Raw genomic sequence first — 125,085 nt, forward strand, 5'->3', positions numbered from 1 at the left:
GCAATGTGGACCAGACTTTAGTTTGGCCATTCAACACTACCGGCATCCTAAATACCTGACGTGCTATAAAAACGAGAGCGAGATCTAGGAGCAGTGATGCTATGCTCTGTGTTGGTGGTCTGGCTGGAGTTTGGCAGGAACTCATTGTGGTGTAGTCTGGGTGACCCAGCAGGTGGGTCTGAAGTAGTATAAACTCATAAGCTATAATATAAGCTTGGCATCACCGCTATACCCACTCCTGGGATCCGACTTAGACGTAAAAATAAAATCATAAATACCCTTACTTTGCAGATTTCAGTCTTCCAACATGTGGTTTTGATCAGTGACGAGCCCCATCTGAGTAATACCTATATAATTAGATGTTTGATTTGATACAGCATACGGTAGTAAACCACCAAACAGTGCTAACCTCATCTTAGCAAGTCAAACCAGAGCTTTGAAGCTCGTTTAAATCCATGCAGGTTTAGATAGCGTGCCTGTGCAATGTGAAAGCTGTATTAAGGTTTAAACTGCGAGAGATAGCACCGCTTACCGTTATCTGTGTGTGTAAGATCAGCTTTTACAAGGACTCCCCAAATCCTACCGGTTTTAAGAGCCGCATTCCCACAGCTCAACCTGCCCGTGTGTGTGATTACCACACATCGATGTTTATTTGGTTTAGAGTGCAAAGGTTTTTCTTGATCTACCTGTGTGGATGTTTATAGGTGGGAGTTCTAGAGAGTTTTATGACCTCCAGGAGCGGCAGAGAGAGAGAGAAAACTCTTCCTCCGAACCAGACGATGCCCTGAAAGCCCATAAACTCATGCCACACTAAACAAGCTTTTAAATGCGCACACAAATATAAAAATTCCATAAAAACCACCTTTTTTTTAACAAAAATGGCCCTTTTTATAACTTTGCCAAAGGGTAAGATGTCAGTATGGAGTCTTTGTCTTTTTTTTTTCTTCTGTCTCTCCGTCTTTCTCCATTGTTTACACTGTCTTGCTTAGCTGGAGGAGGTTTCAAACCGCAGACCAGTGTGTTGCACTTGGACTAAAGCAGAGCAGCAACATATTCTCCCTCTCAGTAACATTCAAAACAATCCAGCAATCACTCCACCGGTGCTGATTATATTGGCAAGTCTTATAGCTCAGATCCACGCATACATTTTTTTAAAATAATGTGATGATTTTAAAACAATGATGATTTATAACGATATTATTTTAGATTAGGATCACACTATGGAGGTAGAATTACTCTAATCTCTATCCCGCTCACACACCCTTTTCTAAACTTCTCCCAGCTGTTCTTTACACTGTAGTAGAGAAATTAATGTCTGACATGGTCTTCTGAGAATGACTATGAGTTATGACAGTCCTTGAGTCTTTAGTTTTTGCTCTCCCCCCACACACTGTCTATCATCATATTTCAGTCAAGCGCACGTCCCCACACAAAGACTCTCTGTGGATTGAGTGCCGTGGGGGGCTCGCTGTTTACCATAAGGCCTATTTTTGTTCTATTATGAACTTGACTTGCGTTGCGTAAACATACCAATGCTAATGTTTACTTTATGAATTAAATCTCTTTTTGAACGAAGCAAGCTATTTTTATTTGTTTTGAAATGGACCTGGTGATATATAGCTACTGGAGTCCAAAAGTTGGAGACCTCTTAGCATTAAATTAGTTTCTATTTTAATGCATTTTTATATAATAAAGGATATTATCTGCATAACTTTTGCTTTAATGACAGCAGCACTCAAGCATGAACTCCAAAGGTTTTCATATGGTTAGTGTCAAGAATTTCTATATCAGATTAGTGATTTAGTCCTACTTAAAAAAAATAAATAAATAAGTGCACCAAAATGTCATCTGTTTTTTTGTCACAAACTTTAACTTTTTTCTATCTGACCTGATCCTTAAATTTGTAATTAAAATTATACACACACATATATATATATATATATATATATATATATATATATATATATATATATATATATATATATATATATATATATATACATACATACACACACATACATACATGTCATAGATATACGTATATAAAATATTATTATAGATACATATTTTATAGATATATATTTTTATAGATTTTAATCGATAAATATATAATACATTTATATACAGTATTTAAAAAAAATATATTCAATATATATTAAAATTTTATATTATATTACATTATACATTTTGGCAGTTAATGTTCTTCAAATTAAACAGATTAAACACGTGAAACACGTTAACTTGGTAAACTTTTTTCTCTTAACCTTAGCTTTTTTTTGTATCTGATTAGTGATTTAGTTTTATTTAAAATAAGCAAACTTAAAAAAAAATGTAAGTGGACCAAAATATCTTCTATTTTTGACATTGTGACAATATTATTTCTATTTGACCTGAATCTTAAAATTGTTATTAAAATTATAAATTTTTATATTAATATAGTGAGATTTAGACAATATTATATTATATTATATACATTTTTGACAGTTAATTTACTTGAAATGAAACACATGGTAAACATTTTTGGTTTCCACATTTTTCAGAATTCTAAAACATAATTTCCAGGTTTAAACACATCCTATGTGCACATAAACACACACACTACAGTTGCCTCACGTGTGGTGAGTGTGATGCAGGGAGTGTTTGGGTGTGGACTTGGAGAATTACTGTCAAGTTGTTTTGTAAGAGCACTTCCAGGAAAAGAAAACAGTGCCTGCAGAAAGACAGATTCCTGAAAATTAAGCACACGGCCAAATGAAGCCTCGCTCAAAAATATCTTGCGTGCGCACATGTATCATGCATCTTTAAACTGTCAAGTCCTCTGATGTGTGAATGTTTGATGTTTTCTGTACTTTTCTGAAAGTAAAGGAATACTTTATGCTCTTTCCTTCTCTCTTCATTCATTTAATGATGACAGAAGGAATGATGGTGATGTCTGAGGTTCACGGTTCAGTCCACCAGAGGAAAACCCATTTGTCACGGGTAACATACGGTTCAGTGCAAAGAAGCCACGGGGTTATTAGCGAGTCATACTAGCATGTGTCATCAACCCTCCTGATGCTCAGGAATTTTATCTTCAATTCTAAACACACAGCTGTGCTCAAGTCCTCCAAAGTGTGTTTTTAACTTTTAAACATAACATTCTTAATTTTTCACGACATGGAATGCAATGTTTTTATTGTGCCTGTTTTGTTTAAATGAGCATTGTTAGGCTCCAGATGGCGGTTATCTTAATGTCTTTTGGCTTTCAAGTCCTTCTCTGTTCACTATCTATCTTTCCCCTTTCTCTTACCTCCCTTTCTTATTCTCTATCTGGTTTTCCTTTAACCTGTGTGTAGGGAGAGACAGAACTGTGAGATATCACTCGCATTCAGCCTTGGTCAGTTTGACTGTACAGTAAACAATTGCACCATTACATTTCTGTCCTTCAGATAGTGTCTCACCGAATAAGACACATGCAGTATACTTGTAGTATTTTGTAAGTGACAAATGTAGCATTATTACTCTCTGCTCTCATCAGTCAAGCACAGATAGACAGAACAGAGCTTAATGTTTGTATTTCACAGTCTGTTAACAGTCTGCACAGTCCGTGTGTGAAAGTGTGCGTATATTTGTTCTTGTTAATAAGCTTTTGAGTTGAATGGAGGCAGTGAGTGTGTTTTAACAGTGCAGTGGTACTGAAGCTCAGACTGCCTTGTAAACATGATGGTGCTCCGCACCATACGTCAGAGCACACAAACAAAGGGCATGAACCAGATACAAGAGCACACACACTGCAAAGTCTTGTAAAAAATCTCATAAAATGAATAGGGCTTGCATGCAAAGTGAAATTAAGCTATGAAACATGGCTGCTTTTTCCATGACAGTATGTAGGGTATACTGTGAGTAATAACGGTAATAACACACAAGCTCTTAAAGGTAAAGTGACAATTCTGAACCAGTACCACTTTACTTGAGAAGCTCAGCTGGGCCATAACAACATAACAACAGTAACCCAACCAGTGGCATGGTTTTGCAATGTCTGGTTATTCTAATAATGGTAGATGTATTGAAAACTAGGGATGCACAATATAGTGGGACCATTTCAGTTACTGTCTAGTATTAGATTTGAATTATTATCATTTATTAATCAGTATATTACAAATTTAAAGGGATAGTTCAACCAAATATAACAAATCTGTCATCATTTACTCACCCTTACGGATGTGGGTAATATAATAGTTGATGGTAGCAATTGACAAAGTATTTTTTTCATACTATGGCAGTCAATGGATACCATTAATTATTCATTTACCCACATTCTGCAAAATATCATCTTTTGTGTTCAACAGAATAGAGCAATTCATACAGGTTTGGAATAACATGAGGGTGAGTAAATGATGACAGAATTTTTGGGTGAACTGTCACTTTAATTGTTCATTTTCAATTGCCCTTTTTTATTTAGGTAATCTTTGCAGTAATTGAATACACAATTAACATGATTTATTTTGGTTTTAATTTTGTTTTATTAAAATGTTATGTTCATTTTATTTTATTAAAATATATATATATATATATATATATATATATATATATATATATATATATATATATATATATATAGATTGTTTTTTTTTTTTTTTTTTAATGGTTATTTTGTAAACACTGGTGTAAGCTTGGTGCCTGTGATGCAGAAAGTACACATACCTTTCACCCAAAACTGAAATTTCTGTTATTAATTTCTCACTGTCATGTCGTTCCAAACCCATAAGAAATTTGTTCATCTTCAGAACACAAATTAAGATATTTTTGATGAAATCCAAGCGCTTTCTGACCCTGCAAAAACAGCAATGCAACTTGACACTTTCAAGGCCCAGAAAGGTAGTAAGAACATTGTAAAATAATCCATTTGACATCAGTGCTTCAACCGTAATTTTATGAAGCTATGAGAATAATTTTTGTGCACAAAGAAAACAAAAATAATGACTTTGTTCAACAATTTCTCCTCTTTCGTGTCAGATTTTGATGCATGTTCACAACATGTGAGTAATTAATGACAGAATTTTCATTTTTGGGTGAACTGTCCCTTTAACTTCATAAGCCTGTTTCTTATTATGGTACTCAAATTTATTCAATTTGATATTTCTGTTCACCTATATCCCTCCACATAATTCAGTTCACATCCAGCAAGAATTATAGAAAACATTGTAAGTGTATCAGAATCAGAGAATGAGAACGCTTATAACAGGGCTGTCCAAACTCGGTCCTCGAGGGCCGGTGTCCTGCAGAGTTTAGCTCCAACCCTAATTAAACACACCTGAAGCAGCTAATCAAGCTCTTACTAGAAACTTCCATGCAGGTGCTGAGGCAAGTTGGAGCTAAACTCTGCAGGACACCGGCCCCCCAGGACCGAGTTTGGACAGCCTGGCTTATAGCATATATGCACTGAATTTGTTGCATCTCTAGTTTGTAATTGCATTGGGGAAGGGGAACCTCCCCTTTTTATGACTTTTAGTGAAGTGACATTCAGCCAAGTATGGTGACCCATACTCGGAATTCGTGCTCTGCATTTAACCCATCCAACGTGCACACACACAGCAGTGAACACACACACACCGTGAACATACACCCGGAGCAGTGGGCAGCCATTTTATGCTGCAGCGCCCGGGGAGCAGTTGGGGGTTCGGTGCCTTGCTCAAGGGCACCTCAGTCGTGGTATTGAGGGTGGAGCGAGCGCTGTACATTCACTCCCCCCACTTACAATCCCTGCCGGCCCGAGACTCGAAACCGCAACCTTTGGATTACGAGTCCGACTCTCTAACCATTAGGCCACGACTTCCCATTTTTTACATTAATTTTATACTTTATGTTGGCGGGTGGAGTCTATGTGGGACATATTATGTGAGCTGCACTGTCTGGTCAGTCTGATAGCCATCTATGCTTACATCAGGCCGAACTGCTGTCAGATGCTCAGCATTGCTTGCCTATTAAAACAGGAAGGATTTCATAATCAGCCACTGGCACGTGGCTGTTGGTCCCATTCCAGAATCCTTTCACCACTGGGATGATTGTGTTTGCTTATTGCCTTTCTCTAAATGAACAGGCCTTTTTATCATTTTTCCATGACTTAGATATTGACAAATACGTCAAAAAATGCTAATCATGACATTTTGGCAGAATGACGATAAGAGATGTATTAGTTTCAGAGAGTCTGTGATTGTTTTGCACATTTATACATATCACATTTTCATGCATATGCCTTTGATGTTCAGTGCTTGTCTATCAAGGACAGCAGTTGGGTATTCATATTCCATGGCGGAATGACAGTTATGTAATAACGTGCACCGGCACAGAATTTCACGGTGGCAGATGACGAATCCCCGAGGACTTCGATCACTCTCCTAGCTCTCAGTTCAATGTGTCTCTGCACTTAACAAGACATGACAAAGTGTGCTGAGGATCTAGGTCAGCTTTTTTGAGTTTTCTACTATTCTTCACTCTCTGTGTGCATGAGACATACAATACGATGTTTAATTAGATGACATTCGGCTGGAAATTCAACTGCGATTGAGATTTTATCTTGAATTCCTTGTACAGATTCAAACTAAGCCATCCCTGCACCTCCCTGATGTGTGTCATTTATAGAGTGCTCTTGAACAGAAGTTCCCAGTATGAGGTTGTGGGCTTGTGCTACATCAAAGTAGATCAGCATGAGCCCTAATATCAACAGCTGGCAGCTGTTTGCACAGGCAGTTCAGAGGTGAGTGGGTTCTACATAATCCTCATATGTTTAATGCAACCCCTCTGCCAGACCAGTGGTCCATCCTACCTCATGATATCCAGATGCACCAGCTGAGGTAGAAACATAAATTAGGCCCCGCCTTTAGTCTCTGATCTGATGCCCTGGTCCACCCCCAGCACCCCTTTTGTGGCTGAAGCGATACTGTGATTTTTCTCTTTAAGCATATACTTATTGCTTTTTGTCAGCACAGGTGGTAGGCAAGGCTTCAGTCATTTTATAGATCTGTTCAGTTTAAGGTGGAGAAAAATTAGTCTTTGCATAGGAGAAGATCTAATATCTAAGCAAATATGATTAATAGATAATATTAATATTAATTAGTGGTTTCCAAGATCTGTTTTTTTATTCTTTATTTAATATAGTCCCATTATATCCAATTTACATTGCCTTTTGTTTGTTTTGTGTCATTTTTATCCCTCTATTAATACACATTATTATAAAAAAATTAATGTATATGAATGCATATGTACATACATATATATTACTGTTCAAAGGTTAAGGGTTGTAAGTTTTTTCTTTCTTATGCACATGCTTTTATTTGCTCCAAAATACAGTAAAACGGTAATTTTGTGAAATATTGCAATTTAAAAATAACCGTTTTCTATTTTAATATATTTTAAAATGTAATTTATTCATGTGATGGCAAGGCTGAATTATCAGAAATTCACTAATCAGACATTAATCCAGTTTTGGCTCTTGATCCTTAGACAAACAAACAAATAAATAATATTTTTATTTAATAAAATGTTCAGATACATTTCTAATAAAAAAAATCTATTAAAAATATTTAATGTTAAATTAATACTGTATAATATATTTATAATATGAATATAAATATCAATGCAATATTTTTTTGTTAATATTTTCTTTAAAAATATTTGAATTGTTTACCAAGTTTATTTCAGTTTGGTCTCTCAAACAGACTATTGTGTCATAAATCATGTCTTTTCTCATCCTACAAGCTTTTTTTTTTAACCTGAAGGAAAAAATTGAGCACCATAACAGATGTGGAGCAAACAATGCCCGTTCTTCAGACAGCAGCATCGTGCTTGATTTAGAGTTTCCAGTGATGGACATTCAAGTGGCATATGCAGCATAACAAGTTTAATTTATGCTGAATGCCATGACTAATAGCTGGGTATTTTGTGAAAATATGAACTGAAATTATTTAAATCTCCAATTCTAATCAAATAACAATGATTTGCCATGTGGTCTTAAAGCCTAATGTATCAAACAACATTAGTTCTGTCAACAATAACAGCATTGCCACCTTCAATCATCGCTCAAACTTGTATGCAAATAAACTAGGCCAAAATATTTAAAAAATGTTCCCCTTGGTTTCTCAATTTCCTTTTTAACAGACTTACGTGTCAACAACAATCAGTGTGGAGATAGTCAACCCGTTTCGGTCAAACAAGTCTGAGGAATGGATAACTCCACGACCTGGTATTTGGCTTTGCGGTGGCATGGGTCCAGTCACCACAGGCCATTCTGCAATTCCTAAAATAGTCACTCCAAATTATAGGTTCACTTTGGACCCAAAAAGTGTAGAGCCTGATTTCGGTGGATGTTAAGAATATGTCTACGGACACTGGTGGTTATTCCAGCAGATCTGCGTTTGGAAACTTTCTTTTATGCAATTAAGGAACTAGCGAATCCCTGCAATGTTTTCCAACTTAAAACCACAAGTCTGTATTTTGGTGTTTTATTCAGTCTGGCAGAATGTCTATGGGAGAACCACAACATTGTAAGGTCTGTCAGCCCACAAACACCTACTTTATCTTTAAAATATAAAACTGAGATTAGAGTCCATTTGCTTTTGTATTTAGTTTGCACGTAATGCAATTACAGATCGCAAATTTTCAATCTTTAACGCTGTAGATGATATAGTCTGGTCAAGCAGTTGAGGTTTTCATGCTTCATATGTATAACGGCGCCCCCTTGATCTATTTACAGATTAACTGGAAGCCAATTAAAAAATCTGTCTGACAGTTTCTAGTTGACAGGCTGTAAATGCCAAGTGAACCAGATCAGAGCCGAGCAGACAGTCCAAGGTGAAGCACAATGGCCAAGAGGCACTGAAACCTTGAGTGGTAGACAATCTCTCTGTTCACCACGCCAAGTTGTGTATGTGTATGATTGAGCTAAAGGGGCTGGAGCTATGCTAGCTATCACAGCTGATTGATTGTCCTCCAAAGCCCATTACCTTGTGTTCTGTTTCAGGCTGCCAAGCGTCTCCCCTTTGCTCCTGTTCACACAGGCTAAGCAAAACATGTCAACACTTCAGCTGATATTAATTAGCAATCACATAGTCTGTATGTCATATATAATTTACTATAACATTCAGTATTTAAATTTATTATGCTAAATATATTTTATTTTATAATGATTGTATGTCGTTTATATTTCTTAAAAATGCTATAATTTCAGACTGATATTTTCAATGAGAGATTGATCTACATTTGATTTAAAATATATATGTATATGCCTTGAAATACTGTTTTTATTGGACACAACATTGCTTTAACTCTTATAATGGTTTCCAGGTGCACTAATATTAATTAATTATTAGACTTCTTGTGGTTGATTTATTCAATCCGTGTAGGTATTTATTCGAATTTCCACATATCCTCAAAGGAAAATATATTTTTTCTGTACCTCTGTTTCACAAAAAGGACACCGGTACACCGGATGCTACCTCTTTTTGTACAAGCTATGACTTTCTTTAATGCTGTTTATCTGAACTTTAGTGGACGGGAGGCAGACTTAAACAATGGCTAGATTTACAGGAAACAGATAAGCAGTGAGTGACTAGGAAATTTAAAGGCGGTCGGAATTATCACAAACATCGAAGCGGTTGAAGGTCCATGACCTTGAGAGTAACTTCAGCAGATGTGGAAGTACAGGTGACCTCACAAAACAAACTTAATGATTTCTCTGGAAACACAAGTAAACCACAGCTCAGATCAGTTCGATTTCAAAATGAGAAATAAAAAGGCAGCACGCATTGAGACTCCAACAGCCCACTCCTATTCCAAAAATCTTGTGTGGATTCTGTTAAATGTAACATCTGTGTCAATATTATTAGATCCGTCAGCCTTTTGCGCTTTTAAATTGCTCAAAGCAAACGGGTTTCCATCTGTGAATGGTCAGCCACGAAAACACTCAGGTATGGGGGGAGTGTGTTTGTGTGTGTGTGTGTGTGTGTATGTGTGTGTGTGTGTGTGTGTGTGTCTATGTGCTACTGAACTACCTGAAGCGTCCAAGGAAATATTTTAGCCCACACTTTCCTGGAACTTGACTTGAATCACTGAAGGGTTGTGAACAAACAACTAAAATGCCTTGATTTCAAGGATTAAAGCAATACATTTACTGATAATTGATCATGATGTATATCCAGTCTGTTATCAGTGAAGAACAGCCATGAGGTTTTGTGCACATTTAGAGTAAAACAGAGTAGTACTGTGCTCTACTGTACTGTAGTGCTATTAACTCTTTACTACAGTGCTCAAAAAACAATTAACAGTCATTTGCCAACTTCCACTTGGTAAGATTTTCATTTATCACATGGGACACCGTAAAGCAATGGCACTGACTTTATTTGATACAGCCCTTTCCCTCTGATACTCACCAATCTGACCTTTCTGATGAGCCTCTTGTTCACAGTCATTGATTGGTTCCTCTCCTTAGCAGGCCATCCTGATGTTACTGCTTACAAACACTTTGTAAATATATATGGCAAACTTACTGACTTTAATATGAGCTGACTATCCTTGGCAATACTATATCAGATGTCTTCCCTGATAGCACATGTACATCACGGAGACGTGTATGGTGTCTCGATATACATCTGCAAGATGTAATTTTTAGAGTGTTTGCTCATCTGCAATACATCTTCCTATCAGATGTCAAATAGACGTTTGGATATTTATGAGTAAGTAAAACTGACATCTTAAAGACATTTGTCAGCTGTTTGTACACAGCAGATACTTCCCAGATGAAACAATCTTTAACAGACATCTTGCAGATGTATGTGTGCTATCTGTTTTTTATTTGTGATATAAACTAATAATGTTCTGTACCAAATTGATTAACTATTAATATCAGCTGGATTAAATGCTAGCCAAATGTATTCAAGTGAATAAGACTGGGTGCAAATGAAAAGTTTTGACTCCATTATGAATTACTTTTCATTTAAAGTAAATGAAGTAAAAAGTTGCAAACAACTGAAAATGCGGATTTTTTAAACGTTTTATTTAAACATTCACCATTTACTTGCAAAGAGTGCCAAAATGAATAAAAATGTAATATATTATTCATTCAAAGTGTACCTCCTTAGGACCACCTAAACTGAGACCAAGTCGAGACCGAGACCAGAGTCTGTTGAGACCAAGACAAGACCAAGACTTTAAGGGTTTGAGACCAAGACAAGACCAAGACTTTAAGGGTTTGAGACCAAGACAAGACCAAGACTTTAAGGGTTTGAGACCAAGACAAGACCAAGACTTTAAGGGTTTGAGACCAAGACAAGACCAAGACCAAGGCAGGGCGAGACTGAGACTTTCATTTGAAAGATCCACATTTACTGTGAAATGTCTTGGAAAAAAAAAAAAAAAAATGTCAATGCAGGGGTGAATTTTATTATTTATTATTTTATAGGAATTTTCCTTTTAAATTGGCAAACAAATACATTTACAAGCTAAAAACAACTTAACCATCTTTATTCAACACTTATTTTCTATGTTTTATCATAAGACTAACATATACTGTATTACTATTCTGGTGTAAGCAAAAAAGCGAAACATTCAACATTTAAAATGCAGAAAATTGTAAATACCCAAGATATAGACTGGGTGTTAAATGTTTAGAATAATTAAGATTTTTTTATGTTTTCGAATGTTTATTTTGCTCACCAAAACTGCATTTATTTGATCAAAAATACAATAAGACATTAATACTGTACAATTTTATTACAATTTAAAATAATTAAAAAATTATTTAATAATAAGAATTAAATAATTAATAATAATTGAGCTCTAAATCAGCATATTAGAATGATTTCTGAAGGATCGTGTGACTGGAGTTATGATGATGATCCCAGCAATAAATTACATTTTTTAATTTATTACAAGATAAATCATTGATTTAAATTGTAATAATGTGTCACAATAATACAGTTTTTACTGTTTTTCTGATCAAATAAATGCAGCCTTGGTGAGCAAGAGACTCGTTCAGAAACATCAAAAATATTAATTATTAATAAATTAATCCAATCTTAATTATTCCAAATGTATATAAATACCCTAAGTCCTTCAACAAAACAATAGAATATAATACATACAAGCACAACAGTAGCCTAACAAAAGAAATCAATATAGAAATATGTTATATATTGCATTTGTAAGATTTACATCCAATCTCATGATGTTCACAAAGACAATGCACTTGCAATTTAGTGATATCCACACAGTTGTGGTCTTGACCGGTCTTGAAGTAAAATCCCGAGTCCTCTTAGTCTGAGACCAAGACAAGACAGAGTCTAAAAGCAGTCGAGACCGAGACAAGACCTTCAAAAAATGGTTTCAAGACCAAGTCTCGAGTAGCCTACTACAACACAACCTCATAAAAACCCTTAAACCTTCCTAAACTGGTCTCAGACTCCCAGGCTGGTTTTAGTGTGGCTCCCCAGCTTGAAGAGTAACACCCTTTATCTGGTTGAAGTTTTTTTCTTCTGGATAAAAAAGTGATTAGTATATTTAGATGTTTTTTTTTTTACACTTTTCCAACAGTTGTAGTTATCAAAGATCATATGTTCAGCCCAGCATGAATGAGCCAGTATGGGTTTGTGGAATAGGATGGGATGGGTGGGGTATGTTACAGTCTCGTCAGTAAAAAGTTTACCCACACGCTGGGAGGAACCATTCCCCCCCGCCAGCCGACCCACACAAGACACATTTGAGCTGAATTCTCCCTCTCCTCTGCACAACCTTTCCCTCAGATATGCTCAGCACAGAGCTGATTCAACACACTACATCACGAACTAAACACGGACCTCGAAAAGAGCTCATCTCAGGTACGTGGACGTTACATTTGACCGAAATATATGAACATGTGAGAAAATAGGCTCGTTGACGAGGCTTTCTTGTAACGTTAGACCCTGCAGAATTAAACACGATTTCAGCTGCTGACGTTAGTAACACTGACCCGTTCAATAAACGCAGGGGATGAAGCGTCTCATAAGGGATGAACTTGCTCCTGCATCAGGCTAATGCCCCTGCATCTATCACAAAATAAATGACCGCGGATACCGCTGGAATGATATTGAGGACTGAGACGGGTTGCATTGATGATTATCAGCTAATTTGTTGATTTCCGCTGTGAAAAAACAAAAAACAAAACATACTTCAGAAGGCAGACAGCTTGCAGCTTGTCTGTGAATTGTGTGTTTAGGGGTCGGGCGCAGTGCGCAAGATGTGTGCTACATTAGCGAGGTAAAGGGTGAAATGAGCAGATTGTGTCGTGCAGGAGGGATGAGCTTCACATAACATGCCATTATAACTTTGATGTCAAGTTATGTGCACGCGGATTCACTGTATCCTATTACAAAAGTGCTCAAATCCACAGCTAATTTCGTTTTTAATGCTTCAGATATTCATGGTTCACTATACACGCACACGCCATTTATTTGGTGTCCAAAAAAATAAATAAAATGAAAATAAAATTATCCTATATCTCTTAGCCTACACATTTGACATATTAACAGGTTGTGTTTTAACTTTTTTCAAACTTTTTTAATAACAATAAAAGTTTATAGACTTGCCGCCAGAGAAACAAGCACGAGCATCTTTAAAATGTTGTCTTTGAACTTCCGTTTTTTTTGCGGTAGCATGCTCTGTAACTTATAGCATAATTAAGTGGATTTACTTTAAAGCTATCATAAGCATTGTAATGTTTGAACGGATGTCATAAATGTCAGTAGATCGGGAAGATCTTAAAACGAAAAATTTATTCATAATTCGTAAGATTTTACCTTCATGCTGTGGAAATGCAAACCGGAAGACAGAAGACAACGAAAGCATCGCTGAAAAGGGGCGTGGCTACATTATTGGCGGTAAAATAAAGCAATAAGCCCCAAGAAGCCGGTGAATTTATAACCGCTTAGGGGGGTATTGGGGCTTTTTGGTTTTATAAAACGGTTATTCCATATACATAGTAAGGTTTCACAAAATAAAACAGAGCATATAAAGTGTAATGATAATAATAAAAACATTATTCTTCCGCCAAACGATGTAGTTCCTCAGAAACAGTTGTGGTTCCAACAAAGTGGTTGCTGAGCAACACACAAATGTAAACAAGGGTGTGGCTCAACCAATCAGAATCGAGGACCGGAACTATCCCTTTTATAAATAGATATCTGCCAACCAAATCGCGTTTGTCAGGAGGTAACCATAGCAACAGTGGTCTGCGCGAAGGTTATTCTTTAGGAACATCAAAAATACAAGTATTGTCGTTATTTGAAACTTTATTATAGGCTATAGCATACAGCCTATGTTACAAAAATGATTATTTTTTTTTTTTAAGTTGCTGAGATGACTGGGGGCAATAAGACAACTTGTGTGGCAAGATGAAGTTGACATTCCTGAAAACAATGCGCTTATGGCCTAAATGTGAATGGAGATCAGGCAGCTTCTATTGGTTGTGTCAGCAGTTGTTGTTAAACTGTTCAGACAAACAGCCTCCTGTTGTGTTGGCACCGGCTGAATAGTGAATAACATCTAAGGGCATGTGTCTCACGTGCAGAGGAAGCGACCTGTGTGAGTGAGGTGCGAGGTCAACAGCTCTGCTCCGGATGGTAACTCCACTCAATCGGGAAGCTACTGTTCAAAAGAAGAGTTGCTTTTGGTGGTGCTTTTGACCTTGACTTCTGTAGATGCCAGAAGAGTCTGGGTTAGAATGAGCTGTTATTTGTGTGAAGTGTTGTTTTGTGATCAGAATGGAGTTGGTACAATGTATAACAGGCCTTTTGATTGCCAAGGTCCTTTTTGAAGGCTATTGGAAAGGAACTGTTGAAGCAGGTCTGTCCTCATGTGGTTTACAGATTTTTGTTTTCAAAAGCAAGAATGTTGTGGTTATTTAAAGCTGTGGACGTTGGAAGCAGTTGTAAAAGTTGAAGAAACAAAAGAAATGGTCACTCACAATAAAAAAATGTGAATATGTCAAGTTGAGGCCAGAAGGATCAAATTTTCAAACAGTAGTGTAATTTTGGTGAAAGATTGGCGATAGACTAAAATATATTACAAGAAACGAGAAAGATAACTATAACGATAATATAACCACACCAATGCATGTTATTGTTTATACTCCACCGGGCTGGGACACCGGCAAAGGATATAAGTATCGCTTTTTTTTTCCTTTATATGGTTACTATTGAAATGTTGTTGTATACATTTGTCAATTTTATTTCATTTCTGTATTTTCTTAAATGGGTGTGTATAGAGTATTAACTTTTAGTTTTAGTTACTTTTTCTTATTTGTAAGTCGCTTTGGATAAATGCATCTGCTAAATGACTAAAAGTAAAGTAAGTAAAGTAAGTTTAGTGGATTCTGATTGGCCGTCAATGTTTTTATCATCCAGCAGCTGAAAAAGAAAATCGTTCTGAAAGTGATTCCAGTATCATTTCACTGTGTTATTATTGTTATAGCTGTGATGTGGATGTCTGATAATTACAACAATTAAAACATAATAGTTATTGTTATAGCTATCGTTCTTGGTGAGAACGTGCCTTTAGCCTACATTTCATGTATATCAACATTCTACCACTCTCTAGTTATTGTTTCGTCCATTGAAGAATGCATACTGGATGACTTTCTAAAGATATTTTTTTTTACACAACTTCATCTTCACCAAGTAGCACGGAACTAGGAACATGTACATTCAAAGCTGTCTACTTTAGTATTCCTTAAGGCTAAAGAAACAAGAGGGCAACGGAAGGACAAAAGAGGAAGAGAGCTGAATCACAGAGCATCACTTATCTAGTGGTACGTGGAGAAAGACTGGAGACTGTTTCCTGGAAATGTGGAAATGTGCTGATACCGCTGGCGCACAAAGGCAGTTGGTCACAAAAGGGAATTTTGAATGAATTAAGTGAGGGCTGTTCATTACTGAGCAGACTGATGACATTATTCTTTCCTAGCCTAAAAAAAACTGCCCAGTTAGTCATTTAGATGTATTAGATATAATTTCAGTGGAATGTTTGGCCCTTTGCAGTGGTGTGGTGTTTTAATTTTAAAGTGTAGTTTAATTTGTGAACATGTACAAGTCTTCCATAATAGAAATTAATGAATAGAGTTATTCTGAGTCTTATTCAGAAAACAGACTATTTTCACAATCTCCTTTGTATTAGCATAGTGCAAATCATTGCATAGGTTCATGTTCAGATCGTGAATTTATTTCATATTTATTACATCTATTTCATAGTAAATATTTGGCTATTGCTCATTCAGAGAATAGATAACATCAATATAAGTTTTTTTTTTTTTAGTTCTTGCCTATTGGAAACAAAACAAAGAACTCCTGACACATTTTTTTAATTATTAATCTGGGAATGGTTGACCACTGCATATAGAAAAAAACTTTTTTAGAAACTTCACCTCAGGACAATTAATCAAAAACTAAGTTCTATATATTACTAAACTACATGAATCAATTACAGTAGTGTGAGTTTATACATATTGGTTGACACTTGACTGCAATAATATGTAAAAGAAGAGCGTTCCCCCACAAATTCCTTATATATTGCATAGTAATGAAAGATGGTGGACCAACATAATTGCTTTAAGATCAGAAGCTTTTTGGTTGTGATAAACATTTAACAAGCAAAGTGCAACCATCTGCAGATGAAACAGTGCAATGAAATAGCAGCCAAATGGTAATTAAAAGAGATGCAGGGTAAAAGATTGGTATATAGCCCTTGCGTATGATGAAGTCATACATTAGAGGCCTTAAACTCATATGGAAAACAGATGGACTGCTGAACTTTCCTATATGCTCCTGTATGGATTGTTTTGGTCAAATGCATTAGCCAGAGATGATTAAGCTCAGGGGAGGAATAGAAACCGATAAAGATCACTGGTCAGCTTTTTTTACCTTGATTATAACAGCAACCTTCTGCACTGTTCAAGGTTTGAAGGGCATGAGCAGACGTAGCACTGCATAACGTGTTGTTACTTAGTTTATTTGTAAATACTAAATTGTAGGTAATTATTTTACCATCTGTAGTCACCGAGTATTCCTGTCTGTGCTCTTTACACAGTGCTGTTTGTTGAAACATCTCTAAGCTTCTTCCCCTTCATTTGAGATCATATTCTTTGGCAGGATAAAAGCGTAATTAGCAGAATGCTTATGTATGCCAGTCCTTTGATCAGAGTGTTTTTAACTGATAAACCTTGTCACTGTCATCTCTCTGTAAGTCAAGTCCCGAGTCAATGCAGGCAAGTCTAAGTCGAGTTGCAAGTCCTCAACTTTAAGTTTCAAGTCCCAAACAAGTCATTAGTGCTATTTGCCCAAACGAGTGTCTATGTATAAATTACTACAGTAAATTTAAAGTTATTAATACTATAGTCTAAGTATAATTATAAAGGTATAATAATTAGTGGTGTTTCATTGAGTAATGAATCAATGTTTGTAAACAAATATAGGCTTAAGTGAATTAATAATTTCTTTTAAGTCCACTTTCATATGTTAATGCTTCAGTGGTTTTAATGAATCAATTGAGTCAAATATTTAATAACTTGCTAATATGTAATACAGACGCTGATTTATCGCCATCTACTGACATAGGTCTACAAAACATGTATGGCAGGCTACTTCAAGTCCTAAACTGATACGTTGATACAGAACGTTAAAAACAATGAAATGAAGCAGAAAAGTAAATAACAATAGTTCTAATATATACAAATGTTAAATAAAAATAAGAAACCATCAGTGAATGGATTTTTGCATGATGTGTTTCATTTCATGCGGTCAAGAAGACGAGCGCAATAATGGTTATAATAATCTTTGTTCCGTTCACTATATCAGGTTTAAAAAATGAGGCATGCAAATTTATTCACGGCAAAACTGTAGTTATTCAGACACAAATATAGCCTATGTAAGTAAATTTAGGCTATTTTGTGTTTTAAACAAGTTCATAATGATCACAGTTAGGCTTCTTACTAGAAGCCTAGGGTTAGTTCATTTGGAACCCTGTTTTAAGTCTTATACTTATCGTCAGTGTTAAGAAAATATGTGTATAAGTTGTATTCTGTGTTTGATTGTTGCTTTTTATAAGCATGCATTTGTAGACATCCTTGGTCAAATCATTGAGCCTGCTATGAGGCCTAACACAGCCATTTGTTTCTTCCTCAAGGCCTTTGTGCTCCCTGTCATAAACCAATACGATTGGGGTACAAATCATGAATGTCTCAAATGACATTGAAAAATATCACCCATTAGTGACAGTCACAGGCATATAATTTAATAGACATATAAATTTTGATTTGTTCTATTGGTCATTCAAGTCCTGACCATTTTGTTCAGTTTAAATTGCCACATTACTAGCACAAGACACAGAGAAGCAGTTGACCTTGAAAATACGTTCACGCATTGATACAAAGATCCCATTTTGAGCTAAAACATTTCAGGATTGGGAGAAAAAAAATGGCAGCTTATGCTTTTAAATGTTTAGTTAGGTTTAAATGACGAGCAGATAAACTTACCTAGCATGGCCCAATAATCAAATTTCTTCAGGAAACTGTTTTAAATCTGATCAAAGAAATTTTATTAAGATGGCATGCGGATTTAGATTTTACACAGTCTGTTGTAAATAAGCTCTGCACTCTTTTAGTAAATTATGAAATTATATGGAGAACTGTGAACTGTACTGTAGGTTTGGCACTGTGGTTAGTCCCAGCCTGGAAAAGCATTACTTCCAGCTTTGATGATCCTCTGGTCCTCCTGCCAATTGAATTACAAAAGCATTTCTTTAGTGTCGCCGGTGACACCATACTTGTAGTCTATTGTTTGAAAACTCGCTGTTCAAAGAAAGCAAAATGGCCATCTCCATGGCCACAGCTCAAACAAATCAAGAGCTGGTTAATGTGTTTTTCCTCAAAAGATGCAGCTTAGGTCTATCACATGTAAGAATAAAGGCCTGAATAATTTGACAGCAGCTATGACCATCACACCCTTCAGAAAATATCAGAAAGCACTGACATCATCTGTGAACACTAAATTAAATTTCTTTACGTCCTCTATTATTCACAGTACATCTGCATTACCTTCTGTACTGCTCTTAAAACATACTCTTAAAATCAGTATTTTGATGCTAATAATATTGTTGACTGCTGTAAGACAAACCGCTTGTTTTTTTCATATTGTTACACTACCACTTAAAAGTTTGGGGACTGTAATGCTTTTTTACTGTTTTAGAAAGACGTCCCTTGTGAAAAATAAATATACTTAAATGTATTTGAGATACATTTATTTCATGCTAAGTATACTACACAAATAAATTTTCATATTTATGTACTTAATAAAATACCCTGCAATTGTACTTTCAATATACTAAACTGGTATACTGTTAAATTGGAACAACTAATTTTGTGCTTAATGCACTTTAATTGTGCGGAAGTAGTGCTGAAGTACGATTACAGATATGCTTAGTATATTTGATTGTGCTAAAGTGGAACTATTGCAAACACTTCAGGTACACTTTAAGTATTTTGCATTTAAAGACTGATATTATACAATTCTCATCAAAAGTGACATTAAAACACATTTTAGACTTAGTATTAAGAAATCTGCATTGTTCTCAAGTAGTACGCCAAATAAATTTTAATTATAATTTTTATATCAGTAAGTTTCGAGTTATCTGTTAGTAAATACGTTAATAGATTTTAACTATACTTAGAATGAAATAAATGTTTTTTTAAATATATTCCTTTTTCTAGGGGTCTCTTATGCTTATCAAGGCTGCATTTATTTGGCCAAAATATAATAAAATCAGTAATATTATAAAATATTATTACGATTTTAAATAACTGTTTTCTATTTTAAGATATAATTTATTTCAGTGGTGGCAAAGCTGAATTTTCAGTGTCACATGATCCATCACAAATCATGCACATTTGCTGCTCATTTGATTTCGGAAGAACAGAATTGATCTGAAACTGATTTTTTTATAACAATGTAAAAGCCTGTACTATCATTTAATTTAATATATTCTTGTTGCTGAAAGTATTAGTTCCTTTTTAAAGAAATTGTACCGAAACTTTTAAATGATAGTGTGCTTTACGTGTACTGTTCTGTTAAATACTATATATTTATTAATTGTAAATGTAAAGGACCAGCACATTTTCATACAGTGTATTATTTTTGACCTAAACTTAAGCCAAACTTAGACTAAATATATTTCCACTCTAAAAGTATGTCCACTCTAGAGGAAACCCACTTCAGACTCAGAGATATGTTTCCTTCTCATACTATACGTAGCCTGTAAGATTATATAATCTTATATATTGGTTTGCATATATATATTGACAATGGAGACTACTAAAACTTATCCCACACCGGAAATGGAGACAACCGTATAGATGTTTGCCAGGCTACTTGTTTAGTAATATTCTGAAGGCCTATGAGTTATGACTGACAGAATGATGATATCTAGATTCCAAAAGCTTTTCTTTCTGTTTTGGCTCTTAGTCTCAGTGTCTGGTTGACGGGCTTATTCAATCCCTACACCCCATCCCTTGAAATGTGCACATCCTTAGGAAGCAAAGGTCAACAGTGGTGATGTCACATTGTTTACGATGAAGAGCCTGTTGTACAAGTGTGAACACGTGCCTGTTAAGGGACAGCGTAGGAGTTCCATGTGGATGGACTGAACAATGAAGGGGTGAGGCTCTGAAATAACTTTTTATAGGACAGGGTGAACATTGTATTGTTTGTTATAAAACTTGTTTTTTTTTGGTTAACCATGGACACTCAGAATCCCTGTTTACATTCGACTCAGTGAAAGAGATGATGCCGTGTCATGGTACAGTGGCTGTGCTCTCAGGCTTAATATTGCGTTGCCATTACGTACATGTTTATGGCGGTTATTAGGCAATCTGTGAGGAGACATTAGTCTGATGAGGTCATTCATCATGAGCTTCGTCACAGTTGTTCTGTCAACATGAAATCAAAACGGACCTTATTTACTCTCTAATGCATGTTCCTGGTCTTATTATGCACAATTCATTGGTTCACGCTATTTGAAAGAAAACAAAATGTTGTCTTTGTAATCCTTCACCAAAATGAAATGACTCGCTCCGCCTATGAAATGGCATTCCTCTGGCTCTTCACTTTTACACTGTCCAGTCACTTTAGGTTTGGTGTAAATCTTAATCACACTTTTGAATAATAATTTTGATAAAAGTTTAGCAAAAAATCTGATTCTGAGTGAAAATATGTTGTGTCTTTTCATTAGACTCTTTTGGTCATACCACAAATCTGACTAAGTCTAAGAATAAAGAGTTGACACCAAACTGTCATGGCGGCAGCTCTGGGCTCCGCAGGCCTGCTGGTGAGGGGGGCACGAGGCGGGCCAGATCTAAAAATGTGTGATTCATTTATGAGGGAAGGCAGTGCTGGCTCCACAGGCATAACTTACAGTCTATAGAGGAAAAGAGTCTCGTCTGAGGTAAGAGGCCCAAGGCCTTTATGGGTTATATCTTTAACATTTAGCTGCGAATAAAGAATTTTACAGGAAGTCAATGGCACAAAGAGGTGGTCTTCAGCATTTATTCCTGGAAAAAAAAAAATCTAAAGTTCTTGATATCTGAGTTGCATCAAATGATTCACTGTTATTGGCGTTTTGGCTCAGAAAACCTTATGACATCACTTGTCTGCCTTGCGATTGTTCATTTTTAGCTTGCGACATGTGTTAGCCATAAAACAGGTCATTAATAAAAAAAAGCAAAAGTAGTCTAGATCACGTATCTCCAATTTTATGAATTTACTCATGCTCTAAGAGGCAGTTTGTCATTGCTACAACTTCAGCTGTGCTCTGAAGCAGACAGACATTTCTATGCCATTTAAAGTCTCCATGGACCTGGCTTGAATCGTTTCCACTTTTTGCCCAAGTCTTAGGCTTTTGAATTTTGTTATGTCTCTATGGGATGAAGAGGCAAATAATGAGACCCACATTTGTTTTACACGTTATCAAATAATTTGAGTAAAAAGTACTGTAAATTTTAATTTGAACAGTTGAAATGAATTTTTTTAAATTTTAGAGGTTGGTATGTCCTCGTTTAGCATGCAACGGAAATTGCAATTATCTTTCCTGTTGTGACGTAAATGCAAGTTGCTGGAGAGTAAGGATGTTATTGCAAAGGCGAGGGGAAGTTTTTAATTAAAGATTACGATGACACATTAATTTAAAAATAATGATGTGCACAAATAAATTATTTATAATAAACACTGCAATATTCCATAAAAATACAATTTTGTTTTCATAGGGACTTTAATGACAGCAGCACATCAGCTGACATGAACCAAACAAGTTTGTGTAAAACCTGACGATCATGCTATCCATCCATGTTATTAAACAAACGTTTCCCTTTTTTAATGATATTAGGACCTTAATTTGCAGTATGGTCAGATTTTTCCTAAATTGCGGGGCTCAAATATGCATGTTGTCAGATTTGCAGTTGGACTCCGAAATGTTTCTGAAAGACATAGCTAATGATAACGGATGGCACTGATAAAACTCACATTAAGTGTTTTCCCAGTGGCAGTACAGATGGGAAATATACCTCCCTCATTTTTTGTTTGTGCTGTATTTGTCTGTGTGAGTGTCTGCAAGAGGAAACATGAAGAGCTAGAGGAAAGAAAAAAGGAAATATTGTGCATTATTTTGGTGCTTCTTTTGACCTCTGTGTGTGCTGGATGATACTGTGAGAGGAAGTTGTCTCCAAGGGCCTTTAATGGTGAATGTGGATCAGTCTGGAATATCTGGGTTAGAAAGTGTGAAAATGTGAAAGTCATACCTTTGCTAACTGCTTCCTTCTACTTCTGACAAACATAATTTAGATCAAAAAAGACATGACAGGTTTTTTCCTACTTTACTTTTCAGTAAATATAGTGGCATGTTTATGCATTTGTTTCATCATGTGAACGTTCAATGCCATCAGTAAAAACTGAACCCGTGACTTCTCACCAACATAAGCTGTCACCTCATTTGTTACCTGTTTCACTTTTAAAAGTCAATCCTCCTGCACTAATGGGTTTGAGAAAATCATATTTACGTTCTGGCATTCTGTGAAAGAGAGTTGTGCATTCAAATGAATAGTGTACCCTACCAGCCTCACCTAATCTTTTGATGTACTTCCTGGTGTTTAAATAACTGTTTTAAGGTTTATTTGAAACTAAGATTAAAAAAATAATAAGTCATGCTGAAATTAATCATTCATTTTAGCAATGTTGTGGGTGTTGATAATTGTGCATTGACTCTTTTATAATGAAATAATCACGTAAGATTCTGCTTTAGCTTGTTTTAGGGAGATTACAGAATCATTCAGCTTGCAAAGCAGGGAGAACATTTAGGTATTGTCGAAGTCTTAGCTTTAGTTTGGACTTTACCCTTAACAGATAAAAAAAAAACTGTAATAGCCTACTTATAATGGAGGGAGATTGCAGGCAATTTTGTTTTGTCCTTCTCTCTTTCTGAGTGTGTGTTCAGAGCAGGTTAGGTAACCTCTCTTTCCTTAGTCTTGCTCAGGCAGTTCCATTTCTGGAACCAATTCATACATATTTTATGAGGTGGCTAATTTGTACGATTATTTTGTATGATTTCTGTGGGTGGTAGATTTAGGGTGGGGTTAAGTGTGGTCCTTTGTACGAATTTGCCACCTTGAAAAAATTCGTACAATTTTTCACAGGTGGCTAATTCATATGAATTCATACAACCTCATGAATACGTAGGAATTGCCGTGAGATCAGGTTATTTATTCTGTTGCATATTCGCATATAAGGTGATCTATGAGATTGTTTCATTACACTCTGAATTACTATCATTGTAATATAGATTATTAGAAGTGTAGTTGATTTTTTTAGCCTTAACCATAACATCAATTGACTCCATGTTAATATCACCATATCAATAAGCTATTCATATTTTTTCTCTACCTCATATTGCTGCTATTTAAATACCCTGTACAAATTTTTTTGCACAAATTTTTTTTTTGCACATTCCTCCTTATTACTAAGTCAACTACATACTGACCTGCACATTTATATTTATATTTTTTATCTTTTATTTTAAATGACCTACATTTCACTGCTGGTTATATGTGTATGTGACAAATACAAATCTTGAACTTGAACTTGAACGTAACGTCACACTTCACACACACTTGTGAAGTCGTGGCCTAATGGTTAGAGAGTCGGACTTGTAATCCAAAGGTTGCGGGTTCGAGTCTCGGGCCGGCAGGAATTGTAGGTGGGGGGGAATGTCCAGCGCTCTCTCCACCCTCAATACCACGACTGAGGTGCCCTTGAGCAAGGCACCGAACCCCCAACTGCTCCCCGGGCGCTGCAGCATAAAATGGCTGCCCACTGCTCCGGGTGTGTGTTCACGGTGTGTGTGTTCACTGCTGTGTGTGTGCACGTTGGATGGGTTAAATGCAGAGCACGAATTCCGAGTATGGGTCACCATACTTGGCTGAATGTCACTTCACTCACTCACACTTCACACTTCATTTTTTTGCATTTAGATATTCATTAAGGCATTATTTAATAGTTTTATTTACCTGTTTTCCTTGAAGGGCCAGTTCTGTCCAAATTGTAAGGGATTTCAGGATTTCTTCAATTTTATTCAATGACATTACTAATTGACATTATATTAAAATGGTCAATTGCCACAAATCTCATCAGAGTCTTTATAACTATTAGTTGTTTGCTTAAGTCTGGATTGTGGCTTGAGTTTTTTCACAACATTCCACACCTAAGTAATACGAAGTTTCTGAGCGTGAGGTAGTCAGTCATCTGGAGAGATTTTCCTTTCTGGATGGAGAACAGAGGAAAGAGGAGAAGAGGGGGCAGATGGGAGAAGAGAAGACTGGGTCAGTGGATAGACAGACCGGAATCGTTTCTCTTGTGGTTCTCTCGTTTTGTTTTGGCTGTGAGCAGCAATCCTCTTATGAAAAAGACTGTGAGAGAGAATCATTTTAACTTCATCTGTGTCTCTCTCTCTCTCGCTCTCTCTTTCTCTCTCTCCCTCCCCTCTGTCCCGTTTTCTTTCACAGCGATGGCCTCTCCTGTGCAGCTGTTCATGAGCTTGCCTCATCTGGACTAGGAGCGGAATTCATCTGACACTCACACACACCACTAAAAGCAAAAACACACCGCTTAGCCATGTACAGCGTGGAAGACCTTCTCATCTCTCATGGATACAAAGTCCCTCAAAGGAACAGGAACAATGTCCCTGTCTCACATTCGTCTTCCCCCCACCCCGCAACCTATGAGAAATGTCTGCCGACGCGAAGCGACAGCCGGTGTGAAATCGCTGAGAAGCGTAAAGGACACAGTGGAGTGAATGGCTATGAGGGAGACCATGTTTACAGCAGCGGAGGCATCAGACAAGCTCCTGCCAGGGGATTCCCTGGTGACGCCGAGAACAGGGTCAGGAAGCAGAGGACACAAGACGTGGACAACGGTAACCTAGGAGATGGACGTTTGCCAGAAGATAGCCTGACCACGGACAGTGGGTGAGTTGTGCTGATGAGTTGTTTTTGACCTCTTCATCTTCTGCCCTGTGCTCTTGTATTGCTGCTGTCTTTCCTTCTTTTTCATTCATCCCTTTGATCTGAGGTTTAAGCTGTCTTGCATGATGAAGAGTGTTACATAAAGGTAGGAGCTAGCTGTCAAGGACTTCCCTTTTGCACCAGGACAGATCCCAGTTTTTGCCTTTCTTTTTTTTTTCCTTCCCTGTCACCTTTCTCTCTCCCTTTCTTATTTTTGTTTGCACTTTCTTTCATCCTCATCTCATCCTCTGAAATCTTTGTACTTCCTACATTTTCATGTACTCTGTTTCCTCCGTCTTACTCATTTCCCTGCACTCCCCCTGTAGCCGATGCCTTCATTAACTATGTTTAGTAGATTTTGCAGTGCGGTTTTTATTTCCTCTCTTTTCACACGGGACCATAGTGAAATAAACACAAATGTTGTCAGAAAGCCCGCAGCACCCCCTACTGAGCATGTTTAGTTCTGCAGGCAGAGGCAGCAGTAAACTACATGTCCCATGAGCCCTTTGTCAGATCAATATTCCATTCCTTATAACAATCTCTTACATAACAGCATTATTAATAAAACATGATGAATATAAATGTGAATATCAGCATTTGCCAGCCATATTGTCGCAGAGCAGCTTCAGAGATTAATTTGCTTTAAAAAAGATTACATGAGAATGTTTCATTTTCCATAGGAACAGTGTCATTTTTTCTTTATGTATGATGATCATTAAGTAAGTCATAATGTCCTTGTGCCATAGATATTTAATGTAACAAATAGATAGATAGATAGATAGATAGATAGATAGATAGATAGATAGATAGATAGATAGATAGATAGATAGATAGATAGATAGATAGATAGATAGATAGATAGATAGTGCATCTTTGCACTTTAAATTAATTGCATGTCACATGGTTTGAGGCTCAGCAGTTCAGGGCAGGAAGTAAGCTACCTCCACTGCTGTGACTGTTACTAAGCTAGATTATCCTTCCATGAGTGCAGGTCAGGATTGTTTAACATGCAGATCATATGCTCTCTGCTGCAAAGATATTGGATGGGAGAACAGAACTTCAGTGCTGACTCAACGGCTTGCACCACACAAATGCTCATTTATCTTGGTTTGTTTGCACCATTAAAGCCTCCCAATTTATTGGGCCCTTTGAGGTGTTCTGCTTTGTTGACAACACTGTCAGCATACTTTTTCCCCTCTTAGTTTAGTGTTTGTGTGATGTTACCTGTGTGCTTGCATAATGGGATTTGAACACAAATGTGTTGATTGTTATCCAGTTTGTTGTCTTAACTAATTCAGTGGTTCATGTCTTTGCTTCAGGACCCAGGATATGAAGTATTATACACAAGCAAATGCAAAAAGTAAAAAAAGCAAAAAGTCAGTGTTGACATCTGCCCGATAAACTAAGTGAAAAATACATTAAATGAGTTTGATTATATGCATGACCTTTGATATCAACATCAAAAGATTAGGACAATATGTTGGAAGCATTTTCTCCCCCCTTTGGAAAGTTGCTATTTTAATCTGTTTACAATTCAGTTTATACATTTTGTTATATATTATTATGCACAGTTTTTATTGTCAGTTCCAGTTTATTATTTGTATTTATTATTTCGGGTCATGATGACTGATAAAAGTTGAGAATCACCAACATAAAGAATAAGTATGTGCTTAATAATATTTCTTATTAATAACGAGAAATGTGTAGTTGTTTGAAAACTAAATTTAATCCTTCAAACTACACCCTCAAGAATATATAGTGACTATATACTATAAGACTATATTCTATCTATATAGTGTCTGTTAAAGTTTGGCTTATCAAATATAACAACCGACCTCTGTTTAATTCCTTCTGTATATTTTTAATGCAGGTTTTTTGAAACCCACAGAGGAAGGCATTCTCAGCCTAGATCTGAGCAGGATGTGTCCTACTGGCGAAGAAGAGGTCAGGACTTTAGTGTGCTTTTGGATTATGCAGACTTCAGGGACCCACGTGGAAGTGGAGGAGGGGTTCCCAACAAACCAGAAGGCATGCAACGGAGACCAGAATCTGCCTTAAGCACAGAGGAACATAACCGTGAAAGACAACGACGGGCAGAGAGTGCACGTGCCAGGGAGAGAGAGATGGCACTGCACCAGTGGAGAATTGCAGCTGAAAGGAAATACCAAAGTTTGGGAACAGAGGAGTGGCGCCCAATGACCAGCATGAGCCGTCAGCCATCTGAAAACGAGGTGGCACAAGAGCAACTCAGGCCACGGACTGCAGAAGGAGCTGTTCCACCCAGAACCAAAAACAAGTCCCAGTCACTGCCCAGAATGGCTCTGCAGTCTGAAAGCCTCCAGTACTTTAGCATACCATCTGCTGGGCAAGATTCATATGGAGGCTATAAGTTAAATGGCCACCATGCACGAGACCCTCATGGACGGCATCTTAATGATGGGGAGAACAGGCAGCGGTGGACTGACCGATCAGGTGCGCAGTCCGCACCACTATCAAAACCCAGATTCAGCCGACCTCTCAGACCTCCATCTTATGAAGTGCACCAGCAGATGCGTGGGAGCGCAGAGATGCTCACAGGGGAGCCTGCCCCTCGTGCAAGAGACAGAACTCCACTGCCCTTCTCAAGGCAAGAGTACTTTGTACAAGAACTTTCTGGATCTGGTGTGGAGCCCCCCGGTTATATCCCTCCTCCATCCTACAGGAGGCAGCCTGTAGTTAATAGAGGTCACAGAACTTATCCTATCTCTATGGGTAACCACCAATATAGAGGTGACCCATATATGCAAGGTTCTGCAATGACAGAAGTGCAGGAATGGTTTATAAGGCAGACTGGGATGGCATGGCCAGACCATTACAGAGATGGAAGAAGTAGTATGCCTTGCAGGAGACAGGCGTATCCAAGCTACAGTGAAGAACGGATGGGTAATGTTCAGTATATTCCCTTTGACGACCCCCGTGTCAGACACATTTCAGGAGCAGGGATTGATGGAAACTCGTTGACAGATGCAGACAAAATCAGAAACATCAGAAATGAGATTCCGGTCAACCTCTTATCCGAGAAGTCTAACGACAGTGCCTTTCCTCTCACAGAAAAATCCTTTGACCGCACTGAACCAAGTAAAAGCAATATTAGTGACTCTGTCAATGAGGACAGTATACACAAGGAAGTGCTGAAGGAGACAGAAAGTTCAAACACAATACCTGACCAAAATTGCAACAGACATCCAGCTACCCATGGAAATATAGTTGCTCTTCAGATGACAATGCAGCAGAACTCAAACCAGGGTTTGATTGAGACAGTGACACAAGTAAAGACATTTGAGGCAAAAACTGTGTCTGAGAACAAGAAAAACTCAAAGAAGAAGCTCAAAGAAACAATGTTTTGCCTGGTATCTGTCCCTATTAGTATGCAAGCTAAAAAAAGTGGCTCTGACCCAAATAACAATGAAAAAGTGACTAATTCAATAGAAAACACAGTGGTGCAGCATGACAACCAAAACCTTTTAAAAACATCAAGCAAAGAGAAACAAATACAGTCCAGCAGCCCCCCATCTATTAAAAGTTCCCCTTTGAGGAAAGAGATTGTAGATACTAGGTCACTTAATCCAAGCCAAGACAATGAATTGTTCTATGCAGGATCCTGGCCTGGGGATCAGTACAGAAATCAGGAAACTCAGACGGGTTCTCCGGAAGTTTCCAGAAATACCCATCCTCCAGAAAATGACCTTTCCTCCCCTTACACAATCACTGATAATGAAGGTGAAACCAACTGTAGTGCCAAATACGGATATCCCATGATAGGTCAAAAGGATCTCAACCCTTCCAGCAACAGTGCGTTCTCTAGAACTAGGACTGGAAGTAGTTCAAGTATAAGCAGCCCAACTCTACCCCAATCATCATCAATTCCACCATCTCCAGACCGTCAACCTTTGCTGAGAAAGACAAACCAAACAGCAGATGGTCAAGAAGTTTTTGGACAGTTCTTGCTAAAGCCAGTGAACAGACGCAAATGGGATGCTATTGGGGAACTTGAGTCTTTTAATAAGGAGATACAGGATCATACTGGGAAGTATCCAAATGTTGATCAGAATATAGAGGAGCTGGATGAGGCATTGAACAGTATTCTGGAGCTGAGTGACTCAAGCAGAGGAGTCAATAATACAAGACAGGAAACCACCCCACTTCGCATGAAGAAGGAAACTGACCAGCAGTCACATATAGTACAGGTCACAGAGATGCAAATGAAAAGCAATAACTTAAATGTAATGTCTGATTCAAGCCACCCCTCCTTTTTATACAAAGGTATAAAAAGTTCCTTGTCCAAGGCAAAGGTGAACTTGGACAGCCAGATACAAGAGATATCTGTCACCAAAACTGATAATTATGTCAACTTTGAGATTCTGCAGAGGGGGCACACTGATCCAGTAGTACATCGGCAGGATATCCCAGTACCAAAGGAGTGCTTGCTTAAGGATGTTGGTTTAACAGTATACACTGCCATTCCAGACACTGTGACCTCTGGATCCCCTACATGCTTGAGTCCTGAGTCACCTATGTTAACCAGCCCCTCAGACAACTCAGAGATGTGTGAGACTTTGCAGATTACGTCATCAGACAGTAGCGGAGATTTGAGCAGGCACAGTCCTGAGTTTGCTGAAGGAACTCAAAGCTTGAACAATAATAATGCCTTCAACTCCAAAGCCCTGAACAAGAAAGAACCTGGGAGAGAAAACACAGACGTTACTGGATCGAGGAGGTCCTCGCGTATCCATGTGATCAAGAGTCTTCATTGTAGGTTTAAGGCTAATTATGAGGATGATGATGATGACAATTGTTATTCAGATTATTTAAGCTGGAGTAATGAAAAGACCTTGGCAGATGAACATCTTGAGACTCTTCTGAGTCAGGAAAAGGCCAATAGTATGCAGACCGAAGACCTTAGTAAGCTGTACCAAGTCCAGTGTGCCAAAGGTATTCCTGAAAATGAATCCATTGAACAACGGGCCGCCAGAATACTTGGCATTGCAGTGCCAGTTGAAGCCTTGGTTGTTGATCAGTTTGATGACAAACCGGTAGAAAGAAATTTGAAAACCATAGATGCTCCAGAATTGGCTACACAAACCAAAGAGTTGAGCTTAAATGAGGAGAAGCAGAATGTCAGTAGAGAGTGTGAGGAAGTGCCAGATAGGTCTATGGAAAGTCATGAAGATAAGTCAGAGGTAGGATTTGGAGAGCATCCAGAGTCTGGAGAAGATTTACCTAGCGCTGAAAAGCATAGCCAGAGAGCCTCCTTGGTGTTGGAGCTGCCAGAGTTTCCTCCAAGTAACTTATGTTTGTCGCTTCCACCGACCGAGGATGAGGAATTGACTCTTAGTGTAGGTGGGGGAGACAGGAAGGAGACGGTAAATTCTGAGATAACAGAAGCGCCACATAACTTGCAGGCATGTTGGCCACCTCCTCTGTCCCCTTCATCCACAAATGATCAAGCATCCCTGGGGTACACCATCTATGCAAAGGAAGAAAGCTCTCAGTCATTAGTGAGAACTATCACCAGGATCACCTTGGCCAAAGAGACAGACTTGGAAGAAAAGGGAGGAGAATTAAAAAAATCAGCTAAAGAGGATGAAACACTAGTGGAAGAGAACCAATACAGGGAGAATGCAGTCAGAGAAAGCAAAGACATGACCAGTTATATGCAAGAAGAGGATGAACAAGCTCAGGAGGAAGTTTCAGCTGAAGAGGTGATACTAGCAAGATCAAGGCAGCCACCAAAGTCAATGGCACGTCCAGTCCCACAACCCCGCAGTGGCATGGTAGCAAAGAGAGAGATTACTCTGCCACAAGGATTCAGCATGGATAATACAATGTCTGCAATTGAGGATGAAGACAAGCTGTTTATTTCAGGTCAGTATACCAAACTCCAACCAAGTTTGTAAGTCTTACAGACTGCATGTATAGTAAAAGTGCACTCCTGGGCAAAAAATATTGTATTAAAAAGCTTTTAATGGCATACATTACTTTTAAGGAAATAAACAAAAATTAAGCAAATGCACTCCCTAAAAAACATCGCTTGTCTCAGAAAAAAAAAAAGAATAAAGACAAAATTAAGTTTTTGGCAGAATACGGGAAGTTTGATTCAGAGTTGTTCAGCAGAGTTGTTGGACTGATGAATCACATTAAAACACAACTTGCACGGTGATGCACCAGAGTGGAGTCTTTGAAGATCTGGTGAGAAATACAATAATGAAGGTAACTCTACCACAGTGAATCATGATGTGGGGAGCCTTTTCAGCTCTTGGTACTGGTGAGCTGCTTCACTGTGAAAAGTCAAGTGATGCTTTGGAGTATAGAAGAATATTGCAATGGCTTGTTCCCACAATTGAAAAGTTGTTAACTAAAGAGGAACAATCAGATCTTATTGCAATGACTGCAAAGACAGCCAAGAAGTGACTTGAGAACAAGTCCATCAGGCTCATGTTTTGTCCTGGTCAAAGTCTAGATTTGAACCCTACAAAAGCACCAACTTACTGGGAGACATTTTTCAACTACTCATGAAATGTTTGAAACCATCAATATTGAATGGAATAACATTGACTCTTCTTCCTGTAAAAAGTAGTCGGCAACAAAGGGAAAGGCTATCCCGTAAAAGGTTACTTAATCTACAGTATTTGTGCAATTCTTGCTCATTTCTGCACCCCCCCCCCCCCCCCCCCCCCCCCTTTCGCCCAGGAGTGTACATATAGCTTAGCTGTTGTTTACCAGTCTGATTTTAATATTTGTGTTGTTTATGTGCTATTGTGATATTGGTATTGTGTACAGGCCACTCTATGTAGTGCCCCAGTACAAGTCAACTTCAGTGATATGTTTTATTTTATAACAGAAAAATGGACAGATAATCAACTTCTAAGGAAAATAGGGATTTTATTTTCATTACATATTCTGTAGCATTATGAGGTGCCAAGCCACAATGACTGGTTTTAATACTTGAGGGTAATGAGCAATGAGATTCTTCACCACAAGAGGGAAGCGTGGTCTGGTTTTTCATACTCATTGCCATTACAAATCAGCATCGATTATATTTCTCCTAAAAGGTTTAGACTAACTTGATATTAACAATATGCTTTTCTGTTATTTTGTACATATATTGCACTATATTGATGGTTCTTTACATGTCCTTTCTCTTTTAGTTTTGAATAAAAAATGGCTAATATAACTTGTGTTTGTTTTCAGATGCATATGACCCCAGTCGTGTGGAGAGAGTCTGATCTTGGACACTGTCGAAGCAAACTCTTTGACCTTACGGAATACACAATGAAAACAAACACTCATCTGAAACTGGACATGATGCAGGCTTGGACTCAATTTACTAATACATAGTCACAGAAGTTCATAAGCAGGCAGATGGACTTCATGCCACATATTAAGACAAATTTTCAGAACTTCTATGCTGGTGATGGATGAAGTAGCTAAGTTGTTTATCAATGAGATACGAATGTATAATATATATCAAGTAAAGCTCAGACATTACAGAAATAGCTACAAATCAGTCTGTATAGACTTAATAATTTTCTAAAGTTTCTCTGCACCAGCAAATGCTGGAGTTCTGTCGGACTTTCACAGAACACAGTGTCATTGTGCCAACAGCGACAAGAAAGACACAAAAGCTTGCACTTCTCATTTTCTGCAGTATTACCAATGAGAGAAAGGAAAGAGGCCTTGATGTATTAAAGCAATGAATTGGTGAGGTAGCAGCTGAATCGGTGACATTACACTGTGCTTTTAATCACAGAGAAATATTTTTGTAAGAAATGTTAAAAGGAAAGTGTGATTATCTGTTTTACAGGTGGGAGAAACCATGTATGTCACTGTGGTAAAACTGCAATATAAAATCATATTTTTTGCAAATGGAATAGGCTGCTTTAACCCAAATGAGGCAGCTAAGAAGAAAGCTACACAGAGGCAAAGATTTAAGAATATTTTGTGTGAAGTCTTGGTCTCTAGCAACTTTAATCTTGAATGCAGTGTCTTCAATAGTCAGTTCCCATAGTTACTGCTTTAAAATGACTTCCTTCACTCAGTTTCTTATACCGGTATATCTCAAATGCAGTTTGAGCTTTTCAGTGTAGCAATCTGATAATGTATTACGAAATGCAATCAAAAAAAAGAAAAATGTATTTATTTTTATCAAGCTGTCAGCAGTCTGTACATATGAAAATATATTCAAAAAAGTGTTTTTATTTTACCTTGTGAGTTTGTTTGCTTGCTTACAATCATTATGGATATATCATATCTGAATAAGTCTATTAATCCTGTATTACTCGGACAATGAATGATCCTTTTATTGTGCCGTGTGGTGTGCTTTTTGTTGCACAAATGTCAGAAAGTGTTACATGCGTTTCTTTATGCACATACAAAGTATTCTGCATTTTAAGTCCAATATCAATTCTGAAAGCTTATTCATACTGTGAGTATATCAACGGGATGTAGTGCTTGTTATCCACTTTACCCTTGTAATTGCTTGGTTGCTTTCTGTTATGACTTGGACTGTGTCCAAGTTGAGGTGGACACAGTTCCTCAATGTTGTATCCATCACATAGTTTTATAAATGCAGTCCAAAGTGCACTAAAATGAATTTAGTATTTAGCACATCCAAAAACTGGCAATAGCGGCCAAAAACTCAAGAAGAAAGTCATTGCATCCATTTACTCTGAATATAGTTATTGTTATGGATAGAGAGTGCAATACCATAATGTTATAGTAATATTATTGTCAATATATTCCATAAGCATAATAATAAACTATGAATTCATGCAGATAGAGGTTCTGTAATCAGTGGATGGTTAGAAAAAAAATATAAGAAATAGCATTCATCACACTTACTTTTTGTAAGTTAGAATCAAATAATTGTAAGTAGTTCTTGATTGTTTCTACCATTTTGTACAATTTTGTTTTTCAAAACGGATGATTATTTTGTTGCATATAACGTATATGGCATTTAATATCTTTTTCTATTTTCATAAAGAAACTGTACATGATTATTTTGTATTGGGTTGGAATTGATTTGCCTTCTCTGCATGAAATAAGAGATGTAAACTGTTTTGCATACAACTGCATTTGGTACTACATTAAAAATATATTCATTATATTTAATTGTGCACATTTTTATCCTGCTAAAAAAAGCTTTGAACAATATTTAAATTCAAAACAAGCTATTTTTTGAATATTTTACAGAAAGGGAAGTATTTACTGTGCACCTCAGTACTTGTGTCTTTGGAGTATCGGGTGAATGTGAATGAAATGTTTGAGAGGAAACTCCTTTGTATATTATAGCAGATTGCTCATTAATAAACTCCTTGCATGGACTGTTGTTTTTATTTTTAGCTTTTGGTTAATTTCGTGTGTAATATGAAAAGGAGAAACAGCTTGAATGCTTATTTCCTCTTTAAAAGTTTTATGAAGTCTCAAACGCATAAAACAAAACAATTCACATGTCAAGACTAGTAACTTATTCTGACACAAATATGATGATTCTCTCTACAATGCATTCAATTAATGTATTAATAAAGTTGAATCCTTTCTGGAAACAAACCTATATATGATAATCAAAAACATTTGTTGAACAAATGCCAAGTAATAAAGAAACCCTTTTTCTCATTATCCTCTCTCATTACTCTCATTTATCATAAACCCGTTATTTTGAGTCATTATTTAAAACTGTTCCCTACTTTCACTGAGAAGTTGGTTTTGCCATATTGTGATAAAGATTAAATTTATCAAACATTCATTCAGTTACAGTCATTCAAATTTCTTCTTTTTTTTTTTTTGACAAACTATCACTTTATATGACTCAATATTGCATTTTATCAATAGATTTTTAAAGAAGGCAAAGTGGGGAAAGAAGTTAAATTTGCTCTCAAGAAACTGCATCCGAAATTGCATCCAAAACAGTTTATTTCAGAGTGCAGGAGTCTCCAAAGCCAAAGGAGGCTAAACTCAGGAACCCCTCTACTATTTTTAGACATCTAATGTTCTTTGTAAATCATGACTGTTTTAAACCTTATCGCTTGACATAGGATATGGGGAACAAATCTCACAGGACCGTTATCCAGCCATGATTATCAAATTGCCACGAGGCACTTAGAGGATATGACAGTGTGAAATTAAATTAGCAAATTAGGACTTCAGCTGAGAGCTGTTTTGACATTGCCTCTAATTTGCCAACACTTAAATATGTAACATATAATGATGTACAAATCCTTAAAATTCTCAGAAAATTCTGGACAGATTTTATGAACGGAATATGCATGTTTGGCTCATTGTAAATCTCTCTCTCTCAGTCTGTCTGCCTCCCTGTCATGCCGCTCTGTGTTATTTCAAAAGGTCAGAAGCATAAATCGCCAGCCAAGTTCAATTAAAGTCACAGGCAAAACTGTCAGTTGATGAGTGTTTGTGGGTGTGTGTTTGCGTCTCCGGTTACAGAAAGAAAAGGTTAGGCTAAAGAATTACCCTTCTCCGGACTGAACCAGAGCCAGTGGCCTTTTCCAAGACTGACTCTTAGTTGAGCATTCAGTCGGCGGCAAACTGCCATGAGCTCATTCCAATTAGACAGACAGAAAAAAAAGCTGCTTATTGTCAGCCTCTAACTAATACGTTTGATCTCACCACATAACCGACCTTTCAGAGCAATCTCAGATCACTCACTCACCTCTTGCAATTGAGGAACTACTTACTGTCAGTACTTCAATCCAGATCTAGATAGTCATGCAACTGAATCCTTGTATCCTACCCATCATGTCCAGGGTGATTCAATCAGATTCACTACCAAAATGCATTTATTGTAGGATTAAGGTCTGGTTTCTTTTCCCAAGCCCTGGATAAAGTTTAAAGTGATTGTACTTGTGACAAGGATAGATGGTTTACTGTTTACTCCTGCCAGACATTTACTTGGTAGCCTTCACAAAGTAAAAAGATCAAATAGTGTGCCATTGACTGGTGACTCTTTTCATCAAAAGGATGTTTGAAATCAAGCCCAGCTCCATAGGAGGGTTTGGCCAACCTATTTATGAGCTTGGCCCCATCACTAAACTAGAACCCACCATTTAGCTTACCAAGAAAGTCTATGGACCACCTCACATCACAGAGTGGCGGTCTATGTGAAATATGGAGTGATAAACCATTTCTAGCACTTTAATTTCATGTTTTTAAAATCTTTTTCTGTTGCAGTCCATACCTTCTGCTGATTTTCCCAAGGTGTCAATCGTATACCATCTTTGCTTAGTTCCGGTTCTTGAATTTCACGGTAAACAGTCCAAAAGCACTGCTAAGTTTTCTTAGTTTGTATAACTTTACTTTAGTGACTCTTTCTGCAGACATCACTACACCAGTAGGTGGCAACAAGTGACTGCTTTTATGAGTAAATCGTTTAACCAGTCAACTGGTTCGTGCAAAAACAATGATTCATTGAGCAACGAAATTCAATGGTTGAGTGAGTCATTGAATCATTCTGTTAACCAATTGTTCAAAAATGCTGATTCATTTAGGAATGACATACTTATATGTTGCTTGGAAATAGGCCGACTACTTAGTTTTTGAACATATTTTCGCTGAACGGGCAAATGCACTAAGTAACTGGCAATAATTTGTATAAAGGATACTCAAAATTAACTTCTTTCTTTATTGAATTGTTGTAGGCTTAATGGTGGATAATAAAATGTGTTACTAGTTTATATGGGCTAAATTCCTTGTTCTTACTATAGGCCTACAGTATTGTAGCCAATATATAAGTTTTTAACAATAGTCACATTGTTTTTTGATAAACGCATTGTGAATATAATTGCTATAGTTTAAATGTGAAACAGTTGAAATCACCTTTTATTTGGTTTGTTGGATGTGCTTTAGTTCTATTAATAGATCACCAATGCATTCAACCATTTCAAACTAGACAGAGAGGTCACTTATCTCTCACTCATTTGCTCTGTTATTGGGTCTATTTGTCAGTTTCTCTCTCTCCTTCAGTAATGCTTCTGTTTATATGAGTGAGTGGGTAGATGTCTTTAAATTATTTAGTGAGAGTAACCGGAGGCCACATACAGGATGAGATCATTTTGTATTCATCCACTCAATGGGCTTGACTGAATAATGCATATCTGAGAATCATATGAAAGTAGAAAATGGAGAACATTTGACATAAGCACATTACAGCCATGGGCATAATGTTATTATGATGTCTAACTCAATGGGTGGGGGATGGTGGTCATATTTGAGGCCTTTTGTATTCGTTTCCTTTGCTTTCTTTTAGGTAAACACAGGCTTTGTCTCAGCAGGGGCTACATCTGACCCTACTCAGCATGAGCATAAAACATTTACATATACAATTTTATCAATTTGTATTATTATAAAGATCATGTGATGTGTTTTATTACAAATTCAGTCCTTTTAGTTATCTGAGATATTTGCTGTTGTACATCTGTTTTAATACATTGTGCCAGGACTGTTTTACATGACATTTCACAAATATTTTGCAGTGTTTCTATTATATTATGTTTCTTTTTTTGTCCTAACTTCTCTGAAAACGTTGTAGCTATAGCTGATACAGAGTTTTAGAATAAAGGGCTTTAATTTAAGATCCAGTATAAAGGTTCTTATCCCATTTTCTCTGCAAAAGATAACCAAAACAACCAAAGCCTTTGCGCCATGTGAGATTAATGGATCATAAAGTTGGAGATGAGTGTGCATGCAAACTGCCAAGGACGACCGGTCAGCAAGAAATACTCCAAGCTTGGTAATTCTCCGGTCAACTTGAACCTAGGATTCATGGTTTTCGCTCTCAAAAGACACATTTTCTCTATTATCTGGATACTGCAGTATATGGTGTTATGTGGCTCCATTGGGTTTTTATTGGGCTTTTTTTCTTCACACTTCAAAGCTATGTCTGATCTAATAGCATCTAGCTCCCATAAATCTGTACTGCATGGTGATTCATTGTTGTAGGCAAAATAGACCTCCTATTGCTCACACTCAATATGGCTCTTGCTCTCTTCTCTAACCCAGAGACTCATCAACACAATTCATGTAATAAGTTCTGTTGTTGTCACTCTCATTTCACTCTCCATGTGGGCTTCTTCATTCCTTTCTGTTTAGATATGTTCCTCCTTGTCCCTTGTAAACCATCCATCCTTAATTCTCTGTCTCACGGCCTCACAAGAAAAAGAAGAAAAAGGCCTCTAGAGCTTGAGCTTTACAGAGTGTTGTGTTCAAGAGGCCGTCACTTTGATTATCACAGTGCATAAAATAATTAATTTGTTATTTTTATTCCATATATGTTGCTCCCAATCGACAGCATTCATGTTTTTTTTCCAGCTGATCTGTTCTATAAAGATCTGGCTATTGTATGTACTGTATTTAATACATAAAACCTACATATAAAAAAATCAGTGGTTTTAAATTTATACCCTATGCTACATATTTTGGATAGTGATTTGCCAGTTTAATGTTTTAAGTGCAAAAGGCTTTAAAGATGACGTGCTTAAACAATACATTCTTTAATCAAACTTTAACATATTCTTTGACGTCAGAGTTGAAAATTACCTTCAGATTCACAAAGTCCAGGATAAAGAGGTCTTCCTCTGTATAATTAACACAGCTGACCTGTTTGATAGCGTCCTCCTTTACATAACATTCTCTTGTTGTAATCTTAAACTGGGTAATTTTCTTTCAAGTTTTTACACCACTGCTGAAACTGAAATAATACTGATTTAGTGAATTTGTATTCTGTGTGATGTAATTGTACACATAAAGCATTTTTCCCTGTTTTAAATGAAAAGTGTACCAATTATGTACTTAATTTGTCTTAGTCTGCACATTTATTCATGTCTTTTATTGGAAACTGAGGATATGAGACACTGCTGGGACCAAGGAACAGAACCTCTTTGACCACCTCGGTACACTGGTAGCATTACAACAGGCTGAGTCAAAAGAGCATTGTTGATCAGTCATGGCTGAAAAACAAGAACTGACCTTACATGTCCTTTTTTATTTCTTCATTTCAAAAGGTTGTAGTTTTGTTTGTTCTCATTCATCCTATCTTTGTCTTCTTAGCCTCAACAGAACATTAGAATCAGTGTTATTTTATTACTATTCTATTAGTATTCATTAATATTTTTATTTTTATATTTTCCGTTTTCATTGTAATTGTAGTTTCAATAATTTTATGTACTTTTGTCATTTTTTCCCCTAATATTCATTAACATTTTTAAAGTTCTTTTTGTAATATATTTTTTTATTTCATTTAAAATTAAATAATATTTACTTAATTTTGTAATATTTATTTTATTTGTATTTATTTTTTATTTAAATTTTCAATAACACGTTTTAATAGTTATAGATTTAGTAAGCAATAACAACAGTGATTAGAACAGAACACACACACATTATATATATATATATATATATATATATATATATATATATATATCTCAATCAATATATTTATATATATATATTTATTCCGGTCCTCACACCCAACTTTTCACAAAATAAATAAAAATACATGGTTACCGAAAAAGGTGTAGGCCGAAGCCTTGCTTATTATGCCTACCCTTTATACATAGTTAACTGAATGGACAACAATTTTCACTAAGTTAAACAATACAAAATATACAATATTACAAAAACATTTCCCAAAATGTACATACATAATTCAAAACAAACATAACAAAAATACACATTCCAGCTATTACTTCAATATTTTAACAATACATTCACAATATATTCATACTGAGTCATATAATTATTTATCACCTTATTTTTATTCATTTTCTTAAATTTTCAAAGTGACTAACATACTTTTAATTCCTTATCACATTTATTCCATAGAATTACCCCTTTGACAGATAAACACCAACTTTTAACATTAGTTCTTGCCCTTACTTTTTTAAACATATACAATCTTCTTATATTACACTGACTTTCTCTTATATATAGGCTATAATATATATATATATATACAGTGTTGGGGGTAACGCATTACAAGTAACGCGAGTTACGTAATAATATTACTTTTTTTCAAGTAACTAGTAAAGTAATGCATTACTTTTTCATTTACAAGAAAATATCTGAGTTACTTTTTCAAAAAAGTAACACCAGTAACTTTTTCCCATTTATTGACTGACAGTGCACTGTGTGAACATGCTGTTACTGTAGTTCTAGACTAAACGTGAATGTGTATTAATTCATCCACTCGCAAAAAACAGATTTAGTATTCATCAAAATGAATTAAAACAGTGAAATGCAAACTCAGAATATGACGCAAACTGCAATAATAAATAAATATGTTAAACAACACAAATGTGTCTAATCCCATTTTATTAATCAATGTCTTTGCTGCTGACCTTTGATGATCCAGTTCAACCATACTAATAAGCCAAAAATGACTTTAGATAAACTAACAATTGTGCTTCATTGTTTTTTAAAAAAATTTTATTGCTGAAGAGTGTTGAACCTTCTCCTCATGTGTTCTACTTTACAGACGTGAATTTACTTTTCCTTCAGCCTGAGGTGTATTCTTGTATTAAAAACAAATCAAGCCCTGCTCATATTTAAAAAGTAACGCAAAAGTAATGCAACACATTACTTTCCATAAAAAGTAGCTAAGTAACGTAATTAGTTACTTTTTTAGGGAGTAATGCAATATTGTAATGCATTACTTTTAAAAGTAACTTTCCCCAACACTGTATATATATACATATATATATATATATATATATATATATATATTCAGATTTATGCACTATTTTCAGATGAAGTCCTGCAAGCTTTGCATGACACTTGAAATGCAATATCAAGACATAAAGAGCAAGATGCTGAGGAAGCTCACATCTGTTTCCTATGTATCAAAATACCAAATGGATTTGCAATCAAATTTCCCTTCTGCTGCCTGTGAAATGACAGTTCATGGAACATTATTTACAGTGTTCAACATCTGAATTTTGCTTCTCTTCACAATGAGGATTGAAGTGGGTCTTATAGTGAAATCAGTTGTCTTTTAAGTAAACTTCACAATTAAATTAATATTTCATATAAATTACAAAGAATATATTTGACTTTTGATCAAAAAACTGATGCATACAATGCATCAATTTGTTTGAGTTGCATCCAACACAGGTGTTTAACTCATAAACTGGATGGACAGATTCAATACCAATGTATTCATAACCTCTAGCTTCTTCAGAGCACCTTTTCTTGGAGTCAATACATTGTATGGTTTCCAGGTCTGGTGAACTCAAGTAACCAGTGTTTGAACAATTCCAGTTCCAGTTCTACTGGATCCATTGTCTCATACGTGGTAACCACATGTTTTCCCTGTTTCAAATTTGTTACGCTGGCATGCTGTTTCAATTCATGTTATCAGCCAACTAACAATCATTGTCTTTTCAAACTTCAGCTCTCTGAATACAAAGATGTCTTTATTGCTGTAGCTGAATTTGTATTGCAGGGAATTTGGTTGCAAAGCACAATGATGTATCTGACAGTTTGTATATTCATTCAAAATAATGAATAATGGAACAGCTGATGATAAGGGAACAATTGTTATGTCTATTATGGTTTCAATTCAATTTAGGGATTGATGGATATATTTCATTCACCCTTATATTGTTTCAACCCAAAAACGAACAAAACGTAGTTGTTTGGAAAAACTACCTCAGTCACCATTCAGTTTAATTGATTTCAAAGAAACTGAATGGTGACTGTCTCTGTCAGTCCCTAAAATCTCCTTTAGTGTTCCACAGAAGAAACAAAGCAAAGCAGGTTTGAAATTTCATGATGGCGAGCCAATTATTATAGTTTTTTTTTTCTTCTAGGTTGATCAACTACGCCTTTAAGATTACACTCACGTCGCCCGGAAGCCGCTGCTGAGACAAATGCAAGTTGGAGGCGCGCGCTGGTGAGCGTGAATGACAGACGGACGCGCGCGCGGTTCCCCTGCACTCACGCAACTCATTCGTTTGTCAAGATATTCTTTGATGCCGCTTTTGTGTTCACGAACTACAGTTTGGAAATAACTCTTAAAAATCAGTGACAAGTACCTCTCGGTAAGTTATTAAATTAACTTGATTACGCACAGTTCGTTGGGTGTTACGCCTTTTAAACATTATTTCGTTGTGCGTAACGTTAATTCCCCAAGCGAGCTTAGTCTTGTTTTCAGTAATTAAGAGAACAATAAACACAACATAAGTAGGTTTGTGTTTAAATACACTTGAGAAATTAATAAATAGCGTTAATGAGCTAAAGCTGCTTCTCCTCAAACCTGTTGGTGGTTTGTTTTTGTCAGTTTGTAAGTATTTTTGAATCATTTTTATGTTCTTATTTCTTTAGTTTTACTTGAAGCGTTGCAGCTAGACAGTACGACTATCATTTTGTAATGTTTCTTTAGTTTACATCAAGGTTTCTTGAGTTAAAGAGCGAACAGGATGCGCGCTCCCGTGCGCCAGAAATTGACTGATGGTTGTGCTCGCACGTGAACTAAAAGTATTGACCTTTATTGAAGTGTATCCGTAAGATAAGAACAAGGTGAGGTTTCGAAGCGCCATGCAAAGCATGTCCAATGGTCTGTTTATCCTTCATTGTGGCTAAAGGAAGGGTCGCTCCCGTTACTTGATACACTGCATGTTTCTCAGCTGGGGTGCGCGGTCATGAAGCGCGCTCCTGGGGAGATGCATCTCACAAACGCAGAGAAATGAATGTGACCCCTGATGATGATCGTGATGTCACGGACTCTGCATTTGGGTGTACATTCTATATCACGAGTACTCTATTAGTTGTACACAACTAATGTAAAAGTTAGTTGTATTTATGTAAAAAGGGTTAGTTTAAACTACTTTATAGTTTAAGAGCTCTATGTACATACAGTTAGCACACAAAGTAACAAAACAAAAGCTGCCTTTGCTGTGCTGCACTGGATCATTTTATGATCCAGTCTCATTTGCATTGATCTAATATAACACCATCACTGATGCAGCTTTATGACTTTGTGGTTCCTTTTTGAATTTAGTTCTGCTAGGAAAAACTTAATTTTTACATGTGGGTAGTTGGTCTGAATTGGTAATGGGAAGTTGTTCTGTGTGACTTGCTTTAGACCATCTAAAGCAAGTCTAAATCTAGACCATTTTAAACAACATTTGAAGTGAAGTGACATACTGCCAAGTATGGTGACCCATACTCGGAATTCGTGCTCTGCATTTATCCCATCCAACATGCACACACACAGCAGTGAACACACACACACACCGTGAACACACACCCAGAGCAGTGGGCAGCCATTTATGCTGCGGCGCCCGGGGAGCAGTTGGGGGTTCGGTGCCTTGCTCAAGGGCACCTCAGTCGTGGTATTGAGGGTGGAGAGAGCGCTGGACATTCACTCCCCCCCACCTACAATCCCTGCCGGCCCGAGACTCGAACCCGCAACCTTTGGATTACGAGTCCAACTCTCTAATCATTAGGCCACGACTACCGTGGTATAATTATAAAATTAATTTATATAATTAGGCAATCAGTTTTATCCTATTGAGAGACTGTATTTTACTTAAAAAATTTGAAGTCAATGAAAAAGTGGACTAGTTACAGGATCTAAAATACACTTTACCTTATACCTTCAAATGTGTTTTAAACTTAAACCTTATACTGATTAAAAAAAATAAAAAATACTATCCATGGTTTCAAATCCAAGTTCATTGCTTTTTTAACACATGGATTTTATTAGACAATGTGAATGCATGTAAATGCATATAGCTGACAATGAGCATTTGTGATGTGTCCTGTCAAAGAGTCCTTACTGTAAAGTGAACTGTAATAAATGCAAGTGTATAATCTCTTGCCATTATATTTGAATTATGAAACCTTGTTTTGCATTTACAAAGGGTTTGAAACAGGCTGTCACGTCCGTTTGGTTGAGAAATGGCTAATATTCATATAATAAAAGTATACAATAAAAAATGGCAAAACAATAATAAGAGCATTTTGCTATCAGGTCTTTTTACTTCTATTCAGGGTGTGCCTGGGTTGCATTTGGAAACCCTCCTGAGCTTTAACGATTTCCTGCTTGGCCTTTAAAATCTGAGTTTAATGGGTTTTGTAATGCTGGCAGCTATTAGCATAGATCTTCAACCAGAGAGCGAGAGAGTGAGAAAATGAAGGGCTTAGATATTGGTATAGACTGAAACCGAGACAACTGGCCCAATGATGTAAATTTGTTTTATACTCCAAAGACATTAAATGCTCAGCATGCTTTTTACGTGTCTATCTCTCCATTAGGGTGTAAACAGGCTAAAAGGTATATATGAAATTGCTCTTCCATAAATTATTTTTTTTGGTCTGGATGTTTTTATTGCTAATCATTCTTAGTCATTTTCAAAATATTTATTTTATTAAAGGAGTAGTTCACCCAAAAAATAAAATTTACTCACCCTTGGGCTATCTAAGATGTAAATGAGTTTATTTCTTCAAAACACATTTGGAAAAAATGAGCATTACATCATTTGTTCACAAATGGATTCTCTGCAGTGAATGGGTGCCATCAGAATGTGAGTTCAAAAATCTGATAAAACATCACAATAATCCACAATCAGTTAGCATGACTGCAGTCCATCAATTAATAAGTGAAAAGTTACGTTTTTAAGAAACAAATCTATCAAGGCATTTTAACATTAAACTTTTGCTTCTGGCCAAATATGAGTCCATGATCAATCATTAGAAACTGAAGAAGTCCTTTGCCTGCTGTCCTCACATCAAAATCCACTGACATATTTGTTTAGAAGGTTTTTGACTGTTTTCACTTGTAAACCGTACTGGATCTGTGCATGTTTCCCCCTGATCCCGACAAGATGACTTTTGTCCTGGAGAAAGCAAATCATGGATACAGGACTCATATTTTAGCCAGAAGCAATGATTTGAAGTTGATGTCTTTATAAAGGATTTGTATGTTACAAACATGTAGCTTTTTGCTTCACAAGATGTTATTTGATGGACTGGAGTTGAGTCGGTTGCTTTGTGGTGTTTCAGCTGTTTAAACTCTCATTCTGACGGCACCCGTTCACTGCAGATGATCCATTAGTGAACAAATGATGTAATGCTAAATTTCTACAAATCTGTTCCAAAGAAGAAACAAACAGATTTACATTTTAAATGGCTTGAGGTTAAGCACATTTTCAGCGAATTTTCATTTTTTGGTGAACTAAGTGCAAATGTTTTCTCCAGTATAGGAAAAGGCAAATTTCATTTTTCCTTCTTCAAACTAGAGTCAAAGGATCATCCTGTCCATTCATATCTGTTTTTATCACAGTGATCGGGGGAGCTTTGCCTCATGACTGATCGTAGCTCTTATGTTTCATAACAAAGCTGTCTTTCCATAGGCTGCTATATTTTGCAACATCAGGCAGTGGAAGGAGCATGATGTGTATTACAGAGCAGGATGTCTAGTTTAGTAAGTTTATGGTTGACCTCACTTTCCGTCTGTTGTCCTTGAGTCAGATGACTGTTGTAATGTATACTTTCTCAAAGCTCATTCCTTGTCTGCTTCAAATCATTTTAAAACTATAATTTGTATTAATTGGTTCACTTCTTAATGGGCTGTGAATTAGAGACCCAGAAAACCAGACTGTATAAAAACCAGATGGTATAAAAGTAATGTCAGTAGTTTTTAAATGTTAAAATGAATTTAGGCATCACTATAGTATAATATACAGTGTTAAAAATTGATGTTAAATGTGATATTTGTTAAAGTTTTAAAGATTAAATTGAACAATTGTCTGTATTTTATTAACTTTATATAGAATATAGCAAAGATAATTAAAAGTAAAAATAGATCTAAGCATGCACATTTAAATACTTACATATGCATGTAATATTGAATGCAGTGTTATTTTAGTATTGATTATATACTATTATAGTTTTTTTTTTATATAGGCCTATGTTGAATTTTCTATTATTTCAGTTTTATTCAGTTTTATATTTGTAGTAATTTGTAGTAATTTTGTTGTTGCTTCGGTCATTTTTATCAGTTAATAGTATTTAGGATTCATTTTTAATAATTGATTTAGGATTAATTTTCATTTTAGATCAAGTTTATTTAATTTATTTACACATTTTTAAGAGTTTCATTTAAAAATCTTTTGCAAAAATTGTACTTGTGACTATATGGCTTAAAATATTTATCCTAAAATATTTTGCATATGAAAATAAAACAGAATAATACATCTGGTTCATGTTGCTTTGATGTTTCAGTTCACACACACTTCTCATAATGGGGGAATGACCATGTGTCGAGGTTGGCACAGTAACACCCGTACCTATCATTCAGCAGACATAACCCTCAGGGCCTTCTGAAGCAACTGCTCAATCAGAATAAGGATCAGCTCTCTGAACAAGATAATAGCAGCTGTAGTCTTGCTCTGGCCTAAGAAGGAAGAGACCATGACATCGCAATGAGACTGGTGTTTTCTCGTCACCAACAGTACTTCTCGTGTTACCCTTGATTAATATTGTGATTTCCTTTACAAAGGCTGTCATTGTTTTATTCATGTGACAGGAAGACCGTACATACAGCACTGAGTTTCTTCGTGTTCCTTTCTCCTTTTTAAATATTACTGATGGACTAACCCTTCTATCCTAGTCTCTGTGAAGCTATGTGGAATAAAATCCGAACATGTACAAATAAATATTTCCTTTAAGTGTGCCTACAAATTTATAAAAGCATAACAGGCACATATAAAGTTACAGAAGATTGGTCTTTCAACAATCATCTAATAAATGCAGCTTATGGGAACATTTAATGAGAAAAAGGTCTTGATGTTCCCTTTCTAGTGCCCCTGAGCTTTCTCTCCCACAGTCCCAGTGTTGTCCGAGAGCAGAACTTCCCTGTAGACCCTCCTGCTTTCTCTCTGAGTCATGGCTGACCCTGTTGCATAAGTGCAGGGCTGACATCATTGTTAGAGACCCAGCACTGGGGTTTGAAGGCAGTGGGAACTGGTGTGGGGCCTCAAATCTCGCACTGGGATGAGGAGCAGCTGGGGCTCCTGAGGCATGATCCTTACTCTTGAGAAAAGATTGTGAAACAGCTCCTCTGTATGTACTGTAACGCAAGCACCTGGTTTTTGCATTTTGCTTGTAAATGATGTAGGCCATAGCTTGGTGCCTTTGTCTTTGTTTCTCCATTGAAAGATTTTGCCTGGACATAACCTTTGGGAAATTTGTAGAGAAGATTTTAAACCGCAGAGAAATGTTAAAAATGCCAGCATGTGCACGTGGTTTAATAATCACAGACTAAGATGTGTAACACAACACTAAATAAATTATCAATAGTGTTTGAGCAATCAATAGTCATTCATAGCCTAAATAAAGTGCAAATTTAAAAAAAAATTGTTTTAAAGAGGTTACTTTATGTCGGCGCCAATAGGGCAGCACGCCAACATATAGCGCCGGTGTGCTTTGGGTGTTCCGAATTCGAGTCCTGACTCACGGACCTTTCCCGACCCCAACCCCCTCTCTCTCTCTCTCACTTTGCTTATGGTTTAATATTCTGTCCTATCCTAATAAAGGCATAAACACCAAAAATAAATCTTGTAAAAAAAAAAAGATGGAGGTTATTTGTGTTTTTTTCTCCTTATAATGTAATCGTGGGAAGTCGTGGCCTAATGGTTAGAGAGTCGGACTCGTAATCGAAAGGTTGCGGGTTCGAGTCCCCGGCCGGCAGGGATTGTAGGTGGGGGGGAGTGAATGTACAGCGCTCTCTCCACACTCAATACCACGACTGAGGTGCCCTTGAGCAAGGCACCGAACCCCCAATTGCTCCCCGGGCGCTGCAGCATGGCTGCCCACTGCTCCGGGTGTGTGTTCACGGTGTGTGTGTGTGTGCATTTGTTCACTACTCACTGCTGTGTGTGTGCACTTGGATGGGTTAAACGCAGAGCACCAATTTCGAGTATGGGTCACCATACTTGACAATACGTCACGACTTTTTTTTTTTTTTACTTTAATGATTTTTACTATTTCCTTTTTTTGCACCATAATAGTTGTTGTATTGTATGCATACTATTACATACTATTTGTTGCTGCGTATGCTGTAGATTTTCTGTGCATCTTATTCTTTTGTGACATGTTCACAAAATAATCTGACTAAAATGTCCACATATTGCAAAGGCAGGACTGAAATTGATTAGGAATCTTGTTAAAAATAACGTTGTGAGTCTTCAGAAAAAAGTGCTGAAGCATGCTACCCAGCCAGCTACAGTGCAAAGCTTAACCGAGCTTAACCGTCTTTTATTAGGAATAATAGTATTTCCCTAGATTTCTCCTTATTGCGCGTTTCTGAATACCCAACATGAGTTGCTGATGTATAAATGTTAATTTGTGCAAAAGAACAAGTCATGTGCAGTTCAGTTTCTTTTTTACACTGGGGAGGAAGTTTTGAAAGTTACAGTATGTCTTCATAATACACTGAACTCGTCCTGGAAAGTTCAAGGAAAATTTGATTCCTCGTGATATGACCCCTTTAAAGCTTAAGCTTGGAGGGCATGTTTTCTTAGTTTAGAGAGAACGGATGTCACAATTATGAGATGAGAACATCTCTGACTCACTGCGAAGTATAAACACACAATACAGATGAGCTCCTGACCATGGACAGACTTTGCACCATATTTACACACTGACATACCTTCTGCCCAGACGCACATAGTTAAAAATGTATATTTAGTGCTCACATGAGGATCCCAGTTGTGTTGATCGCTCAGGATGTTCTCTGGCAGTGGGCCACACAATCCTGGAGTACACTGGGAAAAACACTCTGTTTCTAAGGCCTAATGAAGACATTGTCTGCTAATGGAGGCCACAATGGTTATTGCTCTTGTGTTTTTTGATCGTTTAAATGTATATGTGACAGTAGAAAAAGCACATCCGATTAGAGGTTAGAAGGCTCATATCATATGTTTTTCATGCCCTCTTTCACTTTTCAGCCGTTGTGACTTCATTTAAAGACAACATGCTTTTAGGTTGATTCTTTGTGTGCACCATCAGCTGTTTGGCTGCTTGCTTATTCAATCTAAGATGCTTTGAGGAGGTTTAAATTTATGTAATTGCATTTGTTTAAAACATTGTCGCCCACGTGATGGAAGTTAACAGCCCCAGACAGTTGTTAAAATATGTGTGGTTTGCAAATTGCATTTGGTTATTCTCTTTACATGGAATATGCAGGCAGAGTTGTCAATTTTTTCCTGGCTGGATATTTTAGCCCTTTTTTTTGCTCGCAGCATAATCATTTGAGTTTGGCAGGTAGTCGGCAATAATTTTATTCGCAGAACTTTTACATGGAGGATTTTTGTTTCTGTTATTTATTGTAGCTTCAAGTAAATGATGCCAATGAAACCAGTTAGCCAAGAAATACAAAATGAGAATGAGATCCTTATTTAATTGCCTTAAAGCACAAATATACATCAATGGTATTATGTCAAGCACTTTTACTTAGTCTAGAGGTTGTAGGCAAGGCTCCCTTATTATTTGCTTTGGCCATCGAACCCCTTGCTATTGCAGTAAGGTTATAAAAGGAATTCAAATTGACACTAATGAACATAAACTATCCCTTTATGCAGATGATCTGTTAATATACCTGACCAATCCACAATCCTCTATTTCACCCTTGCTACAAGTTTTTAAGGAATACAGTGATATATCTGGCTACAAATTGAATTATGACAAGAGTGAAGCATTACCTATTAATATACCAGAAGAGTTAAAATGTATAGTTAAACCACTAACACTGTGTACTAATGGGTTTAAATATTTAGGTATCCCCTAATTTGATTTAACATATGATTAAATAATTGATTTAACATATGATGATATGTTAAAAAAACTACACTACACTTTTGGACAGAGTGAAAGATATGCAAAAATTGAATTATTTACCCTTATCATTAATAGGCAGAATAAAAAAAAAACATTTTACCGAAATATATGTATAAATTTCAGTGTCTCCCCTTGAACATTCCCAAGTCTTACTTTAAGGAACTAAATAAAGTATTTTTGGGCTTTCTGTGGAAAGGCAAAAACACGAGAGCAAAGCTTCTTAAACTTCAAGCACCATATAAGAAAGGCGGGCTGAACTTTCCCAGTTTTAGACATTATTATTTAGCATCGCAATTTCGGCCTATATGGATCTGGCTACATCCTGATAAAGTTGATACTAGATGGACAGATATAGAACAGTGTTGAACTGTTATATAGAACAGAGATGAGTTCCATCCCACTAAAGGTTGTTCCTTTTTTGGGGTCAAAGTTATTTATCTACATTCACTAAAAACCAATTAATACTTAATACATTTTCTTCTTGGTTACAATCACATAATTTATGCAGTTTTAATATTGGTCCACTTAGACATTTACCTCTTTGTGAAAACCCTATTGTACCTCCTGGAATTGCTGATAGCACCTTAAAAGCATGGGTGAGTAAAGGTATAAAAACGCTGGAGGACTTGTATGCCAATGATTCTTTAATGAGCTTTGAATTGCTATCCCAGACATATACACTGAACAAAATTATAAACGCAAAACTCTATTGTTTTTGTCCCCATTTTTCATGAGCTGAACTCAAAGATCTAAGACTTTTTCCTATGTACACAAAAGGCCTATTTCTCTCAAATATTGTTCACAAATCTGTCTAAATCTGTGTTAGTGAGTACTTCTCCTTTGCCGAGATAATCCATCCACCTCACAGGTGTGGCATATCAACATGCTGATTAGACAGCATGATTATTGCACAGGTGTGCCTTAGGCTGGACACAATAAAAGGCCAACTATTGCCTCTGCAAATGGCACTAAACTTCCTTAGCACAGTGGATGTCACAGAGGAAAAGAGGCAAGAGGCTGTTTTTTTGCAGAGGTGGTGGGTTCAGCCTGTGGTTGAGCGAGAGAAAAAGCGAACATGATTTTTCAATTAAGCCTTCCCTCAGATTTTTCTTCGTAAGTTTGCAAAAAGCCAGATCTGGATGGAGATCAAACCTCCACCCAAGTTGTGCATGTTAAATTGCATACACGCACTCACTTTTATATAGAGTAACAGAGAACCACCCCATCGTGTTTAAAATCTTACTCTTCTTCATTCATTTGTTAGATGCATTGTGTAGTAGATAGCCAATAGTGTCAAGCCCATGTTAAAGAATTCATAGCTCATGTTGTGTGGGATTTTGACAATGTCTGTAAAACTTGTAAACTCATAGCACACACACAATAAATTTTGGATTATGGTGGCGCTAGTGAGTGATTTGTAGTTGTCTACTAGGTCTATGCATACTGGGCTGGATGTTTTCACTAAAAGACCAGACTGAGCAAATGCATGTCAAATGTAGGGATGTAACGATTAACCGTGAGCCGGTTGAAAATCGATTAAAATATGGGAGGATTCAAATCGGTTGAGATGCCAAACAAATCGCGATTAAATTAGGGGTAGGAGTTTATATGAATGTATGTCTGAGGGGAACTTACTGTCTTTAAAAAGGGTTATATGGTATTTTTTCTTTTCATCTTGCCTCTGTATAATGCATATTAAAGTTCATAAGGGCAGCGCTGCTTTGTTTACAGCGGAAACCAAGTAAATGCTTTAAGCGCCACCTGCTGGCAGAGAATGAATCTGCGTCTCATTCAGCTTGCCTGCTGTTTCATGCAGATAGTTTTTATGTATAGTTTCACATTCTGTTTTTTCTTCAAATTTCGAAATTATACAACCTAATTTAGATTAAAAACTGCTCATGTTGCATTTATGCAGCATCTTTGTTTGGATCACGATTAATGCAGTGGTTGCCTCCAATGCTTGAAGTGGAAAAAAATAAGTGTTTTTTATTTAAATTTTGTTATTTAGCAGATGCTTTAATTAGGGGTGTGAATCGGCACTGGTTTCACGATTCAATTCAATTTGTTTACGATTATGTCAACGATTCGATCAAATCGACATCACAATGCATCACGATTATTTCAAATTTATTTTGTGCATTTTTATTAAATTATATAAGCAGGCTACTTTTTAAAATAATTGTTACCCAATTAATTAATATATGAATTAAGAATTAAAAATAAATAGAGCTTCAAAACAGACAAGCAAATATAAAGTAATAAAGGGGGAAAAGACCATTTACCAGTGATTAAAAAAAAAAAACAAAAAAAAAAAACCCAAAACAAAACACTTTCAGTATCTGGGATTGCTTTAAGTATTGAAAGTTAACAGATAATCATAGTTATTGGTTTTTCTTTTTTTAATCAGCACTATTAGCATTTGATTAATGATGAGATCATAAACACTGGCAGCTTTAATAGCATTGCTGCATTCACAATAATGAACAGATCTATTTCCACATAGCAGATGTTTGTCCTCTTCTGAAAACATAACTCTTTACATCAATTTCGTATCATAAAAGTAAATGCCAGCATTTAACCGCAGCCGCGAGCTTCTGGACAAACAAACACAAAGCGCATGTGAAAGTCTGTCAGTACATGAGTTTCGTGCATCTAATACGTACTGCATTCCAAACAGCAGAAAAGAAAGTAAACGACTAAAATAACAGTGAGTGGAAGCACTGTCTCGCAGCTCATATTCTGTGCAATGAAGCCCGCCGCGTTTGTCTCTAGCTCACACACGTGCCATAGGCGGGAAAAAGCCAAACTCAGATTTTAAAATAGAGAGTGCATTTTTAATACTCGCGTGACAAAGCGCGTATGCGAATGACGTCATAGTCTATGATCGATTATAGTCTATTGCTGCGTCGATCGATACAGAATCGTCCACGTCCGCATTGCGATGCAACAATTAATTTCGACACCCCTAACTTTTATCCAAAGTGACTTGCAAACGAGGACAATATAAGCAATCAAAACCAACAAAAGAGCAATAATATGCAAGTGCTATATTAGTATATTATTATAGTGTTATATTTCAGTTTCACAAAGAAACATGCACCATTTTGTCCAAGCAATAATAAAAGGACACATTTAATTTTATAATTTCTTTAATCTCATTTAAAAAAAAAACCGTGAGTTGAGTGAATCGTTACTTCCTAGTCAAATGCACACATTGGCAACAGAATCACCATTGGCCAAATATTTTGCTACATAAGAATGAACACTTTCAGTCATCCTGTCATACTGTACGTCTGCCTACCTTTTTCAGCATCAGCATTTTTGTCCATCTTGTGGATGTTCTGGGAACTAAAGTTCACTTGAAGTGGTAACTGATTGTCTTTACCAACTTAAAAACGATATACATTTATATTTGTGTATAAAACAATATATTATAACAGTGTGTTGAATTAAATTTTTTTTAGCTGCCTCTGTTCTTTCTCGTCATGTAGTTTGCGTGCACAAGACATTGCACAGCATTTTTTTGTGGAGCATTCTTTGCGATTACATGGTCACAAGCATTTTAAAGCTTCTGACAATCACTGTGTTTTATTACAGTATTTCTCAATTTTTCTAGTGTTGAGATCCATATGTCTCTGCCCACTTTGGAACAAATGTCACAAAACATGTTCTGTGTGTGATGATCATACCTAAACAAATTCCATCATTTTGACAGTAAAAAAAAAAAGAATACAACTAACATGTAGGGAGTCAGACAGACAGTCGCCTGTTGCATTTGCAAGTCTTTTACTTGGAGAGGGTTTTGTTGATTCACATACCTTCAGTTTTGTTATGTAGTAAATACACTGTTACTTTAAAACAACCAGTTCCTTGATTCCTTGGGTAAAAAAAATCTTGCTACTTGACACTCCAGGTGCTCATGCACAAAGCGTTGCATAGTTTTCATAGTTTATTTTAGCAATCTGTATGGGAAAAAAAAAAATAGTGTATGTAAATATGTACCAAATGCCCTCTTATTTTAGTTTTAATTTGACATCTAAACGTATGAGAGACTATTGCATTTTCTTATTGTCTAAAACTTTTTCATTACATGCAAAAGTATTCACTATGGTCTCAGACTTTTGGACTCTGCTGTGTGTGTGTGAGTACTCATCCAACCATCCTTAAAACACCAGCCAGAACACTATAATTTGGTAACATGTATCATGTTGACTTCAATTTACCAGTTTGACACTAGAGTAGCTCAGAAGTGTATAGAAAATAGGACACTTTTCTAAATGTGTACCTAGGAAATGGGGCACTTTTTTGTTACAGTTTTACTTGAGACCGCTGTCTTTTCTTCCAGTAGTGCTTATCAAAAGATTAGGCATTATCTGTGTGCAATATATCTGTCAGCCATAATGCAGTAATGGAGAGATAAGTCTCCATGGCTTATTTGATGGATGCAGTGGTGGAGATGGAAAAATTGCCTGAGGAGAAACATGGAAATAGGACGGGTGGATACAAATGTCTTTCACACATTCTCTTCGCCTTTAGAAAAGCATTCACACAGATACCCAGGGACGCCAAATTCAACTTTGTTAGTCTGATTCTGCCCCCACTGTCTATAATAACGTCAAGCTGTATTTTACCTGTCTTAAGCTAGTAGAATAGGTTGCTAACATTTAAGCATAAAACATTAGTGGGTGGAGAAATAAAAATTTAATCCCCTCATAAGGGGGATAATTATTAGGGATGCACGATATTATCGGACTGATCTTGGAATCGCCCGATAATGGCTTTAAATGTAGCTAAATGTCGGCATCGGCCTGATATGAAAAATTATGCCGATGTGTCTTGCTGATAAGAGGAATACATTAACTCTCATGTGCTCAGGGTGTGCTAGTGATTAGATCACGTCAGCAGTGTGGCTCAATCTTGAAGCAAAGTTTTGTTTGAATGAGGATTAGATTGACTGTTTTGGATGCTGCATTTTAATATGTGAAAGCAGCGTTTGGTGTGTGATAACCAGTGATTGCACATGCAGCGGTAGCAGTGACAGCCTCCCCCAGGTCCTAACTCCCGTTCGGTAAGGAGTTTTAATCTATAGGGGGCGCTGTTGGCCTACTTCTAATTAAATTAAAAGTAAAATAGCCTACATAACATTTACACATGTTATTAAATAAAGCAGTAATTGATGTCATAAAATGAGTATGTTTTGATTTGAAGGTCAGAAGCTATAGCTTACATGAAAAAAAAAAAAATCACTATATGACACTTGTAAATTTAAATAATTTTATATATACTGATTTATGCATTGTGTAATATGTTTCATTTTTTAAACAAATCATGAGCACTAAAAGATTTTCAGAATTTTTACAGCTCTTTTGTTTTAGACCATCTACAAATGTTAAATCTTAAAATAAAATGTTAGGGTTAACACTGCATCTTTTTAGGGAAAAAAATGCAGCTATTGATATAGTTTATTTATAGTTATTTTCAAAGCTTCAATGTACAGTTAAAAAACTAAATTTATTTAATTCTAATAAATAAGTTACAAATATTTTGCTTATTTCTGCACAGGAGAGACTTGGTGTTTCCAAACAAAAGGAAATATATCGGTATCTGTATCAGCCAAAATCCAATATTGTGCATCCCTAATAATTATTAATAAGTTGATACAAGAGTACTTTTGTTTATTTCTTGTCAAGCGTAAAATTTGAAGGTGTCTTAATGTGACCCATAAAAATATATTTTTAATTAACATAATTTGGTATTTAAGCACTAATTACAATTGGTTTGATATTTATGTTTGCGTTACTTTTTTTTTCTTTTTTTAATATGGGTCAGCTGATAAATGCTGGTGATTCTCACCCAGTAGAATATCAATTATACTGTTGTCTATTCAACTGAATTTTTATTTTCATAGTCTAATGATTGTCTAGTTAAAAATGAAACAATTAAATCAGTTTTGGTTATCAATTACAGGATTTTTGGTAGAATTTTTTTTTTTTGTAGATTATTATTTTCTTATAATATTGGCTTGTGTCCAGCTTTGCCCAAATACAACAGATTGACAGTTGTGATATAACTGGTCATTTGAAATGTTTTTTTTTTTTTCTGTCTGCACAGTATGCCCAGAATAACATTATAGACATTGACCTTTCAGTTACAATTATTACATAATTTTAAACTAATACTTGGTGAGAGTAAAGCTTTTCCATGTTTGTTTGTTTGTTTATTTGTAAATGTCAAGCTTTTTTGTTCATGTTGTCTTTGGCAAGAACTGAGTTTTCAGTTAGTTGCTGACACAGGAAGATTCAGATGTCCTAATGAATAAAGAGGCTACACTCATTGTGTGTCTGGCCAGATGGACCAACTGGCATTGGTCCATGTTATTTATATGAAATGTTTTCCTACCGTGACCCACTTGGTACCCTCATTAAAAGTTTTTCATCATGATTTATGTTTCTGTCAACATTGCAGCACTCTAATGAACTGTTATCTCCATTCATTTGAGTTCTTGATTAGTTGGCCAGCTTTTCGTTATTCTTTTGTGCCTATGGTTTGGGGACAGCTGTTGTAACTTTGGCAAGGTTCACTGTCTGTATGTGGGTGCTGTACTTGATTTTCTACCTGCTGGCCTAAAACCCTCTTCCAGATTTACGCTCTTGCACTTTAACAGTCATAAAGCGTTAACGTCGAACAAAAACACTCTGTGGTAGCAAAGCGTCTCTGGTGTGAAACCACATGATGGTTTTGGGTACATGTCACGTGCTTCTCAGTTCACTGGGCTGTCCTGTCCTTCCCAGACCATCCCATTTGGCATGCCTGTCTCTACAGTGACTTCTTGCCAGTCTTTGCAGGATGGATCGTCTTTCTGTCAGTTGTACATGGTCTAAAGGCTCCTAGATTTCTCTCTGCTGTCCAGGTGCAAAGAAAGAAATGCTAAAGGGAGAGAGCATGTTGAGAGGTAAAGTGCTTTGGCTCAACGTACAGTGTCTTTCTGTTTGTCATATGCAGATATTTTTGTTATGCAGATGAAGCTTATCCAGAAATCTTGCGCTGTTTATTGTTGTTTCTTTGGTCTATATTTTAGTCTGTGTTCAAGCATATTTGCACTCTCTGCCTTTAGTCTGGTTTCTTTTTGTCAAGCATGTCAGAGAGGATTAAGAAATATATTATAGAGCCTCATCTAGTTTTGCCCATTTTAACGAGGCATATACAAGCATGTTTGTTTCTCATTTTTCTTTGTGATAAAGTATGTGCGTAAAAGAGGTTGTGGAATTGTTCCCTCTCTCCTATAAATATGCATCCTCTGCCAAACACGCTTTGCCTAATCTTATATTTTATCTAACACAGAGAAACTTGGTTCAGGTTTCTGCAAAAAATATATTGCCATTAGTATTTTGAATTGTTTGAAACTGTTTTGAGCCATGAATGTGAAGCAGAATAACATGTTAATTTCTTAGCGCTGATTACCAACTTCTGTGCAGCTACAATTTTAAAGCCTGTTTTTGTGCCCAAACAAGGTGTTGATTACGCAGTGGTTGAGTGTTAGTGTTTATTTACTAGTTGGATACAGCATGTACAAGCACTGTAGTTATTGGACTGAAAATAAAAATGTCCTGTGGACAGTGACCCAACACATTCTCATTATATTTGATTATTTAATATAAAGTTATGAGGAGTGGCATTTTGGACCAATGAAATTTTACAGTGGGTGGGGTTATTTAGTGCAACTCCACAAAATGGAAAACAATTGACTTAAAAAAAAGTTCCTGTAGTTTGTCGAAGTGTGAAGACAAAAATCCAAATGAATATGGATGTATTTGATGGCATCTACAGAAACACATACATGCATTTACTTCTCTAAATGAGGACATTCTGTATACTATTATATAGTTTAATGTGCTTTCTAAAAGTTTTTTTGTAATATAAAATAATAGGAAATAATTATTTCTCATATTGAGGGTGTCCTCAAACAATCTGAGTTGTAAAATGCTGGATAAATGCCCAGGCTGTTGACTAATTCAGTCCACAATAGGGAAATGGAAAGACAAATATTTGTAAGTGTGTGTGTGTGTGAGGGTTTGAGAAGGGGCACTAGGTGGAGCTCTGATCTCTTTCAGGAGCTCAGCACAGGTGAGGATATTGGCTTTTTTCACTGTTTCTTTTTGTGTGATGTGTCCCATTTGCTGTTCCTCTTTACTCCTCACTCTTACAGAATGCAGTAATCTTAAACAGCCTTGATCTGTTTTATCTCACCCTGACACCTAGACTCTGTCCTGCACAGTGTCATCATGTTATCTCCAGAGATCCCTCTCTTGGTTTAGTGAACACAGCACATTGGTTTTGTTTAGATGAAACAACTTGGACATCTTCCCTTCACAATAGTTTTTATTTTTATTTTTACACACTTGCTTTGATTCTTTATTTATTTATTTTTTGCAGCAGCAAATCCCACTTTTTTAGATTGTATGGTCAGCCAATATTTTGCCTCTGTGAAATTTCCAATAAATGCTTTTAAAAAAACAAAACAACAACTTTGTCTCTACATCAAAGAATCAAAAGTATCCTGGTTTCCACAAAAACAATAAGAAATGTTTCTTGGGCACCAGTAAGCATATTACAATGATTTCTGAAGGATCATGTGACACTGAAGAGTGGAGTAATGGCTGCTGAGAATTCAGCTTTGCCATCACAGAAATAAATAATTTTTTTTAAATATCAAACAGCTATTTTAAATAATATTTTTGATTAAAATAAATGTTGACATGGTAAGCATAAGAGGCACATAAAAAATCTTGCCGATCACAAACAAAGGAGACACATTTGTGACGCATTTGATTAGCTAACTAGACACGTATTCTGAAATTTCTATTCACTTTTTAATTCAAATTTTTATGCTGATAATACCATTTATATAATTTAATGTGAATGTGATCTCTTGTTATTTTCATCTAGACATTTACATTTATTCATTTAGCTGACGCTTTTATCCAAAGCGACTTACAATTGCTATATATGTCAGAAGTCGCACGCCTCTGGAGCAACTAGGGGTTAAGTGTCTTGCTCAGGGACACATTGGTGTCTCACAGTGGATTTGAACCCGGGTCTCTCACACCAAAGGCATGTGTCTTATCCACTGCGCCATCACCACCCATAGACTCCTTATAAAACCTGCAATGTTTCATTCCATTCTTGTATTACTGTGATCTGCATTCATGCTTTAGCTCACTAACACATCACATCAGTGTGTCAAACTTCACTTTGTCCTTGTGCTTTCATGTCACAGGATCACATTTCCACTACTCTCCTCCCTGCCAATCTGTGAGGCCTGCTATGGCATGTGGTGGGAAAACACCGTGCTATATTTGAAAACCTCTGTCTGTCTTCACACGAAGCTTTAGCTGCCGCACAGTACTCCTGTAGAGGGGGTGTGATTGACAGTAAAGGGGAGCTTGTGTGTGTGTGTGTGTGTGTGTGTGTATGCCAGTACCACATGGCCTTCTGCTGTCCTCCCCTCTTCCTGTTGCTTGTTCGCTCTCTGACGTTCTCCAGAGCTGATACATCTCTTTGGAAGAGCAGCGAATGCATCTCTTTGGAAGAGCAGCGACTACATCAGCGAATACCCCCAATTGTAAGTCGCTTTGGATAAAAGCGTCTGCCAAATGACTAAATGTAAATGTAAATCTGTCCTGAGTATTACTCTGTATTTAACCCTTTCATGATTGAAATGCAGTGAACGTAGTCCACTTTCCCCAGTGAGACACATCTGATGCGAGCATTGCTGCTACAGTAAGTTATTTGGACACATTTTGTCTTTTCATTCTCATATTCATTCTGTTATTTAAAGTTTTTGAGTTTCAGAAAGGTGAAATATGAAAGCATGTAATTTTGATGAATTGCGTGTCCTATTTAGTCTGTGATTTAGTCTGTATACGTTAAATGAACTCAGAATCCCAGTATATCTGCTTTCTTACTGCAAGTAAAGTGGGTCAGTATCAGTGACAGGTTTCAGAGAAACTGTGTAATGTCCATTAAGACTGAGTGATCTTTGATATGAGATAGACATAGAAAAGACAGTGACAGAAAGTGCTTGTATAGACTGTTGAACTAGGTATTGAATCCTAAAGGACATTTGTTACCTCCCATTGCTTAAACTCTCTCAATGACTCATTCTTACTATTCTAGGAAAATCATGTGTATTAATTGATCTGCTTGGAGTTGCTGTGAATGCTTTTTAACATCATAGTATTTGTTGTACTTTATTTTGCTTGTTCCACTGGGTGTAGCCTAAATGATCACATCTCATCTGATTATAGCACGATACAGAATAAAAGTTTGAAATCCATATAATGTATACAGATGTTTGCATAACATTCTGCCTGTTTAGATACCTTCATCTGATCCTAGATTTGTCCTTTACTACTGATGATATTGCTGTTCAGTTCGGCTGTTTGGTGGAAAGAATAAAATTAGGGTCTGAAGGAGTGGCTAAAGGAATAGATTTATTTATAAATGTCCCTTTTTTCATTTTTGTCATCTAATGACATTTGTACTGAGCCCCACATGACATGCAAACTGAAATATATTTATTGTGGCCACAAATTAAGAATTTGTCTGTTGGTTTTATTAATTAATTAATTTAATTTATTTAGAATTAATAATTTTTTTTTTTTTGTTAAATCATAGCTGACAAATAAGAATTGATTAAGAATAAGAATTGACTTATTCATTTCCTTTTTTTTATTAAATTATGGCCATCTTGTCCTAATCGGTTCCCTCATTTTAATTTAATTAAAACTAGGGAGCAAATTAGTAAAAAAACTAAATCCCAAATGTTGTGTGCAGAGCTCCATACATTTGAACAGAAAAGTATGAGGTATTTGATAAAAGCTGACTTGAATGTTTTCTAGATCATTAGACATAATGTGTCTTGAAAGCCCATTTCATTAGAAGGTGCTTTTGTTAAAAAAAAAAAAACACTGCTTGTGAAGTCATTGATCTTAGGTTTCAGACACAGCCATAGTGTTTTCCAGAGTACTTTCTGTTGCGGAGTTGTTCATCCTTTAATGGTGTGTGCGGGCAGTAAGCCTAAATAACGAAGCCTCATGCTCAACGGCTGTCCAGTGACCCCACCTGCTCTCTCTCCATCACTTTGACCAAAATAGACCCCCACAAATGGAGCTACACATTACAAACAATATTTTCTGTACAACATGAGGTCAGAAGAGGAAATTAGGCTTTTATGCTTGTATCCATATGCAGTCAGATGTGATTAGGATGTGAAAACACATTCTGTACTGCTGATAAGCTTTTAAGCTGTAAATATTTTAACTCCATTTCCACACCGTAATATCATTTTCTATTGGATGAGTATTTGTGTCTGTAGTCCTTAATAGTATGACAGGCTTACGTGTTTGCTGTAAATGAACTAGCTCAATGCTAAATATACTCGCTCCAGCTTTAGCTAAGCTTAACTGGCTAACAATGACTTATTATCTGGCTTAAGGATGATTTTCTGTGCTTTCTGTCACTGCATAATAAATTCACATGCGTCACGAGTGTTTAGCTCAGAGCATTTCTGAAATTTGTCAAGCCTTGTGATATAAAAGACTAAAAACATCTGAACACATTTTTGTATTCAAAAGAGATTGAACATTGAGCTTTTTAGAACGTTGAACTGCTCTAGCGGTTAATAAACAGAACTGCGTGCGTCTCGTGGAAGAACATTGTAGCTGGAGCTACTTCTCTCTGTTTGTCTATGACAAATCACGCAGGTACTGGGCTACTCCGCAGCAGTACCTACCCGAACCAGTCTAAATAGTCAGAATATAAACACTTATTATAGGTGTACCGTAGTGATTCAGGACAAGCCAAAAACACAGTTTGGAAAATGGATTCATGGTGTACTCGCTTATTATATAAATTTAGTAAATTTTGAACACAGTTACGGATTGCAGCTTTAAGTTGACACAGCTTCTTAAACACCGCAAAGACATACTTCTGATGCATGTGTACACTACTGTGTCAAAAGTTTGAGTTTGGTAAGTGTTTTTTTGGTAAGTGTTTTTCAAAGTCTTTTATGCTTTCCAAAGCTGCATTTATTTGGTCAAAAATAAATCAAAACTTAAAGGAACTGTCTTTTATTTTAATATTTTAAAATGCTGAATTTTTAGCAGCTATTTATTTCTCCAATCTTCAGTGTCACATGATCCTTCAGAAATCATTTCATTATGCTGATTTGTTGCATTTCTTATTCTTAGCAGTGTTGAATTCAGTTGTGCTATTACATTTTTGTGAAAATCATAATACTTTTTTCAGGATTCCTTGATAAATAGAAAGTTCAAATGAATGGCATTTATTTGAAATAGAAATCTTTTGTAACAATTCACATCTTTAGTGTCACTTTTGGTCAATTTAATACATCATTGCTTAATAAAAGTAATAAAATAAATAAATCTTACTGACTTCAAACTTTTGAACAGTTGGGCCCATTATAGAAACAATCAAAAACTTTTTTTGTGAGTTAGTATTGTGTTCCGTTTATGTACAAACTGACACTTGTTTATAGTTTCTGTAAACTGGGTTTGAAAGGCATGGCTAAATCGGTTGGCTTTCTTTAGAAGGTGACTTGTTATTGGTGCCCTAGATACTCAGTGAGGGTTATGCACTGGGCACACACACAACTTCCTATTGCTTTCAACATAAAGGTACAGTCACATCATTGACACAGCCCAGCCATTCAGACAAGGGAAAGAAAAAAGTGGTGACCCAGAGTCAGCCACTCAGAAAACACATTCCCTTTTTAGGACAGAGGTAGGGGTGTGTGTGTGTGTGTGAGTGAGTGGTAATTTTAGGTAAATGTGATGTGGAATGAGTGGGCAGTTTTCTGACTTTGTCCTGCTGCATAGGACTGACCCAAATCAGGTGACTAATGAGTGGTTGAAACGGGACTCAATGATTGTTTACCAGTCACCTCCCAATCTCGGGAATTTGATCATATATCAAGCACTGTAGTCATAAATGCAGCAGAATGCAGCTATGGGTCGTCACTTCATTCTTCTATTCTATTCATTCTTAGGGCAGTCGTGGCCTAATGGATAGAGAGTTGGACTTGTAACCTGAAGGTCGTGGGTTCGAGTCTCAGGTCTGGCAGGGATTGTAGGTGGGGGAGTGAATAACAAACACTCTCTCCACCCTCAATACCATGACTGAGGTGAGACCCTTGAGCAAGGCACCGAACCCCCAACTGCTCCCTGGGCGCCACAGCAGAGTATGGGTCACCATACTTGACCACACACCACTTCCCCTTTCCCCCCTTTCCTATAACAATCTGAGATTTAATTCTACGGGGGTGAAGCATTGATTCACTGATGTAGCGTGATTATTTACATTCTGCTTCAGGTTCTGCAGCATTAACATAAATGGAATCTTGAAGTGCCAAAGTTTCCAGCCTTTAATCAATTCGCATATAATTTTTATAGATGTTCGTCATTTAGTTTAACATTGCTCCTTTTTTGTTTGAGTCTCATTACAGCAACCTGAAATGGCATCCGCAAAATTAGCTACTTTGTAGAATGTGGTAATTCATCTCTGAATGTAGCAGGGAAAATTTATATTCATATTTCTGAGGCCCAGCACTGCTGGAAACCCAACTCTCATAGTCTTAACATTCAAACGGCAAAGAAGACAACAGATACCCATCTAAAGAGATGCTGTTAATCTTACTTCATGTTATCCAGCACAAGATAAGGCAGCACCTTCAGGATTTTACAGTACATATGAAAAGAATAAAATGACACATTTATGGAGAATATTTGTTTGTTGGTTTTATTTAGTAGATAATTTTGTTGTTCAGAATAGCTGAAACTCCTTGCCAGGTAGTGTTGTTCTGGCACGGGACCTTCTGAAAGTTGATATGTTGGAAAATCGGTGCCATTTTGAGGACAAGCTGAACATGAGTTATAGTATGTTAACTTTAAGCCCAGAAACACGGCTAGATTTCTGCTAGTCATATTTGAACTATCCAGACTTTTAATTAATTGCTAAAATGGATCAGATATTTTTTCTGGCTTTCCTAAATTTTTTCCATTCATTTCTAATGTTTATTTGCCTTCCCTGGGACATTTGACAGTACTGTTTTATAGATGATAGATGCTAACAAATTCAACAAATCAAACTGTGGCCAAGTCTCTTTGCTTAGATTTATGAAATATTTTTTTTTTGTTGGTACACAGGAAACAGTTCTTAGGCTAACATGCGAATTTTAAAGTCTGGATTTAATCTTAGACCCACTGCATGGCCTTTTGGCTTAATTTGTCTCATAATTCCTCTTTATTTCTGTTTGCTTGAGTTTATTGTCACCATTTACCACTTTAATCTTTACTTACTGCTGTAGCGTGCAGATGGTGTTAATCCAAGCCCAACAGTTTGAGCTGTAAATACTGAGCACATGTGCATAAGACAGTGTCATTATATGGTGTGTTTTGGATCAAGGGATGATGTCATATTTGTGCTATTTGTCATCTGAGAAAGCGAACCAGTCTCCAAGGAACTAGTAGATTACATTACTTGTAATGACAAGGCAGTGCACATGCCCTCCTTGAGTGTCACGCGGTGATGTCATCTCTTTTCAGCCTTTAGTTAGATCCCGACGGGGACTCAAGTGCTGATTATTTTAGATATTAGTTCCGTCTTTGGAATGTCTTTGATTTCCTAATCGTGGTCTGTGATGGAGGCTGAACTCTGTGATTGTGTCGAACAACAGCAGCTGGTTTCTCTGGCCACTTGAGACGCTCATTGACACTCTTGATTTTTGATGGGTCTCACTCTCAGGCCATCTTTAAGGGCATTTGTTTGTGTCGATGAGTATAAGTATTGCAGTGGAAACATTGCAGTCTGGATAATAGGCCAGAAATAGTGCAGGGCAAATGCCATTCTGCATGTACACGAGTGCTTAAATGCCCTGCTTGCTTGAATGCACACTGAGGTTAAGTTCTCTCTACTGCTGTCTACTCTCCCTGTATTACACCTTATGCATGTTTCTTATTGTTCAGTGTCTTGTGAGCTTCATACTGCCTCCCTCAGTCCTTTTTTGTATCCCAGTGGCCATTTTTAAAAACTTTTTTCCATTGTTATTTGTAGTGGCCATTTATAATACATTCGCACAACAGCAGAATGTGGTTTAGAAGGCCCTGGTTTAGAGGGATAAAAATGGCTATTTCCATAGAGTTAACGTTGGGTTGACTGTAAGCCTTTCCTGTGTTGTGGAAGTTGACATCTTAGATTGTTTGCCACCATCACAATATTAGAAAAAGGTTAGGGTTAGGGTCCATCCTTAACTCCAACCCTGAAAATAACTCAGTGGGGTGTAAGGATATTGGGCAAAAATGGGATTAATGATTAAATTAAATTGATCAAAAGTGACAGCATTGCATTTATAGTATTACAGAATATTTATATTTCAAATAAATGAACTTTTGAATTTGAAAAAATGTGCATCATGATTTTCACAATTAAGCTACACTGATAATAGTAAAAACGGAAATGAATTACATTTTAAAATATTCAAACAGAAAACAGTCATTTGAAATTTTTATATTATTGCAGTATATAAAAATATGAAATCGTAACTTAACTTGCTTTAGCTTTTTCTACTGTCGCCATTATTAATTCTCTTTTTTTTTTTTTTCTCCTTAGTTACATTTTTTTTTCCTCCATGATGGATGACTTTATTACACAAAAATTTCTGAGTTTGGCTTCTTTTGGATATTTTATCCCATTTGAACCTCGGAGCTAACAGGTGTGCTTGATAAGAGTCATTATTTTGAAACTCATAATTATTCCTGAGAAGAAACTCAAGCAAGGAAGTTTGTTTTTTCCTACACCACAGGGGCCATGATAGTAAAATTGAAAAATCTAAATCTATTTAACACACAGCATCCTCTATTGATAGTGGGAAGACAGAGTGGGAAAGACCTGATGAGTCCATAAATCCAATGATATTTTTACTGCACACGTCGTCAATTATTTTGTCCCTCCTTTGAGCACTTAGCACAACAATATGACTTGGCAAGTTACGTTCCCTGTGGCAGAGATCTTGCTTTTCCACTCTTTCTTTCTCTCAGTACCACACATATGTCATTGCTCAGAGATCAGTGGAATTTCTAGTTCCTTTGAGACACTTATCTTCTTTCTTTCTCACCCTTTCAGCTGTCCTAAAAGCTAAACACACATCCACTGTATGCAGCTGCTAGTGCACACAACTGCTACTGTGTCTGACCACTGTTGTCTTCTCTCCCTCATCCCCCAGCCTCAGTATTGTTAATCTGATTAGCATTGAGCAGCATTAGCACCGTAGTCACCTTGCTAGCATGTAGCAGTAGCCATGCAGACAGCAAAAGGCTCTCCGTCAGCATAGTGTTGGAGAGAGACTGTTCTCCTCCTCACAGCGGTTTTTTTTTTTTCTTCCTCTCTCTCTTTCTCTCCACCTCCCTTCTCTGGCTGGCCCAGGACTGCTGCAGCTAACTCTGCATCACCTTGCAGTTCAGACACTGCTGCCTTTCTGCAGTCCTCTCTCACTCTCTCCTAATTTCCTCCTCTCTTTGGTCCTTCACAACCCCCTCCCTCTTTTCTGATCACTTTCTTTTCTTATCGGTCATCCACTCCTTATTTTATTTTATCAATATGTACCGGAACCCTTGGATCTCTAACTACATCAACCATGTCAAGTTGTGCCAAGGTAAGTAAATGGCAGTTGGCGTGGGATGGGATGGCACAGGCCCACCAAATGCTGCTTGGGTTTAAATGGTACTAGAGCCTCCAAGGACCTAAGTATTCAGGACAAGGAACTTGCTGACTCAAAATGAAGAGAACTGAGACATTATGAAGCAGAATAAGTCTTTTGCATTTTGTGGTTTAGATGCAAATGCTTTAAATAGTTTAAATTCTGCAGATGTGTCTGTTTGTCAGTTTAAGAAAGTTCGACTTGTGGTATTGCCTTTTAATGGTTTTGTTTTGGTCTGCGCACTTGCGCAACTGCACATGCTTTTCCATTTATCTTGTGTGCTTTTAGTTAAGTGGTGCATTTGCACATTTATAGCAGGTGTTTGTGTCTTTTAGACATTATGTGCATCCAGATGAATATAATTTATCATTTTCATTGAATTGTTTCATTTGTTTTCAATCATAGTGGAAGGATTCTATAATAATCAGTGTTTCGACTGCTTTAAATGTAAATAGGTTAATACGTATATGTATGAATGGGTTTTAGAGATTCCCTGTCACCTAATTCACCCTTTCCTGGAGTGCAGACACCAGCTGTGTCTCATTTAAGACTCTTAAGATCTTCGTCTCTGTCTGTGAATTTGTAAATGACAGTTTTACACTCGTTTGAAGGCATTGAAGAATGTTTGGAGTTGAACTAGTATTAAAACATAGCATTAAATGTCACGGTTTAGTGTATGTGTCGCCATACCTATGTGTGATGGCACACTTCCTGTGTCACACTTGACTAATCCTATTCCTCTTGAAGACTAATCCTTTATTAGATGTGACAAGTCCTACAATAGCACCTGACTGTCACATTTTGGCCCTGTGTTTTCCAGTTTAACAGGTTTTTTAATGAATGGCTAGCATTTTCTACTTGCTGACTTTCATATTTTTATCGCTTTAAGTGATTAGTTTTCAATTACTTTGCTTTCTTAATTGTACTTGAATGTTATAATTAAATATTCCGATTTATTATAAATATTTTTTAGATCATTATTAGATCATTTCATTTATTAGATCATTTCAAAACATTTGGGGTGAGTAAGTTTTGAAAGTGTATTAATACTTTTATTCAGCAAGGATGAATTCAGTTGATCAAAAGCATTTATGTGAAATAAAAATCTTTTGTATAAATTAGGCTAGTTTGCTTTTTACTGTAGTGGTCGACCGATATTGTTTTTTTTTGACTGCCGATATCTTGGAAAGCAGGGTGGTCGATATAAAGCCGATATAATTTTATTTATTTTAATCTATATTTAACATTTTTTAAATAATTTGAAAATGGATTTAAAAAATAAATGCGTGAAATAAACATACTTTAGATGACTTTTTTTTCCCACAAATAAATATTTAATAAAAATACAAATAAAAAGGAAGTAAACACTGTAACCAACAGGGCACTCAGTATTCTGGGAAGTTTGTGTGCATTGGAAATCTTATTTTTTTTCAAATAAAGCCAAGGTAACACTCATTTTACATACAGCACACAGTGAAAATGACATGAATATGACAGTGGGCAAATGCTTAAAGCGCAGCATGATTTGAAATCACGAGTTTAATGTTTGTCGATCGCGCATCCCCAGTGAAGCTGAATTCTCCTCCTGTCCCATTCAATTGACACAGTCTGACCGTCACGCAGCAAGCACGTGATCATGCAGGATACAAATGCACACTTCACAAGATCTCACAGCTGGATTTGACTAAGTTTGCAAGGCTTGTGAAATTAAATGTTCATTAGTCATTCAAAGGTTTTTTTTAAATTATGTAAATGTGTATTTGCTGAATGCTGAAGGCAAACGAGAAAGTATTATGTTATAAATGTTTTGTATACATTTTAATTCCTTTTGTTTAACCGTTATATCTGATTATTAGACGGACTTCTATCGATGACAGCTAACAAGAATGAGTCCGGGAGAATGCGAGAGCTGTGTGCCATTCTCAGCTCCCTCAAAATACAAGTCCGGCGCGCTGTCAAAATAAAAGTCCTGCCTCGAATGCATCGGCCAAACAGGAAAAACTTATCAGCCGATATTTGAAAAAAAGCCAAATATCGGCCGATATATCGGCATTGGCAATATATCAGCCGACCACTAGTTTACTGTACTCTTTACTGTTTTTAATTTTTTGTACTTCATACTTTGTTCATTGAAGAATCAAAGAAAAAAGTGTCTATTTCCACTAATTGTAAGTAGCACAACTGTTTTCATCATTGAACACTAATAAAAAATATTTCTCCGAAGGATCATGTGACACTGAAGACTACAATAATGGGTGCTGAAAATTCAACTTTGCCATCATAGGATTAAATTGTTTTAAAATATATTCAAATATAGAAGTTATTTTAATTGCAATATTTTATAACATTACAGTTTTTACTATAATTTTGATCAAATAAATGCAGTCTTGGTGAGCACGAGATTTCTTTCAAAAACTATAAGAAATCGACCCGATTTTTGAATGGCTGCGTATATTTGTTGAAATGCGATTGATTTAAACCTTTCTACAGAGTTAGTTACAATAATTATTCAATTCATTTTCAGTTATTTTACTTTCATTGTGGTTAATAATTTCTAAATGTACCTAAACAGTGACCGCATTTAGGAGCCTGAGAGCACTGGGTTTATGATCTCGTCATATGACCAAACAGGCTGTGACTTGCTTCAGCTGTATCTCCTCCATGTGCTTCTACTCCAACTAATGCCAGATATCAGTGACTAAACCCTACAGTCATGCAAGTTTATCAGTCACCAGATTATTTGGTACTGACTGTGCTGGAAAACGGGTGTGTGATATGCTGGAACATAAAATTAACCTGAACAAGTTTCAGAGCTGTGCAATCAGCTTCTATATGATGCTTGTTGTAGATCAGAGAGGTATGTTGGTGTGTCACAGGCCTGTGGAATAACAAGCGTGCCATTTAAAGTGCTGTAAATGTCACACTTGACTGTCTGATTAGCATCTGTACTTAAGTGGGCACAGAGCCAAGGTGTTGTGGATTTCCATGCATGTCTGTTAGCAGTGGGTGCTCTCAACAAGACCATGCAATGCGCATAAATAGTGCTTAGGATAATTTTAGTGATCGGTCCAGTTTATCTGCATTAAGAACTATCAGTTTGCATGATGGTTTTGTGTTGTTGTTCCTGCTTCTGGGAAACATTGTCATTAACGTTTAATTTACCCTGTAGTGTTAATTTAGTGAGGACATCGGAAAATCTGTCAATGCTTTGTTTTTAACGCTGGCATCATTAATCCCTTGGTTTGCTTGAACGGCAATGGCTTTGTAGTTGAATTATCCCAGATGCAACTAACACTTCATAACATATGGCACAGGAAGATGTCCTCAGTGCAGGGTACCAGAACAGAGGAGCTTCTGTCATTTGCTGTGAATTCTCTATTCTTTGAAGCTAAAAAAATCATCTTGTATCAGGCATAGCAGCACAAATCCACTTTATTTAGCCTCCACCCAGTTTCTAAGTGTATCATTTCTCTTTTCTTCCAAAACTTTCCTGTTCTCTCTTTCCATCCCCCTTCGGTTGATGTTGCCTTGTCCGTTGGCCCTGTGACTCTGAAGTGAAAGGAGATTTTTAGGCAGTGAGGAATGTTTTTCGCAGATACTCATCCCAGCTGTGAAAACTCACTCTGTACCAAAACACAGTCCATCAGTTGGCTCTCTCATTCACTTTTCTTCTCAAATGGTTTTTGTAGATAGAGAAGGAAGGAGGTAATGACATCTAACCACAGTCCCTATTGTAGAAAATATTTAAATATAGAATTTTTGAATGTCAAAGAGGGGGTTTGGTCTGTGTGGGTGAATTGATCTGTGGGTAAAGTGGAAACGCATGTTCTCCTCTTCCAATCTCTTTGTCAGTCTCAGATGTCAGGTTTCCACGTGATTATTCATACAATTGATTCCACACCTGGATAACAACACTAGTATAAGTCATTTAATTGCATTAATCAAGTGAATGTTAACAACAACAACAACAAAAAATTAGTCCCATCAGAGTGAATGTATTTTTATTTGTTTTTAAAAGGTTTCTTGTATCATACTGGTTATTGCCCAGTATTGATGATTTTATTTTTTATTTTAATTTAATTTTACATTTATTATTTAATGTTTATTTTTATTTATATTTCTGCTAATTTAAAAAAATTCTAATAATTTAAATTGCTACAAAGATTGAACCTAGTAGGAGTAACCACATAAGCATCAGAAACTTTATTTGACATTGACATTAACAAAACTTTTTATTTATTTATTATAAGTAGCAATAGTATTAATTATTATTAACAGTATAAATATATATAGGCTTAATAGTTTTATTGCATTTATTTTATTGTCTAATTATTTGCTCTAACAATATAAATAATATAAAATGAATTAATATTATTAGTTATGGGCAGGATTCATAATCACAGCATTGCGGTTTTCTTATATCTTTGCTGTTGCTGATAATGGTGCATTTCCAGGAGATCTGTGAGTGGGGGGGGAAAAAAAGCACAAGGGCCTGTAGGCAGTTTACTCTCTGCATACAAATGTACTTATGAGTGTATGCAGAAATAAGTCTGTTCAACTATGGACACAGCACCATGTTGACATCCATGAAATGGATACTATTGTTTTCGTCCCTGCCCTTCACATGGGGCCTTTGAAACATCTTTCGCTGATCACTCCTGTCACCAGCAGGAGTATTTGTAGTCTGAAGGCTGCTCTCTTTTGTGTGCACAGGCTTCACAGGAGAAACGGCTCCTAAAGTTGGCAATACCAAACTACAACGGAGAGCTCTTAGGTAAGATCTTCATTTTTATATAACTTGGGTTTTGAGTGCTTTTATAAGCTCAATGGAAAAGATCCACACCAACAGAAATTCAGTCTTTTTAAATGTATAAGGCTTGAACAAATTTAATAGGACTACATTGTACCTCCAGATGTAGTCATGCTTTGGGATGTGGGATGTTAATAGAATGTGTTATATTTATTCTCCCAACTAATTGTTTTTGTCCTGTTTGTTGCTTTGGCATTATTTGCTGTTGGGAAAATATTTCTTAACCTTATTACCCTTGTTACTACTATAATAAAAATACTTTTTTCCAGTTGTGGAAAATGTATATTTTTTGATGTGAAGATATTGTATTTCATATTTTTTTGGGATAGAACTGTGAGATTTCTGCCAAGATTCAGATCCCTTTTCAGGTGCTGCTTCAACAAAAGCAGGCAATGCTGAGGCCTCTTGTTTCTGTTATAAATATTATATGCAAAATATATTGAAATTTCAAGCTGGTTTCTCTTTCTGTCCAGCTTCCAGAAAGAGTTCTTGTTTGAAGAGAAAGGCGAGGGAACTAACAAAGGCTTACATGTCAGTCTGCTGGCAAATACACCCAAGGGTAAGTACAATATACACCAACACTTTAGAAGGATGGTTCCTTAACATGACTATTCTATCAGTTCAGTTCTGTTTAACTCGCTCTAAACCAGGAGCCATGAGCTCTGTCACAAACTTAGCAAGATTCACTTGTCTTGATGTGAACACTAAATGATCTGTGGCTCTTGAGCCCGTTTAATTTTAGGGTGTCTTTCCCTGATATAGTCACAAGACATTCTGTATTCACATTAGACAACAACAGTCTGCTAAAATGGCTAGTAAGAAAGTATATAATGCTAGTGCCTTGATCAAAGTTTACTAGACTGTATGTTCATTCAATTAGCATTGTCTTGATAGTTCCTGGACACATGGAGGTCATTGGGTTGGGGGGATGGGACGCTGATGACCTATATTTGGTCTGCTGGGGGCCACCTGTTGTTGGGCAAGTTCTCTTGCTTACTGGCCCTGAAAATGTGACAGTTGCGTGAAAGGGTTTGTACTGAAAGCCAATACAGAAATTGGGTGAACATGATTTTGTGGAGTTCTCGCAGGAGCAGCCTGCTTCTGGTAAGCTCCAAAAGACATTTTTGCATTTTTAAGTCGTATTCTGTCTTTTAGTTTTTACGAATGCTGCCAGTGGGCTAATAATACATGATGTCAGTCTCTTAACAGACTTTTTTACAGCATATTTTGAATTGATTTCTAAATGCATATTCCTGGGCTTATTGTGAACAATTTATTGGGCTTGTAATTGTCCGTTGACGTCAATATTTGTTATGTATTTGATAGCCAAATAGCAGTTTACACTTTGTTTTAGTAAACTCACATTTGGTTTGGCTCCATTCTAGTGCATAACCCCCACTTTTCACGTAAAATTAATTCCTGATGGATGAAATCAAATCCACATCGTTTCCCTTTGTTTTTGTTTTGTGTTTTATATGTGTGGTTTGTAAATTTGGAGGTCACAGTAGGTGTTCACCTTTCAGAAAAACTCATGGCAGTGATTATTCTTAGCTGAAAACTTTGTATATTTTTATTTTATGTCCCCCATTCATTTCGCTGGCATGAAGCTCTTATAGTTGTGTAATCCTGGCTTGTTAGAATCAGGTCTGTCTAATGTCAGATTCATACTGCTGTTTAGTCTTCCCCACTTTCCAAGTGGGAACTTGATTTAAAGCATGACATAACAAACACTCTCGCTGTGTTACAAGTGTCTGATACATAAATAAAAAAGATAAGTATAATGAATTGTTCTTTGACATTTTTATATCTTTGTCCATATACAGGTACATCTCAAAAAATTTGAAAATCATGAAAAAGGTCAATAATTTTTGTCACTCGTTTCAGAAAGTGAAACCCGTATATGATATAGATTCATTACACAGAGTGACATATTTCAAGCCTTTATTTATTGAAATTGATGATTATGGCTTACAGATCATGAAAACCCAAAATTCAGTGTTTCAAAAATTTTAATATTACATAAGATCAATAAAAAAATATATTTTAAACAGAAATATCAGGCTTCTGAAAAGTATGTTCATTTCTATGCACTCAATACTTGGTTTGGCCTCCTTTTGCATGAATTACTGCATCAATGGCATTGGCAGTAATTGGCGTGGCATGGAGGCTATCAGCCTGTGGCACTGCTCGGGTGTAATGGAATCCCAGGTTGCTTTGATAGCGGCCTCCAGGTGTCTCTCATCTTCCTCTTGACAATACACAGTAACACCATGGTCATTGAACCAGCTTTTGGTACCTTTGGCAGTGTGGGCAGGTGCCAAGTCCTGCTGGAAAACGAAATCAGCATCTCCATAAAGCTTGTCAGCAGAAGGAAGCATGAAGTGCTCTAAAATTTCCTGGTAGATGGCTGCGTTGACTGTGGACTTCAGAAAACACAGTGGACCAACACCAGCTGATGACATGGCAGCCCAAATCATCACTGACTGTGGAAACTTCACACTGGACTTCAAGCAACATGGATTCTGTGCCTCTCCAGTCTTCCAAAAGAAATGCAAAATTTACTTTGATCTGAAAAGAGGACTTTGGACCACTGAGCAACAGTCCAGTTCTTTTTCTCCACAGCCCAGGTAAGACGCTTCTGCCGTTGTCTCTGGTTCAGAAGTGGCTTGGTAGCCCTTTTCTTGAAGACGTCGGAGCGTGGTGACTCTTGATGCACTGACTCCAGCTTCAGTCCACACCTTGTGAAACTCTCCCGAGTGTTTGAATCAGCTTTGCTTAACAGTATTCTCAAGCTTGCGGTCATCCCTGTTGCTTGTGCACCTCTTCCCAAATTTCCTTCCTTCTAGTCAACTTTGCATTTAATATGCTTTGATACAGCATTCTGTAAACAGCCACACATTTCAGTAATGACCCTCTGTGACTTACCCTCTTTGAGGAGGGTGTCAATGATTGTCTTCTGGATCATTGCCAAGTCAGCAGTCTTCTCCATTATTGTGGTTTCAAAGAACAAGAGATACCTGGAATTTATACTGTAGGGATGGTCATTAATTGAAACTCAAATGTAAATATTCTAATATTTTGAGATACTGATTTTTGACTTTCATGAGCTGTAAGCTCTAATCATCAAAATTAAAACAAAACAACGTTTGACATGCTTTACATGCAATGAGTCTAAAATATATGAAAGTTTCACTTTTTGAAAAGTTACAAGAGAAAATGAACTTTCATGATATTTTAATTTTTTGAGATGTACCTGTATGTCCACTTTTTTATAGAATTGATTAAACTAAGCAAGTATGACACACTTGACCTTACTTCAGGGTGTCTGCAGGTCTTAAAAAGTCTTAATTAGCCCTTCTACAAATTAAGGCTTAAAGATCTTGCATCAGAAACTGAGGCATGTAATTAAATGTAGCTACACTGCAAAAAAATGATATCTTCCTCAGCATTTTTGAATCACGATTAAGAGAGTTAATGTGTAAAACCAAAGAACAAGCATTTGAAAATTAAGCAGATTTTTTTCTAAGGCAGATATTTGTTAATGTTTTAATCATAAACATTTCATTTTGATAAATTTTTCATGAAACAAAATGTACTATTTTGTAATTTTGCTTCTCAAGTAAATGCATCTAATTTAAGAGTCTTTTGACATTTGCACTGGAAAACAAGACAAATGCTGAAGGACATCTCTTTTTTGCAGTGTGATTTGCAGGCTGCACTATTTTTATATGCTAGTGGTTGGGAGCGGAGATATTCAAACTTTGAATGAATAAATGAATAAAAAAATAATGGAGATTTAAGTTTTTTTTTTTTTTTTTTTTTTTTTTCAAACTTCTACAAGATATTCAAGCCGCTATATATTTATATTTAAAGACTATTTTGAAGTATTATATTGTGTTCTGTTCAATTTATTCCTTTAATTTTCTTAAAAAGTTTGTTACTTGACTACATGTAACAGAAAGAGAAATCCTGCCCTGTGTCTTCATTGCATCGCTCAGATCTTTGCTTTGAATCCCAGAGAGACCAGGCTGAGAAAGCATTGTTAGAAACAAGTGTGCCGTGTGTACACATTTGCCCATGATGAGTCTCCTCTCAATCACTTTTCAGTCTCCTGGTGACTGGACACAGTTGAGTGTCTCATTTCCATGACTACAGCTGAAACAACATTCACTGAGGATGCGCACCTATGATTGGCTAACTTTTGTGGAAAGCCAGTCAGCCATGCTCTTAGCTAATGTCGGACGACTGTAAGCAGCTTTTGTTTTAGGTAACACATTGGACTTTTGTCTCCTCAACTATTTTTGGAATTGTGTCCCTGCTACATGGCAGTATAATAATTAATTAATTTTAATTTGTTACATTTTATATAGCGCTTTTCTGGGTACTCAAAGTGCTAGAAGGGGGGGGGGGGGATCTCCTAAACCACCACCAATGTGCAGCATCCACCTGGATGATGCGACGGCAGCCATATTGCGCCAGAAAGCCCACCACACACCAGCTTATTGGTGGAGAGGAGACAGAGTGATGAAGCCAATCAGTGTATGGGGATGATTAGGAGGCCATATTGAAGGCCAATGGGGAAATTTGGCCAGGATGCCAGGTTTACACCCCTACTCTTTTTCGAAGGACATCCTGGGATTTTTAATGACCACAGAGAGTCAGGACCTCGGTTTAACATCTCATCCAAAGGACGGTGCTTTTTACAGTATAGTGTCCCCGTCACTACACTGGGGCATTAGGACCCACACAGACTGCAGGGTGAGCACCCCCTGCTGGCCTCACTAACACCTCTTCCAACAGCAACCTAGTTTTCCCAGGAGGTCTCCCATCCAGGTACTGACCAGGCTCAACCCTGCTTAGCTTCAGTGGGCAACCAGTCTTGGACTGCAGGGTGATATGGCTGCTGCGATTCCTGTGTCACTATACTTTAGTGACACAGGAAGCAGTACTATATAAGGATCATGAAGGATATTTATTTTATTTGGAAAACAAATACCAAGGATGGGATTGGCATTTTTATGTTTACCACTCATTCTTGGGTCTTACTGTAGGAAAATGTTAGTGCCAAAGAGCTCTCAGAATTTAACAGGTTTATGAAGATGCTGGATATGCCCTTGAGGGATAGTGTGATACTGTACGCCAAATTCATCATGAAACAAGACTTGGTATTAAACACCAGCAAAGCTAAACTATGTAAGGATTAGACTGTCCTCATGTGGTGTGAAGTGTTGTTTATCTTGCAGTTTACAGTAAGCTCTACTTGTGTTTATTTGCTTGGTTGTTTAAGAATATAACAAATACAGGATACTATTTACTACGTTTTAGTATTTGTATTGGTTTTGATAAATTTACTTCTTCCTCTGTCTCATTCTTTTACCAGCCCATTCTCACGTTCCCTTTCTTTTTCCTTTTTAGTCTCAGAATTAAGGAAACGTTTTGAGAGTGTAAGCTCGAGTCAGAGTTGGGACATGAACAGGTGAGAAGTTAAATCATTCTCAAAGCATGCACAGCCAAAGTTCAGTTAATGCAGGTGTTCGGCAACAATAACAAAGTTACAAAATTGTCAGCACACTTTAATTTCCCTTTCACCACACGCTTCAAGATCTTCACCGGAATTAAAGTAGCATACATATCCAAAAATACCACAATAACTGAATGTATAATAAATGTGTACACTATCATTTAAAAGTTTGAGGTCATTACTATTTTTTTTTTATTTTTATCAAATACACATAGCCTTGGTGCGCAGCACTAAAAGCTTCCTTCAAAAACATTAAAAAAATCTAACAGAATCTAAACTTTTGAATAGTACTGTATAAATGTAACAAATATAAAATGTTTAAATTTCAGGTTCAGTTCTCGCTAACAAACCATTAACTACAACTTTTGCCTCAATACATTCCTAATTTGCTGCCTATTAATAGTTAGTAAGGTAGTTTTTAAGTTTAGGTATTGGGTAGGATTACGGATGTAGAATATGGTCGTGTAGATTAAATGCTTTATAAGTGCTAATAAACAGCCAATGTGTTAATAATAGGCATGCTAATAAGCAACTACTTAATAGTGAGAATTGGTCCTTATTCTAAAGTGTTACAGTTTGTTTTCCCCATATTAAAGGGGTTACTCCACCCCAAAATGAAAATTGTCATTAATCACTTACCCTCATGTCGTTCCAAACCCGTAAAAGATTCGTTCATATTCGAAACACAATTTAAGATATTTTGGAAGAAAACCGGGAGGCTTGTGACTGTCCCATTGACTGCCAAGTAAATAACACTGTCAAGGCCCAGAAAAGTATGAAAGACATCGCCAAAATAGTCCATCTGTTATCAGTGGTTCAACCTGAATGTGATGAAGCGTCAAGAATCCTTTTTGTATGCAAAAAAAATAAAAATGATAACTTTATTCAACAATTCGTCCCCCTCCGCGTCTCATCCGCTTCACCGTAGCGCCATTTTGGAGAGCATCCAGCAGATACTCTCCAAAGTGGCGCTAGAGAGATGCAGAGGAGACGAATTGTTGAATAAAGTTGTGTACAAAAACTATTCTTGTCGCTTCATAACATTCAGATTGAAACACTGATGACAGATGGACTATTTTGGCGATGTCTTTCATACTTTTCTGGGCCTTGGCATTGTTAATTACTTGGCAGTCAATGGGACAGTCACAAACCTCCCGGTATTCATCCAAAATATCTTAAATTGTGTTCCGAAGACGAATGAAGCTTTTACAGGTTTGGAGCGACATGTAAGTGATTAATGACAATTTTCATTTTGGGGTGGAGTAACCCTTTAAGAATTATACTGTTTAATATGCCTTTGTACCACTCCTGTTTATAGGAAAGAGCGAATTGCAAGACGTCTGGAGGGAATCGATAGTGACGTTCTCCAAAATCTCCCAGACTGTGACGGTCTAGTTACCAATCGACTGCTAGAGGAGGACACTCCGAGATATACCCGTGCAGCAGACCCCTGTACAGGTGAGAAATGTGCTTAATATTTTATACTTTGAATCGTTCATTCACCTATAACATGAATGAGAAATAATGTGCATTAAACATCTATGTTATAAGGTTGCATAGTAAAACAATGATGGGTTTGAGTTGATTTAGAAAAGTTTAGGCAAACGAGTTCTGTATAAACTATGTATTATCTTTATCTCTCTCATTGTAGTTTCTCTTCAGCACTATGGCAAAAATGACCCAAACTTTCCAAATCCGCACAGTGCAGAGGCTCAGTCCAGAACCCACACAGTCCAACCGGAGACCGTCTACAGCACTGGCTCCACTCATGTGGCAGAGCTGGACTCTAAAGCCGAAAGGATCGCACGCTACAAGGCAGAACGGCGTCGTCAGCTAGCAGAGCGCTATGGCATCTCCCTGGACCAGGAGTTGGAGACCGACTATACGGCTCGCTACTCCAAAACCTCCAGAGAGCCTGACGGCTCAGACCGACAACATAGGTCAAAGGTAGGAGGAGGAGATGGAGTGGAGCATAATGCTTACACCCCCAGCCATCATGTAGAGAGGGCCAGTTCACACATTCACAATGATCCAGAGTCTATCTCTGAGCGCGAGAGGATGATGAATCTGGAGAACCAGAGGAGGGCACAGGAGCGGAATAAATTGCATGGACGTGGAGGAGCTGCACCTGACCCATCTGCATATATGGATGTATCAGGGTCTGCCAGGGTCCCAGGGAAGGAGCCAGGGGCGATGGGGGTTCCCAGCTCGCCTAATACAGGCCGAAGGACCATGATGCCATCTCCAAAACAGGGAGCATCTCCTGGTGATCTGTTTATTGAGCAGCAGGCTCACAACATCCTCCAAAGACACGGGTGAGTCTTCTCAGCATGATGTTTCTTTTATTTATTTATATATATATATATATATATATCTCTGTGTCCTATTTTCCCTCTCTTTCCTTTCTTGGAAAGAATGTTGGCTGATATTCCCCTGAATCTGTCTTTCACAGGTATTTTCCCCAAAAGAAATCCGTCAATTTGCAGGATTTGGCTTGCATACTGTTAGGAGTGTTTTAACAGCTCCCTAAAGATGGGTGGGCTCTGTTCAGTATGACACATTATCCATTAGCATTGACCTTTACTGTCCTTTGGCATTCGTTTCTTTATGGCATGGGTCAGTGCTCTGTGTAACGCATTGGAATTAAAGTGCGTGCCAAATTAAGCAACAAAAGTTTCCAGCAGAATTAAAATTCCCAACATCAAGCCAACCAAAAAATTACAAATGAATATGATAAAGAATGATATTCAGGAAATACCCAGAGTGCATTTATAATGTCAGTATAAAGTTTGATTGGTTAGTTAATGTGAACAAATGAGGACTTGGCCTTTAAAACCCTGTTCCCAGCAGGCCGAGCTCAATTTTCATCATTTATTTGAGGCCCTACTTTCTTTTCAGGAGCCAAGGTTTTTTTTCTTAAGGTTTCCCCCACTTTTTTTTTTTTTTTGTAGAAGAATTGATTTTTTCTCAAAGCATAATCACTAAACTGTTGAGTGGTTCACTCTTTTGGGCGTTTCTCAACTAATTTAGCTCCTGTAGCCAGTCAACAAACCAGTGGTCACTTCAGACTGATTCAGAAGGAGACACCCTCTCTCTGATCAACTGGCCTTCCAGGTACCATACATTTGGGATTTATGGGTGTGTTTGACACCCTTCACTTAACAGTGGTCCCGCCTAACCTCATGGCCCCATCTCAAACCATCTCTAGTCCTGTCCGATAAACGTCCTTGCTGGTATGCGAGGTAAGAATGACTATGACAGGAGTCTTGTGTTTTCTAGTGGTTTATTGGATTGTAGTCTGGTGGTTCCACTTTGCAACTTACTGTGGCTAGGAACTAGGGGTTGTGCGATATTGACAAAATATATCTTGATATTTGAGATTTTTTTTAAATAACAGTAATTAAACTAAATTTAGCTGAGTGTGTTTTTGTGCTGGTACCTTGGCTGGTGTATGCCTTTCATGGATACATAAATATGACACTAAAACCACCAGTGAATAGCAGCAAGTTTTTGTGAGTGACATACTCTGTGTCAGCTTACATGTTGTTAAAACAACAGTTGCGATATTAAGTCAGATATTCTAAATATTGCACACCCCTACAAGGGACCAAATTTAGCCTGGAACACAAAGTTGTAAATCATGTGACTGTTTCTTACTTAAGTGATCATAGTAGCAACCTGGCTTTACGAAGGGATAATAAGGGCTGGTTTAGTCTGTCAGGTTGTTAGGAACCAGCAAGGCAGAGGGCTCAGGGCGTGGTTTTGAGTTGGGCCTATCATTTCAGTAACAAACTGGCCATCCTCGCACACATTTCTACCACCCATCCCATCCACGCTGTTAATGAGTGCTGTGGGTTTGAATTCGTTCAATGAACGTTTAGACCTCTTGCTGCAGTTTACCCTTAACTCTTCCTAATATATTTCAGGCACAGTCCAGTTACTTTGTGTGTGTGGTTTATCCCTATATGGCAGTTATTGTCCTTGTATTGTATTTCAGTACGTGGCTGAATCAAGTGTGACATGTTTGAGTTTGTGGTATTGTGGTGGAAGAGAAAATTGTTGAGCTGTCACCTCAACAAGAATGTAAATGCAGATCATTTGGCCTGCATTAGCTCAATATGCCAAATGGAGAGTGCGATAACTTGATTAGTCATGCAAAACACCAGAGCCAAGTTTGCTGGGAATCATTTCACATGCAAATTGTTCCTGTTTTGCATTTTTTTTTCCCTTCTATTCTATCCCTGTTCTTTCATTCTCACTTTTTAGTCTTCCAGAGACTATACCAGTTTAGTTTTATTTTACAATGTGGACAAATTTCTCTTTTGCAATTCCTTGTCACTTAATGTCTGCTGACTTTAACAAACCCGATGTAGATAGAAGAGATGTGTAGAGAAAAATGGAGAAGGATGGCCTCTCCACCACCTCCTCTGAAGAATCTACAGAGTATTTGCACAATCATTACCTTCAAAAAAATGGTTTCCTTTTGTTATATTGATGTAGATGGTTTTTGAGTTAATGTTCAACTTCCACGAATTTGCATTTGAAGTTAACATTAAATTTTATTTAGATATTTCAATATGTGATTATTGGTCTTATTGCAAACACACCTCTGTGTTTGTATTTTGCATTTTAAGACTTTTTTTTTTCATTTTGTGAACCATATCTCTTGGCTACATTTTGAAAGAGATATTTTTTTTAATTTAGCTTTGAAAATACAGTCTGCTTAGAGGAGGTTAAAAACAGTTCACATGACTCAACAATTACATAGTGCAGTGCATGGTTTCACTTAAACAGGGGTCCAGAGGAGCTCAATGGAGTGCATGGGACCATATGTGAAACTCAAGTGTGAGTGTATAGATTGCAGCCATCAAGCTCGGGTCAGGAGAAACAGATTTTATCAGCTAGAGGAGTGTGGGATAGAACTCAAAAAAGAGTGTAACCCTATAAGAAACATTCATTTTTAAAAAGGAATTTATTTTAATTTTTCTTTGTGATGATATAGGTATCTTCACTGGTAGTGCACTGACTGATAAAGCTTTTGGATAAGAGAGTCTTTTGCCTTCCCCTACTGAGAGCTTTGATTCTGCTGACCTAACATAAAGAACCAGTCATCACAAAATGAGCTAGTTCATCAGCAAACCTTTCTCACCCAGCATGTAATGAAATGCTGTGTAGTGTGAAATTAGCTGGTTGTTTAGATGTCCATAGCTATAAATTTAAAAGATAATATATAAGGGAGAAACCGCCTTTATGTATCAAAATGGTTCGAGCTTTTTCTACAGTTTACAGAAAAGCTTATTCAGAATTATCAATGCAGAATCTCTTGGCTTTTAGTCTTTTGTCATCTGAAGCAGGGCTTTTCAAATTGGGGTCTGTGGAACCCCAGGAGGTTCTAAGGAAGTCGGGGGCCACGGTTAATTTGGAAAAAGAAACTATTTGATTTAAACTTCATTTTTTCTCTTCAGATTTAATTATGGTACACTGCAGATATTTTCCATTTGCCAATTGTTTAAAGGGATAGTTCACCCAAAAATGAAAATCTTGTCGTCCCCATTGACTTCAATAGTATTTCTTTCCCTACTATGAAAGCCAGTGGGGACCAACAACTGTTTGGTTCTAGATTCTTTAATATATCATCTTTTGTCGTTGAAATGACATGAGGGGGAGAACATAACACATTTTTAATTTTTGGGTGAACTATTCCTTTAATGGTTTTGTAATTTGGCATAGTATGAATAACATAAAATTGTGCATAAGCTAATTATTTAATTTTGCAAACATGTTTTCTTAATTTTCACAGTGTTTTCCGTGACTGTATAAATGGCTCATACGTGAAAATATAGTTGCCTATAAACAGTTTGGGATTTGAGGATCTGTTATCGTAGTTAGAAAGCCTCTGATTCAATAGACCGACCTTTTGTTTATGATGTTTTGACTATAATCACTATTTTGAGATTGTTTCAGTATGTTCCAGTTGTTTCAAATATCAGTTGTTTTGCTGCTTGATTTTTGTTACAGTAAGAGAAACTTTTTTCACATGGTTCTCATTATTCCATCCACTGAAAACATCAACTTTGATACACACTATTAGTGTCTCAATGTTTTATATTTTATTCCAAACGCTGTCAAAGTTGCTGTTTAACCACATTCTAATAAGCACAAACCATACTGAGTTACTTCTACTGCTTCTGTGGCTTGGGTTGTTTTGGTTGGATCAGAATTTCTTGCTTCCACTCACTTCCATGGCCATGAAATGGTTCTGTTTTTTTTTTTTTTCTTTTGCAGAGTCAGTTGATATCTCATTTAAGTCTAAGTAACCAACCTTTTTCTCTTCTTCTGAAGAATCCGAGTTAGCGAGAGACTGGCCCGTGACGAGCCGTTTCACAGGGGTCAAACGACAGAAGGACGTGCATACAATCAGTTTCCCCAATCATACCCTCGATATCACCCTCACAATCGGAACCTCCCTGATGCTGCTGCCAAGCAGCGGCTGACCCACCCTGGACAAGAGGAACGCCATGACCTGGGGTGCCAGAGCTACTTCTCTATGGGCAGCGAATCCATTTCCAGGCATAAACTAGAGATTCAAGAAGTGCTTGAACCAGAGGGAAAACAGGATGTGAGGACAGTGGGGTTCCTGCGAAGCAGGAAGGCAGTTTTACCTTCTGACATTTGTCAGAAAGAACGGAGCACTGAAGACCTGTGCCAAGGAAGTACCGACAACGTAGCGGTAAACCCAGGCATCAGTCAGCACAGAAGGGAGGATATTGCAAATGACCCCAGAGGGCGCCGTGGAGGTCACTCAAGACGGGAAGTTTACACAGAGCACGTGTCCCGACTTCAGGCCACCGAGTCTATGCAAGCAAGAGCTCTAGAGGCCCATAGAAGGGCTGACGCTAGCTCCTATGCCCCAGTCCAGACCTCCAGTGGGAGATATATGTCAAAACCTCTGGATACTGGAAATGTCCAACAGAATGCCATCCAGAACCCAATCAGAGAACTTGCCCCTCAGGAGAAAGTGCCTAATGGCAATCACCTATCCCACGATGCAAGGGTTTCAGTTGCCCGACTCCGCCACACCTACCTGGAAAGTGTTGCGAGTCCCCGGAAAGCCGAACTGTAGGTGGTGGTACATTATCATTACGTGTCGACTTACTAACATTATCTAACATTGATGATTAACACGCAGTTAATCAAAATCTCATCTAATGTAACTGCTTGGAGAATTAAATGTTAGAAGAGACATCATGATCTTACAGAGGAATCGCTCATTCAAAGTTGACCAGCAGATTTTAATGCTCTGTTCTTTCAGCCATCATGCTGCTCGGCTTGTCTAGTGCGCACTTTGTCAGTAATAATTAACCATTTCTGCCCATCTTTCTTCTTACCTTGGCTTGGCAGCTTTGTATTTCTAGAAACAATTATATGTGTTTATGCTAGTTGTGCTGACAAAATAATTCTTAACCACTTTTTGTTTGTACGGTTTTCAGTAGTTAGTTTAACCCACTATGAGGATGCTCAGATGAAATATTCATCCAGCATTAGCATTTTGCTTGTGCATCTGGCCATTCTTCAATGCTGCTTTGTTTAGTCATGCTTTGTGATGTAATAGGGCAGAAGAGGTGCCTCCAGATACACATGCACCCTGGAGAAGTGAGAGAGTCAAAGATCGCTCATCTCGTCGCCCTTTGCGGTATATATGTCCTACTGAGAATAGAAAGACATCTGAGAGGTTTAGAACGCAGCCTATCACATCAACTGAGCGTGAACAGTCGGACCGGTAGGCATTTTGAGTAGTTTTATGCACGATATTGTAGAGTTGTCCTGGAGTGCAAATTTAAAATTACACTTGATGTGCAGAAAACTAAATCCAGACTGGTTTGAAATTATTTTTTTTTAATTTACCTTTTTTAACTGCACTGTGTTTATGCGCTAATGCCTTCAAGTTAGCTTTTGGCTCACTCAATACTTTTACTCCTTTAACACACTGTATACTGTTTTTATGTGTAGTGAATTCTAATCCAAAGGTTTGGTCAGTGGTTTTAATGAAAGGCTCTTTTGTTGTCATTTTTTTCTTCCTCCTCTATTTCTGTGGCATGTTGCGAAATCTATAATTCTGTCAAATGCTAAGCAGTCCTGATTGTTTTCTGCACTTTCCCACTTGCTTCTTTGTGTATTTTCCTGATTCACTTATTCCTAAATATGCTGCTGCTTTTGTCTGCTTACACTATTGCAAGTCAGCTGGTTGACCTAATCATTTTAAAATCCAAAATGATTTGATGTTTAATTGTAAGCATTTTTTAAGACTTCAACTTTTGTTCTCTTTAGGTCTCATCTAAGCCCTGAACCACTGAGCCCTGAAGGTAAGTCTTTTTTTTGTTTTTTGCATACACAACACCATCTGTATTATCACTTAAGGTTTGATGAAGCATATTTGTCTATTGTCATTTTGAAATAGAAAGTCACTCTAGCCACCTTTAGTTGCTGTTTTGCAGTCTGACTTGTGTTTACAAACTTTGTGACGGGACAGGATGACACAGTAACATTACACAACTATTTCCTTAGTAATACAAACTGACATGCTGTGATAGTACATACAATTATTGAAACAAATGTGTTTTTGTTGTAAACCATAATACATTTTAGTATTATTACTGCAAAGAACAGCATTTATTTGGGAAAATAAATCAGTCTAATGCGTCCTTGCTCAATAAAAATGTGCTGAATGCTGACTCTAACATTTTCAACAGTTAAAGCTCTACCTTGAGCAAGATGTAAAAATAAAGTATTTGATACTTTGACATTAAACTTTGGTTCATCTTTGAAACACAAATGAAGATATTTTTTAATGAAACTTAATGACACATGAATCTAAGTTTTGGTTTCCTGAACTTTCAGTGGAGGTATAGAAGTCTCTCTAGTTTCATTAAAAAAATAAATAAATTAGAATTTTGAAGATTAACCAAATTCTATGGGTTTGAAGCAACATGAAGGTGAGTAAATGATCACAGATTTTCATTTTTCAGAGCAGATTTTAATCTAAACGTTAGAGCAGATTTTAATATAAATGTTGCATTTGGTAGATGTACAGCATTTATTTTTCCCTGCTGTGTCTTATTTAAGGTTAACCTTTGTGAAATCAGAGTAGAGAAATTTGCTTGTGTAATCTTTCTACCATGTGTTTAGCATTGTGTTTGTCCTCTGAAAGTCATGGGATTTCATGAAATAGTTCTCATGAAAAGGCTTCTGACTCATTCGGTTCTTCTCTTCCTGTGTTTTTCCAGTGGATGAAGAGAAGTTGGATGAGAGAGCAAAGCTGAGTGTAGCCGCCAAACGCTCTCTTTTCAGGGTATGTGGTGCTTGAGTGTGTCTGTGCTTCTGTTCTGAAAGTGAGCTGCTTCTTTCTATACTGTCTATAAAGAGAGCATCCTAACCAGTCTTATTAAGTGGCTTATTTGAAACACTCCGTGTTGACACAACCCTGCCAATGGTTATGCAGACCACACAAATATTGTCCCTTACATGAAGTGCACATAGATTGAATTGACCACAGCTCTGTTGATTCCAATGGAGTCTGATGTTAGCATGTTGCTAAGCTTAATATTTGATGCTGTAATAAACACAACAAATGCATAACACACCAATATTGGGTGAAGTGCTGTGTTTTAAATTAGCACAATATTCAATTTTTACTTTTCAGTGCTGAATAAAATATGCCTCTCTATTGTCCTGCTATCTGAATGAAGATTTAAATTTTCTCTGAGCTTGTGGCAATGAGTCCCCCCCCCCCCCCCCCCCCCATTCAGTTCTCCCTTTGATATAGTCCAAAACAAGTCTTTGAATATAAAACATATCTTTTGCTGCCTGTTGATAGAAACATGACTTTGGTGACTTAACAATGTTCAGTTTTCTTGTTTTTGGAACAGAACTTGTCTGTCTGTCGTTGTACATTAATTTGCCATCCCAAGAATTGTATAAAGATGACACTTCAGTCCATTACCCCTCAACTCTCACATCATACAAACATGCACATTCCTCAAATATGACATTTGAAACTCCAGGAAATAACAAATTGTGACCAACACAATTTAGTGAGTCTAATAGAAACCTGAGTTAAAGGAAAAACATCTGATATCTTGAACAAGCTATTAAAGTTCCTCAGTCAAATGCAGCATTTTAGTGTTTTTATTTTTTGTTTATATTAATTTTGTTAGAAGTTAGTGTGCATTGTAAGAAGTTATTGTGCAAAGCTTTCATATAAAGTCTTCCTGTTTCTTAGGAGCTTGAAAAGACTTCAGATGGTTCAGTTTTGAAGGCATGGAGCCGTAATCCTGCTGTTGAACGCAGGCTGAGGAGAGGTCAGGATCGCTCCCGCACTCAGCCCGTCACCTCGGAGGAAGTAGTCATTGCTGCTACGTAAGTTTTAAAGTTTGTGACATGTTCAATAATTCAGGTTGAGGGCACAAAAAACCCAAATGTTTACATTTGTTAGCTTCAACATTTACATCAACATGAATATTTAAAAGATTTGGCAAGATATAAACTACAGTTCAGTGGTGGGTCTGTAACATTTTTTTTTTTATGTTTTTGAAAGAAGTCTCTTATATTCACTATTTATTTGATCAAAAGCACAGTAAAAACAGCAATGTTGTGAAATATTACAATATTAACTGGTTTCTATTTTAATATATTTTTAAAAGTTATTTATTCCAGTCACTGCTCAGTCATTCTAATATGCTGATTTCATGCTCAAGAAACATTGTTTAAAACAGTTGTGCTGTTTATTATTTTTGTGGACATCGTGAAACTTTTTAAAATTATTATTCTTTGAATATAAAATTCAAAAGAACAGCATTTATTTTAAGTATAAATCTTTTGTAACAATATAAAAGTATTTACTGTCACTTTTGGCATATGTATATGAATTTTATATGTATCAGTATCAGTCAACAAATGAATTAGTCAGAAAGAGCTTTATTGCCAATTATGTTTGTTTTACAGTACACAGAGACTAAAACAACACACAGATAACAAAAGTAAATATATGTGAATAAAATGCACAAATATATATAAGCAAAAATAGACACAAACTCTATGTACACCTGTGCTATACATGTCCTTCTCAAAAAATTAGCATATTGTGATAAAGTTCATTATTTTCTGTAATGTACTGATAAACATTAGACTTTCATATATTTTAGATTCATTACAACACAACTGAAGCAGTTCAAGCCTTTTATTGTTTTAATATTGATGATTTTGGCATACAGCTCATGAAAACCCAAAATTCAAAAAATTAGCATATCATGAAAAGGTTCTCTAAACGAGCTATTAACCTAATCATCTGAATCAACTAATTAACTCTAAACACCTGCAAAAGATTCCTGAGGCTTTTAAAAACACCCAGCCTGGTTCATTACTCAAAACCGCAATCATGGGTAAGACTGCCGACCTGACTGCTGTCCAGAAGGCCATCATTGACACCCTCAAGCAAGAGGGTAAGACACAGAAAGAAATTTCTGAACGAATAGGCTGTTCCCAGAGTGCTGTATCAAGGCACCTCAGTGGGAAGTCTGTGGAAAGGAAAAAGTGTGGCAGAAAACGCAGCACAACGAGAAGAGGTGACCGGACTCTGAGGAAGATTGTGGAGAAGGACCGATTCCAGACCTTGGGGGACCTGCGGAAGCAGTGGACTGAGTCTGGAGTAGAAACATCCAGAGCCACCGTGTACAGGCGTGTGCAGGAAATGGGCTACAGGTGCCGCATTCCCCAGGTCAAGCCACTTTTGAACCAGAAACAGCGGCAGAAGCGCCTGACCTGGGCTACAGAGAAGCAGCACTGGACTGTTCCTCAGTGGTCCAAAGTACTTTTTTCGGATGAAAGCAAATTTTGCATGTCATTCGGAAATCAAGGTGCCAGAGTCTGGAGGAAGACTGGGGAGAGGGAAATGCCAAAATGCCTGAAGTCCAGTGTCAAGTACCCACAGTCAGTGATGCTGGTGTTGGTCCACTGTGTTTTATCAAGGGCAGGGTCAATGCAGCTAGCTATCAGGAGATTTTGGAGCACTTCATGCTTCCATCTGCTGAAAAGCTTTATGGAGATGAAGATTTCATTTTTCAGCACGACCTGGCACCTGCTCACAGTGCCAAAACCACTGGTAAATGGTTTACTGACCATGGTATTACTGTGCTCAATTGGCCTGCCAACTCTCCTGACCTGAACCCCATAGAGAATCTGTGGGATATTGTGAAGAGGAAGTTGAGAGACGCAAGACCCAACACTCTGGATGAGCTTAAGGCCGCTATCGAAGCATCCTGGGCCTCCATAACACCTCAGCAGTGCCACAGGCTGATTGCCTCCATGCCACACCGCATTGAAGCAGTCATTTCTGCAAAAGGATTCCCGACCAAGTATTGAGTGCATAACTGAACATAATTATTTGAAGGTTGACTTTTTTTGTATTAAAAACACTTTTCTTTTATTGGTCGGATGAAATATGCTAATTTTTTGAGATAGGAATTTTGGGTTTTCATGAGCTGTATGCCAAAATCATCAATATTAAAACAATAAAAGGCTTGAACTACTTCAGTTGTGTTGTAATGAATCTAAAATATATGAAAGTCTAATGTTTATCAGTACATTACAGAAAATAATGAACTTTATCACAATATGCTAATTTTTTGAGAAGGACCTGTGTATATAGAATAGAAGTCTGTACACTGTTTTTTTCCTTTAAATTCTATCCTTTCCTTTTCTTTTGTGTGGCCTATGTAGCTATGATCTGTTTTCTTCAGTTTCGTTCAGTTCCTGTGTCTCTGTTTCTTTCCTTCTGCTCTGTGTGGTTTAAAGTGTCCCTGGCCATTTGTCGCAGCCCGTGACTGTACAAACCTCTGTAACGTGTGTTCCCAGTCCCACTCTAATCAGCAACTCTGTGACCAAATACAGGTACCCAGGACACACATATAGACACTCCCATGAGCGTGTGTGTGTAATACAGGCATGGTCACTCTTATCAATACTAATGTTTGTCACTGAGAGCTTGCATGTTTACAGATTTGTCTTTACAAAAATGTCTCAATTTCATGCATCATGATGAAAGCGCTCAACAATTGTATTGTGAAATATCATTACAATTTAAAATAATTGTTTCCTATTTTAAGATATATTTTAAAATACAGTCTTCAGTGTCACATGATTCTTTAGAAATCATTTTAATATACACTTTTGGTTTTATTTACAAGTCAAATTAAGAACCAGCACCCTCTTGTGGTATTTTCAGGCCAATACAGAGTATTAGTTTACGTTACTAAAATTAAGAGTGAGAATTTTAAAAGCACACCCACAATTTCAGGAGTACAAATAAACTTATCATGATCATCACTGACTTGCGTTGAGCTATAATATATGTTATTAATGATTTGTAAGTTCATGAAATGGTAACAGTTGTTAAATGCGTCTGAATTACTTGTGAAAGTATGACCCATTCCTTGGAGGAATTTTGAGTCATGTCGCTTGTGTTTTTTTGCTTCATCAGCAACATGTTCAGCATATAAACTGCATGACATGTTTATCTGCACATGCTACTATAATCTTAATATTAAGAAATGTTTTATTTTTTATTTGTCCTTGAAAATGTTTAACAGACATTTATTCATTTGTGTGGATAAATTGACTGCTGAAAGAACAGCACATCCACAATGTCTCTTTGTGGTTACCTTTACAATGCTTTATTCATACTGTAACATGAATCACAATTGCTTTTATATTCTATGCATGCATGTTTAATCCAAGTTTATTTAAGTAGTTATTTACACAAAATGTTGTAATTCTTTAGTATTATCATAATTATATATGATAAATACAGTCATGCAGCCCAGCCTTACAGGTGATATAATGGAATTAATATGAAACACATTGAGCATTCCTGAAATGTCTGGTGTTGATGTGCCCTACAGCTTGCAGGCATCATCTCTGCAGAGCTCCATGGTGAGGGAAGAGGCCAGAGAGGTTCGGCTGGCTCAGGAGGCAGTGGAGACGGATCGAGCTCGCCATGCATCTCCAGGGGAGGATGGCCAAGAGGAGCCAGACCTTTCCACGCTGAGTCTGGCAGAGAAGATGGCACTCTTCAACCGCCTGGCACAGCCGTCCAGCCACGGCCCTCGGGCCAGGGGAGACACTCGGTCACGTAGGGGTAATGCCCGCTACCAGACTCAGCCAATCACACTAGGAGAGGTTGAACAGGTATGTAACATTTCTGACTCTTCATTAAACAATCAGACCATGCTTATTCATGCCACATTTGGGAATTTTATCAGTTTAGTTCATTACTCATGTCATTTAAATCATGAATCATGACTGGTCATTAAATTAAGCACATATGGGTGTGATCTTTGGGTGTGCACATGCTTTTGGCCATATAGTGCATGTCAGTTAAATACTGGAGGAGAAGAGAAAAGACTAAAACAATGAAGCTATAAAGCAAGTCAGACAGAAATCGGGAGTCGCTGGCTGATGAATAACTTTCCCCGAGTAGGTACTTTTTTGTTTTGTTTTTAATACTTACTTTGCAGCCTTTAAAAATTATGTTCTGTAAAATATTAATGTGTGTAGCGTGAACACATTAATAAGGATTCTAATGTTTTTTTCTAATCAACCGAAATGTTTGGAATATTGTTATATTTTTGCTCATATCGCCCACTCTTACCATGTACCCTGATTTAAGTTTGTTGGGCATATGTTGAAGTATTACATCCACAGACATGTAATCAATCTTAGTTCAACACACACAGACACATACGATTGAACATTTAAAGGGGTTTGTCTCTGATGCAGGATGATTCTGATTCTGAGATGTTTGACGAGGAATCTGAGTTCTCAGAGCTTCTGAGTGATCTGGAACATGTGAGGATACCCTAGTCCTCTAGAACAGCATGGTATTTAATAGAAACCAAGGTTTTACTTAGCCTGCAGTAAAACCATTGTCCCGTGTTTTAGAAGCAGTTGTCCTAATGATTCAGCATATATGTCCCTATGTGCCAGTAGGCTGAATTCAGGCATTTCTTTTAAGCATCTTGCGTAGATTATTGTACAGCCCCAAAGAAGGCATGGAAGTAAATGCTTCTGTTTGTGAATGTAGCTCCAGATTGCTGGTAGATCAAGAACAGGCTTCGCAGTCTTTATGTGCTTTTGAAATGGAGCTGAGAAATTTTAACAAGATATGATGTTTTGTCTGTTTAGTGTTTTATGTATAAACATCATTAGTCCTGGGTTACTCTGCAAAGACACTTGCTATAGTGTATGTTGCTTTCTGTGATTTGATTTTGTGACGAAGCATGGAAAAAATGTGAAAATACAGACTGGAATGTGTCTTGAGTTAAGAGAACTATTTGTAATAATTTTGGCTATAGATAACTATTAGTATAGCCCATTTTTAACCACTTATTGGGCTTTCTCACATCTGGAGCATTTGTTTTGGAACCTGGCGTGTTTTCTCCCTTAGTTCGACTTATTTAGGCATATATGATCGCAGTAAATGTTCTGTTACTAAAATAGTAACTCTGACATCATCTGATCGTGTCTCGGCCCGATTGAAAACTCTGGGGTGGTGGTTTGTGGTGAGAATGCAATCCTACCGCTGCAATAAGACACTGCTGCTTTACAGTATAACAGTTCCCACATACTGCCCACCCCTATTCATTATTGTTGTTTCCTATACTTACTATTATATGAATATTTAAATTTGTCATACTCCATTCATTGTGATCAAGCAGTTGTCTAAGGAAAGTCAGTTGTGTTTCAGTTGTTGTCATTGAAGATATTCTATGTTTTTGCCTATGAAGACTTCCGAATGAATGAGTGGGAGGTTTTGAGTGTTTTTAGGAGAAATGTGTCACTGATGAATGCTTACTTTATTTGGAAATCAATGATCTTATTCTGAATGTACACCGCAACTCTGCCTAAAGCCCTGCTAACACAGTAGTGTTAAATTTAATTGATTGTGTCTGTTTCTGAGGGCATGATGGGAACAGTTGGGTTCAGTATATAAAGGGCATGGCTTAGTGAATGGTTTTGTTATTGGCTGATTTGATGCTTGCCTTTCAGCTACAGGAAATGCACTAAGTCAGCCTCTGATTAGTCAGCATGATTGACGTGTGTCTGCTGATGAATTGTTGATGAATGTGTTGTTTCCTGCCCATGCTGACTCACTTTTTGTTCTCATCCCATCCCTCTCTCTTTGCTCTAATCTCTCTCTCTCTCTCTCTCTCTCTCTCTCTCTCTCTCTCTCTCTCTCTCTCTCTCTCTCTCTCTTTCTCATACTGTTCACTCTCAAATCTTCTGTCCTTTTCTTTTCTGCTCAAACTCTTCATCCTTCTCTTTTCTTGTCCTCTTGTAGCTGCAGCCTGCAGGTGGAGCTCGTTTTGCATCCACCTCTACCTCGGCCCTGAGATCTTCGACCGTTTCCACTGAACATGCTGGTGACATCCACCTGACCATGCCCAATGTATTTGACCCTGCCTACTATGAGCAGACCCTCTCCCCACCTTACCAACCTCAAACTGCTCATCAGAATCCAGATGTGTTCCCAGTGGCCCAAGGAGAAAAGCAGTTATTGAGCATGGGGAAGAGGAAGCTCCCCTCTCCAGAGAGCATGAAACAGACACCACACTCTCAACCGGAGTATAAAGGGCACGATGAGGCTCTGGTGACCCCTCAAGACCCTTCAGAAACAGATGGAGAGCACAAGTCAAAGGCAGCCATATCAGGTAGAGAAATATAGGTGATGTTTGTTTTCTAAGTGGTACATCTCATACGTTTCTGTACCTATACTGTGGTATTGTTATTTAACTCTCTTTTCTTTTGTATTTTTATTTTTTTGTACCTGTTTTTCCTAGTTAATAATATGGCAGGATGCTCTCTGTAAGAGCAGTGCACATCATCTCATCATCTATTATATTTTATTATTAGGGGAAATAGATGGATGCAGTTGTTTATTTAGTTGTAATTTAATTTTGTCTCACTGTTTGGGTAAGATGAGGACAGATAGCCCCCTGGGAGAGAAGTCCGGTCACAGCTGTCATTGGATATTTACTAAATATGCCAAATATAAGAAATTCATTCTTTTATTAAGAAGTGGTGCTTTAATCAAAGAAAGGAGAGCGTATGAAAGTATGACATTTCCAAAATGACACCTCTGAATAGTTTGTGTATTTGGTGATTTGATGATATGACAGGAATTTCTTTTATAAAGTGTCGTTAATATTTTAAAATTAATTTAATTGTCACTCAAATGGAAAAAAACTGCCAAATCAAAAAATCACAATCTTAAAAAAAAAAAGTTAAAGATGAGCTATATGGAATTACTAAATGCTAATTCCAATTAATTATCATTTAAAATTTTATTTAAAATATTTGCCCACTTAAACTTTTTGCATCTTACCCCAAGGTTCTAATTTGACCGTTCCATGTCAAAATGAAAAAAATAAATAAAATAATGCATATTTCCATCTTAGACCTAAATTAATTACTGTGCCCAAGATGCACATCTTTCTATCTTGCTCTACAATTCACAGTCATGTACTGTCTGTTTTATCAAGGATGGCTTGTTGTGATGGTTTCCTGCAGTGTCTGCTGTACATGTGTTCTGTGCTGATATCAGTGTGACTTCACAAAAATATATGTGTGGATAGGATATGATGTGCGTCTGTTCTGTAGTCTTCCTGTTTGGTGTCTGTCATTCAGGCTGGTGGTTTTAAACTTTTCCCCATTTGAAAAGACAGAAAGATGTCTGTCTAAGCCACATGGTTGCAGCATGAACAACGAAGCTTCCCTTTATGCATAGAAACTGACACTCATTTCCTGTGTTACATATTCATCAGTTTTACTATGTTTGTATTCACATGCTCAAGTGAGCATTAACTCTTGACCATGTGTGTGAGAGAGTTTGGCTATGTTTGTATGCGTCTGTGGTGGCTCCGCCTGTCAGTGAGCTGTTATTGATTGTATCACTGGGGCTGCTCTAACCCTTTCCTGTGTCTGTGTTTAACAGATCTTCCTGTGCGCACAGCCGAAGTACGTGCAGCGGCAGCTGTATCGCAGGGCTCATCCTCTTTACGGAGCGGCTCTCTCGCACCACACACATACACGGAGTCTGCCGGACACCTCTCGGAGGACAACAGGAGAGAAGAAGAGCAGGAGACTGCCTTTAAAACAGAGGAGGGAGACAAGCTCTCAGACATCATGTCTACCAGACAGATGTCCATCAAAGAGAGGTGAGTGTATGAAAGTATTAAATATCCAAAATGACATCTTTGAAGAGTTTGTGAAGCTTATAATGTGGTGATATGAAAATAAATCAGAATGTCATATGTTAGTGTTTTCCCTTGCATAGGTAAATGTATACTTATAGATGTATATTGAAAACCGATATCTTTCTATCTCTGTAAAAAGCAGGATATTGCTGCCTTAGACTTTTCTGTGTGTGTGTGTGTGTTCCATTTGGACTATTTGGAGAAAGTGGGTTGCACATGCACTGTGTATTTTTTGAATATATGTCAGTTCAATCATTCTATTTAGAATGAGAACTGGGAGAAAAATTACGTTTGAAATGGAAACATCAGATGCTCCAAGTCCTTACACAACATAAACTAGGTTATTGTCGATAGTAATGATGCTGCGGGAATGTCTTTCTGCCATCTGACTGCCTTCTTGTGTTGTGGTCTGACAGGAAGCACACAGATGGAGGAGAAAAGATATTAGGAAAAAAACTTACTGAGTTTAGCATATTCCAGTTCTGTGTAACACTCTATTGTGTATAACTCTGTATAGATTGGTTTGTTTAGTTTTGTAAGAGCTGTTCTACTGTGTCTGGTTTGAGATCAAAGTATTGTGTAACTGATGGGCATCTGTCTGTTGCCTTAGGAAGAAAGCTGACGCGAGCTGGTCGGATTGATTAATGATTTGTAACTTTTTTTTCACAGAGAATAATTTGCAATATAAATTTTATATACATAAATATACAATTGGAAATTATGTAGAGACCAAATTTTTTTTAACGTAATCTGATATTTTGGTTCCTTTGACGTGGATGTCATTTGTCTAGATTACAGTGCAGCGCTACTTGGCTGAGGAATCCTTCTGGATTGCTTTTCAACAGTGTTGAAGGAGTTCCCAAGCATGCTAGGCTCTTGTCTTGTCTGCTTCACTATCTGTTCCTTCTCATCCATAAAATGTTTTTGTGAAGAAATTTCAAAGTCTACACAATTATTAATCAGTAAATGCACCTACAAAATTAATTTCAAGAATTTAAAAGTGTATATAAGGTTTTTAAATCATTAAATCAGTCTAGAGTTCATAATGACACATGATTCTGTCTCTCGCAGGCTGGTTCTGTTGAAGAAGAGTGGAGAGGAAGACTGGAGGAACAGGATAAATAAAAAACAAGATGTGGTGAAGATTGCTGTGTCTGAAAGACATGCCCAGCTATGTGAAGTGGAACAGAGCTTCAAGAAGGTAACCTCTGAACCTTGAACTGTCTCAGCTGACCGTACAGGTCATATGGTGCGTTGTCTAATTTCATATACAGTGTGTATTCAACAGCTGTTGTGTTAGATTGATGAATATATCTATTGTAACATCTTGTATTATCAGCTCTGGTTGATGCAGAGCAAATATCATGCAACTGGTTCATTTTTGTGATTTAGTGGTTTAGTTTGCGTTTGTTGCATAGTCCAGCATTTCATCTTAGAATTGGCCTTTGTGCAATTGAGTAACTCTAAACAGAGAAGGGTTAGTGCTATTTATTGTTTTCTTATCTTGTATCATTTCACTTTATTCTGTCCTTTCTGTTTGCATGGTTTTTGTGGTGTTCATGGGTCATTTTTCAATTGTTTTAAAAATGTTATTTTATTTGCTTCTGTGTGAAACTCAAGAGTTCTAATCTGCACACAATCTCTATAGCAGACAGGTTTGCTCAGAGTTAGCAATTTATTTACTTTTAAATAGTGTAGTCTAGGGATGTAACGGTACACGTATTCGTACCAAACTGTTTCGGTATGGATCTTTCGGTTTGGTACGCACTTGTACTGAACGAATACAGTATTTATTTATTTTTTTTTCTTTCAGGAAATTCAAAAAAAAAATGGCGTTTTGACAGTCTTTGTGGTATGACAGATCGCCGTATAAATGCCTTGGAGAGCCGCTTCTGGGACGGTTCAGAAACGTGCTGGTAAAAACCCAACACAAGCATTGACTCGAGCGGCCGCGATCAGCTCCGGTTTCCGTGTCTGAGCCTTGACCCACTTGTGCAGAGTGCGAGTGAACGCGATCATTCCTACTTCTTTACTACTAGTTTTAACGTGAATAAACATGACTGAACATCTCATGCCTCATGTAATCGCACAATCAGTGTTTCAACCGCGGAAAGACATCAACAAAACAGTATTGTGTTGATGTCATGAGTCATGAGTGTCCACAGCTCGTTAGTTCACTAGAGAAATGAAGTCTAGAGAGGAGCGTTTTGCAAAATATTACATGTACTCATTAGGGGAAGTCGTGGCCTAATGGTTAGAGAGTCGGACTTGTAACCCGAAGGTCGCGGGTTCGAATTTCAGGTCCGGCAGGGATTGTAGGTGGGGGGAGTGAATAACCAGCGCTTTCTCCACCTTCAATACCACGACTGAGGTGCCCTTGAGCAAGGCACCGAACCCCAAACTGGTCCCCGGGCGCCGCAACATAAATGGCTGCCCACTGCTCCGGGTGTATATTCACTACTGTGTGCACACTTGGATGGGTTAAATGCAGAACACAAATTCCGAGTATGGGTCACCATACTTGGCCACACACCACTTCCCCTTCCCCCTATATTTTACTAAACCTGTTAGTCTTAATTATTTAATGTATGCTTAAATTAATCTGTTATGATTATCAGTGTGTAATTGAATATATTTTGATTGAATATAATAGCCTAGAAATAGCCTGCAATTTACATGTTTGCATACTATTTATTTATTTTTAAATTGAGTGTTGATCATCTATTTGAAAATAAATAGTAATTAAATGTAAGTTTGGATTAATATGTTAGGCCTCATTGTAACCTTATAATGTAAAAGGGCTTCCTATAGTTTTAAGCATAAGCTGAGGTAGATTTTTATCACTAAGAAAATTAACTATAACTGAACGTATTTAAAGAGAGAGCAACTTGTTCAGTAAACCACTGTTTATTTAAAGAAAAAAAAAGTTTAATTTTTCCCCCTGCTGTACCGAAATCATACCGAACCGTGACGTTAAAACCGAGGTATGTACCGAACTGTCATATTTGTGTACTGTTGCACCCCTAGTGTAGTATGATTTTTTTATGATGTTTAGAAATGATTAAGTTAGAGGTATTATCTATGCACTCTTAAATAATTGTGACTGACATAAAACATAAAAAAAAAAGGTTTTAATAGGGCTGGTAGAGGTCACGTGGTCATCATGAATGTGTACATCATTGTTATAGCAAAGGGTTCTAGATTATTTGTATGTTTGATACAGTATGTGTTCTTAACCTGCTTAAAACCTGCCTAAAGTCTTTCTGCTAGTCCACTACTTTACTGCATGTTTTTTTTTTTTTTTTTTTATAATAAAACATATTTCAAAACTTTGCATGCTTGATACTAATTCTCTAGGACGGTGGGGATGTGGTGAGGTTTTACATGCCTTTCTCTGTTTGGATTTATTCTCTAGAATGTTTCAGTCACTTCACTGCAGGGTTTTGATATCTTCAGGTTGCATAAATGCTATAATGTGATTTTACTTATAACATCACTTTATCACAAAGTTCAGCATAGGAAATTAGCTATCATTAGAGCCAATACTCGTCTGAAGATCTGGCAGATCAGATTTAGCAATCACAATTTCTTTAATAGATTACTATTCCATCAGCATTAAAGTTGGCATGAAATTACAATTAATTTAATTTCTTTTGACCTCGTACTTTTTAATTAAAATATCATAACTAATCTTCTAGCGATCTTTTCTTACAAGTGATGTATGCAGATCTGCTCCAGTCATTCAGACTACTTAACCCTTCCCTTTCTCACAATAAACTGCAAGCTCTCAGATCTGCCTCCATTCAATCAATTGTTTCACTCAGATTTACATGTTAATACGGGGAAAACACAAATGTAGTTGTATTCATTTTCATTGCGACTTTAATACTTGTAGATCAGAATACGTTTATACAGTATTTCATGCTGATTTAAAAAATTAGTTAACTTCTGATATGAGTAACATTTTTTTTATAATATTGAGTTACTTTATTATTAGAATTAGTGCAGGTAGTATCTTCAGACTGCATAATGAACATGTTTATTCTTCTCAGTAACCAGATTCAAGTTTAAGTTCAGTATTCAAGCTTTTAGTAGGCGATCATTACTCCTCTGTTCATTTTACCCCTTTTTGTAGGATGATGGGATGATAATTGATGACTTTGCCGTGTCTGATCAACTTTGGGTAAGGCTGTTAGTCTCTGTGCTAACAGGCTTAGCATGGGTATTGCCAGTGTACAAGGGTTATGGTTTTGTTTTTGTGTTTAATCCTTGTAATCGCGGTGACGTCAGTGTGCTGTCATGGTGTTTCGGATCTTGTTGTCAACTCAGGATTACCCAGTTGCTTGTGGTGGTGATTTTATTTGCTTGTTCCTCTCACATTGCTACCATGGTGACGGTATGAGTTCTGCAATGTCAAAATTAATTTTCTATTATATTTTGAAAGCCATTGTGTTGGCGTTGTCATTTTACCCAATGGTGACTTCACGGTTATGGTGTGGTATTAATTGCCTTGTTCAACCACTCTCATAGATAGGCTACAGAATTTCAGTTAGCTTTAGTCGTAAATTTTACACACAGTGACCGTATCAATTAATGACGAGCCTGTGAACCTGTGAATTTGTGATTTATTTACAGTACTGTATCTGCCCACTTATTTCATTGGATTCCAGTACTTTCCATTGGGGTTTCTCTTGAAACTGCTTGATTGACTGCATAGTTTGGAGAATGATTTCAGCATCATTAGATTCAGGGTGGTTGTACAAGGCTGGTGATTGTGTGTTGTATTTTAGATTTGACTATAGCATTGTAGCAAATTACTTTCTTGTCTAGAGGTTGTGTGGTTATTTAGGAGTGATATTTTGTCTAAGACCAGTGTCACCTGCCTGCTGTATTTCCCTGTACTTCCTCTTCATTCCCTCCTGTTTTGTCATGTCTCTTCATCTTTTGTCTTGCTTCCCCTCTCGGTCTTGTCTGTAGGATCCTGTCTTTTCCACCTCCTTTTCGTGTGCCTCTGAACCACTGGATCAAATAGCAATCCTCCCCAAGGTGAGCAAAAACACCCAATGTAAACTATCCTCCTCACTCCGCCCTCTGATACTGACAGCTGCCCTCTCTTGACCACTAATATTTTTTTATTTTTTTCATTTTTACTTTTTACACCATACTAAATCCTTCTAAATTTATGATTTAAAAAACACGTCAGACCAGAAGTCCACCATACAAAATACAGGGACAGTGTTTCAGGAATGGAATTTCATTGCCTGTATATTTTACCTGTGTAACACAAAATAATGTACATCAATGGTAACAAAACAAAAAGAAGAAATCTAATTAAATAAACAACATTTGGCTTCTGGGAACATCCTCTTTACTTTTTTTATTTATTTATATATTATTTTTTTTAATAAGAGTACACCTTTTTTTTCTACAAGTAAACAATTCTAACACTTTCACTGACTATTTTATATTCTGTACAGTGTAACAATGCACAACATTTTGTACAAGTATTTCATGATGTCTAAGAAAATACATTCTTGTATTTCTTGGATTAATTTGAGCACTCAGTTCTTGTCTTGGCAGTTTCTTGTCTTCTAATAAACTCTTGATCTTAAATTACAAAAAGTTACTTATTTATATACATTTCACATAATTCACTTAATGCTTAAACCTTTAGGCCTGTATATTGAAATCTTTCTACCATCTTCATTATCTTGACTAACTGATAGGATAACAGGTCAGCGGTGCAGTGAAGAATCACCTTCCTATGTCTATTATTAGGAGCCTTTTTAGTCTAGCATGCATCCTCTCACCTTTTATCCTTTCTTTCCATTCTTTTCTCATCCCTCTTTCTTCCCATCTGTCTTCCTGCTCTTCCCTCCTTGTGAAGGCTACCCCCCTGCCCATGCAGGTGGATGAGCGTCACCCCTGGAGACGGAAGGTGCCTCTCACCCCCAAACACACATCAACTATTCCTCCATAACACAACAATAAGACTTGTTGTAATGCATGTAAACATATGTACGTTAAGTGTTTTTGTGGTGTTGTATTTGGTGTATTTATTGGCGTCAATAACTAGCTAGTTTGACTACATATAAATATTCAGTTATATAGATGCTTTCAATTTGGTTCGTTTCCAGGTTAATGTTAGGAAAACGGTGGCTAAGTGTGTATACTGAAAGTTATTTTCAGTTTTATTTGAGTTTTTTCTTGGCTAAATATTTTGAGATGTTTTTTCTCTTACTACTTTTACAAACATAATGTTTATCAACTAAGCATCACTTTTAGATTAAAATCATTAAAACGCTATTTAAATTAGAGTTTAAAGAACATGGTTCAGCCTGACATTGATGTAAATGCTTAATGTTTTCTGATTTGTCATCTCAGAGGATGGGAAATGAGGTGGTGGAGAGTCAACAGGTTGAGCGAATCGAAATGTCTATTCAGGAACGCATGCAGCTCATCACCGCACAAGAGGATGCCTGGAAGGTCAAAGGTTACAGAGCATCCAATGACTCCACTCAGTTTACAGTGGCTGGACGTATGGTTAAAAAAGGTTAGTGAAAAATACACATTGCTTCACACTTTTTAATGTAATTTTGTACTAGGTGGACATATACTTTTGATGCATAACTCATCTGTTTAACTGTGCATTTGTTGAATGAGCACTGTGCTATATGTCCGAACTGACTGCAATACATTTTATGTATAATCATTTTCTTTAAATTTATTTTAAATCATTTTCTATATCATTTTAAAATTCCTTGTTTTTATTATTTTTATTTCCATGTTTTTATTGATTTTAATGTCTATTTCACTTTCTTTTATATAAAGCACTTTGAATTACCACTGTGTATGAAATGTGCTATATAAATAAACTTGCCTTGCCTTGCATATAGTTTTTTTTTTTTGATGCATATAGTTTTTCTTCTTGTTTTTCTTTGTGTGAAACATTCTCCTCTGTTTTCTCTCTCCCAGGTCTGGCAGCCCCCTCTGTGCTCTCAAATCCAGTGCTGTCCCCTCTGTCCTCTAAAAACAAGAATGCCTCCCATACCATCTCAAAGCCACATGAAGGTGAGAAGCCATACTGTACTCATATTCAAGTCCAGCTTGTATCATTTCCTGGTCCCTCTACCCAATTGTATTCTCTGTTCTCTTTCTATTATGTCTGTCATATGTCAAATATGCATACATATAGTTATATCACTGCTGTATTTTCTTAAGCAGAGATAGAAGTCAGACAGGACATGAAGCTGGAGTCAGACAAGAAGCTGGAAAAGTTGGAGTCATTCCTTGGTCGGCTCAATAGTAAAGGTGAGTGTGATAAGAAAATATGTAATAAACTTTAGAGATGTTACATTTTCTCCTATATCAACTTTATTCAGTTTATTCTTAATGTTTTTATACATTTTAGTTTCAGGACTTCAAGAGGCCACGATTGCAGTCACAGAGAAGTCTGTTAAAGAGGTCATGACTGTAGATGATGAGATCTTCGATAAGTTTTATCGACACACAGAGGATATGGCCAAGATCACTAGCAGGGTGGAAATCAATGATGATTTTGATGCCATTTTTGGGGTGCAGTCGCCCAGGTAAAGCCAAAATAAATAGTGTAGCAATTGTGTGGTGCTATGAGTGGATGTTGAAGTTATCATAGTACAAACAGCCATATGTTTGTTTTAGCATAGTAATTTGTTTATTTACAGCTTGACAAATGCATTTTTTTTTTTTTATAGGTTGACTTCAGACATGGTGCAGCACAAGCGTGCAGTACGGCCAACCAGAAATGTTCAGTCGTCCAAAAACCCGCTGAAAATGCTGGCCGTTAGGGAGGACATCAGACATGAGTACACAGAACAGAGACTGAATATCGGCCTTCTGGAGAGCAAGAGGATGAAACAAGAAAAGAGTGAGTGATTGAAGAAGGGTGTAGAATTGAACTACTCAGTTTATGAACCCGTTATTTGAAATATGCACATTTATAATTAGTTATAGTGTTAATTTCAGTCAGCCAGTGTGTGTGACAAACAGCATCTTTTAACCATCTAATTTTTTGTACTATTTTTCTTCTATAAAAATATTTTGCATAAGGATTTAGGTGTTTCAGTCAATAATTTTTTGAGTTACTCTTTGTTTTAAAAGTTAAGAGCTCATGCTCTTGCTGTCTCTCTGTTCTTTTCCTGTCTGTCTTAGTGAATAAGAACAGTGGTTTCTCTGAGGTTGCTCTTGCTGGATTGGCCAGTAAGGAAAACTTCAGCAGTGTGAGTCTGCGAAGTGTGAATGCAGCTGAGCAGAGTTCCAACAACAGTGCCATGCCTTATAAAAAACTCATGCTCATTCAGGTCAAAGGTGAGTGACAATGACAACAGCTGTTTGTGATGCACAAAATTTCAGCTCAGCGATGTGGAGGGATCCTTTTACAGATGGCTCTGCTAATCAACATCATTCATTCTGACCTTGTTTGGGCACAGCTTTATTCACAACAATGTTTCATATAAAGATGAATGGTCTCTGATTAGCAGCTTAGAGTATGCTGTATCTGTGTGTTTCTGTAGAGACTGTTTATTTGGCAGTGAGACAGCCATGAAAGATGCTGTTTACTTAAATGTAGGAGGGAGAAGCCATCTTGCATGAGACGTGCTGCTTTTGTTATGGGGACAGCTGTTGTAGGATGTAGAAGGGCTTTGGATACCAATTCCTCATAAGGCATCCCTCTCAATCTAAACCTATGTGCATGTTCCCAAAACAACATTCTATCCTTAATAAAAACAGAGAGAAAGAAACCAGATAGGCTTAATGAAGAGAACAACACATGAGCAGTACATCAACAACATATTATGGCCAACTGTAGTTATGTTCTGTTTTGAGGGAAGTTTATGCTGATTTTAACTGTTTTCAGTGCACATTTTATGAAAGTAAAATATAACATTTCATAGTAATATATCATAACTTAGGTGTCTTCTGAGACTAAAATTCAACCAAAATAAAGCTGTTGTAAGGCTCCACCCATCCGGCCCAAAGAAGGTCTCCGGTGGTGGATGAAGGTTTCCTGCGTGCTCGGTCTTTCCAGTGTGCACAGTTCTTCAATTTAAGTTAAACTCTAATCTGACTCCATTTTATCATTTAATCTGACTCCATGTTATTATGACCTCGTATTTAACTTGAAATACAAATTGATTGCTTGTCCATTTCTAATTTATTATTCTGATATTTGATTATTCTAGTTAACTCTTAACTTTATATTTACTCGTTCATTCGGTTGCTCATGTCTTTAACAAGGATGCAACGTAATCTACTAGAGTCAATAATTACAGAGTAAAACAGAATAAGGTCAAATGTAACAATTTATTATCAGTCAGGTAAATACTGTATGTATTATTTCAATTCCACAGCAATTCAAAGAGATCAAATCATATCAATACAAAACATCGAATTCTCAAAGATAAATCTATGAGTAAAGAATGCATACCTGACTTTATAGAAATACATAGTGTAAGGTATTACACTACGGGCTTCTGACTACAGAATCGCCCCGACCCTTTTGCCACATTCTCCTTAAGTACTTCAGACCAGAATAAACATCCCCCAAACTCGAGACAGGAACTAACAATTTGGATTTGCTTTGATCAAGCCAAGTTGGCACCTTTTGGGACAGAAGGTAATTTGCATGAAAACCACTATGTTGGTCCGCCCTCTACAGTATGCAAAATGTCTCTGAACTCTTAGGATTTGTATTACCTTTTAGTTTACTTCTTATAAGAATGAGACCATTATACCAGTCGCCCTGAGACAATTCAAATGATACCAAACATGACTGTAAATAACACTTGCATTAATGTAGAATATTACATTCTTCTATTGACCATTCTGAGTGAGTGAAGGATGGGGGAAGGAAGGAAGGGATGGAAAGGAGTTTATGCATATGCGAGGGAGGCATTTTCTTGTATTCTCTCTCAGTGGGGTGTGGAGACAGATGTCTGTATGTTAATGCACTGTGTGTGTGTGTTGTCCATCTCAGGAGTTCAAAGTGTCTGAGATTCTGTAATCCTTACACTGTGCAGTCACTTGGTGTTTTTGCTCCTGACATCAGGGGGTTCGGCATGTGACTCACATTGATAGTGTCCCAATTTCTCTGTGCATTTTAATCAGGTCGACGGCATGTCCAGACCAGACTGGTTGAGCCCAGAGCTTCCTCGTTGAACAGTGGCGACTGCTTCCTTTTGATCACACCTCATTATTGCTTCATCTGGATTGGAGAATTTGCAAATGTTATTGAGAAGGCCAAAGTGAGTGTGTCCTGCTATGTACCAACAAATGCACATCACGCTATCATGCTTTAGCATTGTTTAATATCCAGCTGTTGGCAGGGTTGTTATTGTTAATTAAAACTAATACAATTTAAGCTTTATACAAAATAAAAAAAATATATATATGTATGTATGTATGTATGTATGTATGTATGTATGTATGTATGTATGTATGTATGTATATATGTATGTATGTGTGTGTATGTGTATATATGTGTGTGTGTGTGTGTGTGTGTGTGTGTGTGTGTGTGTGTGTATATATATATATATATATATATATATATATATATATATATATATATATATATATATATATATATATATATATATATATATATATATATATATATATATATATATATATATATTTTTTTTTTTTTAAATTGAAATTCTTAACCATTTTAGTTAGTTGTTGAGGTAACATTTTAGTTTTTAAGTTGGAAAAAACCTAATGAAATGACAAAAACAACAATTAAAATGTAGATGAAAATAAAAGCTAATTCAGAATTTTAATAAATACTGTAATAAAAGTATACAAAAAATACAAAAATAACACTGGCTGTTTAGTGCAAGATGTCAGTATTAGTGACTCATATAAAAATGTTCTTTTGGTTCTCAGGATTTTGTCACAGTTAAATCTGTCATATCCTGTACTGTTTTCAGTACTATTCATATGTTGGTGAGTCCCCCACGTGCAGGAAGTAAACAGAATTAACCACAAAGGAAATGTCATATTGTTGTACAGGAAGTAGGAGGTGAATTGTAAAAGCTCCTGTGTCTCTCTTACAACGTTCTATTATTGTTCAATCCAGACTGCAGGTCATTGAACTCTGAGTTTGACCTACACTTCACCAGTGATGAAATGGTCATAGTCTTAAACTGATTGAAAAGTTTTTAGGGGTTCAAGCGCATAGCGCTGAAATCCTATTGTAATTGTTAGAATGGCCTGATGGTGATGCTACAGCGGAAAGTACGAAATCGCTCATAACTCCTAAACCATTAGTCGCAGGCTCATTGGAATCCTTGGCTCACAACGGACAAAACACATTGGCCGATGAATTTTGAGCATCTATTAGCCAAGGTTAATTAGTCCTAGATTTTTCACTCAACCTCGATATAAGCACTGCAGCACGATTCTCTGGACTCTCTAAATCAATAATTATCAAAAAAATTTTGAACTTAACCCTTGGGTTGCCATAATGGGGTCGTTTAGAAAAGGGGCATGTCCAAATATACCCAAAATATACCCGAACTAGGTGAGCACATGCGACAGGCGATTCTAAACAAGCATGCAAAGTTTTATGGAGATCGGCCTATAGGTGGTGCTATAACAACCATAAATGTTAATAAACATCCTTCTATGGTAAATTACCTGTAATTGACAAAAATGCTCTTTTCATCATTGATTTAGCTGGTAGGGGTGTAAATCGGATGGTTCGTCACGATTCGATACGACATCGATTCTCAGACCCAGCGATACGATTTTGCCGATACCTCAAAAAATTCTACGATTCGATTCGATACAGAGTGTATCGATCGATATTATGATATTATATACCTATTTTAAACAACCATCTACATTTTTATTAACTCACAAATGCAACCAAAATATATAACATGAACATTTATCTGAAATTTTCACATCCTGTAGGCCTACCACAACTGGAACATTCACAACAACAAAAAATAGGCCTACACTTTTTTTTCTTAAAAAAAAAAAAAAAAAAATGAATAAACAATTGGAAAAACAATTCTGGTTGCTACTATGGGCTCACCGGCTCAGTGCTAAAAATCTTTTCTACAGATAACCGAATTACAAGCAATAGCAGAGAATAAATACAATAGAATAAAGACACAAGTTCAATAAACAGTGCTTTTCAGGTTTTTCTGCTCATTCTAAAATAAATTTCCAGGTACGCTACAGAAATATAATAATCATATGTAAAATAACGGCATAGTCTTCACTGTATAAATTAAATATAACCTCGGTCCTGGAGGGCCGGTGTCCTGCAGAGTTTAGCTCCAACTTGCCTGAACACACCTGCATGAAATTTTCAAGTATGCCTAGTAAGAGCTTGATTAGCTGCTTCAGGTGTGTTTAATTAGGGTTGGAGCTAAACTCTGCAGGACACCGGCCCTCCAGGACCGAGTTTGGACAGCCCTGGCATAGACGGACATTATGTGAAAATGTGGACAGTGTCAAAATAAAGGTGCCTATTTATTTATTTAATAATTAAGTGAGCATATGTATATTTCTGTAACATCATATTATATTATATCATATTCAATCATGCAGGCTGCAGAGTTAGCTATGTTCATTCAGACCAAGCGTGACTTGGGATGCAGAGCATTGTATGTGCAGACCATTGAGGAAGGTGCCAACACTCACACTCATGCTGCCAAAGAGTTTTGGAAGATACTTGGCGGCCAAGCCAGTTATCAAGGTAAACTAATCTGCAATTCCTTCTGCTGAAGGAAGAGTGTTTGAACATCTGTTTTTTGTACACAAGCATAATATGCTAATGTTGAAGCAGTTTAATGACCTTTACTTGCCACAGTCCCTGTTAATATGTCCCTCTTTACCCTACAGCCGCTGGCACTCCAGAAGAAGATGAGTTCTATGAGAGTGCCGTCGTAGAAACCAACTGTATCTACAGGCTCATGGAGGATAAACTTGTTCCTGAAGATGACTACTGGGGTCGAGTTCCTCGCTGCTCCATGCTTAACCCTAAAGAAGTGCTTGAAAATACTACATATTTAATATTAGGGATGGTTTGATAAAATGAAATACGATTTATTTAAACTAGCAATATATTTTATTCATATTATAAGCTACAGTCTACAAGTTTGCATGCTTGAAGTTGAAAAAAACTGATTAATTGAATTAATATTAGGGTGTATGGTCATATTTGGTATGATTATCTTCTTTAAATATTAGCCTACTCTGACCAATACCTGACAATTAAATTAATTTCAATTATGAATATATTGTACATATGCTAAACACTCTATTATATAATATGAACTAAAGTAAAGCAAACTTTTTATTCTTGTTTGACATATAGGTGCTGGTGTTGGATTTTGGTAGCGAGGTCTATGTATGGCATGGTAAGGAGGTGACGCTGGCACAGAGAAAAGTGGCTTTTCAGCTGGCAAAGCACTTGTGGAATGGCACCTTTGACTACACCAACTGTGATATTAATCCTCTGGACCCTGGAGAGTGCAATGCACTTATACCCAGGTACAAATTGGAGCAATGTTTGGCTGTGCTAATTCGTACTGTTCCATCATAGATCAAGTTTTGGCACTTGTCACATTTTAAAGCTCATTCACACAGGCCTTTCAAGTCAGAATTGTGCTACTGTTGCTCAGCTTACTGCACCTGTCAAAACAGTAGCTTAGTATCTCAGTGTTCATAAACTGCCAGCAGAATTTTATAGAGACCTGATGCATCTCTCCTAAAATAAAGTGCTGTGTTCACATCTCATGGTTTTGTTTTGTTCTATTCTTATGAAGTTATATACAGATTTCTATAAAATCTTTATGAAATTAAAACAATTATTGTCTTTTCTGAATCTCTTATTCATTAGGAAAGGCCAGGGACGACCAAACTGGGCTGTGTTTGGCAGGTTAACTCAGCACAATGAGACTATTCTTTTTAAAGAGAAGTTTTTGGATTGGACTGACTCCAAGAAATCCACTACGAAGAATGGTGACTCGCATGTTGTTGAAAACAAGGTAGACTCGCACAAAATAAGTCACTAAATTAGAATGTAATACTTCAGAATATATTTAAAATGTTCCAAAACTTCAAATAAAATTGTTTGGTTAATTTCTTTAGGGTGGGGAATGTCGGCCATACGATGCGTCACTGATGTTGACGACAGTACGGACGCCTGTCAAGACCGTTCTGGATGGGGTCGATGTTGGGCGAGGTTATGGTTTGGTGGAAGGTGACGAGGGGCGTAATTTTGAGATCAGCACGTTATCTGTTGATGTCTGGCACATTCTAGAGTTTGACTACAGGTAGGATGGATCATTTATTTGTTAAGGCTATTAAATTAATGGGGTTTCATATACAAACACTCTCTCTCTTGCTTGTTCTAGTCGTCTACCCAAACAGAGCATTGGTCAGTTCCATGAAGGAGACACATATGTGGTAAAATGGAAGCACATGATCAGTACAGCAGGTGAGTTGTATGTTCAAGGCATGCATTGTAATGTTGACTTTGTCAACTAAAATAAAAAGTTTCAGTATAACGCTACCACAAGATAGCGTTTCTGAAAATGTTGTTTGACCATGATCCAAAACTCTCTGCTTTTTTGTACAGTTGGCAAGAGACTGCATTCAGAACGGGTCATTGGTCCAGGGAAGGAGAAATGTTGTTATTTCTTCTGGCAGGGTCGCAACTCCACAGTGAATGAAAAGGGAACCTCAGCACTGATGACTGTAGAGTTGGATGAGGAGAGGGGTGCTCAGGTATTCACTATAGATCATCTTATACTTTAAAACTCATTTTTAGGATGTGACTGCTTTTTAAAAGTTTGCGGTCTGTAAGATTTTTTTTTAAATGTTTTCTAAGAAGTCTCTTATGCTCCCCAAAGCTGCATTTATTTGAATAAAAAATACAGTGAAATGGTAATATTTTAAAATATTTCAGTTTAGAATAGCTGTTTTCTATTTAAATATATTTTAAGTTGTAATTTCTTTTTCTGTGATTGCAAAACTGAATTTTCACATGATCCTTCAAGAATTATTCTAATATGCTGGTTTGTTTTTGAAGGAACATTTGTTATTGTTATCAGTGTTGGGAAGAGTTGTGATGCTTAATATTTTTGACATGTTTTTCAATATAACAGCAGTTCTTTGAAATGGAAATCTTTTGTAAAAACAAGTCTTTTTAAGATAATGCTTGTAATGCAGGTCCAGGTACAGCAGGGAAAGGAGCCTCCTTGTTTCTTACAGTGCTTCAATGGAGGAATGATTGTTCATGCTGGAAAGAGAGAAGAGGAGGAAGAAAATGCACAAAGTAATCTTTTTTGCTAGCTTTACCACACACAGTTTAATTTACATAATTTTACATCTTGAAAATCATATTTTGAACAGGTTCCTTTTTACAGACTTGACTCGATTTCCCTTATTTTTACAGATGACTGGCACTTATACTGTGTGAGAGGAGAGAAACCCATAGAGGGCCATCTGCTAGAGGTCGTGTGCCACTGCAGCAGCTTACGGTCTCGCACCTCTATGATTCTCCTGAACATCCCAAAAGCCAGCATGTACCTGTGGCATGGCTGTAAAACACAGATGCACACACGTGATGTGGGTCGTACCGCTGCCAACAAAATCAAAGAGCAGTAAGTCAACTCACATGCAAACAAACCAATAGCACTTCACTTCAAAAAGGTTGCAGACCCCTGACGTATACATTCTGGTCTCCAGGTGTCCTCTGGAGGCGGGTCTTCACAGCAGCAGTAAGGTGTCCATCCAGGAGTGTGATGAGGGAGCTGAACCACAGGGCTTCTGGGAGGCCTTGGGAAGAAAAGATCGAAAGCCGTATGACTGCATGCTGCAGGGTGAGAAGAGAAGTGTGCGTCTGTGTGTTTGCATGCTGACGTGCAGGTGATTTAAAGCATTCCTGCGGGTGCTTAAGAAGTTTTAAATTCTGTATGATCAGCTTAAGGTCATAAAAAGTCTTAAATATATTAAATAGTACAACAAAGGTTTTGAGAAATTTGCTCACCCTCAAGTTGGGAGAAGGGTCTGGCTGCAGACTTGCACTTGCATTCTCAGACTTGTACTCTCACACACTTGCGCTTCCTTGAGTGATGTCACTTGCAATCTTTATTTTTCTATTTTGTTCTATTTATAGATTTTTTTTGTTTGTTTGAATCTCTCAACATTTTACAACAGTAGCCAGTTGAAGACAAGAAAAAAGAAACTAAATTACAATGTCACTTGCAATCGCCGCTTGCACTTTCCACTACCTGCGATGTCACTTGCGTTGCCAATGGAGACAAGACGCTGTGGTGGTTACTAGCGATTAAAACTAATTTAGTATAATAACGAACAGGGTCCTGCAAGTCATCTGTAGGAGAAAAAGGAAAGGCCAGCAAATCTGTGGCTACAGAACAGCAGAATATGAACGCAATGGTCAAAGTTTCTCGTTAATTGGTTTCCTCCTGTAGAAAACCATAAACACTTAATATGGCTTAATGTATTAAGTGCTATTTAAAATATCAAATTCAATATACAGTTTATTAATATAATGAATATGTATATAGTATGTTCCTCCCATACCGCAAAACATGGGATAATGTGTTAAACACGGTTACTGTCGACCTAAACACACACAGTACTATTTTTATTTGTACATGTTTTAAAGATTCTGTGGATTTGTGTTTTGTCATGTTTCTCAGATCCGGGAAAGTTCAACTTCACTCCCCGGCTGTTCCAGTTAAGCAGCACTTCAGGAGAGTTTGTGGCAGTGGAGTTTGTGTATCCATCTAGGGAACCAAATTTGGTCAACTCGATGCCTTTCCTACAGGAGGATTTGTATACAGCTACTCAGCCAGGTGCTTGACACATTCATGTTTACTAAACACTGTTAAGAGTGCTGTCTGATGTAACTTGTTAACTTGCACCGTTAGGTATTCTGGGTGGGTGTCAGTTACACTTTAATTAGGCTTTTCTACACTCATTACATGCATAATGTATTAAGGAAATTTGATTCTTCACACTCATTTAAAAATCACGAGATATGTCTGTGGCAGTGTCATTATGTCTCTTCTTGTGTTTGATTGTCTTTTAGCTCTGTTTTTGGTGGATAATCACCATGAAGTGTACCTGTGGCAGGGCTGGTGGCCTCAGGACAGTGAGAGCACGGGATCAGCTCGCATACGATGGGACTCTGACAGGAAGTGTGCCATGGAAACAGTACTCCAATATAGCAAAGGTGACTTAAAAAGGCACACCAGTCTTTAATGATGTTAGGGAAGAAACAAGAATGATATTGCTTATTAAAGCATGATATGTTGACTTTCTAGCAGCTCCCCTTTTAAACTACTTAGAGGTGAGCAAAATGACAACAATAAGATAAAGATTTTGATTGAAAATTACTTATATTGTTGAAAAGATAATTAATGTTCAGCCACAGTGCAGAACAACATAATATAGTAAGGAAATCAGAGATATTTGATTTGAAATGAATTCATATTAAAACCCTTTTACCCGGTTTCACAGACAAGTCTTAGTCCCAAACAAAAACTCATGTTTGAGCTGTCTTAACTACAACACCTGATCATATTTTCATAATACTTTTTTTTTAATTAATGAAAAACACAAGCATCTCAGAGCACAATACAAGTATCAATCTGTTACAGAACTAAATAAAAAAAGGAAAAAAAAACAAGCATAGTAATTGTCCATATACCTATAAACGTTACTTACAATAATGTAAACATACAGATAAATATATAAATATCAAGCAAGAAGAAAAGGAGGAAAAAACAAGCACAAAACACATTTTATTCAAAACCTGCCTCCTTAAAATGTTCCAAAAATGGGCTCCGAGATTTTATAAAAAGATCGGGTTTCAATCGAACTCCAAATGTAATCTTTTAAAGTTTGAGGGCAAAAAGAAGGTCAAAGACCCACTGACGATAATTTGGAGGAGATGGCAGCTTCCAATTAATTAGTATAAGCCGTCTAGCCAAAAGTGTGCAATATTATCCATCTCTAAAACTGTCAATTTCACATTTTCCGGAAGAACCCCAAATAGAGCTGTCAAAGGGTTGGAGTCTATTGCTGTAGTGAAAATTTCTGAGAAACTCTTACAAATACTTTCCCAAACCTTAATAACTTAACGCGACGTGGACAGGTAGGGTCCAAATCAGAAAATATCCTGCTAAGTTGTACCCTAGACCAATGAATACGATGCACTAGCTTAAATTGAATAAGCCTATGTCTAGAGTTAACTGAAGAAGAATGTATCCTTTTTAAGACAGCATCCCAAGTTTCATTTTCTAACATAATACTTAAATCTTCCTCCCAGAGAGATTTTAATGATCTACTAGATGGGGTTTGTTTGTTATTTATTATATTATAAATATTTGATATGGCAACCCTAATACATCTATACTGATATAAAATGCCCTCCAAAATACCACTAGGTGGAGCAGCGGGGAACTCCGAAAAATGTTAATGGGCACAGCTTCGAGCTTGAAGATATTGGAATAAATGTGAATTAGGCAAACTGAATTGTTTTTTAAGTTGGTCAAAGGAAGCGAAATTGTTATCTATAAATAGCTGGTCAATCGTGACCTTGTGACTTCCAAATATTGAAGGCCCCATCAAAAAGAGAAGGTGGAAAAGAAATGTTACTGGCAATGGGTGCAGCTGAAGAAAGACCCTTAAGCTGTAGAGCTCTGTGGAAATCCTCAGTCCAAATCCTCAGAGAATGTTTAACAATTGGATTCTTAATCAAGATACTATGAGTGGAAGGGATAGGAGAACAGAGCAAAGATGTTAACGTGACTGGGGAACAACACATAGCCTCTATTTGGACCCAGAGAGGTTTACACAATTGCAAATCATGTTGCACCCAGTATAATAAGTTTCTAAAGTTGGCTGCCCAGCAGTAAGTTTGAAAGTGAGGCAAAGCCAAACCTCCCACCTCCTTTGGCTTAACCAAATGCTTTAGACCTATTCATCTGGGTTTGTTATTCCAGATAAAAGAAGAAATCATTTTTTCCAGACTGGAGAAAAAAGACTTGGGAATAAATATGGGCAAACATTGAAATAAATATAAAAATTTGGGAAGAATGTTCATTTTAACTGCATTTACCTTTCCTATTAGTGCATGAGAGGGGAAGGGGTTTCCATGATAAAAACAAAGATTTAGTAAGTTCTAATAAAGGGTTAAAGTTAACTTTAAACAGGTCAGCATATCTACATGTTACTTGGATGCCAAGTACCGAAATTGGTTATTGACAACTCTGAACTGGAAATTTGAATATGAGATACCTAATGCAGCTGAATTTACTGGAAATAATTCACTTTTAGAAAAATTAAATTTATAACCCGAAAAAATACTAAATGAGTCCAGTATTAAGTGCTCCAGGAATTGAGACCAGGGGGTTGGATAAAAATAAAATAAGATCATCAGCATATAGCGAAGCCTTCTGTTCTAGACCAGCATGAAAAATCCCCTGAACCTCTGAATCAGTACGTAGTGCAATTGCCAGGGGTTCAATAGCAAATAAAAGTGGGGAAAGGGGACACCCCTGCCTTGTGTCCTAACACAATGAAAAAGGATCTGAAATAATATTATTTGAGCGTACAGATGCTTTGGGAGTGGCATAAAGGAGCTTTATCCAAGAGATGAATTTTAAACCAAATCCAAACCTCTCCAGAATGTTTGAGATAATCCCATTCAATGTGATCAAATGCTTTTCAGCATCTAGAGAGACCACAACTTCGGGATTGTTGGAGTGAAGTGAATACAAACATTAAAGAGGCGCCTAATATTTAAAAAAAGAATGCCTGTCTCGAACAAAACGGGTTGTGGGTAACTTAGAATTTTGAAGGCTCTCTAAAAAAAACTAAAAGCAACACTGGACATAGCAATTTAGAAAATGCTTTGTAAAAGTCAGACGGGAAAGCGTTCGGGCCAGGGGCCTTGCCTGTTTTTAAGGAGGCAATTGCATTGGCTATTTCCTCAATTTTAATATCTTCATCCAAAAAATCACACATTCTTCTCTATAGTGGGCAAATCCAAGTTATCTAAAAAAAATATTCATTAATGATGTATCTTGAGGAGATTCAGAGGTGGACAGATTTATATAATATTGTTTAAATTGAGAGTTTATTTCTTTATAACCAGTGGTAGTAATTCCTGAAGATAAACTAAGCTGGGGTATTATATTACGAATATGATGAGCTAACAATTTACCTGTTCTATCACCAAATTCATAGATGTTGAGTACGTAAAAACAAATTCTCAGCCTCTTCAATCGATAGCAGATCATATTTTGTCTGCAAAATCTGATGTTCTTTATAAAGATTGGGAGAAGGATTCAATGAGTACTCTGTATCAATCACTGTTATAGAACTAGACAATTCTTCTAACTGCTTCTTTCGCTCTCTATTTTTATTAGATGAATATTAAATTATTAAGCCATGCAGATAACATTTTAAAGTTTCCCAAATTTTTTCTTTATCCAGTAAACCAGTGTTAAAGGACCACTGATAATTCTTAGCGGGTGCTTTTGGAAAGTTAATTCCCAAAACAACTGGTGCATGATCAGATACCACTATGCTTTCGTATGAACAGTCCTGAAGATAAGGAAGTTTATCTAAAAAAAATATAATCTATTCGTGAGTAGGACTGGTGTACTTGAGAAAAAAAAAATTCCTTGTCGAAGGGTTTAAAAAACAAAATGCATCTCACACACCATACTTACGCAAGAAAGATTGAATGATCGTTGCACATTTTGAAAGAGACATAACTTTTTTTGGAGGACCTGTCAAGTCGTGGACACATCACAAAATTAAAATCTCCTCCCAGGATTAATGAATGAAAATGAAGGTCTGGAATACATGACAGAAAAGAGGTGATAAATGTAGCATCATCATAATTAGGAGCATTGGCAAGAATTAGGGGGATTAAAAACAAAGTTCCTGTTACAATGACACATCTGCCCTTATGATCTGCAATAACTTGTGATACGACAAACGGAGTAGATTTATGTATCAAATGCCACAACCCTTAGATTTGAACTGAAAATATGAATGATAAACTTCAATCTAAAATAATCGGATGAGCAGAGATGCGTTTCTCGAAGAAACACAAAATTGGCTTTCAGTTTTCTAAGATGAATCAGAACCTTATTACGTTTGACTGGATTATTCAAACCTTTACAGTTCCAGCTAACCCATCTCACCAACTCATCTTTATTAGCCCTACTACCCATCATGTAACAGAAAGGGGGGAAAAAGGAACAAAAAAGTGCATTTGTGAAACCCAAACAGCTATACAAAACAGTGAACACAAAAAAAGCATGTAAAGAAACAACAATCATCAATGGCCCAATCGTGTGCTCTTGAGATGAGCAAAGATATAAGAACAAATTCACAATAAACTTCAGGAACCCTAGCGCGAAAATCCACCGAATTTCAGCGGTGTGTGCATCAAATTTTGCGGGAATTCCACTTTCAAGCCTGCTAATAGCAGCCATAATCGCCACACCCTCAGGCGTAGAAAGTTCATCACACTTAGCCGTTTCCAGAGACGAGCCGCCGGTAGCAGCTGAATCGGTCTTCTTTTGTTGTTGGGCTTTTGTAGTCATCGTTGAAACTCAAATAAGCTTGCAATAATTATCACGAGTCACTTACAAATACACAGGGTGTAAAAATAACGCTGTATCAAGTTCTGAAACCGTATTCAAAAGCTGAGTTTGCGGAGCTCCCGACTCAAGCGGCCTCACATGGTAGACGCTAAACCACCTCCTTTCATAATACTTTTCGAGCGTTACTTACTCTCCCTTGGAACAAAACCAACCAATATTTAAATCTCTTAATAGAACAATACAGGCCAATATTTAAATCCCAAATTAAATCTGTTCATTATATAAAGCGGTCATATAAATTCACAAGACTTCACAAAACTGCTCGATTCATATGGATTCATTTATGATGGATATCATGTCACAATAAAAATATCTTAATTTGTGATTCAAAGATTAACCGAGTGATACAAGTATGAACAACTTTCTGAAAAGCAGCTATGAAATGATGTGTATTGTAAAAGGATTCGACTTAAAATTGATAAATTTGACTTGATATCATTTTGAAATGAATTTCTCTTGAGTGCATGCTTTTATAACATACAAAGCTGCTGTGCTCATGGGGATGTAAGTTCAAATCCGAACTGTATTATTTCCCAGTCAAACTTTAGTTTTTTTTGTATAATTTTTATTTATTATATTTTTTATTGTAATTTAATATTCTAACAAAATAAAACAAATCATGCAATAGCATCACTTTTCTTTTGTTTTTATAGAAAAAAATGAGAAAAAAACTCCAAAATCATACCTGATCCATGCAGGACTTGAGCCTCTTACTTTCACTAACATGTTTCCCAGCTGGGAACACAGAGAGGACATCGCTGACATCACAGAGAATGTGAGAGAGACAGTTTAAACCACATACCATGCTTGTGTTATAAGAATATGGTTTGAAGATTTAGTTATTTTCTGTGATTTATAGGAGGCTGAAGTATGTAATCAGATCATTCTGGTTGAAGATGTCTTGACTAGACTCTGCAAGACCACTTACCCACTTGCTGATCTTCAAGCCCGTCCACTACCAGAAGGAGTTGACCCTCTAAATCTTGAGATCTACCTTTCAGATGAGGACTTTGAGGTGAGAAAAATCACATTAACCGAAAGGTTTCAAAAGATTTCTCAGTTGATTGTTTCGGTTTCATTAGTTGTGCAAAAAAGCCTAACTTTATAGTTATGGATGATTTAAAGTATTGTATGATTTTGAGACATTGGACAGGGATATTACTGAAGTGTATCTGTACTGTAACATCTGTCTGCCTGTGTGTGCTCATATATTGTCTTTCAAGTTACTTTTATTTTGCCTTTTTTACCCTTCATCTATTTCATGTTTCTCCTTCTGCTCCCACTATGTCTTCTTAAAGCAGCCTCTCTTAACCTGTCTCTACCTGCATCTTTCTGCTTTTCCCCTTTTTGCTGGTGTAGTCTTGCGTCTGATGAGGTTAATTTTTCCCTTCACATGCCAGGGTGTAGGGGCTTCTGGGAAGGTGAGTTTTGCTTCATGAGGAACACTGGTGTTTTCCCACTAATGCTGCATCCTCACTGTGTGAACTGCATCACCGTGTGCTTGTGTATCACATTGCCATGGCACAAACCGCCCAGCGTGTGGGTCACTGTTCACCACTGTTATTTCACTGGTACACTAGGTCTCACATGTTTTTATTTTTTTGTGGATGTACACTATGGTTCAAGAATTTGGGGTCATTAAGATTTAAAAAAAAAATTTTTTTTTAATACTTGAATACTTTTTTCCAGCAAAATGTTAAATTGATCAAATGTGACCGTAAATAAATACATTTCTAAAGTTGCAGAGATTTCCATTTCAAATAACTTCCTCTCTTAACTGTTAATTCATTGATCAGAACAGAACATTTTCAATGGTGTTAATAAGAAGAAATGTTTCTTGAAAATTAAAAAATTAGCATATTAGAATAAGTTCTCAAAGATCATGTGACACTAAAGACTGGAGTAATGGCTGCTGAAAATTTTGCTTTGCCATCACAGGGATAAATAATTTTTTTTTTTTTTTTAAGTTATTTTAACTTGTAACAATATTTTACTGCATTTAAAAAAAAAGAAAGAAGGAAATCATACTAACCCCAAACTTGGTTAAAAAAATTGTAGTCTTTTAAAAAAAAAAATTATTTAGGCATGTGCTAATAAAATTTGATAATCCAGTACACACACACATATTTTATGTAAACAAAATATTTTATTTTGGATGCGGTTTAATCGTTTGACAGCACTATTAAAAATATATTCAACATTGACCGATTCCTGTAAATTAAAAAATAAATCTAATATCAGCTTATAACAGAATATGGTTCAGCTCAATTGTGCATCCATAATTTAAATACTTTGTATTCTAATGTTGTTTACATTTTTGGATTGGTGAATGGAAGTGACCAGTTTCCTACAGCTCTTGTGTTTGTGTGTTTGATCATTCATCTTGAGTCTTGAGTATATGATTAACACTTGTGTCACCTGCATGCGTTGTTAAATCCTTGTACTTAAAGTTATATATGTGTTGTATGTTCTCTACAGAAAGCATTGGACATGACAAGAAGTGAATATGAGGCATTGCCAGGGTGGAAGCAAGTGAATGTGAAGAAAGCCAAAGGACTGTTTTAAAGGAACTGATTGGGATTGAATCTGAAGTGGAGACCTTCTCATTCCTTTAGATCCAGACAGGACAAACGCAAGTGAAGATCTGCCTGTGTCAAACCACACAGGGAGGTGAAAAGGGGCTGGATGAAGGCGAAAAGACACAGATGGGCAGGGGTTTAGCAGCCTTTTGTAGCACATTTCTCCGCCATTTTTCTCCTTTTTCTGTTTTTTATCAGTGAATTAGCAAGATTTGTTTTCTTGTTGAATGTTTCGAGTGCTCCCCAGCATCTTTTCTTCCCATTGTTCTGCATTTTGTCCACATAAAGCCAGTCACCATCAAACATGCACAAGGCAGCCCTCATGCACTGCCCAGCTTTATATAAAGACCTAATAAATGAAAAATGCCTTTTAGTTATTACCTAATTGTAAGAACGCTCAAAAGAGCACTTTATGTAAGTACATGCATACCTGCTCTCATAAATGGCCTCAAGATGTGTTTAAACCTTCCTGAACTTGAGAACTCTATATCTGTGTGTGTGTGTGTGTGTGTGTGTGTGTCTGTGTGTCTGCCCGCGCATGGGAGAGTGTGTTTCTCTTCAAACAGGATTGAATGAAACTGTGGAATAAGAGAAAATCTCTTTCTATTCTGCATTGTATAGTGCCTTGCCTTCATGTACAGTTTATATAAAGACAGATGCTAGTCTGCATTTTGAAGACATATTTGTGATATAAATAAATAATAGTGCAAATAAACACTGAATAATGTAGATAATGAAAATATTGTCTGGTGCTTTGTTTGCAGTCAGTTTTGATCATACATTTTGAAATCAAACTCATAAAATCACGATTATACTCAGTATTTTTTTTTATTTTAGCACTGCATGTATGATTTTGATTTTGGCAATGTTTTGTTTGACATGCTGTCCCAATCCGCATACTATTAGTCTTAAATGGTATTCGAAATTAGAATTAGTGTGCCCCAAATCGTAGTAGGTTGAAATGAGTGTCCTACAGGTTCATTACTATCAGTGGAAATTCAAAGTGCAGTGCACTATAAATATATGAAACCATATTTTGAACTTTAGCGGATAAACTTGAAGTTTCTCGAAGGAACGCAGAGTTAAATCTTGTATCAAATATGAAACCATTTCAAAGATTAAATAAAAAAACCCATAAAACCATTAGATCAACAGAGAGCGCTGTTGTTCCACAAGTGAAAGTGATTAGTATTGCATCATCCCATAAGGAAAACGGAGTAAAATATCTGCATTCTCATTTCTTTTTTTTCTTCAACTTGCCATATTTCTGTATAGATCTATAATTCACAAAAATAAAAAAAATACATAAATTGCCTTTTGAATCTATTAATCTTTGCTCTAACTCAGTTCTTGTTTTAGGAATACCCAAGATAAATGACAAAAACTGAAAGTAGTTACAAAAAACAAATGAGCACTGCCACAAGTCCACAAGAGCACAATTAGGACACCGGGAGTGGAGGCTTTGAACTTGTCAGATCAAGCAGGATTTATAAGTTGCATGATCCAATCAAAGTCAGGGCTAAAAATGGTGTATGGCCAAAGAGCCGCTTCCTGTCTATCCGACTGAGGATTGAGGACATACCTACGTCTCAGACAACAACTCGGATGCAAATGTGCAACCACTGTATGCTAACCATAGTGGACAACAGCCATTGTTGCAATTCGTATGAACACATTTGATCGTAACATTAACATACATTTTGCACGCATGTCGGCAAAGTGTAATTGACTTCAAATAGTAACTCAGAGGGGCCTAATAATAGCATGTGAATATTCTGTTATATGATATGCATTACAATTACTAGTGATTTCAGGTGATCTATTCTTTTACAACTGACATAGCACCATATTTTAGAGACTGGCAACAGGGCCTGGTTAATCCAGGATCTCATAAACAATACCCATGATCAGGGCAGACAAATCTGCTTTACCTGGAATGCAATAATTCTCCAGGCAAAGAATCTGATTGGCAGAATGGTAAAAGGTCACTGCGTCTGATTAGCTGGAATTTCTATACTGAATTTCCTATTGGTTGGAAAAGATGGGTGTGTGGTTGATGGGTAATAAATGACCTTGAGGAACCTATCGAGCAAGGAGCTGTGGGAATGTAGTGTACTTTTATTTTTTTCTGCCATGAATCTGCTCATTTTGCGTTGACCTGGAGGTCTTCGTCAAGATTAAATATCTGTGAGAAACTGGAAATCACTTGAGAGCTGAACACAACATCAAACATAAGAAAAATTGAATTAAACTGTTAGACTAAAGGCCCATTGAGCTACAGAAATGCACACATCTTTGTAGAACTGAGAGCTCATTCAAATAATGAGAATGAGAGTCGCTGAAGGGTGACTGCACAGAACACTCTTCCCATCTTCTGCCCTGACAGTAGGTCAAGTGAATTGTAGTGCACTTGGTCAGTAGACAAGGAAGGAACCAAAGCGGATTTAAGTTATCTCGTTAGTATCATTGCCTCGGATAAACCGTTTAAACAAAGTAAAGGGCCCTATATACAAACAAAGCTCACATCATGCGGATGTTCTCAGCATTTCTGTTAAAGGACATGTTCATTTTACAAAACAAGCAAGAAAAGGGAAGGTTTTCCCAGCTAACCAAAGTGACACGCTCAAAAAATGTAGTGCTTTTTAAACGAGTCATGCTTACATACATATACTATATATTATATATTATGAGCTAACTGCAAAAACTCACTTTCCAATACCAAAACTCCAAGGACTACGAACCCTTTTGGCATCATCTTTCACTGATATGTATGTAAAATAAATAAATAGTCATTAATATTATGTGAATAAAAATATACAATAAAAAACTATTATAAAATTAGATATTATTAAGACATTGTAAACACAACATGTTGTTTCCTATTTAAATAAATGGCTTTCATATTGGCTTTATACTAAAAACCAAAATAATTTATTAAAAGGTCAAATTAATTTAGTGTCAATTCAAGTTGTCCTAAGACAAGAACGCATTTTGCAAATGTTGACTAGTGTAGCCTACAGACATATATACATACAACAAAATTATATATATATATATATATATATATATATACATTTATTTAGTGTTAACTTTATATTGAAATTTTTAACGTTACATTTATTATTTTATTTTATTTGTACGCTTTTGACATTTTTAACGGACCCGCTTGCTAGCAGTTCAATGCACCTCGCGTTAGACAGCATTGCTAACGGGCCATGTTGTTATTGCTGAATGTGCAGGTGAGCACCGGTAGGGGGCGCGCCGCTCACGGTTCATTGTTGCACCCGGCGGTGTGTGTGTGAATGTGAGTGTGTGTCCGTCCGTGTGACTCGTAATATGTGTCAAGAGAGTGAGGGGAGACTTCTCTATGTTGGTGACTGAAGCTAATGTGTTTAACACCGGAGGTCAGAAAGACAGAGATCTGGCGTAGTAACAAGTTTTGATCTGAAACCCGCTCCACAACACCGGCACATATGCGAAAGTAGCGGATTTTGGGAATAAAACAAAGATTTGTCAAGCGAACTTCTGTCAAGAGGGGAAGGAAATAAGCCAGACACGTCAGAAGAGGATATTTCTTTTTGGAAATCGTAATATGAAAAAGGAGCAGGCCGAGATATTAGGTTTTGTCCCTCAGAAAGAGATCGTCTACAACAAACTTCTCCCGTACGCAGACAAACTAGACCGCGAATCCAATGACATTTTGGCCCAGATTAAAGGGAACTTGGGTCGAGCTGTCCAGCTCCGTGAATTATGGCCCGGAGTTTTACTTTGGACTCGGAAACTCTCCACGTAAGTACATTCAAGACTCCAAAACTGCTTTTCTGTGGGAATTGTGCCTGTTTTATCAATAAACAGCAGCGAGAGCTGAATGACTCCGGTAGCTAGTAGCCGTTAGCTCGTGAGCTAAAAGCTAAGCGCTCCCTGAGTCACTCAGCTGTCCTTGCTCATATGTAAACATCACATATATATTTGCTAGCACTCCATGATGACCTTTCATAACATCGAGAGTAATATTACTTTGGTCTGGTTTGTCAGCGTGGCTTCAGTAGGTAAAAATGCCGGAAATGCAGGACCGTTGTAAGCTCATTTCTAAGCTAATCAGGCTAACATTATAGTGTTGGATAAGCAGCTGCCACATGCATCACTGCAACTAGTGGTTTAGACATGGAGTCCTTAAAAATACATTTTACTTGGAGGAGACTGCTTAAATATTTGTTTCATGCCTTTATGGTTTGCCTTATTCATTTAGATCTATTTTAGTATGTTTCTTATTGGCACTTCAAAGTGATTCATTATTTTTTTTTGACCATGTTGAATAACAGACACTTGCACATGTATATTAGACCTTGTTTATGGATATAAGGGGTTATTGTTCTATTCAAATACTTAAGTTTTATGAAGCAATATTTAATGACACCTAAAAAGTCTTCCATAAATTAATTCTGCATTACATTTTACCCTCTAGGTTTTGACTGCTGTAGAGTTTGTATTACACTAAATACATGACAATATCACTGTTTAAATGGACATTGTGTTTACAAACTTAATTCCTCATCTATTTGGCTTCTTACCTCATCCTCAGATTAAATTCAAGGGATTTGTGTTCATAATGGGCATGTTGTGTAGAATTGAATATAATATGCGGTTCAGTGAGAGTGAGTCCTTTGAGCCGATTCAGTGAAGAAGTCAGTGAAATTCTTCAATTGTAATAATTGTAGTAGCTGTATGTGTGTGTGTATTTAAAGGTGTGTGTGTTTACAGAGGTATGTGTGCGTTTAAAGGTGTGTGTTTACAGATGTGTGTGTGCATTTACAGTATATACTGTGCTCTCCCATACTATTTTCAAGTGTACCACAGTTTAATAGCTGCAGAGGAAACTTTAAAAAGCCAAC

The 125,085-nt window shown here is 36.9% G+C and overlaps 3 protein-coding genes across 6 annotated transcripts in view; all 3 read left to right on the forward strand.

Annotated features, from left to right (window-relative positions):
- Window positions 1-12,712: 12,712 nt before the first annotated feature.
- On the forward strand, window positions 12,713-35,253 carry jcada (junctional cadherin 5 associated a). The gene is made up of 4 exons (XM_079397533.1): window positions 12,713-12,848; window positions 25,100-25,561; window positions 27,468-31,501; window positions 32,828-35,253. Exons 2-4 carry the CDS (start codon window positions 25,209-25,211, stop codon window positions 32,860-32,862), a joined length of 4,422 nt encoding a protein of 1,473 aa, XP_079253659.1. The 5' UTR covers window positions 12,713-12,848; window positions 25,100-25,208; the 3' UTR covers window positions 32,863-35,253.
- A 7,272-nt stretch (window positions 35,254-42,525) lies between these two features.
- LOC306857930 (supervillin-like) lies at window positions 42,526-121,481 on the forward strand. Of its 3 annotated transcripts, XM_079398209.1 has the most exons (42): window positions 66,839-67,217; window positions 71,976-72,036; window positions 72,546-72,631; window positions 77,488-77,548; window positions 78,912-79,051; window positions 79,245-79,908; window positions 80,624-80,707; window positions 83,936-84,712; window positions 85,206-85,373; window positions 85,922-85,956; window positions 86,878-86,942; window positions 87,873-88,009; window positions 90,443-90,538; window positions 91,549-91,834; window positions 93,987-94,356; window positions 95,640-95,862; window positions 96,973-97,102; window positions 100,037-100,084; window positions 100,879-100,947; window positions 101,789-101,839; window positions 102,286-102,454; window positions 102,877-102,972; window positions 103,126-103,212; window positions 103,313-103,490; window positions 103,635-103,807; window positions 104,092-104,247; window positions 106,048-106,184; window positions 108,502-108,649; window positions 108,796-108,941; window positions 109,271-109,446; window positions 109,796-109,943; window positions 110,047-110,231; window positions 110,313-110,395; window positions 110,537-110,685; window positions 111,130-111,235; window positions 111,356-111,563; window positions 111,649-111,782; window positions 112,626-112,781; window positions 113,018-113,161; window positions 118,268-118,389; window positions 118,474-118,629; window positions 120,093-121,481. In XM_079398209.1, exons 1-42 carry the CDS (start codon window positions 67,163-67,165, stop codon window positions 120,177-120,179), a joined length of 6,750 nt encoding a protein of 2,249 aa, XP_079254335.1. In that variant the 5' UTR covers window positions 66,839-67,162; the 3' UTR covers window positions 120,180-121,481. The 3 variants fall into 3 exon arrangements, with proteins under 3 accessions (XP_079254337.1, XP_079254336.1, XP_079254335.1); XM_079398210.1 differs by lacking the exons at window positions 66,839-67,217; window positions 80,624-80,707; window positions 85,206-85,373; ... (1 more) ...; window positions 100,037-100,084; window positions 101,789-101,839 and adding an exon at window positions 42,585-42,687; XM_079398211.1 differs by lacking the exons at window positions 66,839-67,217; window positions 80,624-80,707; window positions 83,936-84,712; ... (2 more) ...; window positions 100,037-100,084; window positions 101,789-101,839 and adding an exon at window positions 42,526-42,687.
- Window positions 121,482-123,470: 1,989 nt separating this feature from the next.
- The window catches only part of LOC306857475 (proteasome activator complex subunit 4B-like), a 48,863-nt gene continuing 47,248 nt past the window's right edge, over window positions 123,471-125,085 (forward strand). The window contains exon 1 of one of the 2 annotated variants that reach the window (XM_079397452.1): window positions 123,471-123,982. In XM_079397452.1, coding sequence (XP_079253578.1) covers window positions 123,786-123,982 — 197 coding nt within the window. In that variant the 5' untranslated portion in view covers window positions 123,471-123,785. The remainder of the gene's footprint in view (window positions 123,983-125,085) is intronic. The other variant, XM_079397451.1, reaches the window with a different exon arrangement.

The sequence above is a fragment of the Barbus barbus genome, assembly GCF_936440315.1.
Source record: "Barbus barbus genome assembly, chromosome: 38".
Lineage (NCBI taxonomy): Eukaryota > Metazoa > Chordata > Actinopteri > Cypriniformes > Cyprinidae > Barbus > Barbus barbus.

What these genes read in the sequence shown, in the direction of transcription:
- jcada (XM_079397533.1), top strand. Translation starts at nt 25,209, where the DNA reads ATGTACAGCGTGGAAGACCTTCTCATCTCTCATGGATACAAAGTCCCT. An exon ending in AGCCTGACCACGGACAGTGG is followed by an intron (nt 25,562 to 27,467) that starts GTGAGTTGTGCT and finishes TTTTTAATGCAG; the next exon opens with GTTTTTTGAAACCCACAGAG. An exon ending in AGACAAGCTGTTTATTTCAG is followed by an intron (nt 31,502 to 32,827) that starts GTCAGTATACCA and finishes GTTTGTTTTCAG; the next exon opens with ATGCATATGACCCCAGTCGT.
- LOC306857930 (XM_079398209.1), top strand. Translation starts at nt 67,163, where the DNA reads ATGTACCGGAACCCTTGGATCTCTAACTACATCAACCATGTCAAGTTG. An exon ending in GTCAAAGGCAGCCATATCAG is followed by an intron (nt 94,357 to 95,639) that starts GTAGAGAAATAT and finishes TGTGTTTAACAG; the next exon opens with ATCTTCCTGTGCGCACAGCC. An exon ending in TCGCTGACATCACAGAGAAT is followed by an intron (nt 118,390 to 118,473) that starts GTGAGAGAGACA and finishes TGTGATTTATAG; the next exon opens with GAGGCTGAAGTATGTAATCA.